At 42.3% G+C, this 144,179-nt stretch overlaps 3 protein-coding genes, 1 long non-coding RNA gene and 1 pseudogene across 5 annotated transcripts; 3 read left to right on the forward strand and 2 right to left on the reverse strand.

Moving 5' to 3' along the window:
• Positions 1-2,215: 2,215 nt before the first annotated feature.
• Ttc9 (tetratricopeptide repeat domain 9) lies at positions 2,216-35,929 on the reverse strand. The gene is made up of 3 exons (XM_005072709.4): positions 35,370-35,929; positions 8,830-9,012; positions 2,216-6,262 (listed from the first exon to the last, which is right to left on the reverse strand). The coding sequence occupies exons 1-3, from the start codon at positions 35,770-35,772 to the stop codon at positions 6,183-6,185; spliced, it is 666 nt and encodes a 221-aa protein (XP_005072766.1). The 5' UTR covers positions 35,773-35,929; the 3' UTR covers positions 2,216-6,182.
• LOC121139307 lies at positions 34,955-69,978 on the forward strand. 2 transcript variants are annotated; one of them, XR_005876231.1, is made up of 3 exons: positions 34,955-35,103; positions 67,235-67,411; positions 68,197-69,978. It is a non-coding gene; the product is annotated as an uncharacterized LOC121139307 (long non-coding RNA). The 2 variants fall into 2 exon arrangements; XR_005876230.1 differs by lacking the exon at positions 34,955-35,103 and adding an exon at positions 36,016-36,229.
• A 6,681-nt stretch (positions 69,979-76,659) lies between these two features.
• Med6 (mediator complex subunit 6) lies at positions 76,660-96,378 on the forward strand. The gene is made up of 8 exons (XM_005072710.4): positions 76,660-76,749; positions 80,492-80,651; positions 81,128-81,219; positions 82,924-83,006; positions 83,871-83,979; positions 86,230-86,345; positions 95,392-95,419; positions 95,973-96,378. The coding sequence occupies exons 1-8, from the start codon at positions 76,728-76,730 to the stop codon at positions 96,101-96,103; spliced, it is 741 nt and encodes a 246-aa protein (XP_005072767.1). The 5' UTR covers positions 76,660-76,727; the 3' UTR covers positions 96,104-96,378.
• Positions 96,379-121,463: 25,085 nt separating this feature from the next.
• On the forward strand, positions 121,464-128,507 carry Adam21 (ADAM metallopeptidase domain 21). Its single transcript, XM_013115383.2, has 2 exons — positions 121,464-121,676; positions 125,925-128,507. Exon 2 carries the CDS (start codon positions 126,092-126,094, stop codon positions 128,198-128,200), a length of 2,109 nt encoding a protein of 702 aa, XP_012970837.1. The 5' UTR covers positions 121,464-121,676; positions 125,925-126,091; the 3' UTR covers positions 128,201-128,507.
• Positions 128,508-141,151: 12,644 nt separating this feature from the next.
• LOC121139308 lies at positions 141,152-142,883 on the reverse strand (annotated as a pseudogene).
• Between the last annotated feature and the right edge of the window lie 1,296 nt (positions 142,884-144,179).

The raw sequence follows: 144,179 nt of genomic DNA on the forward strand, positions 1-144,179 counted from the left end.
CCTGCTCCCTCGGGCTTGGTATAGATGTTCCTTTCTATGTGTGCCCCAGTCTTTGGTGACACTCCCTATGTGGAACTGCTACTGCTTATTTCCCCTCTTGCCAATGTTCTGAGAGTCTTGCTAACCACTGGACCTTCTGAAGAGCACATGGGGACAAATACCAAGTGGAGGCATAAGCAAGTGAGCACAGCGTCTCACTTCAGAACGAAACAATTCACAACATTAAAATACACGTTTCCGTTTAGGGGAAAGAATATTGCTTGTTGTCAGGAAGCTGGCCTGAGTTCTACTCCTGAATGGACTACCTACAAGCTTCGTGACCTGGGATAGGTCATCACACTGGATCTGACCAGTTGCCTGTAAAAGAGGGTACAGCGATTTCACTTCCTGCTCCCTTTCACACCTAACATTCTCTGAGACTTTGGAGACAGGCCAGCATAGGTCTCCTTCCTGAGAAGCTATTCAACAGCTGCTAATTCCCAACCTTCCTCAGAGGCTCAGAGGCTCCCCCTCCTTCCCCTCTTCTATGTCTTAGCAAATATTAATAGCCAAAGGCATTGCTGCATGCAGTTTTTAATAGAATCCAATTTCAGCCCATTTAGAGTGGGACTTTTCATGCTGACTTGGTAATTTGAACTATACCATGCCCGATGGACAGAGTACATTTGCCTGGGCCTCCAACACCTGTCCTGGGCTGCCTGGTACTGGCTACATAGGGAGGGACATTTTAATCAAAGCAGCTGCACCATCAGTAAGTAGTTCCACTGCACAATGGTCACAAGATGAGGAATACCAAGGGCACCGGAAGGAGAGTGGGCAATTTCTCTTCCGTTTCCTAATAGTTGCTTCCTCCTTGCCGCATGGTGGCTGCTTGCCCTCTTGGGTGGATTGTTGGGGAGAAAACTGTGTTGCTCTTTGAATATGGGTTCTGAAAGGTATCAGTGTGTTTCCCAACTGTTCCTGTGGAGACAGCAAGAAGCAGTCACATGGAGCTTGCTCAGTTTCCCACCATCCCTCCCAAGAACTTGTCCTGTTTGACCAGACTTACACAAGGGCTTTTCGAGTGCTGAGTGTAAGACTAGGGAGGGCAGGCATAGAGGTATCGTTATACTGTAAATGAGGAAAATTGAGGCTGAAGAGGGTAGGAAAGGAAACGATTGTTTATTCTGTGCTCACTCTGTTGCAGACACTAGCCGGGAGGCAGTTATTTCTTAATCCTCATAACACCCTCCTATGCAGGTTAGGAAAATGGGAGTCAGAAAGTTAAGTAACTATCTATAATAAAGCTTCACCTGTCCGCTGTAAGACATCATCACATGGTTTGAAGTGATGGAACCAATGGAATGAGTCTGCTGGTCTCTATCAGTGCTGTCCCCGCAATGTGCCTGGTTATCAGAACTTTCTAAACACTCTTATGTCTTGGGCACTAACCCTGTAAGTCTGATTCATCAGGTCTGAGGTTGAACCTGGGAGCATGAACTTTCAAAAAGCTCAAGTGATTATGGTGTTTGAGAAAGCAAGGGCCGGAGCATGTGGCTTCCCTGCCAATGCAAGTCTTACAGGAAGATCTCATTTCTCAGGAGCACAGATCTAGTCTACCCTGCATTATACCACAAGCAATATCTGCTGCCAAATCCACTGTTCATTCATCGCAGGGCCTGTGCTCGGCAGCTTCCCAACACCTACAATGTCAGACATTCTGACTGCAAGGAAACCTGAGCACCTGCTTTGGATAACAAACACCCAGGCAAGGGGACAGGTAAATGTAAAGAGGACATTCTGACCAGGTGTGGTAGACACTGGGTGGAGGTGGGAGGCTTTGCTTTAGGAACACAGACTAAGATTTGGAGAGTGACCCTGGGTCAGAGCTCAAAAGAGTTGCAAGGCAAAGATGGGGTGACATGAGAGGAATGCCCAACAAGACACAGGGGCCAGTGTGGACAAGTCCCCCAGCCCCAGCTCTGTGGCTCAGGACTACATGGCTAAGGAATGGAGGATACTTTTAGAGGGTCAGAGGTGAGCCTGCTAAAGTTAGAGCGAGACTGTGCAGGAGAGACCTGGAGTGTTATGTGAAGGGGTTTGGTTTTTATCTCAGGAGCGACGAGAAGTGACGAGGCATCTTGAAGTTGTGGAAGCTCCTGCTTGCATTGCCTCCTGGACACGAGGGTCTGAGGACACGAGGGCAGGGAGAGGCTAGCAACATAGGACAGATCGATTGCAGAATCAGGAATTTATGTATGTCAAAAAGCACCGTAAATGAAAGCCAAGCACTTGGGAAGCAGATCAACAGCATTTCTTCACAAAAATAATATTCTTAAAGTTACAAACAGATAATAAACATTAAAGATAAACATACCAATATCAAATAAATAGAGAAATTCACAAGGAAAGAAATACAAATGATCAAGAAGCATATGAAAATGTTATTCACTGATAATCAAAGAAAGTTAAAGCAATCAGTTGAAATACCATCGACATACTGTCATTTGCCTATAAAGTTGGCAAAGATGTGATTAGTGTTAATACATAGTTCTTGTTCAGGCCCAGAGAGCGGGGCACTCTGGGGGCTGCAGACAGGACAGTGTTTTGGTACAAACTTCCTACAGGGCATTGGCAACATGTATCAAAAGCCTTGAAAATAGCCAAGCAATTTCCTTCTTGGATTTTATCCTAAAGAACTCATCATAGACATGTGCGAAATTTAGGGACAAGAATGTCAGATACAACGTTATTTACAATAAAGACTGGGACCAAGTGGAAACATCCGTATCTGTGGATAGGTTGCAAAGTAAAGATCCACCCATATAGTGAAGATGCTAGTGTACAGATCCAAAAGACATGCCAAAATGCCCATGACGTGTTACATAAAGCAACAGAGAAAAAGTACCTGATATGCTACTACTTGTGAGTAATAAAAGAACATATATATATATACATATCTTTGAAAAACTGTGTATCTCAGTAGGGTATACAAGAAACCAGAAGGAAACTAGCTGTGATCAGACAAGGGAAAAAGAATTACTTCCAACTGCAGAGTTTGTGTACTATTTGAACTTTATATATCTGTGCACATATTGCATATTCTAAAATATAAATACACATTTGAAAAGTAAGTTATTAAAGAGTATATACAGCATGACCCAGTTTTCCTCATTAAAAAACAAACAAAAACTGGTGAGAGCATGTGTACACATTTATACCAAGGAGAATGAACCATGTGCCAAAAGGATAAAAATGTGGTTGTGTGATGGATTGGATTTCATCCTTAACTTTCCTTAAACGTTTTACAATACATACGGGAGGGTTTTGTAACACAACAAAAAGTATCAGTTTTATGTCAAAGGGTCTCTCACGAAAGTCCAGGCAGATGACAGTGTCATTCAGATTCATGATGAGTGCTGTTTACACAGTTCAACAATGACACCCACCAAGTCTGTAATTAGAGTACAGTCCTTGATTTTAGGAGATGTGGAAAAAAGAAGAGTAAACAGCCCTCTGAAGACTATACTGACAAATTCACAGCAAATTCAGCCCTGCCACCCCTAAGTGTTGACTAATACCCCAGGCAGCTTCTATTGGGGGGCATCACTTAAGTCTGGGTCACAGTGAATGGAGTTCCCAGGAGCATATGTGTTAGAGTCACTGGATAAGACAATGTCTATACACTTGTCCTCACCTCGTTGTGCCTTGCAAGCATTTTCTTTTGGGGGAGGACAATGATTTTACCCCTATGAGTATAACCCTCACCCAATGCATTCATTCAACCAAGCCTTTTCTCTTGCCCCTTTGTTGAGAATATGTACCTAAATCATTACTAATACTTTGAAGAACAAAGGGGGAGCCTGCCAGCTTGAACTCATTCTGTAGACTACCTATGCCTCATTTTCATCCTTCACATTCTAATAGTTTGTCAACTTATAAACTCTGAACTTGGGGATGGCGTTGGTGGTTAAGGGGATGGACACAGGCATATGCCAGGACTGAGAAGAGTTTTGGGTTGGGTCATGTGAAGTCATTTTGGAGGAGGAAGACAGGATACGGTCAAAGTCAGGGACAGAAGCAGGGAATGTGGTACCTGGGATGGCTTTTTCCTTTTCTTCTTCTCCAGAGCCCCCGTGGATCTCTGGATATTTCTAGCACCTTCCCGCAGCCCCCAGTGAAAGTGTTTGGGGAAGCTGTGTGGATAAAACCTATGCTGTTGGCTTCTGGGTCTCTCAGCAGTGACTGGGTCTTGCAGTGACAGAGCCACTACGTAAACAAGTAACCCATAATTAACTTCCTGTTTCTCTTCAGTCTTTGCCTATGATTGTGACTCTTTCCCACTGCTGGCCGTACAGTGAGGAATGCCAGGTGGGTTGTCCAGATTTATGCTGTCCCATCAGCAAATAGAATGACCAGCACACAGATGTTACTGCTGGCTCTCAGTTGTCTTCTCCTGGCTGGTCATTGCTCAGGCCACTAGGGCTTCTGACTTCTGGTCTCTTTCTATCTTGTGTATGTAAATATAAGGCAGGCAGGGCACTGATGTGGTGAACATTTTCCAACTTAATGCATTTTTTTTCTGCTCAAATAGTTGTTACGGAGCGGCAACTAAGCATAGGATAGTTAGTAGCCAGAGCTCTGGAGTCAGACAGATCTGGTTCAATCCTAGCCATGTCCTGTAAGGCTATGTAACCTCAGGAAAGTCAATTTTTCTGACTTTCTGTTTTCTTCTCCATCACCTGGGAATAATAGCTCACAGAGTGATTATATGAAAGAAATGAGATTGTCCATGTAAAGATGTAAAGATCTGAAGATAGAGCATTTAATAAATTCTAACTATTAACATTATTGCATCTGTATATATTTTAATTTTATATAACAAGGTCTCACTAAGTCACACGGAAAATACATGAAAGTGCCTTGAAAATGTTTAAGCATCCTACATATTAGTGGTGTCATTGGTAATAATCTCATATGGATTTCTCAACGTTTCTATCTCCGTGAAGACTGGGACTACATCCTATATTGCACTATGGTGGGGGAACTGTAATCCCCCAGGAGGTGTTTCAACATGGCATAGCATAAAAAGCATACAGGCCAGGAGACCAGGCTGGGATCCAATTAGTTTAAGGCAGGAGAGTCAGTCTGCAGTCGAAATTTATCCATTCAACAAAAGTTTGTTATGTGTTAGATACCAGGTGCAGGTAATTTTGTCAAAAAAGGGGGTCTGAACAAATTCTCACAAATCCAAGTCCTGGAGCAGTCTCCACAATCCCAGCCTACCCCAAAAGCACAAAGGCTGTGGCCAACATGTGCTTAGTTTTGGGCTAATGGTCACTGGCTTTAGGGGAAGCTAGAGGCCACTCTGCCCTAGGGACAGGAAGGGAAGAGGCGTGAGGGAGTGGACTGTGTTCAATAGAAATGACAGGAACTGATGCCTGTGAACTAGGTTTTATTTATACTAATTAGTCCAGTCCCTCAGCTCACCCAAGCCTCTTTCTTTCCCTCCTCTGTCACCTACACCGTCTGCTCTGCCCCCACCATTTGGCCCATTTCACCCTGCCCTTCTGCTGTCACAGCTGTGTGCTGGCTGGGAGGCGGGGGAATGGTATGTGTGGTCACCAGAGGGCACTGAGAGTGGGTCTCAATGGTATGTGAACCCTGGCAAAGACCTGACCTCCCAATGGGAGAGAAGAATGTACAAGCCTAGACAAGTAAGGGGGTGTGGCAGGGGTGACCGGGCGGGTGGAAGGAAATTCACAGTCTTAGCACTGGGTCAAACAGTGCTTCCCCGTCCAGCAGTCCCAGATTTCTTTCAGTTTCCTCAAGATGCTCTGGTTCATCAAGAAGATGTACAGGGTCCAGACTGTCCGCTGCTCACACCTGCCAGACTCAGAAACACTGGCCCAAGTTAAAGCCACGGTGCCATCCCCACCCAGTCCGTGAGACTCTTCCCCAGTTGTCCCATTTGCTGGCCTGCTAGGGAAGAGGATAAGTCCATGTTTGGGCCTCCCAGCAAGGTCCAGGAGTGCCTCTCACCTTTTCACACTGGGAGTAGACAGAGTTGGGGAGCAACAGGAAGGAGGAGGAGTACAGGAAGAATGGAGAGAGAGGGAAGAGAGCCCACACGGGGACTCTCCACCAAGGGTGCCTGGAAGTCCCTAGTCGGGTATGGGTGTGGCTCGGCAGAGGCCTCTTCATTACATGGCTTCTTTCTCTCTTTGGGAACATCTGCTGAGCTTCATCTCCGTCAGCTGGATGTACCGAATCACATTGGTGTCTGTGGGGAGAGAGAACACTGCTCAGGGACTACTGGGCATGGATTATGGTGGTTATCTTCAAAGAAGGGGGCAAGAGCTGGGCCTAAAGCCTGGTGATAGACGAGATTCATCCAGCCAAGGTCCCTTGCTCTAAGTGGTAGCCAGATGCCAGACTTTTCCTCACTACTTCTTCCTCGCAAATGTGACCAGCCTATTATGGCCTGGCAGCAAGAAATGATCTCAGTGGTTCCTGTGTCAGCATGTTATCTGAGAGTTTGCTTGGCATTAACCCTCAAGCAAGCCACCAGCTTCTCTACCCTTGTGCCTCATTTGCAAGAAACAACGTTCAGTTTTAATGTATACTTTGTGTTTTTTTTTAAGTTAAAAAAATGCTGCTTACGGCCGAATGTAGTGGCACATGTCTGTAAATCCCAGCACCTGGGAGGTGAAAACGTGAGTTCAAGCTCATCCTTGACTACATATCCAGTTTGAGGCTAGCTTGGGCTACTTGAAACCCTATGTCAAAAACCTTAGCAAACAAAATGTTTGTAATGGAGGGTGTTGCCCAGGCTGGAATCAACTGATATTCTTGCCTCAGATTCCCAGGCACCTGGGACTACAGGTGTGATAAGGTTTTTTAGCCTGCATTGTCTCATCTAGTTCTTAATACAACTAAGGTATGTATCTTGACTGTCATTATGGCAAAAGGAAAATTTCTACCTGGAAAAATTAAGATGCTCAGGGAGCCAGACATTGTGGCACACCCTTTTAATACTATCACTTGGGAGGCAGAGACAGGCAGATCTCTGTGAGTTGGAAGCCAGTCCGGTCTACATAGTGAGCTTCAGGACAGTCAGGGCTATGTAGAGGGAGTTGTGGCAAATAAAATAAAATAAAATAAAATGAAATTAATGATCAAGGAAACACGTAGTGATTGGCATGTCTGTCCAAGCCTGATTCTCCTGGGAATCAGACCTTCTCATAGAGTTGCTGTGAGGGCCAGAGGAGGGAAGCCAGAAAAGTGCTTAACATAGCGATCAATGAGCATTAGATGAATGCATTGTTTTACTCAACTTAGGAGCTTATAACGACTTTGCTCCGTGCTTATTTTTTGTCTTTGTAAGCACAGCCACAGAAGCATTTTCTCCTAATTCCAGTCCTTACATTGAGAGGTGCATGGCTTGCTAGAATTGCTTAGTTCTGTACTTACCATGACATATGGACCACACTGCTGCCTGAGATGCCTACTTGTGGAAGTAAAAATGATACAGCATCATGCTTAAAAGCCCCAGGCATAGCTTCCTGTACCGGCATATAGCAGGTGCGCAAGGAAACTGCTGGAAGAGTTTGCTTTTAGTTCCAAACCTGCTTGTAATATAGTTGGCAGACCGCACTTTGTATACAGAAAACAAGCAAAGCATATGTAAAAAACAGAGAGGTAATCTTTAAAAAGACAAAGGAAGAATATGCTTGGGTGTTTGAAACTTGAGAAGTTCTTAAAGATAAGGATTGGAGGGAATCTTGCTATCTTAAGGAATCTGCCACATGAACAATAACAACAAGCCAAAGCCACCGCCTACAGTTCACCTTGTCTGAGAGGCTGTCTCACCACCTCTTCTAAAACAGCGTTCCCTTTACTCTGCTTTATTTCCCTCATAGCATTTACTACTGTTAAATAATGCATCATTGACTTGTCTGTGTGCTTCCTCCATTATAATGAGTGTTCCTTGTTGGGTGTGGTAGGCAAACACTTATAATTCCAGCACTCGTGAGGTGGAGGTAGGAGGATGGGGAGTTTGAGTACAGTTTGGTTGACACAGCAAGACCTTGTCTCAAAACAAACAAACAAACAAACAAACAACAACAAAACACCAAACCAAAACACAAACCCAAAGAAAACAAATAACTTCCCCTTGTGTTGTCCAGTCTGGTCTGAACTCCTAGGCTTACACAGTCTTCTTGCCACAGCTTCCTGGATGCTAGGACCCTGGGCACAGCAGCTGTCTTCTTTGCTCACTGCTAATGTACTCACCACAGAGAATAAGTAGTTCTTGACCCATTGCACTACCTCAGAAAATACTCAGGGGGTGAATAAATGATGGGAAAGCTAATACACACAATGTAAAGGAATGAGATCTGATTGGAGAAATTGGTGTCTGCTTCCTGGAAGATGCTGTGCTTAGCGTCAAAAGTTTCTGTTCACATCTGTCTTGTCAGCTGACTGTGGACTCATGGGAAAGGGGTGATACCTTCTCATCTACATAGTACAAATTGTGCTACATACTAAGAACTCTGTATCTATTTATTGAATGAGAGAAGAGACCTAGGTTTGAGTTGGGAAAGTCAAAACCCAATCCTATAGTGTATCTGAAGAGAAGAGATGCCCCGAGTCCCTGGGAACCAAACCCCCGGTGAAAGTGTGAACCATGTATTCTCCTCATTCCAGGTCTTACCTATGCCTGAGACCTTGTTTTCTATTATTGGGCCCACCTAGCTCTGCCAGTCACAGATGCCATCTTCTGCAATGAGCAGGCCCTTGGTATTGTCAGGGGTGTCTGTGATGAGAAAGCAGAGATAGTTGTCTCACCTGTTGGTTGTCGGGTCCTTGCTTCTTTTAGGTAGTAGAGAGCTTTGTCATAGTCCCCAAGATGATAGAAGGCCACACCAGACCTGTAAAGGGCCTTGAAGTTCTCTCCTTCCTTCTTCAGGACCTTGAGGCAATACTCCTTCACTCGCTCATAATTTACTAGCTCAGCCTGGAGCAGGCAGGCTGTGGAAGAAGGAAAAATAAAGAGAAAATGCCATCACCAAAACTGGTAGGCTCTGAATACCTTCTGCTAGTCTAGCTTGTGAACCACAGCCCCCACATGTGTCCCAGGATAGCTATGAGTGCAGCCCAACCCATTTGTAGATGACAACATTGTCATGCTACAGTGCTAGACACTCCTGCCTCATTCTTTCTGTGATTCAAGAATCAATGGTTACAGGACCAGTTTCATCACCAAGAAGACACATAACTAAACATGTTACATAGCCTTATATTATGGATCAAATTATATCTCCCTTAAAAGATACATGGGTACTATCAACTGTCAGTACCTGAGAACGTGACCTTATTTGGAGACAGGATCTCTGTAGAGGTAATCATGTTAATAGCAGGTCATTAGAGTTTGCTCAAATGATGTGACTGGTTTCCTTATAAAACGGAACAGACTATCCCTCACAGCCTTCCAAAGGAACCAACCTACTGACAACTTCATTTTGGACTCCTAGCCTCCAGACCCTACAGCAACACAACTGTGTGACCTGGGGCCATCTAGTCTGGGGGACTTTGTTACAGAAGCCCAAGAAAGAAGCTATCAAAGGCAATGGTAATAAGACTAGCTAGTACTTGTTTACTGCCTGCCTTATACTGGAGACATGTCTCACCATTTTATGTGCATTTATCTGATGTAACCCTCAGAATATCATGGTGTAGGTACTATTATTACTCCATTTTACAGATAAGGAAATTGAGCCTTTAAGAATGTAAGAATGTTCTTGAGAGTACAAAACATGCAAGAGGCAAGGATAGGTTTAAACTACTGGCTGGCTCCACGGCCTAGATTCTTTTTCATCAGGTTTTTGGGTGTGGGATACAAAATAAGGACCATAAAGTACGCAATACGTGGCTTGGCATTCAATGGGCATTCAAACAATGTTTGTCAACTTTACTATCACTCTGTCTAGCTTGTACCAGGGCAATGTGCCCTGACCTCTGTCAAGACAGGCCATTGTCTTTTTCCTTCCTTCTTACTCTTGTCTACAGTTCCTGAGAGGGAGAGCTTTCTGATGAGCTAGTGACCAGCTCATACAGGAAACGTTCTGGACATGGAGTCATAGGTGTTCCAGGCAAGAGGAAGCTAAGGGCGGTGGGTGCTAATTCTGCATTTGAATAAAGCATCTTCCCTTGAAGTATTTTCTCATTGGCCTGAGCCACAGGGCTGGGACAGAATGAAAATGTTCCTGGAGGAGATTGAACCATCTTGTGGCCCTGGGCACTTCCCTGGGTACCTGCTGAGACACTTCCACCATATTTAGTAAGCAGACTACCAAATAGGTTCATTGTGCACATTGGAAGGGCTGCAGATAGGGGAGGGTGGGAAGGTGCCTGCCTGCCTGTTTCAACAAATCAAACCAAAACAGAGACACTGGACCACCCATGGCCAGCCTAGGTAGGCAGCAGGAAGGGCTGCTGGATGATGTGTGGCTGTCTCCTAGTGTTCATATTAGAAGAGTTGTGACAACACAGGGTCTCACTATGTATTCCTGGGTGGCCTGGGACTCTCTTTGTAAACTAGGCTGGCCTCAAACACACAGAGGTCTACCTGCCTCTACCTCCTGGGTGTATTAGATACATGTGCTACCACACCCAGCTTTAATCTTAAGAGTTACAATTTCCCTTGTTTCTATCCCCCCAGTAATCTTCCTTAACACATTCTGAACACAGAACCCTCCTTTTGCATGCTAGCAGGTGAACCACACAAACTCTCAACCAGAGGATATGAGAACCAGGAAATGAATGAGAGCTAGAAACCAACCCACCAGGTTTTCCTAGCTGCTAGGCAGAAAGACAAAAGCTGCTCAGCAGGGGCAGCAGGCTCACCCTCAGGGTGACTGTTCAGCCAGTCACAGCTGTTGGTATACCAGAAGCTCTTAAGCCATGAGCTGATGTCACAGCCTCCCCTCCACCTTCAAGCAGGAGGTCCTGGACTCCTGTGTCCCTTCCCCTGTCCTAGGCTATGCTGAAAGGTGGGCCTTTGAAAGGGGGTTCCTGGATGTGATCCCGCTGGCAGCTACCTGTGTGAGACACAGCTCCTACGTGTGCTCTTGGAGCAGGAGGATTTCCGGTGTGTAGCTTCCTCCCGCCATGTCTGATGCCTTCTTTGCTAGGGCACAGTACCTTTTTGCAGTCTCATCCTCTAACTCTGAACCCACACTTCTGTTTACTGACCTGGGAAGTCTAGGAAGGACCTCTGCCTCTTTAAAAATAGTGTTTTTTGGATGTCTAAAGCAGCAGAGAAAGGAAGCAGGAAGCCGGAAATAGGAAAGCCTCACCCTCTCCCAGCCCCTAAGGGTGAAAAGCAAATACAGTGGTCTAATTTGACTCTCAGCATACAAAAATGTTTCTAATTCCCTTGTAAGCAGCCCTATGGGAACTAGGGCACCTGGCTGAGGACTGGGTTTCAGACCTGAGAGGCGGCAGGGCCAGGCTGGTAACAGGGCGTGGAACCCCTGCTCACACTGGAGGCAGCACCCAGGGAGACCGAGAAGTGGGCAGCCTTCCAGAGAAAGGCTGAAGCAGAAGGTGGAACTCGAGTAGTGGAATCAAGATAAGGAGCCGGGGTGCCAGGCAAGGGCTTGAAAGAGGATGCAGGTGGAGAGGGTGACCTGAGTCCTACTAGCTGGTGATACAGAGGCACCCCTCTGCTTGGGCTGGGGAACTCTCCGGGCACATGTAATAAATCTACAATGAGACAAGACATTTGCAGGCAGCTTTGAGTGTTGAAGAACTTAAGAATAAGGTGACAGTCTGCTTCCAACCAATCATCCTTTTTGTGTAGGTTGGGAGTTTGCAAGGGGACCCTCTTCATAGTAAGGGTTGTGTGTGTGTGTGTGTGTGTGTGTGTGTGTGTGTGTGTAAGTGAGTGTGGCATATAGACACACATGTGTGCAGATATAAGCACCTGTATGTGTGTGCAGAGGGCAGAAGATGTAGGCTGCCATGGTCTGGGACTTGCCATCTTATTCCCTTGATACAGGGTTTCCCACTGAACCTGGAGCGGTGACCGGCAAACCCTAGAAGACTTCTTGTGTGTCACATCCTTATGTGTGCTATGGTTACTGACATGCATATGAGCACTCCTGGCTTTATATGGGTTCTGAGATCTGAACTCAGGTCCTCACACTTGAACGGTACTCTTCCACACTGAGTCATCTCCTCTCCTTAAGCAACGCATCCTTTGGTTCACTGCCAGAGCTGGGCTCAGTACCTTACACAGACTGTGCATGTTGTTAAATCTCCACAACTCTATGGAATAGATTCTGTTTTTATAGTCCTTCATAAATGATGAAATTGAGTTCAGAGAAATTAAGCAACTTGCTGAAGGTCACTCAACTAGAGGGAGATATCAGACCATTTCTGCCAGACTCCCAGGAGTGTGCCAGAATACTGGAGTATCTGCATTTGAGGCCCTCAGAAACCTATACCACTCCTGGCAAGAAAGAACACCTTGCAAGCTACTGTGTCCAAGAGCAACAGGTAAGAGTGTGCTTTGTAGAACATGGATCGTGGGTGGGGGTAGGGATGGGTCAATGCATTCTCTACTTTGGGTATTTTTAACCTGTGACCAGCAGGCCATTTGTGTCCCTGGCTAGCTATGGCTGTGCCCCAACCCATTTATAGATGACAGTGTCATATTACGGTGTCAAATTTTGGGTCCCCCCCATCCATTCACAGAGCCTGAGACACTGCTAAGAAGGCAGGTGTTATATCCTAAGGGAAAGGGCAGAATGGAAACACCAATGAACGATGGAAGGGGCCTACACCAACCTGGAGCATCACAAAAGGTCTTCCTGGAAGAGTGACCTCTAAGTTGGAAGTGAGACAGTGGGGGTTTCTAACCCACCATTATGAGCATTGGGGGCCAGATAACGTCTTGTTACAGGATAAAGTCTTGGGCATTGTGGTATGGTTAGCATGGCTTCTCTTCACCAGGCACTAACTGCAACAATTGACAAATACCCATAGGCATTGCTAAATGTCCCCTGGAGGGGTAAAAATCACTCTTGCTTGAGGATGACTGGTCTAAGAGAAACTAAGAAAACTTTTCTAGGTAGCTGGGAAGAGAGGGAGAAATGGGAGAGGGAGAGACGGACACACGTGGAGAGGGAGCACACATGCACACTGGCGAGGGCCGCCTGAGGGCCTCCAAGAAGCCACAGCAGGCTGGAGCAGTGAGCCCAATGGGAAGCCTGAGAGAAAAATTGAAGCTGCAAAAGCAAGAAACCAGGACACCCAGACCTTCTTTTCCATTTTGGGGTAAGTGTGGATTTTCAGGGTATTCATTTAAAATGGAAACGGACAGACAGGAGGCCTGGGTCAATGTGTGACATCCAGTGGGTGGAACTAGCTAGAGCGGGAAAACCCTGTAGTGTTCACCCTGCTGTTTCTCTGCAAGTTTGGGTCACAAGGAAATTTCTGCTGAGGAAGAAGTATTCTCTCACTCTGCTGCGATCTGCTGTTTGTTTAAACTAAAGTTGAATTGTGTCGTGTGGTGCAGACCAATATTCCCTAGGCCGGCCCACCTTTGCCTCTGACCAGCAGGACAATAATAATTTTCTCTTTGTAAGCCTTGACTTCCTATCTGCTGAACCAGGGGCCTACACTTTATTAAATGGTCTCTACCATCCTTTTAGATCTAGCAGCCTGAGTGTGTGTGTGTGTGGGGGGGCATTGGTCTCTTCGTGTGGAAGAACACAATTGTTCATTTGGACCCTTGTCAAAAGGAATTCCATTCTTCCTGATGAGTGAAATGTTTTCTTTATGGTCAGAATAAGAAGGCAATGGTCAAGTGGTAAGATGACTTATCACCCCTATCCCTGAGTGGGTCTGTTTCTCTCTCTCTCTCTCTCTCTCTCTCTCTCTCCCCCCGTGTGTGTGTGTGTGTGTGTGTGTGTGTGTGTGTGTGTGTGTGTGTGTGTAAACCAGAGGACAGTTTGAAGTGATCTTCCAAGACAAGGCCTCAGGGAAGGCTCTTTCTTGAAGCAAAGCTGTTAAACCAAGTGTTAAATCGAGAAGATAAGCCATCTGTCAGTCTATCCAATCACCCACCTACACATTCATCCATCAATCTATCTACATACCAACATATTTATCTATCTTTTTTAGTCTTAAAGTACTAGGAGTCAAACCCAAAGCCTTGGACCTACCAGACAAGTACTCTACTGCTGAACTATATCCTTGGCCCAGGAAGGCAAGTCTTGGACTGACTGGAGACAAAGCTCGTTTCTGGGAACAGCAGAGTTCTGAAGAGGTAGTTATTCCATGGCAGGAGTTGCATGATGGGAGACATGTCTGCACTGGACACATGATGATGGGCCCAAGCTCTGCAACAACCAACTCTGAGTCTCCTTGGAAACACATCACTAGCTCTCTGATTTCTAAGTCCCCTGAGAAGTCTGAATGAACAAGCCTAGCCTATAGATGGTTGTGCAACAGAGAATAATGAGTTAAAATAAATCTCACCCATGTTGAGATGAACCACAAGGGACACTCTGTTGGGTCTAACTGGTGATGCTGGCAGTAGCTGGTGTGATCTACAGGCTGAATTTGAAGGCTGTAAACGTCCAACCACTCCAATCACAGATTCCTCTGCACTGCCTACATGTGTGGTTTGGGTACAATTTTATGAAAAGAGCTGGTAGGCTATTTCAGCTCCAGGAAGATGTCTATGCTCATAAAAATTAGAGTATTGGTGACTTACAGAGCTTCAAGCACGCCCGCACACACAGGAAACCTTAGGTTTGACATCCCCCAAGCAACCACACTGAGGCCACAGGCTACAGCCTAGAGGATCTTCTCACTCTGGTTCCTGCTCTGTTGTTGTTTTCCCAGGTGCATTTGGGGCATAGTGACTGCCTGGGCAAGATGCCACCAACTGGCTCGAGATGAAGGGAAATCAAACGAGAGGGAGAACAAGTTCATGCAGACACCGACTCTTTCCTTATGGCTGACTCACTCGTGCCCTTACCTGAAGCGCAGAAGGGAAGCAGGGACTGGGTGGAGCCGAAAGAGCTCCTGGGGGTGGGAGGGAAAAGGAACCCATTCTACAAAGCTTCTTCGCTACTCTGAGCTGTCTTACGTCCTCCTCAGAAGACATGTAAGGATCCTAATCCTCGATTCCTGCAAATGTGATCTCCATTCCAAGTGCCAATTTAATCAAGAGAAGATCACTGGAGACCATCACAGAAAGTCACAGCTGGTCAAATTCAGAGACCAACTGATCGTATAGCCCCAGCTCCAGCTGATACACCTCCAACACAAGCCCTATCCCTAAGGCTCAGGGAACCAGCAAGGGAGAAAGGACAGAAAAACTCTTAGGAGCTAGAGGACCAGGAAGTCTGCTGAAGAGCCTGTCCTCATATAACTGGGAAATTGCATACATGGAATCTCAACATTATGACTGTCTAAACAAGTTCTGAACAATTCCAACACTAGCTAACATCCCAACACGAATAGGGTCCACCGCTAGATGAAGCAACTAAGGACTGCCCAGACAGGGAGGTTCAGTCATCCCCAGGATGAGCCCTCTAATTGACTATCCAGTATTAAGCAGTGAACTCTAAATACATGGACATACAAGCAACACTAAGTGGACTCAGCAGGTTGTCTCTATGTATTTATTCATACACGTGCACAGCAATAGTAATTTAAAAAAGAGGCCATGAATTTGAGGAAAGGGATGAGAGGAGTTAGAGAGAAGAGATGGAGGAAAACAATGTAATATGAATAATACTTTTAAAAGAGGAGGTGTTGGGAGTAGGCCTCAATCCGAATGTCTTTATAAAAGGAAACATGGACAGAGATGTAAATGGAGAAAGGCCACAGAGGAGACCCAGTGCCGCCTGAGGCTGCCAAGCATTTGGATAAACATTCTTTCTCAACTTTCAGAAGGAGCTACCCCTACTGACCTCCTGACCTCAGACCCTCAGGCTCCAGAGTGGTGCGGGGAGGCCTCCAAATCAAGGTCATTTATTAACAGCCTTGCACTTTCATTTGCTGCTCCTCTAGTCTAAGAGTACCCTTTACATGCTCAGGGAGGAGGGTTTTACCCAATTTGCCAAAACTTGAAGGTTATTACAAGGAACATGCACAATAGGAAAGTAGAAGGAGTAAAGAATCCAGACAGGTGACATTCGGAATATTTAATGACCGAGATAAGATTACAGCCACTCTGGAGCACACCTGGGTGAGTATCACCTGTGTTCAACAGGATAGCGGTGCCTGTGACAAAATGTCACCATTGGTATGTGTATATGTATTTCTTGGTGCCGGGACAAACACTGGTTCTCATCAATATGGTTTCACTCACAAACATGGTCTACCCAACAATGCACACAGTAATAGCAGAACATTTCCATTTTTGAGTGATGTCCCATATCCCCTGCAAAGTTACAACTGTGAATTCTTGAGAATAGGTCGGGAAGCCTAATTTTATCTTCTCTTCTGCACATACAAATGTTCTACTCAGTTTTGATTTCTTGATTTGTTTTGAGATCTGGTATGTACAGAGTCCCACTTGCCCCAGGTACTCCCCAAATCTAGGCTGGATGCTTGGTTTACTTACCAGCTTCCTCCCCAGAGGTATATTTCCCACATTGGGTTTGGTAAATACAGAAAATATTTTAAAAAGAAGTTGAGAAGCCAGGAAGGGAAGGGAAGGTTAGGGAGTGGGGAAGAGAGTTCTGGGCCTATTTTTTCTTTTATAGATCAGTGTGGGACAACTTCGGACTCTACAGCTGGCCCTCAGTCCCTTTCCTTGTCATAAATGGATTCTACAGCCCAGTTGGCTAACAGCTTTATGGCTGGAGTAAGCAAAGGACCACAAATTACTGGACTCCCCTGGAGTTCCAGCAACACAAGGGCTAGGAGCCTAAAAAGCTGTGGCAACAAAAATGAATTTGACTAGGTTGGCCCCCAGTTCTGTAAGGCCCAAGAGAGCCAGTGAAGGCAGAGAACCATTTTTGCAGTTGGCAAATTGTCGTTAGCATATCAAAGCAGACACTGGCAGCCAGGTTCTCCCTCATTCCCCATCCCTACCTGTAACAAGGCCCTCCTGGCTGTCATACCTCACCCCTACCCTAAACTTCTCCAGCCCATGGGTTGAACTTCCCTTGCTTCTCGGTGATGAAAAATGGTAAACATGAAGGTAGTTGTGGTTGCTAGCTGTTTTCCTTGCAGTCTTCTTAACAGGGTGGAAAAATGTCACTCAAGTGCAAGCTCTGTAATCTAGAGAAACCCACAGTCTTGAGAGTGTAACTCCTAAAATCACCCATAGAGGTTTATTGATGTGGGGAATCCCTGTGCCGTGTGTCCACAGACCCAGGACTCCAAGGACTATAGGGATGCTTTGCATGTGCATCCCCTCCCCCATCCTAGCACTTGAGAGCTGTACTTCTCTTTTGACATTGATTCTTTTTTTTCAGTGCTGGGAACTGAACCTCACACATGCTAAGAAAGTACTCCACTGCTGAATCATACACCTACCCCTTTCATATATTTATTTTCTTATTAGTTTGTTTGAGAAGTTCATACAATGTATTTTGGTAATATTTACCCCTATCCCCCAAACTCATCCTATATCTACACCAATCTTTGTGTCTTTTTTTCCTAATCCATCAAGTACAATTTGTACTGCCCATGTACTGTGGGATGTGTGGCCTGCCACTCTCATGTAGTCAATCTACTAGGGGCCACACCCTTAAAGAAAACTGGCTCCCAGTAGCTTCGAAGCCAGGGGTAGGACTTATGCATACCTCCCCTCTCCATGCTGGAGTTGTGTCTTGCTTGAGTTTGAATAGGTGTTGTGCATGCTCTCATGGTGAGTTCATTCATGCAGCTGCCCTGATGTGTCTGGAAAACACGGTTTCCTTGGGCTTGCCCATCGCCTCCAACTTTTAGCATCCTTCTGCCTCCTGAGCCCTGAGAGAAGGGGTTATAGATGCCCCATTTAGGGCTGAATATTCCTTAGTATTCCATTCTCTGTCTTTGTTCATCATCGTCTGCTACATAAAGAAACTTCACTGTTGAGAGTTGAGAGATGCACCAAGCTATGGGTATGATGATAAATCATTGTGAGTTGACTTAATACTATGTCAGTTTTGTAGAGTAATAGTAATAGATTCTCCCCCAGGGTCTGTGACATATTTAGTCATAGGTTCTGGGCCCACACAAAGTGCCAGGTATACGTTTCATCTTGTAGAGTAAGCTTTCAGTCAACCCAGAAAATGGTTGGTTACTCCCATAGTATTCCTACCATTGTTGAGCCAGTGAGCATGTCTTGCTAGGCTGGTAATTATTGTAGCTTTCAGGGTTCACATCTGGGTGAGACTGATGATTATTCTTCTGGTAATGTGCATAGCACCTTCCAGGACTATAAAAAACTAGCCAGCAGGTATGAATTTTGCAGGTGAGTACCAGTTTGACTTCTCCATGTTCCATGACTCAAGCATGTGGTGTCTTCAGTAATGAGGTCTTAATGGCAAAGTTCTGGAGAATGTCAACCAAGAGCGACAACAATAGCCTGTAATGTTTGGGGGTATAGAGGACCCCATTGGCCAACAACTTCAAAAGAGGTAACTCTATTCCTGGCATTGGGCTTTTTAACTGTTAGCCTGTGGTACCTAGTAGGGGAACTGTTGCCCTGTTATAGAGTAACTCCAATTAAACATTTCACATATATATGTGTTTTAGGAAGCATCTTAGACAAAGGATTGTTCTCAGAGTGTCAAATCATGACACCCTAGTTACTTCTCTCAGGGACTTGAGATTTCTTGTTGGAGAGAAGGAACCTGGGCAGAGGATAAAAAAGGGGCTGGACAAGGTGCTACATAGTGAGATCAGAAGAATTCAGCTATGTGTCAGTGGCCAGTGGCCATGCACCTTTTGGGAGGGTAATCAGTACAAGAGTCAGAATCTGGAGAGAGCACAAAGTACTAGACCTGCTTTCTAAGCACTGACCCGAGTCACTCTTGACATAGGCCCCCAAGGCATGTTCTAGTATTCTGTCCATTTTTCAGATGAGGAATCAGAGGCACAAGGAAGTTGAGTCATGTGCCACCAAGTGAAGTGTTGGAGCCAGGGTTAGACTTTAGGCCATCTCCTGTCAGTCACCTTTTATACATATATCTGCCTTTATCCTGTCGTCTCTCCCCAACATCTGTCAATCTGTTCCCCGTGTTTTAAATGTCGTCATTTCAAAATTGTTTACGAGCTGGGCATGATGGTGAACACCTTAATCCTAGGATCCTGGATTCAGTGGTAGGAGGACTGAGTTCCAGGCCAACCTAGGATACATAGTGAGTTCAAAGGCAGCCCAGGCTACATATAGAAATCATTTCTTATGAGACGAATAGACAAACTAAACAACAGAAAGAGAGAAAGAGAAGGGGAGGGGAGAAAAGGGAATAGTATGATATGAAATCTTGTAGAATTATTTTTAGTCAACATAATTCCCTTGAGACCCAAGCTATCACATGTATCAACAGTTCATTTTCTCTCATGTCTGAATAGTAGTCTATGGTGTGGATGTACCACAGTTAATCATTTAACTAGTGAGGCACACCTGAGCTATATTTATCCTCTATTAAAATTAAGTTACAGAGTTGTTCTGCCACCATTAAGAATTACGAGTTATCATGGATACAGAGTCATAAGGGAGGACATCCCTTCAGTCTCTTGCTACTAGGTGTAAAGCGAGTTTTAGTTTCTTGTAGATGGCTTTTTAAAGATCAGGCACTTCCCCTCCACTTCCATTAATAGCTTACTGAGAAAGCATGACTTTTAAAAAAGTCTATCAATTATGACATATTCTTGCCTACAGGTGAGGCTTGTATAGAACGTGCTGGGAGAATCGCTTCCTAATGAAATTGTGTCTACACACGTGCTCATCAAGTGGACCCCTTTAATTATTAAAATTTTACTTTTCATAATCACATTCTGAAGTCAGGAGATGCCCATCTTTGCAGTTGTTTATGATGCGTGTTTCCTCTGCTCACCCAGACAAGCATCAAGGCCTTTTAAATCCCCACCCAGCACCTGTCACGGAGGTGGTCACAACTAGTAAGTAGTATTACCTAGCAGGTAGTGTTGGCTCTGCTTCCAGAAGCTGGTGTTTTGGTCCTTTGAGTGACTTCCTAAGCTTTGCACTCAACAGGGAGACAGCCAGGATCACTGACTCCCATCAAACCCACGGAAGTGGAACCTGCTGTTGCTATTCTTCAATGGTCTCTTCCAAGACCAGAGACCAGAGAATGGGAAATGGTTGTGAGCAGGAGGATGGCCAGATGGGAGCCAGTACACTCCAAGTACCTGTGTCTTTGCTCACAGAAATATGTTCCCTTCCTGCCAACAAGAGGAGTCTCCCACTATGCCAATGCCACTCCACACTCAGGACACACTTGGCAGATTTATCTTGAGGGGGTAAATTTTTATTCCATCACCACACATTTTGGACCTCCTACTTTTATAGTTAACCACAGGTTCCCACTGTTGAGCGTTTCTGTTGTTTCTCTTGTTTCTGGAACAGTCCTTTTGCCATTACTAATCTGTCATCTTCCTATCTCTGAAGCCTCCAGCTGGATGACCCATGCTTTTGGTACCTGTTCCCCTGTCACTATCACTGTGGATGCCAGTCAGATGTCCTTGGTAAAGCTTCCAATAAGGACTTGCTTCCCTATGGCCTGTGCTGGGACTTCATAGGGAAAGCACCCAAAAGACGCCGCTTTCTTCATGTTTTTTTTTTTTTTTTTTGGTTTTTCGAGACAGGGTTTCTCTGTATTGTTTTGGAGGCTGTCCTGGAACTCGCTCTGTAGACCAGGCTGGCCTCGAACTCACAGAGATCCACCTGCCTCTGCCTCCCGAGTGCTGGGATTAAAGGTGTGCGCCACCAACGCCCGGCTCCTTCTTTACGTTTTTATTCTTATTCACCCTGCTGACAAGCCATCCCTTCACACTGCAGGACCGGCATGTGTAGATTCAACCACCAGTCAAACATATTTGGAACAAAAAGAAAAAAAAATGCATCCGTATTGAGCAGACTTTTTACAAGAAACTTTTCATGCAAGAAGTCTGTTACATACATATTATATAGTCATTATTCCCTAAGACAGTATTACAGCTGTCCACATAGCAATTGCATTTTTAGGTCATGTTAGTAATCTAGAGGTTATTTGAAGCACACAGCAGTATGTATGGAGGTTATATGCAAATATAACACCGTATTGTGTAAGGAACAAGAGGATCTATGGATTTTTGCTCTCTGGTAGGGCTCCTGGAACCAACCCCCATTTGGATTTGGAGGATGACCGGGGTAACCGATGAATGGCAGATGAAGGAGCCAAGGTGGAAATCCGGTTTAGAATCTTCTCAGGGAAGGCTTATATTACCAGTCATTTATGGGAGTTTGGAATCCACAGCACCGGGTCAGTCCCAAGGTCAGTTCATCCTTTGGTGATGTCTCATGTCACTAGTAAGATGGAGGGCCCTACCTGGCTGCTATGGTAGCTCTCTTTCAAGTTATCATAACCACAGTCCCCCAAACTCATTCTTGATCTTGATGTAGTAGAGAAGACCATGGATGTGTGAAGGGTGACAGGACATTGTATGCTGAGTCTGTTTTAATACCCACTCCTCCTTCTGGAAGCTGGGAGGTAGGTACTAGGTGAATTTAAGTGAACAAAATACAGCCGGCCCTCTGGGGAAGGTCGGTTTGGCTATTTGCCATGTGGTGATGGGTACGATCACCAGGAATCTTGGCCTGGCCCTGAGCCGGGGATGGGGAGAAATCAGAAGTCAGAGTCTCACCCTGTGCTTTTTGGGTAGTGTAGTGGTTTGAATGAGAACAGCTCCCACAGGCTCAGATATTTGAACCCAGCTTACATCCATATCACCTGAGGTCAGAAGAGCCACCCACCTTTAATCTGGCACACCTTCCCGTGCAGCCTACACAAAGGACAAAGACAAAAGGAGCTCCTGATCTCTGCCTGCTGCCCTTGGATCAGGACACAGGACTCTCAGCTACTGCACCAGCACCACGTCTGCCTGCATGCCTCCATGCTCCCCACATGATGATAGAGGTATAACCGTGAAATTATGAGCAAGCCCCAATTAAATGCTTCCTTTATGAGAGTTTCCTTGTGTCTCTTCACAGCACAGAACACTAGCTAAGACAGTTCAAAACAAAACGAAACAACAAGCCCAAACCTTTCTGTTCTGATAACCTTTCCTACCATTCTTGACATCTCTGCTGCCTCTATTGTCTCTCCCACTGGCCTTCCATCATGCCATGAGATCGTTGGGGCTAGGTTAACAGGCCCGACTGAAACAGGAAGAGCCACACACAGCCTTTCTGGCAGCACGGTATCAGAGCAGATTGTTAAAATAACCAAAACAGTGACTAGTAGGACTCTAGCTGAATGAATAATGAATGGCGCATGGATGCAACGGGGAATACTGTGGAGAATAAGGATATTTAATGGCGCCAAAAATATTCTCAGTGAAAAAAATACTGGTGGCAAATGGAGAATGAAAAACTTTGTGTATGAAATTATCTCCCTCCCCCAGGATAATCGTCATCAGCTGCCTCAGATAAGTATGGGGAAGCGTGGAGGTAGATACTGGGTAATTCAAGGGGACACAATACAGCCAAATTGCTTTGTGTACGTAATGACTAGAGCTGGGGGAGGCTAAGACATAGAAACAGGGAAAAAAGAGCAGGTAAAAGGAATCTGCCCAAAAAGTAATTAATAATTAATTCCCGATCGTGTGATGGTTGATAAGTCTTAACAATAAGAATTTGGAAGAGACAGAAATGCTTTGTGCATCCCCAGACCTCCAGTAAAACCTGGAGTAACTCAACAGACTAGTGTAGTGGTACAAAAGAGATGACAGCGAGGGCTGGGCTGCCCTTAGTGACACCTAGGGGGACTGAGCAGCACCTTGTGGGACTGAAAAAGCCAAAGGAGACCCAACTGGAGAAAGGGAAATCTTGAAGTGAGGTGGCTGATGACTATTATTTATTTGTTGTCTTATACTTTCAGCAACTTCAATGACTACAGTGTTTCACTTTTTAATTAGAAACCATTAAAACAAAACATGAAGGAAAACCAAATGTTGGTTTCTATTCTGTTAAAGAGAGAAGAGTTTCCACACAGACAGTGCTGCTTGGTTATAGCAGTACCTTAGGGTTGTCTAGGGTTGAGAGGACTGGGGACATCCTGATCTTCAAACACCCGAGAGCATACTCAAGGGACAACACACCTGTTGGGGAAGTCCTGTGCATTTGTCAATAAAGCACTGTCTGGCCTATAGGGAATCAAGATAGGAGGGACTAGGAGACCAGAAGGACTCTGGGTAGGAGAAACACAAGAGAGTCGACATGTAACCACCATGGGGTAGGAAGCCTGAAACTATTCTCCAGTAAGAGAAATACTTAGATTAACAATTATGGGGTAATTACTTAAGTCAGAGCTAGCCAGTAAGAAACAAGAAAAAGCCAACAATTTCATAATTAATACAGCGTCTTGTGTGTTATTTGGGGACTACAATGCGGCAGAGCCCAGGCCACTGGCGGGGGATAAACCAAAGCAGCTAGCAAAGGAAAAGCTTCTCTTTACACACACCCACTACTCTCTCACTTCCAAGATACCCAGCCAGGCCAGAGCCTAGGAGGCAGCTCTGGGGTCTAGGAGCCAGCATGGCACATTGAAGATGGGCAGCGTCTGTCTATGACTTCTCCCATGGGCACCTGCCACATCCCACTCCATAATCACAGTCTGTCTTCCCACTTGCCTTCTTGTTAAGCTCTATGGGGACCTACAGAGACCTGAATGATGGCAGAGTGTATCCTCTCGTCTCATCAAGTCCTTGCTGTCAGACAGCTGGAGTCAGGTCTGATTTGTGAGAACACCCGCCTGCCCGTAGTTCTTTCCCTGCTGCTTCAGTTCAAAGGGAGAAGCAGAGGGTGGAGCGTGGAGGAAAACAGACACATCTAACCGAGCTTCATTCACTCACGCAGTGTCAGCCTGGAGCCCATGACAGCCTAGAATCCAGCAGTTTCTTTCCTTTTTTATTTTCTGGGTGTGTACGAGGGGTGTGTGTGTGTGTGTGTGTGTGTGTGTGTGTGTGTGTGTGTGTGTGTGTGTGGTGTACATGGGTTATGGAGAAGTTAAATTTGGTGTCCTCCTCTATCACCTTCCACCATATACTTTGAGGCAAGGTCTCTGTCTCTTCCTTGAACCCAGAGCTCATGATTCAGCTAGTCTAGGTAGGAGTCTTGCTCTGGGGATACTCTTGTCTTCACTTCCCAAGTGCTGGGCTTACAGGTGGGCTATCACTCCTGCCAAGATCTTATGTAGGTGCTGGGGAATCTGAACTCTGGTATTCAAGCTGTTTGGAAAGCACTTTACCCATCTCTCCAATGCCTACCAAGCAGTTTCTATGTGTTTCCTGAATGGATCCCTCAATTCTGAGAAGCCAGAAGGAGGTATATGCTTTTGGCCCTTTGGGGCCAGGAAAGGGGGTCCTGATCGAATTCATCTGACTCTCAGAGAACATCCGATCAATCTTTCCTTCACTCAGCTTCCCCACATAGACACCAAAGGTGTTGGATACATCTTGCTCATGTGGCTGCTTGGAGGGTAAAATTTCCATGACACCTCCTTTGTCCTTAGAGTTTTCTCATCTCTTTCCCATGCTCCTCAAGCCTCCTCTGCCACATCCTACTCATCTCCCATATACTTCCCTCTACTGATATTAATGTAGCCACCTCTGCACATAGGCCCCATCTTAATCAGCTTCTCCATGTCAGTGCAGGGTATAGGTGCCTGTATCATTTAGTTGCTTGGCATTCCCATGTAATACGTATCTTATACCCATGCAGTAGTGAACAAAGTAGCTCACATGGGTTGAGATCTGTCTGGAGTTAATAGAAACGCCGAGATTCAAACCCAGATCTGTATGCACACAAAGATCTTCCTCCATTACTCAGCCCTGTCCATCACCGGGTCCCTGCTGCACAGCTTAGGCTTTCCTCTGTGTTTTGTCCCCTCTACCCCGCCTCGTCCCCAACACACATGGGCACACAGCCCTCCTATAGAGGTAGAAAAGAGTCTACTCAAATTTTAAGAGTTCTGTGGTCTCTGTAAACTGGGGGTGACAGGTCCATTAGAGAAAAAGGCTCAGTTTTGACTTAGTGTCACTAAAACTTTCAGACCTGGCCAGACTCCCCAAGGCTATTCATCCTGAGGCCAAGAGTGACTTTTTTTGTGAGCTGCTACAATTTGGCTGGCATCTATTCCCCGAAACTCTTGCACTTGCCAGCCTGTATTTCAAAAGCTTTTTTGTTTCTTTCCCTGCCTCCCTGGGGTCATTTCTGGGGTGGATGATGCATGTTGAGAGTCAAAGTCAGAATTTTTGACGAATCAGAGCAGACACAGCATCAATAGGTGCGATTTCGGGTCAGGATCCATACAGAAGTTTACATTAGTTGTAACCCCTCCTCAACCCACCATCCTCTCAGACCCCCGTATCCATCCCTAACATCCTGAGAGACAATGAAGTCCCTTGGCCTTTTCTCTGAGTTGCAACAGTTGCCTGGCAATCTCAGCCAAGTTCTTTGAATGTGTCGCTGTCAGCACAGATGAGTAAACTGGAATAAAAGAGAGTTTGTCTCCCATTTGCTTCCCCAAATCTGGCAGTTCCCAGAGACAAAGGATAAGACAGGAGGATGGCTACGAGCCCTTCAAGATCCTAGTGGTTCAATGCTTCTGAAGGGGAACTCGGAGAGAAACTGCCCCGCTGTTTAAATATAGGGAAACAGAGCCTCTGAATGATGGGCTCTGCCTGGAGTTGCAGGGCAGGTTTCCGGCAGAGCCTGGTCTCAAGTCTGGCCCCCACATGACATTCTGAGAACAGAGTGGTTCGAGTTTGGGTGGTGAAGAGGCATGGCAGGTGTCCAGTATAGATCAAATGAATGAGTAGGCTTCCTTCTGGTAGTCTGTCAGAGCCAGCAGCAGGCAGGATTCCCTAGACAAGAAGAATCCTGTCTTCCCAAATGCTAGAGACACATCCGTAATGTTCAGGACCAACTTATGTCACAAGTGCTGACCCTACTCCTCCTGTCTCACCACCAGATCCAAACTTATGCTAATGTGTGACCTTTTCCCTATTCTGTTAGCTACCATGCTGCCAGGATGGAGCTCTGTATGTGACTGGATCCTACCAGGGGACATAACGAGGAATTATGGGGTCTGAGATAACTGGTTTGACATCTATGTTGTGACTATCTGACAAAGACAGATAAGACATAGCTGATTCCCAGAGTAATACTGAAAAATGTGTTTGTGTGTTTGGTTACCTTGGGGGTAAATGTAACAAAAGCAAGCGAGCTCATAATTTCTCTACACAGAAAACTAATTTCATCATTTTTCTTTTGTTGTTGTTTTGTTTTTCAAAACAGGGTTTCTCTGTGTAGTCCTAGCTGTACTGGAACTTGCTTTGTAGACCAGACTGACCTCTGCCTCCCGAGTCCTGGAATTAAAGGCATCATTTTTCTTTTAAAAAAAGTTATGAAGCATACAGTTAGAAAAGCCAATATTGCAGAAAGATTTCAAGTTGAACTCCTCTGTCTGTCTTCTGTCTAGAGTTCCTTAGTTAACCTCTGTTTTCAAAGGTAACAATTAACTGCTTCACTGTGATTGCACATAATCTCAAATGTGAAGGCTATTATCCCCTCTTAAATATTCAAATAAGGGAAGTCATATTAAATGCTGTTCTACATTATGCCTTTTGCATAATAAATTTTGGAGACTGGTCTATGTAAGGACACACAGAAGCACGGTGTTCTGTGTAGTGGCCTGCAGTTTAGAGGAGGACACAGGGAAGTCTTCTTTAAGAGATAGGAAAGGACTTTAGAGGCCCCAGAATCCAACCCTTGGTTTTCCTAAACTAGAAACCCATAACTCAAAAGATAAAATTCCTTGGCTCGAGGCACACAGCAAACAGGAGACAGAATTGTAGCTCAGGTCCCTTCGCATTAGCTGAGGCTTCTGCTGTGCTCCCAAAGATGGGTTTGTACAAAGAGAGCAGCCACAAGTCAGCTGCCAGAGAACATACCCACTGCACCTTCCTCAGCAGGTAATTTCTTCTGTGTCTGCAGTCAACATCTACTCTTAGCACTCCCACTTAAACATCTCAAAGCTTGTGGCTGGAGCCACACACTCTGGAGCAGGCAGGACACCAAGAGGAGGAAGCAGGGAGGGCTTCTGAGTTTCTATGCTCGTTAAACAGTTTCACACACTGGCTTATATTATGGAATGTTATTTTTAAGATGTGCTACATTTGTTTATGCTGTGCAACATTTGTTTTAATGATGCAAAGATGTGTACATTCTTTTATGTTGCATTTGTTCAACTCTGTGAAGCTGTGTTACTTTGCCTGTCTAAAACACCTGATTGGTCTAATGAAGAGCTGAATGGCCAATAGGTAGGCAGGAGAAAGGCTAGGCAGGGCTGGCAGGCAAAGAGTATAAATTGGAGGCAAAATCTGAGAAGAGCAAGAGAAGGAGAGGAAGCCAACCACCCAGCTATACAGCAAGCCACAGAGGAAGAAATAAAGAAAGGTCTATAGAAAGGTAAAAATCCAGAGGCAAAAGGTAGATGGTATAATTTAAGAAAAGCTGGCTGGAAACAAACCAAGCTAAGGCCAGACATTCATAGGTAATAATAAATCTCCATATGTGTGTTTATTTGGAAGCTGGGTGGCAGGCCCCCAAAGAGAAAGAGTAAAAACAACCAACTACTTGGCTTATTCTTCTCTGGCCACACAAACCCAGGTCACCTTTCCACTGACATGGGAGGGTGTTTAGGCTTTACAGTTTGAATGAGAAATGTTCCCACAGGCTCAACTGTTTGAACACTTTGTCTCTACTTGGGTGTTTTGGGGGTTGGGAGGTACCTGGCGGACATAGGGTGGTAGGAACCTGGCTTATGGGATATAGCCCTGCTTCCTGCCCGGGCACTCTTCCTGATGGCAGCTCATGTAACCAGTCACTGCCTCAGCCACAAAAGATTCCTGGAGTCACGCCTTCCCAGCATGAGGGACTGTGAGTTTCAATCAATCCTTCCTTTCTTAATTTGTTTCTGCTATAGATTCTGTCACAGCACGAAAAGTCACTATCATACCAACTCTACCTGGTCACAGAAGCCAGTCTCTCAGGACCATCATGAAATGAGAAGCCTAGTCCCACAAGGCACAAGCATGGAAAGGGATGCATAAGTTCTAGAAGAAACGTCAAAAGGATGGACACGGAGGTTGCCCTAGAAATGCCAAAGCACATCCTTCTAATAGTGGTGAGATGTAGTCTGTGTTGTCACACAAGAGGAGAAAGCAGATGGACCACAGAAATGTCAAGAAGGCACCTTTTAGTACGCCTGCAGAGGTCAGAGATGTCAGATTGCCTTTGGTCTTTAAAACAATTTATTTTTATTATTGTTTAATTATGTGCCTCTATGTGGGTATGGCACATGGGTGTCAGGGCCCAAAGAGGTTAAAAAAATGTCAGATCCCCATGGAGCTGAAGTCACAGGCAGTTGTGAGCCACCCAAAGTGGGTGCTGGGAACCAAACTCAGGTCCTTTTAAAGAGTAGGACACACTCTTGACAGCTGAGCCAACTCTTCATCCCCATCTTTAGTCTTTTTACATCTCATGCTGTTGTCTGGGCTAGGGCACACGCTACTGTGTTGTGACTGAGACTAAGCCACACTCGCCATCTAGGAAGAAATATAAAACTGTTTCAAATGTACGCCTGACTCCAAAGGGAATCGGGCAGTCTTGGGTTGGTTGGTTGAGACCTCCAGCTTCCATCCTCACCGTTCCGAACAGGTACAGCCTGGTGACAAACAAGAACAGTGGAAGGAGAGGCAGTCCCATCTGTAGCTGGTGCCCAGCCTTCAACACCCTGGGGCAGCTTTTGACTTTTCCACATCTTCCTGTCGGTACAGCAGCCAGATCTTTGCATCTTGCACAGACAGTCTTGAGTATTTGGGCTATAGGTAGTCTGGTTTTAAGATCCCTTCAGGAGTTTCTGGCTAGAGGTTGCCTGATGAATGCCCCTTGGAGGTCAACTAAGGAGCTTCAGAGTCCACTTTAGATACTCAGCTCCAAGTCCAAGGTCAGACTTTTCTTCCCAGTGTCTTACCTGAACGTGTTCTACATGTTTTACCCTTCCATCTTTCTTTGGAAGATTGCTTTGTAAACTACATTTATAAGGTCTTTAAGACATTGTTCTGCAGGACAGCCTCAGCTTTGATTCTCTCTTCCCTCCCTCCCCAACCTCCAGTTCTTACCCCAAATCTCATCATTTTGGCCACCAGGTAATGGTTTGTTACTAGTCTTTGAAGAGCTCTTCACCTTGCCATCCTATCTGTAATTCCTCCACCTCTATATTAGGCTGCCTGGTTCCATGTCTGTTTTTGCTGAATACTCTTTTCTTTTAAGACTTCATCTCAGAATCTAAACCCAGTTTTGTATATTTAGATGTATCTATTCAGTCATCTCCTACAGTCTCATTGAGTGTTGACTTCAAAGGCAAATCACTGATGATGCTGCCTAGGGTCCTGGCTCTAGTGCTTTCTTTTACATTCTTCTAGTGCCTTCTTCAAATTATTAACAATTTTGAGCTTGCAACTTGTAGGGAAGGTCTGATGACACCACACAACATGCACAAGAGCTAATTACAATACTGTTCTTTGAAGCCCCTTTCACATATGAATTCACAATACCCCACAAGAACATGTTTCTGAAAGGCCCATGGAACAGAGTTCAATGTGAGTAGGTAAAGGTGTCATGTCTTCAAGTGGACACATTGACAAACCCAAGAGACCACAAGGGGATGTCCTATAGAAGCCAATCATATCCTTCCTTATTTCTGTTGAATCTCTGGTTTCGTCAACCACTTATGCTGAAAATGTAAGAAAGGAAAAGATGGGTAATCCATGGTTCCTTCCTCTTTCCTTACTTATCAGAAAACCCTGTGGAAAGTGTTCATATAGCATCTGCATAGAAAATATGCATATAAGGAAGTTAAGTAAAAGCAGTTCATTTGTGCAGCATTTCTACTGTTCCAGTAGGAATAATTTATGCATGCATGTAAGAACTACAAAATATGAATTGTGTGATTTTTGATTCCACAGACAAGTTAAGTAGTCATATTCTCATTTAAAACTGACATTGTACAAAACAAAGATGAATGGTAAAATTCATTGCAATATAAAAATTCTTTTCTTGTAATGACATTAAATATCAAATTTAAAAACCACTATGCCAAGAGAGAGAAACCATAAAACAAAAGTTTTATCTTTTGTCTTATTTGGTTGGGCCATTTTTGAAACAGTCCAGCTTGAATTCAGTATGTAGATCAGACTGGCTAATTCTGGATGCCTATGTAGAACAGGCTGGCTAGCCCTAACTCAGTATATAGACCAAGCTAGACCAGGAGAACTAACCTTGAACTCATGACCCACTTGCCTTAATCTTCCAAGTTCTTGGTTGAAATAATATACCAGGTAAAATTTTTTATATCTTAGGATCATTAGTGATAATGATTTCCCTGATTTTTGATCAAGTTCCATATTTTCTTTGGCTTTTGTTTTTTGAGACAGGGCGTCTCTATGTAGCTCTGGCTGTCCTGGAACTTGCACTGTAGACCAGCCTGGCCTCAAACTTGGAGATTCACCTTCTTCTGCCTCCTGAGTGCTGGGATTAAAGACATGTGCGGCCACCACCTGGCTTAAGTTCCATATTTTCATGTTGTACCAGGCTCTTGTCAAAATTAAGTTCCTATTGCTGTGATGAGCAAAAGCTACTTGGGGAGGAAAGGGTTCATTTGGGCCTGCTCATCCCAAACTCAGCTCATCACACATGAAAGTTGCTAGGGCATGGGCTCAGGCAGGACCTGGAGGCAGGAACTGAAGCAGAGGCCATGGAGGGATGCTGCTTACTGCCTTGCTCTTTGTGGTTCGCTCACCCTGCTTTCTTATACAACCCAGGACTACCAGCCCACTATGGGCTAGGTCCTCCCACATCAATTGTAATCAAGAAAATACCTCACAGATTTGCCTATAGGCCAATCTGATGGGGGCATTTGCTCAGCTGAAGTTTCGTCTTTCCAAACGATTCTGGCTTGTAACAAGTTGGCAAGAAATTAGGACAGCTCTGAAAATTATGTGTCCAGCCCTGACCTCTTGATTTCAAGATATGTTTACTAGAACCAGTAAAGTTAGTTTTAGAGGACACTATCCCAGGATTTACCTTGGTATGAATTTGCTTCTAGACCTTGTCATACTTTTATATTGGGGTCTTCAGTTGAGACTAATATGATACTGTCTACCCTTTGGTAGGACAAAACAAGTCTCCCAAACATAGCTCTAAATAGATGGAAAATGTTAGTAGAACAAAATGGTAAGCATTTGTTGCAGGTCATGATGAATATTAGGGCATAAATTTCTAGCCATTGTTTGGACCCAATGGTACCTATCCCCACTACTCCCATTTAAATCTTGAGCATCACTTGACAATATCAATAAAGGAATGTGTGGTGCATCACTGTAGACATACCCCAGATACGGCCTTCAGAGCTCCAAGAGGAAATGTTCTACCCTTCATGAGATTCCAAGGCTCCAGGAGAATCATGTGTCTTGCTCAGGGTCAACAAGACTCAACCAACAGTCGAATGCATGCTTTCTCTGTAGCCTCAGTAAAGCTCAGATTCCTCAGTGTTCCTGGGCAAGTTAGGTTAGCTTGTCTATTGAAATTCTGAAAGGAGTAAGTTCTATTCCCTTGAATTTCCCAGAGAACAATTCATTCAAAACCCTATCTATTAGCCTTGCACAGCTAGCCAGAGTCCTCCTACCAAAAATGAAATCTGAGTCAAAACAGGCAATAACCTGGGGCCATTTGCAGATTGTCTGCAAACCCTTCTTGGGCTTCCAGAGACATTCAAATGTGTGTTAGACTAAAACCCTTCTCTGCATCCCAGCATCTCCCTTGCTATTCTTGCGAGTTCTATAGACAGCACACAGGTTTCTGAGCCTAAGTTTTCTCCAGATGCCTCACCACAGCCTCTTGTTTGGAGAATACAGCCCTTAGCAACACAGCCTAATTCTCTAGGTAGTTCTGGGCTATTCTAAGTCCCTTCCCAATGCCAAGCCTCTATCTCTACGTATGGCTGGCTCTGTGTGGAGGACAGCACCTTAAGAAGCACATCATCAGGCTGCCCAGGGGCCACAAGTACCTTGATGGAAGGGGCAGATGCTTTTCTGCCAGGATGAACTTGCTCTTGCGCACTACTTCCTGTTAGCCAGGATTCAGGGCAAGTGCTCTCTCATGGGCCAGGCTGCACTGTGTTAGCCCTAGCCAGAAAAACACAAGTCTTTCTTCTTTCCTTTGTTTCAAAAGATAACTGAAAATACACACTTAAATTTTTTACTTTGTGTTTAAAATAATCTTCATGAAAATATTTTAATGAAGCATACAAACACTTCTGAAACAATGATAAGTGGGATTAAGAGCAGGATATGTGACTGTACACACACACACACACACACAAAACTCAGATTTCTTTCTTTTCTTCTCTTTCTTTTTCTTTTTTTGAGACAGGGTTTATCTGTATAGCCCTGGCTGTCCTGGGATTCATTCTGTAGACCAGGCTGGCCTTGAACTCAGAGATCCGCCTGCCTCTGCCTCCCAAGTGCTGGGATTAAGTGTGTCACCACTGCCAGGCTAAGCATGGATTCCTTGAGGTAGTGGAGTTAGAGGTTATTCTGCATTTCTTTAAATGTTTTGCTTTTTTCTAGAAGGAAACATCTGTTTAGATATCTACTACTTTGATAATCTGATGAAAACAGATCATTTGCTACTAGCTGGGACTTCAGAGAGACTGGGAACTGATTTTATGAACCAACCCAAAGGAGAGCAATGACAAACTTCTCATCAAAGTGATTTCTGCGTGGAGCCTTCCTACCAGGTGGTGAATGTTCCACACAGGGTGCAGATTTTTGACTTTGACAAAACTGTTCATCTTGTCATCTCTCACATGGTTATGTGAGATCTGAAGGCATCAGAGCCTTGAATCGAGGTACTGTATATTTTTCTTTCCTGATTACCAGGACTGAAGGCTCCTCAAAGAACTTTGAAATGTAGGTTTTGAGAGCTCACCTGAGTCTGGGTACCAGTTAGCAGAAGAGGTTCGGAAGATGCTGATTTTCTGCATCAAGTTGTGATGGCAAGGGCATTGCCCTTGGGGTTGGATGGCTCTGGAGCCTTGGGATACCCTTCTGCAAGGCAGATGGCCATATTTCTTTCAATAGCGTGTGGGGGGGCTGCATTCCTTTAATCTTAGCACTTGGAGGGCATGAGGACCTCAGCCTGATCGCATAGTTCTAGGCCAGCCAGCGCTACATAGTGAGTCCTGTCTCAAAAAAAAATGCATGTAGGTACCTTGTCCTACACATGCTGAAATATTAATATTAATAAGTGATGGGCCCCAGAGAAGGCAGCACCAGGGAAAGTTTCCTAGGATCTCTTTCCATTCTGTCACCAGTGAAGTTTTCCAAAGTGTTGGGAGGTGCAGACAGAAGTAGAGGGGCTGGCCAGACCTCAGCCCTGCCCTGACTAAGCTGGCCTGACCAAGGACACATCTTGGGTTTCACCATGGAAATGTAGCTACTTGTGGGGTGCGGGGTGGAGGGCAGGCAGTGCTAGCTACTTACTGGCCGGTAGCCAGAATTGTGGGGGTGAATGTGGTTCTAGGACGCCTGTGGATAATGCTGAAGTCAAGCTCCATTACCACTCCAAAATCACTGCATTAGCCATCCAGAGTGCCTCTGCCTCCACCCACAGCTGCTCTGCCCTTTAACTATTCATTGGGGGCAGAAGCCAGTATGCCAGGAAGTCAGAGGAATCAAGTATCCTTTTATGGATTCGCATATCCCATCTTTCAGTCCCATTATTTGTAATACCGGGACCAATGTCACCGGTTCTGTAACTGCACTGCTAGTCCCCTTGATAATAACCCTTTACGTTGTAAGTTACTTCACTCACAACATATAAAGTGTCTCCCCAGGCTGGGTGGTTCCTGGTAGCATGGTGGTTGAGTGCTTGCCTAAAAATGACCTCAAACATGAAGGAAGAGGGAGGCTGGCGCTCAAAGCTCAAAGGGACACCAACGGCAGATCTACACTTCTGAATGGAGCCTGATGGCTGTAGTATTTTCAGCCTCCAGACACATCCACCATCGTGTCCTTTCTGCCCCTCCCCCGCCCCCTTGCTGGAACAGGCCACAGTTAGTTCAGGCAACTTTCGAGGTTGGAAACGAAGAAATGTCCTTTCATCCTACAAGAGAAGCTTGACTATGCTCAAACCCCAGCACACTGCGTTGGAGGAGAGTGGTTTTTGTCACTGTAAGGCACTTGCTTAGGTCACTGTTTCCCACAATTCACAGGAAGTCCTGTGAAAGACCCAGAGTTTTCCTTCTTTACAGACTTTAAATATTTTATACCCAATATATACATTAACCCGATCTCTAAAGTGCACTGTGGAATGTATACCTTTAGCCCAACAGAAGAGCCTCGTGTATAAGACCAAAAGGGCTAGAGACCTACCATGCACAAGGGACTTTTGAGACTGCTGGCAACCTGGAGCAACCAGCAAGACCCAGAGGGGAGAAAGTGGCAGTTTTAGAATCCATTTTGCTGGGGATGTGGAGGACATCCTGGAAAAATCCCCATTTGCTAGCAGGGCAAGCACTTGGGAGAAGGCCAGTTCCCACCGGGATGCATGCTTAAAAGGAAGACATAGGCCAACTTTGGAGCCAGTGATCAAGAGTGGGGCAGGCAGGCAGGTGCACTGACTGCCCTTAGAACCATGGCTTGTGGGACACGCCTGGGCGCTGCCTCTATATTTTGGACCCAGGTTCACCGGTGAGCAGTAGCTGTCGCTGTCAGACCCACTGGGTCGCCCTCTGTCTGTCCAGCCATTTAAAGGTAAAATTTACCATGTATGTAAGGGAAGAGATGACTATGGCCTTTGGAAGGCATCATCTTGAAAGTCACACTTTTTCTCAAGTGCCTCCCTCCCAGGTCTCCTCCCTAAAGCACTCCTAAGAGGGAGTCAGCGCCACGGTGTGCTTCACTGGTGCTCTGGGACCCAGAGGCAATAGATCGGGGCGAGCAGGGGATGTGTGGCCCGCGGGGCCCCTGGAAGCCTGGGAAAGGAGGGGCGGGGGGGGGGACGGCGGGGCGCGGCTCACCTGCCAGGCTGTTGTAACAGTCGATCTCGATAGCTTCTACCGTCTTGCTCTGTTCCTCTGAGAGATGGCTGGGTTTGGAGAACCCGGCCGGGGAAGCTGGCCGTGCGTCCCGCTCCCGCTCCCCTGGGGGCGGCAGCAGCCCCTTCAGCTCCAGCAAAGCTCGGTGGTATTTGCCAATGGCTTCGCGGAATTTCTTGTCCTTGTAGCACTGTGCCCCTTGGCTCTTGAACTCGTGCGCGCGCCGGATGAGCTCCGCTGGCTCGGCCGCCGCCCCAGCCTGGCCCCGCTCTGGGGCTCCTCCGCCACCCGGGACGCACGGTGGCGGCACGGGACGCGGCCCCTCGCCCAGCGCGGGCGGGCTAGGGTTCCCCGAGGCTCGGGCCGCCAAGCCCTTCCTCTCCATCCGGCCGCCGCCCGCGCCTGGAGCGCGCCGCGATCCCGGCTTTAAAAGCGCCGGGCGCTGGCTTCGCGCCCCGCAGACTCCGCGGCGGCCGTGACCCTGGGCGCCGTGCGCTTGCCTCGCACTCCCATCCTAGTCGCCAGCCGCCAGAGACTGCTCCCTCCTCCTGCGATCTCTCCCCTCCTAGTCCCCCCCCAGCCCCCGCCCCCGCGGCGCCCGCCCTCGTCCCCGCCCTTCTTTGCTCCCGCAACCTGCCGCCGCTGGGTACCGGACCCTGTGCGCGCCTGGACGTGGCGCAGGAGACAGTGGGGCCTGACTCGGGTGGTGGTGATTGTCGCTGACCCGGAAGAAGCTGGGCTTTCTCAAAGGAGGGGAGGATTAACGACAGAGAGGGCCCCCTGGTTCTTATTCATCCAGCCTTCCCCGGCGCACCGTGGCGGAAAGAGGCAGTGGGGGAGGGGTGAGTGTGTATGGGGAGGACGGGGGGGGGTCACCCCAATAGCTTTCTTTAGAACTAAAGAGAAAGGAGACGGAAGCAATGAAAAATAGGCAGGAGCAATTGCTTGTTTTGTTTGCAGTAAGACATTACTATTTTAGGTGACAGGGCCTCCCCTTTGTGGATCCAGGTTGTCGCTGAGGTGTGTCTCCTGGGCTCCCAGGACACTGGGTGCACGTCTGCTTGCCGGCCGGGCGTTGTATTCCTGGAGCCTATGTGTGCTTACGCTATGTGCGTGCGCAGCTATGCGGAATGAATCACAGAATGGAAACACCTGTTACTGTTGGTCACCAGGCTTGGCGGGCACAGGGTTCCAGTTTCCATTACTAGACAGTTCCGCGCCCTTCCTGAGGAGGCTCCTCTCCTTCATTCTTTCACTCAATCTTGAGTGTCAGCTGTGTGCTGGAGATTGGCTGAGGCCCATAGGCAGATGAAAACAGGAAAATTACTCCCCGCCCCCTGCACCCCAGAAGTGCCCAGTTTACTGCAGGATGACACACTCCCCATTAGCAGTCACTGGACCAGGCGGTGGTTGGAGAGTGTCACCAAGGAGGAACAAGAAGTGCTGTGGCGCTCTGAGGAGGCCTTATGGGCATATAATATCATTTGAGGACTCTGAAGGATGGGCAGGATTTGGGCATAAGGAGGAAGTAACATTACCAGTCAAGGCTAGAAACGCGCATAGAGCTGTGATGTTTGACATCTCAGGTGTATTAGGGCACAATGATTTGACTTCGTGGCTGTGGGAGTGAGAGATGTCAGGAGGAATTCCAGGGGTTTCCGGATGAAACATTGATTTATAGGCAGTGAAGAAGATAGATTCGTTTTTAGGGTCTTCATATCATTTATGATGCAAAGAGAGAGAAAAGAAGCTCTCAATGATCGTCAAAGTGTGGTTCCCAGGTCTGAAGCATCAGCATCTCCTGGAAAACTGTTTTATGCAAATTCTAAGGTCAGAGTTCAGGCCTTCTACAAGGGAACCTCAGCCTTGGATCCGGTAACCATGCTTCTGAGGCTCCAAGACCATAGACACTGCTCTGAAAACTTCCAACTCAAAAGTTCAGGCCTTGGACCATCAGTATCAGCGTCACTATTGAGCCTGTGGGAAGTGCTGTGGGTGCCAGCCCACCGACCCAAAAGTTGCACTTTAACAAGATTGGCAATGATGTGTTCGGCTACTAGACTGACCTGCTGCTTGGCTCTAGAAGTTTAGGAGAGTACAGAAAACTAGCAACATTATCTCCACCCCCTCCCTGACAACCAGGCTTATAAGGTCACCTCCAGACTCTAGGTAAAGTTTGTATTTCTGTTTAGCAAATATAAGTGGTATGGGACAATGCTTGCAATTTGTTTCCTTTTTTAAAAAAAAGTTTTATGTTTTGTGTGATTGAACATTCTTTCACTGCTACCCCCTTGAAGAGCTGGTGATCGAACCTGGGTCTTCATGCATGCTAACAAGTGCTCTACCACTAAGCTGGGCCCCTATCTATGCCTTGTATTTGTGGCTATATAATAGTTCGCTGTATGTTCAAATTTGAACTTAAGGACAAGACTTTAAGAAGCAGATAACCCATGAGACATTACCTTGAATATGATGTAGAACTCAAGACATGACCTGAGTACTCATAAGAATGAAGGGGAGCACCAGTGAGGAAGGGAGGGAAAACCATGAGGGGAGGGAGTACGGAAGGAGTTACTATGCCCATCTGTCCCACTTGGCAGTGCTGAATGTGGGTGCCTGGAATTATTTTATTTGCTTGTTTTCAGTATGCTTCTGTCTGGCTAAGCCACCCATTTGTAGTGTGTTCTAGCTTCCCAGAAATGCTTGCTTCCCCTCAGATGGAATTAAAGAAGTGCCAACAAGAATCTCTTAAATATTCCTTCATTAATTATTGACCATATGCCGAACATTATTTTAGGAAATGAGCAGACAGTGAATGTAGGAGCTATAAATTCAGAGTTCCTCAGACTTTGATTCATGTTTGAATTGCCTGATGATCTTACAAATGTGCCTCTCTGATTCTGGTCACTTAGGGTGGGGTCAACTTCCATAATTCTAATAAGTTCTCAGGTGTGCTAGCTCTGTTTGTCCATGGTGTACTCTAGAAAGAGCAAGTTCTAGAGGAAGGGGTTGCTTCAGATTTCCCCTTTTTTCTAGCTTTACATTTCCTGGTGGGGAGGATTGTTCAATCTATTGGTCAGATTCCAGGGAACATATTAGTCCACACTTAACAAGAGCAGAGTCATCAGCCCCCACTTAGTTTAGCTCTTTCTTCGACTTCATTTGGATGCTATAGGTAAAGGGAGTCAGGGCCTTCTTGTTGGATCTGGCTATCTTGCTTTCTCCTTCTCAAGTGAATAATGACATATACTTTTTAATACTTGCATTTCTTACCGAGGAGATTTTGGAGCTTTGTTCAAGAGGGAAAGTCCCTTGGAAGCTGTTGGTTCGGGTTGCTGGCCCTAAGAAGAGAATCCTGCATAAACTTGGCATAACTCAGTTGCATGTAAAGAGCTATTTTGATTTCTCCTCCATCAGTGGCCCTCAGGTATACTGCTTTCTCAGGAACTTCACAGAGAAGGATGCCTGAGCCACAGTGGGGCCGAGTCATCATGGACCTTTGGTCCACCAGCATCAGAACTTCACCTGCCATCTGGGCACACCCCTCAGAATCCTATGGGTGGTCACATCACTCATGGCATAACTCATTACTGCTGAGGCAGAGGGAGGGGAAGCATTTGGAAGGAAAGAATGGTGGTAAGCAAGGTGCTCCTGCTCCATACGAGTCAGCCCTGTATCTTCTCTGGGTCTTGACATTGATTCTGACTCTTTCACTGTCCACTGGTCTTCAAAGCCCCCTCTTTTTGCAATCTCACTCAGAGCTTGCCTACCTCCCAAGGAGAAGGCTGGAGCTTTGTGGCTTCTTCCTTCGACTCTGTTTCATTTGTTTGTTTTTAATTTTTATTTTTAAATTTAAATTAGAAACAAGGTTGCTTCTCATGTCAATTCCAGGTCCCTTTCCCTTTCCCTCCCCTCCTCCCACCCCCTCCCCCCAACCCTTCCAATATCCCCTCATTTCCCCAGGGAGGGTGAGGCCCTCCATGGGGGTGTCCATAGTCTGTCATTTCATCCAGGGCAGGGCCTAGACCCTCCCCCAAGAGTCCAGGGGTGAGAGTGCATCTCTCATTGTTGGATGGGCATCCAAAGATCATTTGTATGCCCGGGATAAATACTGATCTACTACCCAAGGCCCAATAGATTATCTAGGCCTCCTCACTGACACCTACGTTCAGGGGGTCTTGATCAGTCCCATGCTGGAATCCCAGCCATCAGTCTGGGATTCAAGAACTAACCCTTGTCAGGTCAGCTGTTTCTGGGGGTTAAACCAGCCCAGTCTTATCCCTTTGCTCATCAGTCCTCCCTCTCTGTCACTGGATTCCTTGAGTTCAGCTCAGTGTTTAGCTGTGGAAGTCTGCCTCTGCTTCCATCAGCCATTGAATGAATGTTCTGTTTCCCAGACTCTCTGGCCATGGGATTGTAGGCTGGCACTCCTCAGATCTATGACTAAAATCCATATATAAGTGAGTACAAGCCATGTTTCTCTTTTTGTAAATGGGTTACCTCACTCAGGATGGTTTCTTCTAGTGCCCATCATTTTCAGCTCTGTTTCTTGAGCAGACATGGACATATATCTGAATCTTGTTTATTCAAATCAAAGCTTTTCAGGGTTTGATCACATGCCAACCAAACCGAAGCTATTTTGAGGATGTTTTGCTAATTGCACTGAACTTCACAATTTACCTGAGAAGCATTATAGTATTTCCATCATCTGTTTTCATCCATATGTAAGAAATAAATCATTATGTTCTGTATTCAGTATGGGGTGCCTTTATAGATCGTCAGGGAACCACAGAGAAGCAGGAGGCACTGGGCCCCTGTCTTCCCTAGTTGGCAGCTGGCACCTGCACTGTCAGCTCATCACAGGGTTTAAAAGTTACGGTCTGCCATGTGACCCAGCCCACACATTAGAGAAGGAAGGACTCTTGAGCCCCAGGATATACGTTAGATAAGGCCTTGCTTCCTGAACCAATAGGATGGAGAATTTGGAGGGGGAACAATGCCTAGACACAAAGCAGACAGTACCTCCATGAGAAGCTTAGCCAGTAAGGAATTCAGGAGACAGAGAAATATGATTAGGGATAGAAAAACAACTTTTAAAACCAAATCTAGAGGCATTTTGCCTTTTGTCCAGGCTGATGCCCAGTGTCTGAAGAACTGAAAACAAATCTGTCTCCCTTTCACTGTGAGTTCCCAGTTGTCTTACTATGAAGAGAGGGTCACTGTTTCTCACAATAGTCTTCAAATATTCTTCTATAGAAAATGTTAAGATTTTAAATTATTTCAGGTCTATATGTAGTTAGCATGTGTCTCATATTTTAACCATGTTACCTTCTCCCCTCCCCACACTGATAATAAATCTCTATAATTTCATACTTCCATCACAAAGCTATATTTTGAAAAACTCTCCCTGCCCTCCCTCCTCTCTCTTACCACACAATCCACTCTCCAGCCTCCCTGTCTCCAGTGTCAATTAGACTTCCCCCTTGGGGGCCATGATACTCATTATTTAGAACTGTTGCAGACTGTCCTTAGGAGACTCTTCCTTCCACTATGCTGTGGGTCTGGGAGAAGTGTCAATCTTTGGTTCCCTCTCACTGCCTGTACCCATCCCATCCTTTATTGATGGCACCTGTTCTTGGTAGCACCAATCATATTACTCATCTTCCTTAATTCAGGGAGGGCACACAGATAGAGATAATTCCCCAAGTCTCAGGTGCTGAGAGGAAGTTCATTTTTTTTTAGATTTATTTATTACATATTCAGTGTTCTGCCTACACGCCAGAAGAGGGCACCAGACTGAATTGTAGATGGTTGTGAGCCACCATGTGGTTGCTGGGAATTGAACTCAGGACCCTTGGAAGTGCAGTCAGTGCTCTTAACCTCTGAGCCATCTCTCCAGCCCCGAGGAAGTTCATTTTTCATTTGGAATAGTGTATGGGGAGGCTTTGGGCTGAGGACTATTCATGCTCATCTTGCTTAGCTGCCTGAAAAATGAGGCAAAGAAGAGGTGGGTGAAAGACAGAGCTAAATGCTAAAATCCTACAGCCATGGGCTTCTCAGGAAAGCAAACCAATGAACTTAAACTTAAGCTATTTTGAATTGTCACTTCAACACAGAAATGCTGATGTGGGATATCCTATTGAATGCTGCGAATATGTGTTGCTTTTATCGGTTGATGAGTAAAGCTGTTTTGGCCAATGGACAGGCAGAATGTAGCTAATGGGAAATCTGAACAAAGAGACAGAGAGAAAGAAGACAGAGTCAGGAGACACCACATAGCTGCCAGGGAGGCAAGATGCCAGGGCATCACAGGTAAGCTACAGCCACACGGTGATAAACTGATTAGTAGAAATGGCTTAATTTATGAGAGAGAGAGAGAGAGAGAGAGAGAGAGAGAGAGAGAGAGAGAGAGAGAGAGAGAGCTATCCAGTAATGAGCCTAAGCCATTGGCCAAACAATTACAAATATATATTAAGTCTCTGAGTGGTTATCTTTTAAATGGCTGCGGGGACCTGGTGGGCAGAGAGAAACTGGTCACGTGAGACCCAACTAGACAGAGAAAAACCTTCTGATTACAGTCCTGGATGTGGGTCAAGATCTGTTCTACTTTGAACATGCTCCAGTCCCATATTAGACACTTATCTTGCTGCTGTAACAAATACCAAAAGAAAGCAACTAGGAGGAGGAAGAAAGAGCTTGTCTTGGTTCACAGTTTGAGGGTATTGCCCAACATGGCAGGGGAGGTACAGTGACAGGAGAATAAGATGGCTGGCTATATCCTCAGTCAGGAAGCAGATAATGGTGAAAGCTGGTGCTCAGCTCCCTTCTCATTTTTAATCTAGGACTCCAGACCATAGGATGGAGCTGCCCACAGTCAGGGGAGGCCTTCTCATCTCACTTAACTCTCACAGCCATGCCCAGAGGCTTGTCCTGTCAAGTTGATAATTGGTAGTGGCCATCACAAAGCACCATGTCACCCACCCCCACCCCAGTGCCTGCCCTGACCCCTGCTCCACAGGATCTCTTTCCCTCTTGGCTGAAGGTGGACTCTAGCAAAGAGGAGGCATCAATATGAACTTGTAGGGTAGGGCTGAGAGGGATCGACACATTTTCCCATGTCCTTCCTGCTTTGGCCCAATTACTTGTGCAATGTCCCATCTCTACTACAGTTAGGAGTGGGGCTCCCTCCTCTTGGATACATGCCTCGGGGGCTCTGGAAATATTCTTTCTTTCTTTTTCCCCAGCATCTTCTTTCTCCAACTAGTCTCTGGGTTCTTCTGCTATATTCAGCCTCTTGACTGCCATGCCTGCTCGAGGCCTCCTAGAGTTAGATTTTCCTAGGTAATGACCTGCTATAAAACTATTTTAAGATATGGTGCCTTCCAGGAGACTTTTGATGACTTGATGCTACAAGATCAGATGGAATTAATCTGTTAAGGTACATGTCAGACTAATATAGTGTTAATTGGAACTTTATACTCTCAAAACCTACACCTAGCAGTATCTTATTTGGTGTTTGCAGATCAGCTCTTATGTAGATTTCTTTTCTTTCATTTTTAAGTTTTTGTTTGTTTTTCAAAACAGAGTTTCTCTGTGAAACAGTCCTGGTTGTTCTAGAACTCACTCTATAGATCAGGCTGGCTTGGAACTCACAGAGAGTGCCAGCCTTTGCCTCCCAAGTGCTGGGATTAAAGGCATGTGCCATCACCTGGCATGTGTACATTTCTTTGTCATTTCATTTTTTCACAATTTTATGTGAAATTCTAAAACTACAATCAACAATTCCTACTAGTAGCCATTTACCATTTTATAGCCTTTCCTGAACCACATGTACAGCACACACACACACACACACACACACACACACACACACACACACACGCGTGCGCACACACACACATTCTTTTTCCTACAAAAGTGCTATAAGGCTAGAGCAGTTGTTTATAGCCATATGACACATTGCCCCCCAAACAGGCTTAAAATGTATCATTTATTATTTTGAAGCAACCCCATGGTTTCTGAAGGAGACTTTTATTTAGATAGTTCTGGTTAAAACTTAAAATTTTTTTGCATTTTGTGTTTTGCCATGTGGGAGAGTGAATCTGAGGTCTCACATACTCTAGAGAAGTGTTTTTCCACTGAACTACATCCCCAACCTAAGGTCCTTGTAAGGAGCCACAGGTGACCTTCTGCCTGGGACTGAAATTATCTCAAGGCTCTTTGGGAGAAGATCTGGTCCAAGTGTCACCCCCCACAAACCATTTGCCTTTGTTTCATACTGCCCTTTGACTTAACATACTGGTGCCTCATCCTGGGTCCTTGGGTATCTAGATTTTTTTGTTCTATGACAAAGTGTCTATCTTAGAGTTTCTATTGTTGTGAAGAGACACCATGACCACACAACTCTTACGAAGGAAAACATTTAATTGGGGCCAACTTACAGTTCAGAGGTTTAGCCCACTATTGTTATAGCAGGAAGCATGGTGGCATACAGGTAGACATGGTGATGGAAGGGGAGATGAAAGTTCTACATCTGGATTCACAGGCAGCAGGAAGAGAGAGATTGACACTGGTCCTGGCTTGAGCATTTGAAACCTCAAAGCCCACTTCCAGTGACACACTTCCTCCAACAAGGTCACACCTAATTCCAACAAGGCCATACCTCCTAATATTGCCACTTCCTATGAGCCTATGGGGAACATTTTTAAATCACCACAGTGCCCAACAAAAGAAACTTAAGAAATAACTTTTTAACTTACAATTCCAATTTGTAGTCCATTTACATCACTGTGAGCTAGGCTAGCCTGGCACTCACATGGCTCCAGCCTCTACTTCTGCATGATCTATCACACTGGGCTCTGTGCTGGCTTTGTTTTTGATAGATTGAACTATCCTTATTCCAGGATTAAATCCTACTTGGCTGTGGTGTATAATCTTTTAAATGTGCTGTGTGATTCGGATCACTACCGTTTTGTTGGGAAATTTGGCATGACTCTTCATCGTGCTATCAGGTGGTTGTCTTCTGGTGACAGGGTAATGCTAACCTCACTGAGTGATCTTGAGGTTTCCCTGCTTTACAGAAGACTGGCCATTCTTTACATATATATTGGAATTCTTTAGTAAAACCATCTGGTCTTGACCGTTTCTTTTTCATTCTTGGTCTTTCTGTTTTTATTAATTGGCGATTCAGCGTTAATATAGTGCATTTTTCTAGGGATTTACTGGCTTCTCTAGTCATGTAATTTGTTGGCAAGTAATTGCTGATAAATGCCACAGAAATGAAAAAGCTTTTAATGTTATGTCAGACTGACATAAACAGTGTCACACAGAAATTATTTGGCTCATTCAGAGCTTTTGGTCTGTGGTCCTTCACTCCACAGCACACACGGCAGTGGGGGTGTGGTGGGAGGGTCACTCACCTCATGGTCCCAGGAAGCAGAAAAAGAGGAAGCCTATTTATGCTCTTAAAATCACAATGCCCTAAACTAGTGTTCTGCTGGTAACATGTTTTGATTTTCTTGTCTTCTTTGATGTATGCAGTGATATATTATTTATGATTTATTAAATGTTGACTGAGGAGTCAGAAAAGCAAAGTCAGCCACAAGCTTTAGAAGCCAGGCACACACCTTTAACCCAAGCAGCCAGAGGTAGTGGTGGTACACACCTTTCATCCTAGGACTCAGGATTAAGAGATAGATGGATGTCTCTGAGTTCAAGGTCACCCAGATCTACGCAAGAGTGAGTCAGTCTAAAAGAGAATTGCAGCTCACACCTTTAATCCCAACATTAGGGAAGTATATAAGACAGAAGCAAGGTCAGTATGAGGCATTGGTTCCTCAGCCACACTGAGGAGAGCCAGCAGTTTGAGACCTGGTGAAGAGTTCATCGTGGATCAGCCCTTTCAGTCTGAGCTAGAGGTGAGAGCTAGTGGTCAACTGCTTTGCTTTTCTCATATCCAGATTGAAGTTTGAACCCCAATATCAGCCTCTGGGTCATTTCATTTTCATGTTATAGATGTATATTATATAGATATTTTCTTTTGGTTACCATTATTGCATGAAACAAAGTTATAGCATTCAAGTTTAAGTTGCCAAAAGATTAACTTCAGTTGCATTCAGACAATGTAGCTCCACTTTCTCCAGATGTTACTGATGTTGCAAATTACATCCTGAATTGTATACATTGTATCTTCACATACTGGCTGTATATCCTTTAACATAGATTTGTCTTTCGCCCTTAATATCCTCCCGCCTCTCTTTCTGCAGTGCTAGGGATTGAGCCAAGTGCTTGTCACAGACTGGCATTTCTCTGCTCCCTGATTAGAAGCTGGAGTCAGAGATGAGCACCATCACACCTTGCTCCCTGGACTGTCTTTGGCTTCTCTTCATTCTTCCTTTGTGCTTCTGTAATGTGATCTCTTTGGATGATCTGGCTTCCAGTTTTCCAGTTATTTCTTCTGTAACTAAGCCATTCTGTTACTAAGCTCACAAAACTTTTTTAAAATCTTTTTTATAGTTTACACCTCTTTGTGTTATTTTCATTTGACTTATGTATAGCCTTCCTAATTTCATTCATTTGCTTATTTTCTCTCTTGGCTTTTTTTCCGGGGGAGAGGGGTAGGGTCTTGCCATGTAGCTCAATCAGGTCTTTAATTCATCACAAAGTCCAAAATGTCCTTGAACTTCCAAAGAACAAAATGTCCTGCCTCGCCATCAGAGCACTGGAATTGCAATCTTTTAGTTTGTTGGACATCTTTATGTCAGATATTTTACTTTACCGGTCAACTCAAATATTTTTGTGGAATTGGTTTCTGGAGTTTTCTTTTTATGTTTTGATTGAGCCATATTTTCCTATATCTTTGTATGTTTTATAAGTTTTGGGCCTCTATGTGGACTTTTGAAGAGCAGAGATGAGTTCCCGTCTTTGGTTTTATGCACCAGAAGACCTTCAGTTAGCTATGGAGGTCCAAGGACTCCTCAGGACTTTTCTATTCTTTTGCTCCCCCTGGTGTTGAGTAGGAGTAGACCTGCATAATTGGTCTGTGACTCACCATTTGATTTTTCACTGCTTAAGTTCTGGTGGCCATTGCAGCACTTGAAGGCAGATGTGACAACAACCAGGCTCTCAAAGTAGGACTGAAAGCATGGGTTGTCTTCTTGTTTCCATGTTGAGGAGCCTTGGAGTGTGGGTTTCTTCCCACCTGCTTAGCACTGCACCATAGAGAAGAAAGGACGGACAGGATGTGCCAAACTGCCACATTTTTACTGGAATCCCTTCTTGGTTTTGTGATGACTGGTGTGGACCTTGTCAGTGCACCTCTAATATTCTCACTGTGGTATTATTCTGCCTTATGTATTGTCACTTCGGTGCCTCTGTGAGGAAAGGAAGATAGTTTTCCAATGTACCATTTGTTTATATAACTGTACTTCCTGAACCCTAATAGTCAATCCCTTTGGGGTTGAGTACAACATGCTTCCTTTGGTGGCATGAAACTGGCAGGCCAAGGCGCTGATAGGGCATTTGAAACTCAGTGAGACTGTGCTTCAAGTCATACTGACCCACAAATGTTTGGATCAGATGGCTCATTCTTGTTGTCCTGAGATGACAATGCTGCGTGGTCACCTAATTCTGGTGCTCCCTGGGAAGGGCAGATTTTATATTTGCCTTTTCTTGAATCTAATATCTCTTCAGAGTTGCAAAAGTGCATCTGGACGCCTGCAGACTCAGCTGTTGCTGCTGCTCGGCCACTGGCCAAGTCCATTATCCATTATTCATTCCCTTTCCTTGCATTCAACCACATCCCAGCCCTATCTAGGCTGCTAGGGTTCTGTCTGTAGACCCAGCTCTGCAGAGTGCATCTGAGAGGGAGAAGCTGGGGTTTGAGGGTGGGAAGGACAGGGACAAGGAGTGCACATGAACCAGGCAATTTTATAGTGGGGATGTAAAATACTTGATTGTCAAGACCAGAACTCTAGGGTTCTCTGAACTTCTCCAATAAAGCAGCCTTCAGACTCCCTGATAAGGCTCCTAAGGCTAATATTAAAAAAGAAATACATGAAAGTGCACATTCTATCACATGGTCTCTGACCATACATTTTCATACCCAGTAGTCCTAAGTAGAGTTTATTAGTTACTTCCCTTCTTTCTTCACCTCTTTCCTTCCAGTCTTCCTTTGTTTTCTATTCTCCAGTAAGTAATTTGCACTGGAGTTGTTACCTTTGTTCTGTCTGCACCAAATACTCTCTGTGCTGGGAATTAAAGGTTCTGCTCTGTTTTGAGCTGCCTGTTATTTAAAGGGTCACGTTATTAGGCAATAGGGGAAGACCCAGAAAAGGGTTCAGACTCTGAATGAATGGAGAGGTCCTCAGTTCAAGGTTATTGTGAGCATTGAAGCCTATGGGAAAGGAACATGTTTAAAAAAGGAAAGCATGTGTGCTATTCTCCAAGTCTCTTGCCTGCTAGGGCGGAGACTCACTGAGTGGCAGTGCATTTGGGATTTATTAAAACATCTTCATCTTATTATCCCACTAGGCTTGTCTCCTTTATGATCTGACCAAGGGAGGGGGAACTGTTTTGAGTTTTGGAGTTCCTCCTGAGCCCTAAAATGATGGTTCAGTTATTGTAGTGCCCCCAAAGAAGGGGCAAAGAAGATACCGCCTGATGCATCTGAAGCCCATGAGAAGAGCACCTTTTGCTACTCAGGGAGTCACTAGACTATGCAGTGGGAGCCTGGCCCCAGCCTGCAGCTGCTTGTGTTTACCTCCCGTAGAGACTATGTTGAGCCTAGACAAGAAACTTTGTAGATGATAAACATTCCCAAGATTAAATATCCTAATGACAAAAACACAGCATAAGCATTTGAAACATATATATGTATATATATACATATATATATAGTGCAGTGTGTGTGTGTGTGTGTGTGTGTGTGTGTGTGTGTGTGTGTGTAGGGATATGTGTGCATGTGTTTGTGGAGGCCATGGGTTGGTGCCAGGTGTCTTGTTCAATCACCCTCCACCTTGTTTATTGAGGAAGGGTCTCTCACTGAAACTGGGACTCAGGGATTCTATTAGTCTTGTTAGCCAGGATCCTGCCTCCACCTCCGATGACTGGGATTGCAAGTGGGTCACCACACACACTGGAATTTACATGGGTTCAGGGATCTGAACTATGCTCCTCATGCTTGTCTGGCACATGGCAAGCAATCTGCACTCCTGCAACCATCTCCCCGCCCCAAAATTTTAATAGTTTAGAAGTATTGAAATGTGGTAAGACTGTGGAATGGGTACAAATGGATGATCTTTGAATGGGTAGCAGGAGGGGGGAGAAGGACTGCAGTGGTCACCAACTGAGGCATGGTGATTAACACTGAGGTCTCTCACAATGGGGTTTTTAATGTTCAAATCCTGACTGCGCCACTAACCACCTGTGTGCATTGAGTAGGTGACGTCTATCTCTATGAGTCAGTTTCCTGTGCTAAAAGTGAGGGGGTGAGGCTTGGGGGGGCGGTAGAAAGTGTGGAGAGGTAGCAGTGAAATATGAAAAGTGCTTGCTGTGCAAACATGACAACCTGAGGCTGAATCCTCAGGGCTCAAAAAAAAAAAATCAAGGTGTAACCCAATACTCAAGGGCATATGGCATGGAAGCAGGTGGATCATGGGAGCTCACTGGCCAGCCAATCTACCAAGTCAGCCAGTTTTAGGTTCAGTGAGAAACCCTATCTCAAAACATAAGGTGGAGAGTGAGTAAGCAAAGTACCCAATGCCAACCTCTCATCTCCACTCCCAAATGCACACATGTACACATGCACACCCACCTGTACACACACACACACACACACACACTCACGCACACACACAATAGTACTTAATCCACAGGACTGTTGTGCTGTGGAATATTGTTAATTATGTAAGATGTGTTGCTGTCTCACCTTGCCTGCCTAAGGCACTTGGCTGACCTAATAAAAAGCCAAATGGCCAATAGCTAGGCAGAAAGAATGAGTAGGAGAAATCTAGGCTTGAGAGAGGAGAGAATGAAGGCAAAAGAGAGGGGCACAGCTGGAGCCAGCAGTTGGGCAGCTGCCAGACAGACAGATGTGGAAGAAGCAGAAAAAGTAGGACTTACAACATGAAAAGTTAAAAAGTTCCAAGGCAAAAAGTAGATGAAGAGAAACAGGTCAAGATAATAAGAGCTAGCAAGAAATGAGCCTAAGCTAAGGTGGAGAATTCACAACTAATAAGAATTCTCCATGTCATGATTTGGGAGCTGGTTGGTGGTCTAAAAGAAAGCCTGGTACACTGTAGGGAAGATATAATGCCAAAACCCTTGTTATTGAGTTTTCTTGACTAAATTGTTAGTAAATTTTATTTATTGAATTTGTGGGACATTGTAAATACTCAATACAAATTAGTGCTGATATCTTACACTCTAATATCCTTTGACAGGGTCATTGTGAGGCCCATGAGAACCACACTATCTGAACTTGTGTTTGTCAATTAGAGGCTGTAATTTAGTCATAATTGTGATATGGAGAGCTTTGTTGCCAAACTAAAGAACCCTTTAGTCTCTCTAAAGAAGGAATGGGTTGTTTCACATTAGTTAAATTTGAAGGACACCCACTAAAGTTTGAATTTAAGCATCTAACACAATTTTAAGTACCGGGTCAGGCTGGAGAGATGGCTCAGCGGTTAAGAGCACTGACTGTTCTTCCAGAGGTCCCGAGTTCAATTCCTGGCAACCACATGGTGGCTCACAACCACCTTGAATGAGATCCGGTGCCCTCCACCGGCATGCAGAAGATTGTATACATAATAAATAAATAAAATATTTAAAAAATACCAGGTCAATGTATCATGTTCAGGCAAAGGATCACCACCAGCTTGGTTATCTGTCCTGAGGAGTATGGAGAAGGGATGCCTTCATCTTCACAGTGATGATGAAGAGGGAGCTCGGGGGAGTATGTATGTGGCTGAGGCAGCTGCAAAGAAAGGAAGGATTTATGTAGTCCAAACATTTTTTTTTTTATAAATCAACTTCAGTGAGTCAGCTCTCTTGAATGCAGCCTATGAAGTGATCATACTGAAGACTGTTTGTGGTATAGTAAGCGCCTAGAAGGAAAAAGATCCAGCATTGATTAGAAACTGGAATTTGCTCCACAACAATTAATACCCTAGACTTGAGCTCTGTGTCAGCACGGTGGGCGGGGAAGTCAGAATGAGACACTCAATCAGCTCATATCCATCCTATTTTCTCTTGAGTTTTTTCGTGGCTCTGGCACTCCATTGGATGGTCAAGGACTGCTAGAGCATGACGTTGCTATGTGGAGTTTTCCTTAGAGTGATGTGTCCAGCTGACATCTTCATGTAGATGATCCACGTCTACTTCAAACACAATGCACTCCAACAGGACCTGATTTTCCCACCACATTTATTTTCACACACCTATTCCTTGCATCTCAGCAAATCCATCCAGCAGCTAACAAACTAGATTTATTGCATGCTTCTCCCCAATTCTTGTCAATCCCACCTTGGAGATATCTACCATGTTGGCTCATTTATTTTTATTCTTTCTGATACTTCCTTATATTGTAAGTTATCTGTTGCTATCACCCAAAACAGAAACAAACAAACCAAATAAAATTATAGACTGGGTAACTTATAAACTCCAAATTCCCACAGTTATGGTGACTGGAATTCTGAGCTGAAGACACCTAAAGGTTTGGCATGTGGTGATGAAGACCTGCTTTCTGTGGTTAAGATAGCGCCTTGCTTGGGCACCTCTACATGACAAAAATGTGCCAAATGGCATCCTGAAGCCTTTTCACCAATCTCTTTAATGAGGGCTCTGCCCCTGTGGCTTAGCACCTCCTGCGGTATACCTTTTCCAGTAGAGACCCAAACAAAACATTACTCCCCCCAGATGCTGCACTAATGACAGACAAACAAAGGATTCCATACAAGTCTAGCTTAGGTGAGTTTATTGCAGTTACTTACAGGAAGCATGGATGACTCAAGGCAGCTGCATCACTGAAAAGCCAACCCCAGTATGGGTGATGACTCATGAAGGCTGCCTCCCTGGAGTTCCTTCCCCAATTTTCAGGCAGCCCAACTAGTCAGAGAGTCAACTGCAGGCAGCTCAGCTGGTAGGAGAGTCTCTTCTCAACAATTGCTTACTGATTATATAACCTGTTTTAAGGAAGGAAGGAGAAGGAGGCAGAAGGATTGAGAGTGCATGGAAGTTGCTAAGTCAACTCATCCATGAGGCAACAGACAGAAGAGATCTGAAGCATACAGCTTCAGATCCACCACGCAAAACAAGGATCTAATCTCAAATGCTTTTGTGGACAGGCAGGGTCTTGCATTGCAAGGAAGCATGCTTGGCTAATATGTGGGCTGTGCTGTGTGTCTGTTGTTGGAGGATATGACTTAGGCTGTTTGACAGGGGTCACTCTCTAGGTAGGGGAATGAACCTCAGTTAACAGGTAACCCATGCAATATGATAGTGGTCAGGCTGCCTTGACCCATGGTTGGCAAGAGAATGGATGTGTTCCCACTCTGCTCTGCTTAGGGCCTGCCTACTTAGAGAAACTGGGTTTTCTAAAACAAACAAATACCCAGCCAAAACAAAACAAAACAAAACAAAAAACTCAAGAGAATGGGCTAGTGAATTTTCTAAATTTCAGCTTTCTGGACTTGTACGTTTCATTTATTTCCTGAGTCTTGTGAAGGGAAATAGGGATTCAATACTCCAACACTCCTCTTAATACTATTACATTGGTGATGAAATTCAAGAGAAGAGTTTTTGAAGGCATTTTCAGACCACAGCATTGTATTCCTGACCTTCCAAATCCTTTTCACAAGCAGAACACATTAATTTTATCCCAACAGCCACCAAATCTGAAAATTCATTCAGCACCAACTCAGAAGTCAACACCTAGAGCCTATCTAAGTCGACTCTAGGAGACCCCATGGTGTGCTTCATTCAGAGGTAAATTGCACTCCTGGCTCTGAACCTGTGAAAGCAAACAAGTTTTCTACTTCCAAAATAAGATGGTGTGATAGGACAGGGTAGACCTTCCCAATGGGAGTGGGAGAAAGAAGACAGGACTAATGGGTCCCAAGTAAGTCCCAAAGGACATTTAATATTCAGACTCTAATGTAATCTTTGGTTACATTCTTGCCTTCAAGATACAGTAGAGTGGAGTTGGTTTCCCAGGGTCCTGGCTGTCTCGCCTCAGTGGTTTCACTGAATACAGCCTACACAACAGTATTAAACAGTTAGAATCATATGCTTGTACCTCTCCCACAAAGGTGTTACATGCAGACAGCACTACAGATTTGGAGCCTAAGGCTACCCAAAGACTCTACAGAGCATTCTTTGGAATCTAGGTGGTGGAGGCATCCATGTCTAGAGTTCTTGTGTTTTGCACAAGTACTGAATTGGTAACACATGAATGACAAGTCTACTGTTGTGCCTTCCAGAAAGACATCAGAGATGCATTTAGTCACCTGTGAGGTGTGGCTGGGGTGACCAAAAAGAACAGTACCTGAAAGCACTGGGCAGCACTCCAGGTGGCCTGAGTGGTAAGCAGTGGAGTCCTATGGGTACTCAGGGCCTCTCATTTGAAACTGGTCTGTCCTTAAGGCTCTGACATTGATGACTGAGATGACCACAATAGTCTCCAGAAAGCCCTTAGTGGAACTCTTCTGTTGTCCTGATGGATAGTACCTGCTTCCACAATAATATCAGAAAAACGTTGCTTGGCCACACCCTTGGTGTTTCCTTCCAAGTATTTTATTTTTAATTTTCCTGTCAGGCTGTGAATTTTCCAGATATTTACATACTATTTCCCTTTTGATTATAAATTCCATCCGCTCCCTCTCTCCCTCCCCCACCACTCTGCGTTTTACTCTAAGTAACCAGAAGAGCCAGGCAGCATCCTGAACATTTTGCTTAGAGAGTTCTGCCAAATAGCCCACTCATCACTCCCAGGTTCTGCCTCCCACAAATTACTTGGACACAGTTCAGCTGAGTTGTTGTTGTTTTGTTTTGTTTTTGGCATTTTTGACAGGGTCGCCTTTCCTTTAGTTTCCAATATCTTTCTCCTCATTTCTTTCTGATACTTCATAAGAATGGCTCACATTTCTAACAAGATTATAAATGTTTACTAGCACTTATGTAATATCTGAGGGTCTTCAGCCCCCCAGCAGAATCAACCACACAGCTATGTATGAATGACATCTAGGCCTTTTCTATAATGTTCCTCTAGACCATCTACTACCTAGTTCCAAAATCACAGTTGTATTTTGTGGTACTTGTTACAGCAGTATCCCACTTCTTGATGCTAATGTCCATCAAAGAGTCCATTCCTGTACATGGAACAACATGTTGAGTAATTGATGAAGAACAGACATGTATCGTGGTTCTTGAGGCTGAGAATTCCAAGACCAAGTCACCCGCAAGTTTCAGGTCAAATAACATGACCTTCACACCAGTGAATTGGTCTGTGGAGACTATATCCTGTCTCCAACTGGGTTCCTTTCTGTCTTCCCTCCAAAAATAGAGAGGGAAGAGTCAGTGAGGAATGTTCAGACAAGAGAAGCTTGGTTATTAACGTGGAATTAACAACCTTAAATGGGTTAGATAACTTAATCTTTAAAGATTTATTCTATTATTATTTTTATTTGTATCTGCATATGTGTGTGCAGGTTCCCATGCAGGCAGGATGAGGGTGTCGAGTTCCCTAGAGTTAGAGTTACAGGCAGTGAGATGGGAACTGAATCGGGGTCCTCTGGAAGAGCATCAAGTGCTCTTAACTGCTGAACCATATCTCTAGCCCACAAAGATAACGTTTAAAAAAATTGCCATATGGGAATGGACAATTCAAATAAGACAAGCTTGAAGTCTCATAGCAATGGAGTGCTAGCATAAGCTGTCACAGCTCTGAGTGTTGCAAATCTAGGAAGCTCTCGAAGGGCTTCAGCGTGCCCATCAAGAGCAGTACCCCGCAGAGCAACTCTGCAGAAAGCACGTCACAGATGGGAGCAACAGGAGCAGAAGATCTCTCATCTCCTCATCTCTGGCAGGTCTGGAAAGCTAAAAGCAGTTTCGGGAATGCATTCCCATCTACAACTGTGGTGCAAGAGTCGAGTTCTGGAGGCGAGCACCAACTAGCTCCCTGTACTGGGGAAGGAGCCTCAGGTGTGGGGAGCTTCCGAATCTGTCACTGGCAGTTTTCCTTCTCTTTTTTCCATCAAGTTCTTGGCGCCTTCTGTCTGTGCAGCCCAGGAGCGTTCAAATTTATGGTGTACCAGCTGGCCCTGCTGAACTGAATGTGGGTATGCAAATGAGATGAGAATTAGGACCAATCAGGGAAGAGCTGTCAAAACTTTCTGTCTATTCCTGTTGCTATGGTAATCTTTGTAGGCCACTGCCTGCTCCACCCCCTAGTCTCCCCCACCACTTTTCCACCCCACCCCCATCACTATGGGACTCTGGCTGTCAAAAGCTAAGGTTATTGTTTGCTTTGTTTTTACTGCTGTGGTTTTAGGTTCTTTTGTGGCTCCTTTGTCCTCAGGGTTTTAATTCCTGGTTTGCCAGAGACTGCATCAGGGTGGACACTCTGTTATGCAGGCCTCTCCTCCCCATATCACAGTCATATGGTATTGAGATGCACAACATTGGCACCATTATTCAAATGTCTTACTTTGACAGATATATCTTATATGATGATGGCTGGCTCGTGTTTTACCTTATAATATTAACATAAATTGTGACATATGTGTTAGTGGCATTAGCAATATAATTCTGTAGAAACTCATTCTGTGTGGCCCTGAGATTGAAAAAAAATAAATTTACCTGGAACATTAATTTCTGCTTCCAGTTACAGCAATCAAAGCATCCCATGAGCCTCTCTTGGTGCTTTTCAATACAGTGGCCTGACCTCTGAGACGTTCATCAGGATGGATATTAGGATGAATTGCCCAGATGCTCCTTCAAGAGTAAAGGACTCAGTCCCTTCACTGGGACAATTCACAGGGGCCATCACTTGGGGATGGTTGAGCACACTGTCAGTTTCTGTGCACCCCCATACCCTAACCCTTACTCGAAAGAGCATCCTCAATAATGCCATGCCTGCTAAGCACCAAAGATCCTGTCTTCCTGAGAGTTCACCCACATGGTTGAGCTGGTAAGTTTGTACCTAGGGACCCTTCTGTGGCCTCAAACATATAACTGTAAGGAGACAGTCTCCTAATTGGTGGTGGTGGTAGGAATATGGATGAATGTGTGTGCTGGTGACAGGGCAGTCCCAGGGCCACTTAGCTACACTGCCAGCATTAGAAAACAGTTTCTAATATGGCAACTGCCTTGAGTCCTGACTCCTATAAGGAATGCCTACCTAGTCATAGCAACCAGATTTGGGCAGAGAAACCAACTCAGACTCCTATTGGTATAGACAAGGCCCTTAGGGCACTGGCAAGTTTGGGGAAGATTAACCTAGACTATTCTGGGGAGTGAGCTGTCACCACTGATGTTTGGGCTGGGTATATCAAGGTTAAAACTGAAATTTGTGGGCCAGTAAGAAAATAATGGTGGTTGTCATAGATCCTAGTGACTTGGGTTAGATATCTGGGACCCAAATGCTAAATTGTCCTGACTTCCACACATATACCATACATAGCACATGCATGTGCCATTGCAAGTGCCTGAAAACACACACACACACACACACACACACATACATATACAAACAAACACACACACACATACACACATAAATTAACAAATACACAAGTACATGAAAAAAAGCTTTAAAGGAAATTTGTTGTTTGGTTCAAGGAACTATTTCTCATTTTGTTGTCGCTGGTCTCTCGAATCAAATTCCTCCCAATTGCTCTCCCTTGCCCATGCTTTTTTCTTTTTTTCCTTTTTCTCTTTCTTTCAAGTAATGAAACATTCTTTTTTATAATGAATTCTTTTTTATTGTGTTATACATTTTTCCCACTCCTCTTCCCTCCTCCCCTCTCTCCTTCCACCATCCCTCCTACACTCCACACTCCCAGTTTACTCAGGAGGTCTTCTTGTCTTTTTCCCCTTCCTAGGCAGATCCCTGTGAACTGTAGGCTGGTTGTCCTTTGCTTTATGTCTAGTATCCACTTATGAGTGAGTACATACCGTGTTTGCCTTTCTGTTACCTCACTCAGAATGGCTTTTTCTTGATCCTTCCATTTGCCTGCAATTTCAAGGTGTTATTGGGAAACATTCTTTTTAAGGGGCTGGAGAAACGGCTCCATGATCAAGAGCACTGACTGTTCTTTCAGAGGACCCGGGTTCCATTCCCAGCACCACCTGGTTGCTCACAACCACCTACAACTCTGGTTCTAAGGGATCCAGTCCCCTCTTTTGCACTCCGAAGGCACTGTGTGCTCGTGGTGCGTAGACATATGAAGGTGGGTTAAAGGAAGTCCATGATTGCCTGAATAAAGAATAACATATTTATTAGGGAGCACTAACACAATGAAGGTAAATAACACCATGGTCTTCTGCCCTCGAGTTGCAGGATCTGTGATGCAGGATGCTCAGACCACAACTCAAGAGTGAGAGAGCCAGAGTGAGGCCTCTCCTCTTCTTTATAGGGGATCATGCCCGCACCCCAAAGCCACACCCTCAGGTCTATTGGTGGAACAAGATGCCACTACAGACACAGATTCAGGCAAACACACATACATGTAAAATAAAACCTCATTTAAAAAAAAAGAAGGGAAGAGCTGGGCAGTGGTGGCAGAGAGGCAGGCAGATCTCTGAGTTTGAGGCCAACTTGGTGTATGGAGTGAGTTCCAAGTCAGCCAGGACTACACAGAGAAACCCTGTCTTAAAAAAAGGCAAACAAGCCAACAAAAGAAGAAGGGATGCATTTTAATAGGCACTTTTAGAGAAATTACAAACCATTCAATCCACCCATATTGTGAAAACCAGTGACTTTAGCAACGGAATACAGACTTAACCCAACTCCCAGAAAAGGGCTGCAAGGGAACTGTATGAACTTAAACAGAAGCTTAGGCCATTTCTACTGTTCCTTCAAGCAAACCAATTAGCAGATAATTCTCAACAGCCCATATCTCTCTTCCCCAGCAGGACACCCAGCAGGGTACTCTCTACCTCTGTAGATTTGCCTATTTTGGATATTTAGTATAAAAAGAACCATATAACAAGGTTTTCATGAAAATTCAATATTATTTCTACACTGTATGTTTGTGTATGTAGTACATGACATCTGTGATTCAAACATAATGAGAGTACAATGATTTTGCATGACTTTGTGCACCTATGAGAGCCGATTTCCACTGCCTCCAATGAGAACACATGGTGACAGTCTCTCCATAAACTGTTCCTACCCAACTGCTGATGCCCAAACTGTGACTCACTTGTTGACAATACAAGATTATCAAAATTAGGTCTTTGCGTAATTGGTTTTAATTGCTATTGCCACCCCCATAAACGGGCTACAAGCGACTCTACACGAGTTTAAATAGGAGGAATGCAATTTTCCAACTAGTGCAATTTTATAAACAGAAAAACCCGATCCTAAAATGGAGCGTTCTGGATTCCTTTACTACTGAGGAGCTTCAGATGCCTTTCTGTTTTCCTAGCAAAGTGCCCAATGAAGCAGGAGATTAGATCTGGCAGTCAGAACTCTCCTGGACTTGGAATATAGTTGGGATAGCAACATAAGAAGAAGCAGAGACCACACAGGAAGAGTTAACTTCAGTAACATTCAGCAATCCTGCCCATATCCATTGATCCCTTCCTATGCTTGGAGGCCATGCATGCCTGAGTGTGTGTGTGCACACGAGCAAGTGTGAGCATGTGTGAGTGTGGGGTGAGGATGTACAGTCAAGTGAATGGCTGGCATGTGAGGAGACCTTGCAGAAAGCAGCTGAGTCTTTCTGGAAGTGAAACAGGCTTCTGTATCTGGAAACAAGAGGGCAGTGGGAATTGACTAGCGATGTGGACGGAAGTGAAATCATAAGACTGCTTGGGCCATGAGGATGAGTTATGACGCTAAATGCTTATGGTTTATAGAAAGTGCCAAGTGCATGTTTGGGTTTGAATGAATCAGCTCACTCTAGGTTTGAGACTGCTGTGCTGAGTCAACATCTTAGCTGATGTTTGAGCCCCTGTGTGTATGTCTACTCACTGTATTCTCTTTCCCTCCTCCCCTTTCCCCCTGCATCTCTCGGTATTTGTTTGCTTGTATACATGTATGTGCATTTCTGTTAGCACAGGGTGTGTGTGTGTGTGTGTGTGTGTGTGTGTGTGTGTGCATGTAGGCCATGGGCTATAGGATTTGTGTGGAGGTCAGAAGTCAATCTTGGGTAATGGTTCTTGATTTCCACCTTGGTTGAGGCAGAGTCTCTTGTTCAAGGCTTTGTATACTAGACTAACTGACCTGTGGTCTTCTGGCCATTCTCCTATCTCCTGGTAGGAGAGCACTGGGATTACAGACCTATGCTACTGTGTCAGGCTTTTACACACGTTCTAAAGATCAGAACTTAGGTAAGGAACTTAGCTGATGAAATGTCCAGGATCTATAACAGAAGGAGGCATGGTGACACATGCCTGTTATCCCAGCACATGGAGGTAAGGTAGAAGGTTAACAATTTTGAAGCTAGCCTAGGCTTCACACTAAGATACTGTTAACAACAATAACCAAAAAATAATCAGACAGAGAGAGAGAGAGAGAGTTAGTTCATCAAAAAGGTTCAGAGCAACAAAGGTTGGAAGTAGCACCAGAAACTCTCATTTCCTCATGGACTCATTTATTCCATGATCAGAATTTTTTGAAAGCTTACCAACCTCGAGAAGAGAAATGACTTTATCCTAAAATGTACACAGGATTCTGTAAAAGCGTGCGAGAGCACTGTCTAACTGACAGGGGTGATGAGAAGGATTGGGAAGAATTCCAGTTCAACAAACTGGTTTCATCAGCTAAGTTCTCCAATTGAGGAGGATTTCTAGGAGTTGATCAGGCAAAGGAAGGGAAGGGTATGCTGGGTAGGAAGGAGTCCATGGGCAGAGGGATCAAGAGGAAAGGGATTGAAATGCATTGCTAGGGACAAAACAGTGCTTAGAGAGGAGGCAGAAAAGGAAAATAGGGGCTTTAATATGCAAGGCATTGGAAGCCAGGAGGAGTCTGTATGAGATCCCAAGGACAGAAGAAAATCATCCCAAAATCCCTAATACAGGGGCGACCCTGCCTCAACCAAGGTAGAAATCAAGAACCATTACCCAAGATTGACTTCTGACATCCACATAAGTCCTATAGCCCATGGCCCACAAGCACACACACACACACACACACACACACACACACACACACACACCATCTGCGCTCACAGAAACGCACATACATGTATACAAGCATACAAATACCGAGTGTACAGGGGGAAGGGGAGGAGGGAAAGATAATACAGTGACTAGACAAACAGACAGGGGCTCAAGCATTAAGATGTTGGCTGCCTGCCAATCCAGAAATAGAACTCTCAGCTTCTTCTCCAGCACCATGTCTGCCTGTGTGCTACCATGCCTCCCTCTATAACAATGATGAACTAAACGTCTGGATTGTAAGCCAGCACCAATGAAATGTTCTCCTTTATAGGAGTTGCTGTGGTCATGGTGTCTCTTCACAGCAATAGTAACCCTAACTAAGACACCCCTTATCCTTTCTATCATCATTTGAGAACTATTAACACTATTTTATATATGAAGTAGAATGTCTTAGTTTCTTTTCTGTTGCTGTGATGAAAGGTGTGAAGAGCAACCTGTGGGGGAGAAACAGTTTATTTAGGTTACAGTTCCAGAGGGATAGAGTCCATCACGGCAGGGAAGACATGACAACAGACAAGAGAGGCATGGTGGCAGGAGCAGGAAGCTAGTGGATCACATTTCATCTGCACATGGAAGGCAGAGGAAGGACAGCCTCAAAGCCCATCCCTAGAGAGTACTTCCCACAGCAAGGTTCCACTTCCTAAGGGTTCCATAACCTTCCTAAACAGCAGCACCAGCCAGGGACCAAGTGTTCGACCACATGATTGTATGGGGGCCATCTCAGATTCAAACCACAGCAGAGAGGTACAGTTAATATGGGAAATGTCCCAGGAGAACATACCCACTGACAGCTAGAACTGGAATAAACAACTGAGAGGTTAGTGGCAGAGGAAACACTGAATCCCTATGCTACTTCCCCAGTCCCTTGCTACAGAAAGGTGGTTCCTTGCCCAGAAACACCCAGATTTGGGCCATTTTAGAATCTCATCCTAGACCAACTGAATCAGAATCTAAGGTTTAGCTGGGTTCTTCAGGTGATTGGCATGTGAGCTAATGATCAGAAGCACCGACCAAGTCGACATGATTGAACTGGGCCAGGAGTGATGAACTGGAAATCAATTACCCTACCTGAGGGAGAATACTGTTCTAGCTCTACTTGATAAGCAACTGCCAACATGTCAACCTCAATGCTACAGCAGGTTTATATTCACATTTTAATAACTAGGAAGGAATAAAGATTTTTAAAGACTAATGTTGCACAGGGAATTGATGTATTGGCCTACAAAATGTGTTTGCAAGTTGAATCTGGACTCGCAGCTGCCAATTTGAACTCTGTTTCATGTCCTAGAGATGTAGGGAGGAGGGAAAGCCACCATTTCTTTGAGTATTGTTTTAGTTATGTGTTAAAGTCACTCAAGTGATGAGGATTTGAGGTCATAGCTGGGAATTAGGTCTAGGAGTGAGGGGTCAGGGGAGTTTTTCTATCAGCATATAGGATTCTTAAAACTGCCTATCCTAGATGCATCACATCCAGATACTTCAAACCCCACTGTATTTGCCTTGATCTCTAATTGGGGTTTGAGGCCAAAGCCATAGATAATATGTTGGGACTTTATGGTAGAAGTACCAGACAACCTGTCAAAAATGTGGAGACCATCTGTTCATGTGTGCCTTTCAGTTATCCTTAGACTCCTGATACTCTTGCCCCAAGCCCTGGAGTGCTGGGATTGGAAGTATGTACCGCATGATCAGAGAGTAGGACCCACTTCCCAAATGCTTCCTTGGAGTAATCCTGAAGTACTATAGCCTTCTAAGACAGGATATAAAAATAGATGATGTCAATGAAGCTATTCTTTAACTGCCATGAGAGCCAAAGCTGGAAGTATAAGTTTTATTTTGCAGACTAGATGCTTTGAACAATGACATACATCCTATTTAGATGATATGTATCCTATTTAGAAATATCACCCTGATGGAAACAGGAGGAACAAACTGGAAAAGGTAGAGCCTGGAGATCAATAAGGAGATGATTATCACAGTTCAAAAGCAATGATGAGGTCAGCAGCAATGGCATTGGCTGGGCTACAAAGAGGAAGGGGTTTATCATTGCTTCAGACATTCCCCGTGTGCCCATGATGATCATCCACAGCTTTTCCAGGAATGTAGCTCTTATTCCAGCCTTCCTCTGGATCTCACTATTCATGTGTTCGATAGTCACCTGAAGCTTAGCATGTCTGAGACACTTTCTCTTCTTCCTCACCCTCTAGTTCAGTGAATCTAACCATAAGTCACCAAACCAAACAAGCAAATTATTCTAAATTGTCTCATGAATTCCCTACATCTACTGAGTCACCAGGTTCTTTAAATTCCATTTCCTCCACACCCATCACATCCACTCCTTCCTCCTTGTTTCATTTCTTTTCTTCACAATTTGGGCCCCCAGCCTTTTCACTTAGACTGCAGATACTTGTGCTTGTAGTCACTTATTCCCTTTACTCCTTCTTTTAGAAAACTGCCAGGTTGGGCCTTTTGAAACAAAAAGCTATTGTTACTCAAGTAAAACTCTACAAAGCTTACCTCAATTACATACAGTATTAAACCTCAATTCCTCATCCTGATCTGAACCCAAGGAACCCAGTGACAAAGAGAGAGGAGTGATGAGCAAATTGGCAAAGAATGGGCTGGCAAAACTAGCAGAGACAGCGATCTGAACAGGGGAGAGCTCTTGGACCCCAGACCGACAGTGGGGAGGCCAGCATGGGACTGATCTGGACCCCCCCAAATGTGAGTGTCAGTGAGAAGGCCTGGGCAACCTATGGGGCCCTGAGCAGTGGATCAGTGTCTATCCCTGGAATACAAACAGTCATCGTGTGCCCATAGCACAAAGAGGGATGCTCTCTCAGCCTGGACTCTTAGGGGAGTGCCTGGACCCTACCGGGAGTGAAATGACAGACTCTAGATATCCCCTATGTGGAAGGAATTGGCAATAGGGTGGGAGGCTGGGGGGCAAGGGGAGTGCGGGAGGAGGGGAGGGAACTGGGATTGACATGTAAAACAAGATATTCAAAATTAAAATAAAAATGATAAAAAAAAGAACATAAAGCCCTCATTACTTAGGTCCAGTTTGCTTCTTACTGTATCTTAAATCTGTCTCCTTTGTTACTATCTTCTGTCACTCCCAATCTCCAGACATGATGAAATGCTTACAAAACGGAATGTGCCAGGATATGTCTTGCCTATATATGTCCTTTCTCCTCCATCCCTCCCTTCATCCCTTCCTCCCTTTATCCCTTCCTTCCTCCCTCCCTCCCTTCTTCTCTCCCTCCCTCTCTCTTCTTGCATCTAGAAAACACATCTTTGCCCTTTCTGTTTACTAGAATGCCACCTATGTGAAACCCTTACTGAAATTCCTATTTCAATAACACCAGTATTTACTAAGAATTATTTTCAACTCCAGAATATAGTGATTATACATACTAATAAATATTAATCATAATTACTTATTGAATAAATGAATACAAAAGAAGTGTTCTTTTTCCCTAATTCATTCATGGATGAGCTTGTCTTTTAAAAAGATTTTATCACAGGACTGGAGGGATGGTTCAGTGATTAAGAGCACTGGCTGCTTTTCCAGAGTACCTAGATTCAATTCCTGGCACCCACATGGCAGCTCACAGCTGCCTGTAACTTCAAGATCTGACACTGTCACACAGACATACATGAAGCCAAAACACCAGTGAACATAAAATAAAAAAATAAATAATTACAAATTTTTTAAAAGGCTGTATCACTAGACATTGTTCTTTTGGGGGCTGTTACTGATTGTTTACATCTAACTTCCAAAGGTGCCCCTGTGCTGCGTTCTTCATTGCTTACCGGACATTTGAGTGGGACAATGAGGCAAAGGCAGAGACAGCAAGTGGAGGTCTGTTACAGTACACTTAGTGAGACATAATGAGAATGGAAATTAGAGAGATGATTTTTAAAGACTGTTGGAATAGGAGTATCATTCCATCCCGTATGAGCCTCCTTCCTATGCTTATTGTCAAAAGATGCTCAAGTCTGGTATGGCAAAACATGTGGGTGTTCAGAAGACTGAGGGTGGTTAAATATTTTTCAGATCCCCATTCTTTTTCCTTTTCCTCTTTTCTCAGAGTTGATTGGGCGACAACTCAGTAAAGTTGGTAATTGCTAAGTTTCTTCTTTCTTTATCCAAGGCCTATGTCTAGTCTTTGCCCTTCTAAAGTAGAATATAAACAAACGAAATTAACAACTGTCCCTAGTAAATTGTATGAAATTACAAAAAAGTTCCTTTTATGATGTCTATTCACAATTCATGGCTTTTGGCAGATTGGCCCATTGGACAGCTGAGTCAATTTAATATCACATCTGGATGTTCCTCTTTGAGGCCCAACCACAGGTAACCACATGGCTTTAACTGACAGGTTTTATGGGAGAAATCCTTCCATCCACATCCAACTACGTACACAGCTTCAACACCGTTGTATTCTGGAGGGATATACAGACAAGCTCTAAGGCCGCTTTGGGCCAGCAATGTCTGTGGGAATAACTCTTTCTGAAAAATGTTCTTGCCTTCTGTCTTATTGCTGTCTATTGCTGTGATAAAGACCATGACCAAACACAAGTTGGGAAACAAAGGGTTTGATTTAGCTTGTGCTATCTGTTGAGAGAAGCAAGGCAGGAACTAGAAGCAGAACTCATGGAGGATGTTGCTTACTGGCTTGCTCCTCTGAGCTTGCTTAATTTGGTTTTGTATGCACTCCAGCTCACAGGCCAGAGATGGCTCTGCCCAGAGAGGGCTGGACCCTTCACATCAGTTATCAACCAAGACAAGTCTACAGGCTTGTCCTAGAAGCCAATCTAATTGGGGGTATTTTCTCAGTTGAGATTATCTGTTTCCAGACAATTCTGGCATGTGTCAAACTGATAAAAAAAAAAGGAACCATGTACCTTCGGTAACTTTTGCTAGACCTTGTAACTAAGTTAATAAAATGCTGGGAGATCTACTCTGTATTCAGCATGTTTAACTTGCTTTAAAGAAGACAATGTAGCCAACCTTACTATGCCTTGAACTTCCCATGTAATCAGTGTTACAACCTAACCTAAACCCATAGCTTTAGTTTTAAAATGATGTACTATTTTATACCCGAGTCCAGAAAAATATATGCACATGCATGGTGTGTGTGTGTGTGTGTGTGTGTGTGTGTGTGTGTGTGTGTATTGTGGCAACTGTTGGCTGAAAGCAGCCAGTAGATTGGCCCTGACCTTAAAGAAAACAAATATCCACCATAAGTATTGAAAAGCAACATGTGGATGTAGGTTGATAACATATGCTTGCAGTTTTAAGTGCTATTCTATGTCAGGAAAGCAATGCCTTTCCTTGTAAAACAGTGAAATTTTTATGTAAAAAGAACACACCTTTCATCCCAGCACTTGGAAGGCAGAGGCAGTCAAATCTCTGTGAGTTTGAGGCCAGACTGGTCTACCTAGTGAGTTATAGAAATTCAGGGCTACAGAGAGACCCTGTCTCAAAAAAATTAAACAAAAAAATCCTCATTTCTTTCCCATTCCATGTTTTCTGTGCTATTCAATACATGTAATACAAGGCCCTTTGTTAGGGGCAGACAGACAGACACACTCAACAGATGACAGAACATAGACAGTAGGACAGATGGAAGACACAGGAAGTGAAGTGGGGAATTCGAATTTGGGCTAGTACTTGGTTTAAACTACTCCAAGAGGAAGAATCCTTTTTATTCTTTAATGTTGCATTGACCTAGCTGTGAATAGCTTATGTTTTCCAGAGCAGGTGCTGCCATTTGGAGTTGCCTCTAGTGGGGGATTGTTTGAGACGCTTCCCAGGTGCCTTTGCACAGACCTTGTTACTGAGGATTTTTGGAGGCGGTTTTCTTTATTCTGACTCAGCGCTTGTTCATTTCTAGTCTTTCCTTCCCTTCCTGCTGCCCCACAAGTCAATAAGAAACATTAGGAGCTTTTATTTAGGGTCCTTTGGCACTGCAGCAAGTCTCCCATCTGTGCTTTCATCTCAAATGGAGCCCTGGGAGTCAGTGTCTTCCTTTTCTGCCCCCCTGCTTGCACCACTGCCTGCACCACTGCAGAAAATATATCTAATCAAGAGACTTGATGGTTGCTTTCCATTTGGCTTGTTGTCCCAATTGACCTCCTCAACACCTGTCAGCTTTTCACATGGCTGTTTGTCTTCTCTGTCTAATAAGTAGGGATAACAATATTCTATTTGAACTCAATAGTTGTCTGGTTGTTGTGACAATCTGATGGGAACAACTAAGGGAAGGAAGCGTTTATTTGGGCACAGGATTTCAGTCCCTCACGGTGGAGAAGGGACGGTGGAGCAGCTTCCTGGTGACAGGAGCATGCAGCAGAGCTGTGGTTAGACCTAGAAGCACAGCACGAGACAGGAACGCATGCACTCCTTCTAGATCCCACCTCCTAAAGTTGCCACGGCCTCTCAGGATTGGGCTACTGGCTGGGGCCATGTGTTCAAACACACAAGACTGTGAGAGACTTTTCAGATCAAAACCACAGCACTATCCAAATTCTCTCTTTCTATTGCTCTGAGCTCTTGAATGAGAGCTTTTATTACACATTTCATATATTCTTCTTCTTTTCAAGCATTTTAGGAAAGTCAGAATGGATAATCAAGACGCACATGAATTACATTTGACCATGCATTGACAACCCTAAAATGAAATCAATACTTTTTTATTTAGGATGATTTGACTAATTTTGGACAGATGGAGTCTGATTATGAGCTAGCTAGATACATCCTAGACTCAGGACACCAAGTAATGACCTACTTCATAATTTTAAATTATAAAGATGAGACCCATGGTGGCTTAATTATTTTCTTGGAAGACATTACACTTTCCTTTTTTTAATTCAGGAAACCTAATGAATTTTAGCATTAATTTTTCCTCTGAAGTCAGAATTGATGATTCCTCATCTGGGTTAGTAAAGCATAATGCATGGCAAGAATTTTTATGTGTGAAAAAGTCAGGACAGCTTTCCTTTACTGGGTCCTTTCTACTTTTGCACATACCCAATAGTCACCTGTGGGTCTTGGCAAAGAAGGTATTGACTTTTGCAGACCTATGCAGATCTGTGTCTGCAAGACCTGGGATCTGAGGACTTAGAAGAATGGGTGGACTACAGTCTAATGCTGTAGACAACCTTAATTCTGTTTCAGTGTAACAAAGAAAGCGACGATCCAAGCAAGGTTGAGTTCAGAAAGGCACGATCATAGAAACATGTAAATAGACATCAGTAAGCACACATGCACTAAATATTCACAAAGAAGCCCTTTCCCAGAACTTTATCAGGGCAGAGGAATTTAAATACAATTTCCTGATGTTTACTATAGATTATGTCTGGGAAAGCACAAAAGCAGATTGGGTTCTAGAGCTGTTCTGACATCTGACACGAATGAGCATGGCTTACAAATTGAATGTTAATGTTTGTTACAGGAGGCATGAAATCATGACCAAGAACAATCCAGAGAACAAAAGGCACTTGGGGCAAAAGGTCCTCTGCATCTTTTCCTGGAGTCTCTCTCACAGTTCCCCAAGGAATTGCTCACCATGGGTCATTCTTTTGCTTGTGTTCTGACACAAGGGAACAATCCCTTCCTGCCCCACAACGAGGTATTTGTGTTTATCACTTTGGTAGTCTCTGCTTACCTCTATAGTTAAGAACTATTGGTTAATGTGTATTCAATGTATTTTCCATACTGACATTTGAATTCTCATTCTGTAATATAGTTCCCATACTGATGAGCCAGGGCATTCTGGAACAAGTCAAGATTTCTATGCCCATCAGTTCGTAATGAGATAGGCTGCACATATCTTGCAGGCTCCTCTTTCAGCATTGTCATTAATGGTATAGTTTTACCCAGCCCTCTTTGAACACGATCCTACTCATGTTCGTGACTATGTTCCAAGCTAAAGCATTGTACCCATTCCTTTTACAAGGAAAATCACACTCAAGATTTTATTAACTATTCAAGTTTTAATGCCTGTTTGAATTTCAGTTGTGTTTAATGTGCTAAAATCCAAATTGAATGGGAAGGAGTTAGGATTTTTGGAGATATGGGCTCTATTCTTGATGGAGTTAGTGACCTTGAGTGGCTTGTTTAACTTTCTTAAACTTCTGTTTTTTGTGTGAATGCTGACCACTTAAAACGACTGCCTCATCATGTTGCTGGGAGGTTAAATGCAAAGATTTGTCTATGTGCTTAGGACTGATTGGCCTAAGTATGAAATATTGAAGCATCTACTATTATTTATATTTTTGCTGATACTTTGCAACTTAGTTGTACTTTAGTATTGTTATATTTTATATTAACCATATTTTATGTCTAAAATTATGTTAGCTTGTGTATACTAAATATCAAGGAAACATTATTGACACTAATCTATTTATTCCTAAGTGTTTATTACAGCTTCATCTCCTGGAGCGTGATCAAGCAAGGCATACTGAAGCAATATGGCAGCAATCCTTGAATATGTCTTTCTATAGAGAACTACGTCGGGGAAGTGGTGGCGCATGCCTTTAATCCCAGCACTTGGGAGGCAGAGGCTGGTGGATCTCTGAGCTTGAGGCCAGCCAAGTTTACAGAGTGAGTTCCAGGACAGCCAAGACTACACAAAGAAACCCCATCTTGAGAACATACAAACAAACAGGACTACTAGGTCAGGATTAAGATTTTTTATAAAAATTCATTATTATTATTATTATCGTGTATGCATGATGCGAATGTGTTGGTCCACGTGTGGCCCTCAGATGGTAACTGTGTGGAATCAGTTCTTCCCTCCAACCTTTACGTGGGCCCCAGGGACTGAATATAGGTCGTCAGGCTGTGAAGCAAATGTTTTACCCACATCTCACCAAGGCCAGGGTTTATTCTGATATTTTTAGTGTTTGGCTTGAATGATGACAGCCAACATTAGCACCAGCAGATAGAGACATCACCTTTGTAAAATCTTTGTACTGATGTTTGCTATGCCTATGGTTACTTTCCTTGCTCGTGTGACAAAATACTTATAAAATGCAACTTAAGGAAGGAAGCGTTTTCTTTGGCTCACAGGCTGAGAGCACAATTCACCATGGCAAGGAGATCATTGCAGCCAGTGCATAAGGCACATGGTTGCACTGTGGTGTAGTCAGGGGTGTGTTCTGGTGCTGTTAGTTTTCTGTTTTATTAAAAGCCCGGAATCTCAGCCCATTGGATGGTGTAACCCACAGTCAAGGTGAGCCTTTCTTCCTTATTCAGTTAAACTCTCCGGATACACTCATCAATATGTCCAGAGGTATGGATCCCCAGGGAGTCTCAATCCAAAAAGGTTGATAACTGCACCCTTTGTCAACTAGAAATCCAAATACATTGGTCTAAATGAAGACATTTTACTTTCACCCGCTAATATTTCATTTTCATCTTATAATGCAAAGTATACTTAGCCCATCTCTAAAAGTTCCCACACTGTTCAGAAGTCCAAAACCCAAATTCTCTTCTGAGGTTCAAGGCAATCTGTTAACCATGAGCCACTACAGAATGTTTTCTAAAAAGTTATCTACTTCAAATATACAATGGTACAGAATAAACCTTCCCTGCCCAAAACTGATAGATGGGAGGAGAGCAAGGAAAAACCAGACTGAGGAAGACGAAATCTACCATGGCAGACACTGACTCTTGCAAAGTCGGTATCTAGCATCTGGGTTTTGCGATGATAACTAGGACACTTCTCTGGGGGTTTTATAGTTGACTGGTTCCCCGTATCCTTACCACATCTGTTAAATCATTTTTACTTTTTATTACAATATTTATTTACATGATCATTTTATACCCAACCACAACTAAACAGCTTAGGGAATAAAGAAAGACCAAGGAAGGGAACTTGGTTTCTTTCAGCGATTAGGCCATAAATCAGATGGGCAGTCTCAGCTTGTAATAGCACATGCAGAGTATGGTTTTACATTTTACACAGTACACTACCTATCTGAAAATTATACGCATCGATACTCTTTATCTGTATCTAACATGGAAATAATGTGTGACGTGGGTGGATGAGAAAATGAATTTTATTACAAAGTCTGTCATTTCAACACTTTCTTCTGTTATTAAGGGTCAATCTTCTTTTAACTAAAATCTGTGAAGTAACATTTAGTCTTACCCTTGACAGCTATTAGAAAATAAAAATGAGTTTGCATTTTTTGTCATGCTCACATAAAGCCACTTTCATAGAGCCAGACATCAGTGGGGGAAATGGGCTGCTTCCAGCAGCAGGAAATTGAATATGAATCCAGACATTTCCTTCTATCAGTAAATACTTGGTAAATATTCTTACATCAACATAGTTCATGCATGGTTCTGAGAACAGAAAATGATTTCTTTACATCTACCCAGCTTTGATTTAGAAACAAAGTGTGAACTGCAGGAAAACTCAGCAGGAGGTAGGGACTGGAGAACATGAAAATGTAATTACAAGGAAGGCAGGTCTGGGACCAGCGTTACCAGGCAACCAAGCCCAAGATAAATTAACAAGAAAATGGGTTGGAAGATAGAATCATCCAGTCACCGAAATGCCTGGCCTTTTCTACTTCTAAGAAGTGGTGGGAATGGACATACATAATTTCTTCACATATCAGCGGAGAGATGCTACAGGGAGCATATTTCCCCAGACACTGTTTCCTGCTTTCTCCCTGTCCATGCAGTCTTCTCATTTATTACAGTCAGCATCTGCAGACTTGTAAAATGTTTTGTTTCAACTTTGGTCCTTTGTTTTAACCTTGCTTACACATAGTAGACTATTCTAGGTAAGTGTTCTTGGTTTGTTCCTGTGTGTGTGTGTGTGTGTGTGTGTGTGTGTGTGTGTGTGTGTGCACGTGAGTGCCTGTGTGCATACACACCTGCCTGCCTGCCTAATCACCTACATACACATTTGCTCTCTCGTGTACTGGGCTGCATGTGCGAAGGTGGAGAAGAAAATGGCACTCAGTGAAGTCTATATGTCTCAGAGTATGGCACCACACATTACCATACAACAGTGGGGAGGCTGGGCCAGTTCCATGTCAAACAGAACTTATTTCAAAACACAGTTGTAACATAATCATGTCAGAGGCAAAGCAAACTTGACAAGTATTAAGGTTAGGTATTTTGTAGAAGATATTTTTCTGAGAGCATGGCAAGTATAATAGCAAAAAGATAAAACTAAAAATCACATATATTTATATATTTAAGAAACACACAAGCAACTCAGGGTTTAAAAAAAAAGAGTCAAGACTTAAAAAAAAACCCTCAGAATAAAATGAAAACAAAAACACTGTGCACCAAACTCAAGGTATACAGTGGAAAGTGTTTTCTTAAAGAAAATTTATAGCACTAAATGATTAAAAGAGCAATAATGAGATGTTAATTTTTTTAAATAGCGGGAATACACAAGAAGTAGAAAGAATGAGCAGGATCAAGAGCAGACATAAACCGGGTGGGTGCACACCTTTAATCCTAGCACTCGGGAGGCAGAGGAAGATGGATCTCTGTGAGTTAAAGACCAGCCTCTCTACAGAATCAGTCCCAGGACAGGCTCCAAAGCTACAGAGAAACCCTATCTCAAAAAAAAAAAAACAGAAAAAAAGAGCAGAAATAAATGAAAGAATAAAATATATTAAGGTGAGAGTCGGCTTTTTAAAGGCATACAATCAAATTAGATACATCTTTGGTGCTTTTAGTCATGAAATAAATACAACTAACAGTGAGACCCACATGTAGAAAAGGCCCAGATTAAAATGGCAACAAGAAGCAGGGGGGTGGTGGCACACACCTTTAATCCCAGCACTCAGGAGGCAGAGGCAGGTGGATCTCTGTGAGTTCGAGGCTGGGCTGGACCGACAGCCTCGAAAACAATACAGAGAAACCCTGTCTCATAAAAGCAAAACAAAAAAATAGCAACAAGAATACCAGGCTCAATTGATTCTATCATTAATAAAATCTAGGGGTTCTTGGAAGGGGGTTGATGGTGTGTATCCTGGCTGGCTTGGAACTCACTCTCTAGAACAGACTGATCTTGAATTTGCAGTGATCTTCCTGCCTCTGTCTCACAACTGCTGGGATTACAAATGTGTGCCATCATGCGTGACTACAACTTCTTTTGAATTGGAGATGCAGCCCAGGGTCTTGCCCATACTAGGGAAGCATCTACCACTGAGCTCATGTTGCATGGTAAATGAAAGACCTAGAGACTGATATTGGGCCTCAAACTTCAAGCTGAAGACCAGAAAAGTAAAGCATCTGGTCACTAGCTCTTACTCAGAATGGCAGGCAATCCTGGCTCCGCCAAACCCCATACTGAAGCCTTTCCTCAGCGTGGCTAGAGAATCCTGAGACTTCAGTGTCTTCCTATCTTCAGTGTGGTTGGAAAATGGATGTCTGATCCTGACTACTGAAGACCCTGCTCCTATCTTTTATACCCCTCTAGTGCTGGGTTAAAGGTGTGTGATCCCAGGTGCTGAGATCATCTTTGTGTGAGTTGTTTCTCCTTAGGACTGGATCAATCTTGTGTAGATCTGGGTGGCCTTGGACTCACAGAGATCTGTCTACTTCTTAATCCTGAGTCTTAGGATTAAAGGTGTGTACCACCACCTCCTAATTCTGTGGCTGCTGAGAGTAAAGGTGTGTATTACCACTGCCTGATCTTTACAGCCTGAGACGGAGTTTGCTTTTCTGAATCCTCAGGCAAGCTTTAATAAGTCATGAATAATATATCACCACATCTATGCCCCCCTCCTTGATAGTTTTATTCAGGAAGCTGCCTAATCCTCTACTCATAGGTCCATGAGAAGGGTTTATCAGCAGGTTTACATGTTATTGCTCTTTTCTGTGATTGTCACTTGACACACAGCTATTTGACTTCCACTTGACACTCCAGAATCTGTTAAGCAACTCAGGGACCTTAATCCCAAAGAACATGACGATGGTTAGGGATTGTCTACTGTGATGTGGGGTTCTGATCATCTAGTTTGTCATTGTTAGTGCTTTTGGTTGCCTCATGGGGGTCTTTGAAGTTCAGTGCTATTCAACACCACAGACCCTTAATGAATGTTCTATAGTGAGAATACTGACACCCATTAGGTGCTGGTGATTCTGTTTCTTCTGGATTCTGTTTATTTGTTTGGGATTGTAGGGTTAAAGCCCTAGTTATTGGATTATTTTACAATTACAGCTACTTGCCCTAGGTAAACAGCTGTTTTCAAAAGTTATGTCCTATACTCCATGCCCTATGAATGATGTATTTTCTTTTAACAAATACACAAAGCATCTTGATACTTGGCCTCTCTCTGGGCCACTTGAGAGATTCCAGAATGACTTTTCAGAGGTGTTGCCTCTGCAATCCTGATGTTATTTTATACCCTCATTTATATTATGAAATATCTGAATTTCCTCATTATAAGAGGAGAAAACATCTTACACAGACTTCATATTTTCTAGAACACTTTCTAAAGGATTAGCATGAACGGAATTTTTTGTTGTGTGTTTTGCATTGTTCTCTAGACAGGAGAGATCTTAGGAGTTTCTTTTCCTCCTTTTCTTTTTTTAAGTTTTTATTGATTCCTTGTGGCTTTCACACCATGCATCTTGAACCTACTCATTTTCCTCCTCCCTGACATCCGTGCTCTGCTCCCAACAGCCCCTCCCAATAAAATGAAGTAAAATTTAAGAGAAAATTATAAAGAAAAAAAAAAGAAAAAGAAAAATGTTGCAGAAGAACCTGTAGTGTGACACAGTGAGTCACAAACTATATATTTTAGTCTATATATCTTTATCTGCAAGTGCTCATTGCAATGAGTCATTGGTCTGGTTTGAGGCCTCTGGATTCTGCTACACTATTGATACTGGGACTCCTCTTGGTTATCCTGTTATTTCCAGTATTGTAGAGATCCTGCAGTTTTGGGTCTCCAGGACTGGCCCCTTCACCTGCTCCAGCAGATCATAGCTAGGATGGATGTTGGGGTGGCCAACTCATAGCACTGGTTCTGGCAGCCCACCACCTGTGTCCTCACCACCAGAGTGAGCTCTCCAGCACTTCCCTGGCGAGTTCTTCCTGTGCAGCAATCAGCAAGGGGCGGGGCTGGTTCTCCTGCTTTCATGCCCTCAGGGCCAGCTCCCCCACACCTACACCATCTGGGTTGGCTCTACTGTGTTGCAGGGGCCACTGTCTTGAGTGCTGCAGTTTGTGAGAGACAGGATCAACTCTCCTGCTCTCCTAACCTCAGGGCCAGCTCCGCCACTTGTCACAGGTGGTGTGGGGCGGGGGTGGGGGAGAGAGCAATCTCTCCATATGGCCATACTTACATTCTCTGGCCATATTTGCCTCCATCAACAGGTTCAGCTCTACTGTGCTGCCTAGGTGAGGTGCAGGGTCTGCTCTCCTGAGTGCTGCAGCTGGTGAGGGCAGGGCCAGCTCGTCCACTCTCCATAACACGGGGACCAGCTCTCCCACCTGCTGAAGGTGGCAAGGGGTAAGGGGGAGAATCTCTGTCTCACCCACACAGTAGTGGGGCCAGCTCTCGAATGCTCACACCCTTGGAGCTGGTTCACCTGTACCCCATCAAAGGGTCAGCTTTACTGTGCCCAGGCGAGGTTCGGGGCCTTCTCTTCAGAGGGCTGCAGCTAATGACGGGCTGAGGCACTTCCTTAAGATGAACTTACCACAAATCCATTTCCATTTAACAATCTCTCATTTCATTTACTGTTGAATTCGAGGAGTTTATTATTGTCCCGAAGGCTGTCAAACCACCTGTTCATTTATTCAAGCATTAGCTCAATCAACAAATATTGCTGAGCACCTATTGCAAAGGAGACCCTGTTGGGTACTAAGCAATTGACAGGACAGCTTCCTGTTATTTCATGAGAAGAGCTCATTGGCTCCAAATCTCAACAGCAAGAATCCCAAGAAACCCTGGTCTATTAGATGCCTTCCAGGTACTACCATGTGTAACAAAAACCAATGTACAAAATAAACAGTTCTTCATTTTCATCTACTCACTGTTGTTACTTCTGAGTTGATCAATCACATCTGGTTTTATCAATCACTTTTAATTCCTCTCCCTCAGCAGGTTATTAGTCACCATTGCTCTTTAATTCTGTCACCTAAATATTTTTCATTCCCCTCCCTGTCCAATCATTTTTATTAGTGGAGACATCATTTAGTTTCCAATGACATCCTAAAAAGACTCCCTGATTTGAGTCTTAGGAATACTTCCAACTCATCCTCCTTAAGGCAACTTTCTGAAACCGGAAGTTCAATCACATTTCTTCCGTTGCCTGCAAAATCCAATGGACTTCCTTAGTCTGACTTAACATGCATCTGGTTTATCATGCTTACCTTGTATTCTGTCACAGCCTGTCCCAATACAAGGAAACAAGGTCGGTGAAATAAAACAAAGAGCTTGCTGATTCCTGCTGAAACTGTATTTAAAAACCTAGTGCGGAGCCGGGCGGTGGTGGCGCACGCCTTTAATCCCAGCACTCCGGAGGCAGAGGCAGGCGGATCTCTGTGAGTTCGAGGCCGGGCTGGGCAACAGCCTCCAAAACAATACAGAGAAACCCTGTCTCGTAAAACCAAAAAAAAAAAAAAAAAAAAAAAAAAACCTAGCTCGGCATGTGCATACTTCGTTGTGAACAATTCTTTCATCCACATCATTTCAGCTATTTCGAGAAGGGCGTTGGTGGTGGATGCCTTTAATCCCAGCACTCAGGAGGCAGAGGCAGGTGGATCTTTGTGAGTTCGAGACCAGCCTGGTCTATAGAGTGAGTTCTAGGACAGCCTCCAAAACCACAGAGAAACACTGTCTCGAAAAACAACAACAAAATTGTAGTTCGAAAGTTGAAGTAAATAATCAGTATGCTTTTATTACACTGAGATTTAAAATGTGCTATTCCTTGGCCTATGATTGGAAAAATCCTGCCTTACAAGTTGTTTTTGATTAAATGCTGGGGGTGGGGGCTGGGTAGTACTTAGTTTTGAGAATATAGGCTCCTTCCTTCAGGTTTTGGGGGTTTGTCTTGTTTGCAGGCATCTCTATCATTTTGCTTTTACAAATCCACACTAGACACAAAAAGTCCTCCTGTTGTTTTCTATGCCTTCAGAATTGCTCCCTATCTATAGTCAATCTGCCTGTTCCAGACCATCTGCAACTTGGACACTACTCAGAGCATTCCTTTTTTCTTAATCTTGTATTAAGTTTACCTCAGAAGCACTTCCTATTTTGTGAAATTTAGTCATAAATTAATTCAGGTTTCTAACTGGCTTAGGTTTTTAATGGGCTCAGCTAACAGGGCAAGCCAAAGACTTTTGAATTCTCTGCTAAATATCGGCTCATTTGTATGAGGTGTTTTATTATTTTAAAAATACTGTTTGTGCAATCCACTTGGCTCTGCCTCCTGAGACCTGGGATTACAAGTGAGAGCCCTTAGACTCGGTTTAGAGGAGAATTTTAGAATATCAGTTGTGTGCATGAGGTGGGACTCTGTTCAACCTCTTTACCTGTAAATAGAATTACTTTCTCCACTGTTATGCCTTGACACTTTGCCTATATTTTGGTCTGGCTCTGTCCCTCTGGGCTCAGCCAGTTTCAGTTTGCACGGCGACGCTGCTCTCCTTTCTCTTACTCCACAGGTCCCGCCCTTCCCTTCCCTTCCCCCCGGTTCTCCTCTGAGGGTCCCACCTCTCCCACCTCCTGGTCACCACCAGGTGCTTCGCCTTTTTTATCCTCGCAGGTGTCCAACAGCAAAACTTCAACCCGGCTCCTTCCACTTTATCTTTCCCCACCCCGTCCCGCCTCCGCGTTTCGCGAGAATACTTTTGTCCTCCTTGCTTCCCGTACGGACGGCAACCGCCAATCCGTCGCAGTAGTCATTACCTTTACTGTGCGCCGGAAGGAAGCTCTACCAGAGCATTGGGAATTATGGCGGCGGTAGATATCCGAGGTAATTTATGTTACGCTCTCCCCAACCCCCAGGTTGTGGTTTGCTGGGTGTTTATAGCTCACCGAGGTCAGCTTCATACCCTTTTGTGAGGTCTCTCAAGTTCTTTTGAGTGGCTTCTGAACAATCTAAGACTTTAATTTGACGAAAAATTGTCGGGTTTTCCCGGATTCCGACGAAGAATCGTAACGGAGGAGTTAGAAGCAGTTTTGGCCTTTTCTACCACACTGCTGGGGCGTTATATCGGGGCGCAGGGATAGCTTTTGGGAAGAGAGAAGTGGAATAAAATAAGGACTTATCCTACTAATGCCCTGACAGAAATCCCCAATCTTCGTATTAATGTTTTAATTTTTAGCTTGTAAACCTTTCATTTACCATTCAGTAGTTATCTTTGGCGGGCTGTAGCGGTGTTGTCATTTTCATTGAGTCAGAGATTAGATAAATTTGAGATGCAACCTCTTCATTGCTTCTTGTTCTTCGGCAGCATGTTCGTTTTGTTTGTATGTATTTCGTTTTTCTTCTTGACAATTTTATACATGCATATAATGTATTTTGATCATATGCACCACCAATTACCGTCTTTTATCTTTCCAACCTCTTCTTCCCAACAACTTCATCATCTACGTGTGTGTGTGTTGAGTTTAATTAATTAGGGTTACTTGAATGAGCATGTTTCATTTTTTTTAAAGTGTTTGAGATACCTTTTGTTATCTTAGGTGAACTGAGGTTCCAGCTAGCTTGTGTATAGTAGTGGTCGTCAGTATATATGGGTCACATTTTTTTTTTTTTTTTGGTTTTTCGAGACAGGGTTTCTCTGTGGCTTTGGAGGCTGTCGTAGAACTCGCTCTGTAGACCAGGCTGGCCTCGAACTCACAGAGAACCGCCTGCCTCTGCCTCCCGAGTGCTGGGATTAAAGGCGTGCGCCACTAACGCCCGGCTATGGGTCACATTTTTACCTGCTTGTCTTCCCTTGTGAAGAGTTTCAAGTTTCTAAGATTGCTGAGTACTACGCTGACAGCTGTTCACCACGCCGTCTTGGTATTAAATGAACATGAAAGAGAAAAATGTAGTTCATTATACCATACTTGATTATTTAGCATTTTCAGTATTTTACTTATCTGGGTTTGTTAGCATCACTGTAATGTGTTTGATGTTTAGAGGGAAGACAGAGGTGCGGGGATAGTGAGAAGATGTGGAAAGATAAATTAGAGAAGTATTGTAGGCTAGGGTAAGGTTTACCTCCTCTGAGTAAGACAGGAAGCTACTGTAGAGTTTTGGTCAATGGGGATGGCATGTTCTGTCTCTCTTTTAATTTATGTATTTATTTTTTAGGTTATTTTCACTGCTGAGAGTAGTGTAGGAAGGCAAGGGTAGAGTTTAAAAAACCAGGATGATGCCGGGTGTTGGTGGGGCACACCTTTAATCCCAGCACTCGGGAGGGAGAGGCAGGCAGATCTCTGTGAGTTTGAGACCAGCCTGGACTACCAAGCGAGTTCCAGGACAGCCTCCAAAGCCACAGAGAAACCCTGTCTCGAGAAAAAAAAAAAAAAAAAAAAACAGGATGACTTTTCTGGAATGGATGAAAATTGTAGATAGCTTGGGAAAAGGTGATAACTGCACTAGTGAGAAGTGAATGAATCTGCTTGATTTGTTAGCAGTTCTATTTATAACGTGTGACCACAGGTTATCTTGAAGTGGGTCAAATACACTTTTTTTTTTCAGTCAGAGACTATACTTTTCATTCCAGGTATTTTGTAGTTAAATGTCCTTGGATATATGAGGCTATTTAAACTGATGGATAAAGATCTGTGGTTAATCGAGTAAATCATACTTGCCTTGGCCTTAAGTCATGAATTGTAAGCATTTGATGAGTATTTTCTTGATGAATAAAAACTCACAACTTAATGGGAACACATTTTTTCTGTGTTTATGGTTATGATATGAGAATTATTAATAACATATTAAAATTGCCATGAGAGGGGAGACAAGACGACCTCTCCCACTGTCACAGTTAACATTTATTGAGTTACAGTGTGCCAAGCATTTAGCACACATAATGTTGTATGTGTGATTAGTTAATAGATATAAGCATGAAATGATTATGCCTGATAAATAATATAAAGATAATACATAAGAAACATTTTTAAGGAAAAAAAAGTCAATTTCCTAAAATAGCTAAATAAAAAAATGCCTGTTTTACAGTAAATAAAATTGTTAGTAGAAGTAGAGAATTTAAATCTTAATTATGGCTCCCCTATGTTGATTTTAATTAGAAAAAATATATATTTTTCTGAAAACATTATTTCCTGTTTTTATAATTTTGGCTATGACTTTATCCATATATATCTATATATATATATATATACACACATATATATGTACAAACACTCATACATATATATGGAGAGAGAGTGAGAGAGAGTTGGTATTATTTTGTTAACATACATCATCTGCTTGTCTCCTTTATTTTAAAACACATAAAGCACAATTTATTATTTTTTATTTTTTTACATGTAGCAACTTTTTTTTACATTTGGTTGATTTTGCATGGGATTACTTGTCACCTTGAGTTAGATCTGACTTCTTCAGAGGTGCCCAGAGTAGCTGTATAGAAGAGGTGAAGCTTTTCAACCAGTATTCATGTTTATAACTTAACTCTAGTGGTGTTTAGTAGGCACTGATCTTAAACATCATCACCTAGTAGTCAGTGCACAATAAAACTCACTAGTTATAGAAAACTAATTCACCATGTCTTTTGAGACAGGATCATATATAGCCCAAGCTGGCCTCAGTCTCTTGATCCTCCTGTCTTAGCCTCCCAGAGTGCTATGGCCTGAAGGTCTTCATCACAATTTTTAGATCTAACCATGTCTTTTTGAAAATTAAGATTTAATTTGACTCTGGAGCTGAAACATTATGGCTGTAAAAAGGGACATCATTAACCTCTTGTCTGTAGTAGAATCTCCCTAACATTCCTTGCTTGCCAATGGAAGGATTTGTAAACAATGGTTGTGGGTGTGTTTGTAAAATTTTGTATCAGTTGTCAGCATTTAAAAACTTTGGATTTCTAATCTTTAAAAAGATCTGTCTAGATCTTAAATCTTAACACTTCTTTATCCAATCAAACTATTCAAAATTAAAAAATATAAACAATATTTTTTATCTTTGTACCTTTTTGTATGAGTTTTCTCTGCTGGGAAATAGTTTACTCTTCTTCACTCTGAGTCTCCTTTTTTTTTTTTTTTTTTTTTTTTTTGGTTTTTTGAGACAAGGTTTCTCTGTGGCTTTGGAGGCTGTCCTGGAACTTTCTCTGTAGACCAGGCTGGCCTCAAACTCACAAAGATCCGCTTGCCTCTGCCTCCCGAGTGCTGGGATTAAAGGCGTGCACCACCAACGCCCGGCTGAGTCTCTCTTCTTTAACACTGTAAAAACCACGTCCTGCTTCAGGAAAAATAATTTGCATTTCCTCCATAAAGTGTTTTGTTCCCCTATTGTGCTTTTGTGATTAATTTGTCTCTAACGTTACTATAGTCCTTACTGTGTTCCTTTTTCATATTTCCCTCTTCTGTTAAGAGTACATAGGCTTGGGGTGGAGAGAAGATGGCTCAGTGTTAAAGGCTAGGCTCACAACCAAAAATAAAAGAGTACATAGGACAGAACCTATGTCATTAATTTACAACACATAGTAGATATTCACTGGATTAGGTTTTTTACCGTTTCTAATTCTTTTATTTCTTTCCTATAGATAATCTGTTGGGAATCTCTTGGGTTGACAGCTCTTGGATCCCCATTTTGAACAGTGGTAGTGTCCTGGATTACTTTTCAGAAAGAAGCAATCCTTTTTATGACAGGACATGTAATAATGAAGTGGTCAAGATGCAGAGGCTAACATTAGAGCACTTGAAGTAAGTTTTAAGAAGGAAGCACCTTTGCCAAGTATAGATTTTGCAGTGATCTATCATTTTGCCTGTGTGTGGTGATTGGTGACTGTCACAGTTGACTCTTTGGAAAACCAAAAGTTTTAGGCTGGGGAGATGGCTCAGTGGTCTTACAGAGTTTAATTTCTGTATTTTAAATAGCTGTTGCTATGAGTAACTATAACTGTTGAAGGTAACTTATTGTAGTTTTAAGCATAATCTTACTAAACCAAATTTAAACTCATGAATTTTTATAAATGTATAAATTTGTTTAAAAACCACATTTTAATCTATATATCAAATGTCTGGAAAAATAGCTGGTTTTATTCAATAGCCAACTTTTAACATTAATCATAAGCAATTTTTGTTCCCTTTTTATACTGCTGTTGCAATCTCTTTGGTAATTTAAGTGTCCTACAGAGTTTTAGGAATCATTCAAAGATCTCTGTATGTCTCTATTTCAGTCAGATGGTTGGAGTTGAATACATCCTTTTACATGCTCAAGAGCCCATTCTTTTCATCATTAGAAAGCAACAGCGGCAGTCCCCTGCTCAAGGTAAAAACGTGCAAAACACCACAATTCATTTACTTCTGACCTGTGTACTTTATTTTGTTTTTAAATAAGGGATTTTGGCATATCATTTAGGAACTGGTATGTCACTCCTTGTTTGTTTGTTTGTTTGTTTGCATCAAGTTCCGTAAACTACATATATGTCCAGTACTTGTTAGGGGTGTACTCATCAGACTGAGTATCTATTGTACTTATGGCCAGAAGCTGCCTAGTAAGGATACACAACTAGACAAATCACAGGAAAAGACATTGTAGGACTCCACATCTTCTGAGGATCCATACTAAATGTGCCTTCTAGTCAGCATGAGATGAAGCCATACATACATACATGCATACATACATACATGCATACATACATACATACATACATACATACATACATACATACATATTTCTACTCCAGGAAGCCATTTGAAATTCTGAACATAAGGGGTTTTTTTGAGGACTGATTACCTAGGGATTTTCTACCCACTAGAATTGAAGGCTTCCGGTAGGAACCAGTTTTCACCTGAATTCATGGTGTATATTTTGGTTGGGCAGGCAGTATATCAAAAATTCTGGTAGTACTGCAAGTCAGATAGATAGTTCGTTCCCCTCTTCCTGTGAGCACAGTTGAGTTCCCACTGGGCCTTGAGCCTCCCGAATAACTTTCATTTCTTGGTCTCTGAGTTAATACTTTGTAAAATACATGGCCTATATAGTTTTATTAAATTCATAGAGTGTCCACTGAGTATCTGTAAGTGACACATTCAACCAAAAATCTTACCTGGGTTTTAGTACCAAATGAATATTTGCTTAAGAAACAACATTGAAGAGTAAATATGTCCAGATTGATTTTTGAACTAGAGAGCTAAGGCATGTACTTTAGCAATGACTGGTACTTCAAGACACCTTGGGATCAAGCCAAGATTTTGCAGAGTGTCTCATTGAAGAAGAGATTATTCAAAGTAGAAACTAGGGTGGTATTGTTGAGAGACATTATTCAAGTAGATGCTCTACATAATGATACTTGGAGAACATTCTTTTCCTTGGATCCTTTCAATATCAGAGAATCACTTGCCAAAGAAGTTACAATTCAGAATCCAAATCTTATTTCAGAATGAAAGGTCTAGAGTCTCTATAGAGAAAAGGAGATCTGTGGATAATGAGCAAGGCTTCTTGAGAACACTCAGGATATAGTAATGACACAAGATGGTATCAAGCTCAGTAGTAGTTATCTTTGTCCTTAGGGCTCAGTCCTGGGACTCAGAGGCAAATGTAATGTATCAGATATCTTCACTCTAGTCTCTAAACCTCTCATGTTCTTCAGTCTTACATCTTAGTTTGGTTGACTGACAGCATTGACATTGCTTAGTACACTGAGATGTGCTATGTATACCTATACATGAACTTAGTTAGACTCACATTTTAATAATCTTAAGATGCACTGAACTCATTAAACTTGATTCAGATGTGCCTGGGGTTTGAGAAGCTCTGCCCTGCTGTGGGTAAGAATTGGTATACGTTTTCTGCGAAGGGCAGAGAATAAACTTTTTAGACTTTGTGAATGGAACTACTCAGCTGTTAACATAGGTAACATATAAACGAACAGTGTGTGTGACTGCATACTTGTAGAGAAATTGCCATACCTTCCCTTACAGTTCCGTATATACAAGATGTATTTATGAGCATTTTCTCCTGCTGTTTTAGTTATCCCACTGGCTGATTACTATATCATTGCTGGAGTCATCTATCAGGCACCAGACTTGGGATCAGTTATAAACTCCAGAGTGGTATGTGTCTTCACCTACCTTCACATCTACCTACGTCCCTCCCTCCCTCGCTTGCCCCCTCCCTCGCTCCCTCCCTCGCTCCCTTCCTCCTTCCCTGTCTTCCTTCCCTCCCCTTCCTTCACCTCTCCTCCCCTCTACCTCCCTCTCCCCCTTCTTCCTTTTTTTCTCTTAAGACAGTAGCCTTGGACTCATGTACCTAAAGATGACCTCAAATCCCTGGTCCTCCTGCCTCCATCTCCCAAGTCCTGGGATTCCAGATATGTGCCGCACACCTAGTTTGTTTGTTTATTTGTTTTTGTTTTTTTCATTCTTTGAACATTAAAGCAGACTTCTAATTTAGATATCCTGCTCTGAGACTAAAGTAGGAGTTCTTCTATTTTGTGTAAGCTGGTATGAAATGTTGACTGTTGGAGGGTTTTGAGCACTGATACTCTGGGTCAAATCAGTGCTAATATATAGATTCTGAAGAGCTGCAGGCTCCACATCATTAGTAACATGCATGAAAACCCTTGGAAAAAGAACTGTACTATGCTTTTGTTCCCCTTTTTATTATTCCCTCAACAATATATTGTAACAGCTGTCTGTATAGTGCTTATTTTATGTTAGGTCTTGTGAGTGATCTAGAGATGATTTAAGGAATATTGGCGAGAGTTCATAGTTTACCCAGAAATGCTAATTATAAGGAATGTGAGTGTGGAATAATTCCTTGCAAATACCAGGGTGATTACAACTCCAGTTAAATGGTAATGTAAATTCTGAAAACAGGAAATTTTTATCTTTGCATATGTAATATTTTATATTTACTTAGGACGTTTTACCTCATGAGAGATTTAGAATCTGTTGATTTTTGTTTTGTTTTACAAGCTTACTGCAGTGCATGGTATTCAGTCAGCTTTTGATGAAGCTATGTCATACTGTCGATATCATCCTTCCAAAGGGTATTGGTGGCACTTTAAAGATCATGAAGAGCAAGGTAAGTAAAGTGCCTCGGCTCTCCGAAACAGTGTGATACTCTGAAGATGCAGCTCCAGAGATTGTGATGTTACCGAGACAGGTTTTAGTTTCTCATATGATAGTATTACTGCCCCTGTGTTTATGTCATAGGTGCAGTAATAGTAACATCAGAACAGTTGTTTTGCCCATGAGGTCACATGTCCATAAATTTTATAAGGAAGATATAAAGTTTTAAATTTTTTGGAACATAAAGAGGAGAAACCTTGGTGATGATTGAGCAAAGGTATTTTTTTACTTCTTAGCTTGTCTTGGAATTTGAAGCTGTTCAGCTCTGTAGTCTTTAAAGTCAGAAGATGAGATACTATTCTTGGTGTCTTTTCTTCAGATGGCCAGACTATGTTCCCTCCCTTCTTCCCCTTTCTTCCCCCCTCCCCCTCTCATTGTGTTAAGGATTAAACCTTGGGCCTTAGGCATGCTAGACAAGCACTTTACTTCCAAATTATATCCCTAGTTGATTAGGTTCTTTGCTGGCTGTCTTTTGACAGTGTGTGTGAATGTGTGATATTCATGTAAGCTGCATGCATTATTGTGTATCACAGCATATGTGTGGATATCAGAGGACAACTCTGGAATTGGTTTTCTACATCCACCTGTGGTGATATTTTGTTTGTGATCTAAGAAATAAAACTTGCCTGATGATCAGAGTGCGGAGCTAAGCTACAAGTTAGCCATAGAGACCAGGTAGTGGTGGCACACACCTTTAATCTCAGCACTCGGGAGGCAGAGGCAGAAGGGTTTCTGTGAGTTCAAGGCCACCCTGGGATACACTAGATTGATCCAGTCTCAAAGAGAAACAGAGCTAGCACTTTGGATCCCATGCCTTTAATTCTAGCACTAGGGAGGTGGAGACAGGAGTGATGTGGCTGGGCAGAGAGAAGAATATAAGGCAGTCTGAGGCTTCATAGAAACAGCATTCAGTCTGACGATTCCCAGGGACAAGATCCCTCATTTGATCTGAGGATTCAGTAGAGGTAAGAACTAGTGAGTGGCTGGCTGCTCTGCTTCTCTGATCTTTCAGCATTTATCGCTGTATCTGACTCTGGGTTTTTTTTAATTAAAACCAATTAGAATTTGTGCTACATCTACCTTTTTTGTGTCTTTTGGGGATTAAACTCAGGTTTCTAGGCTTGTTTGCCCCTAGGTCACTTTCTGATTCTTTGATGTTAGCATCTGTCATGACACTAGGTCCTTTAGTTCCCATGGATGCTGATTGACGGCTGGTTTTTTGGCATGTTTTTACTAAAAACCTCTGTCCAGAATTGTGTCTATATCAGTGTATTTTCTTTCTTTCCTTCTTTTTTTTTTTTGAGAATAATTAAAGTGTAGGAAAAAAATGGCCTTTACATAGAATTCAGAATTGTGTAGTAGCCTTTATGATAAGGTACTTTGATTCTTTATATTGGGTGTAGGTAGTACTGTTTGATGTAGGAAAGTGAGCCTTAATGGAGTAAAGTTGACCCAGGGGCAATTGTACCCTCCTTATGAGTCTAGAGCATGGTCACTTGGAATCCTTCATGTAGAGACAGTCCCTACATCCATTCTCTACCCCTGTTCCCCCTGCCAGAGAAAATGCCAAATGTGAATAACTTCAGAATTTCTTCATATTCTCTTTTATGCTTGCATCATCTTGTTTTGTAATTCTTCCCCTCAATACAATGTTTAGGTTTTTTCTTAGACAGAGAATGGGAATGAATAAATGAATGTGTTTTAGAAATCTCTCCATCGGGAGCCAAGGCTGTCCTTGACCCCTTAATTCTTCTGGCCTTATCCTCCCAGGTGCTAAGATGAACAGAGATATGGATTACCATACTTGGCTAATTGCAATCTTTTGAGACAGATCTTATGTAGTCTAGGTAGGTCAACCTTGAGCACAGTCACTAAAATCTGTCTTTTCTATTTGTTCTTAGTAGATTATACAGAAAAGAACCATTGAGTTACACTTAAAATACTCAAAAGTAATTTCAGTTGAATAACATGGATTATGATTTAGGTAATTATGAAGAATTACACACGGAAACCGAAATATCTTTAAGAGACAGGTGTGTCCGCTTTTTAAATGTTAGAATTTAACATCCTTTATAAAGGAGAGTTAGTAACTCCTTTTATGTATTTGCTGTGTTGTAATTGAAGAATTGTCTTAATAAAGATGTCATTAACATAATGGTTTGAGTATGTTCACTATGTTGATTTGGATTTTGTATTTTAACAGATAAAGTCAAACCTAAAGCCAAAAGGAAAGAAGAACCAAGCTCTATTTTTCAGAGACAGCGTGTGGATGCTTTACTCGTCGACCTCAGACAAAAATTCCCACCCAAATTTGTTCAGGTAATGAGAATGTGTTGTGCATTTTTAATTAGAAAGTCTTTTAGGTGTGATTTAAAAATGTTGGTTTTCCTTATTAGCTAACAAATTACTCCTGAATGAGAGGAAAAGTTTAAAAAGACTTAGTGTAGATAATGAATAAAAGGAATGGATTCAGCAGTGTCTCAGTTCCTTATTGAATCTGTATGAGCACTGAGGTCTGTGTTTGGATAATATTCTCTTCATAAGGTTGCTGAAAGCATAATTGGTTATAACAAACCTAGAATATGAAACTCATGCTTTCTCTTCTACGTGCTGCATTTCCGGCCTGATATATAACGTATGTAGGCTCTTAAATGGTTAACGGGTGAAGACTTAGCAGAAGTAGAAGAAAGTGGTAGAGGGCTTGGCATGATTAAGAGAGGTAGCAGAGGTAGTAGTAGAGTTCTCTTATAACTATGTTAGAGATTTGTGATGCCACCTCATGATTTAGGAGTAGTCTAGTAGCAGATCCCCCTGCCATTCTGCCACGTGAGCTTTTGAAGTGAAGCAGCTGAGAAGTGGAGTGTATGACCATGGTAGTGTCATGGTTAGTGTCAGTTATTCTGGACCTTTACAGAAATGTGTACTCTCACAGGCATGATTATTGTTGTTGAGGAGGATTTGAGGGAATCTTAAAGGTAGTTTTAAGTTAATTGAGTTCTTTTTTTTTTTTTAACACCATAAAATGACTTTAGAACAAGTCTCTTCTTCCCCTGTCTGACTCTGAAATAGTGAAGAATGTTACGATAATGGTTGTATGATAGTAAAGAGACACAGGTTGGAATATGAGCTCAGAAAGCTAGCTTAGAGAAATTTCATGAACTGTTCTTGAAGGTAGAACAATGGAAAACATGAGTTAGATGTGTGTGGTATGTGCTGGCAAACTGCTCTGGGCTGTTTGAGGTGAGGTATGTTCATCATTTATTCTTTGAGTTCACCATCTCTACTGCATAGCCTGAGGGAAGTACATCTGGATCTGTGCTGTCCAGTACATTAACCACTAGACATACATGATTCTTGAGCACTGCAAACACAGCTCATTCAGGCTGAGTTGTGATGTAAGTGTACAGTTCATATTCAGGGCATACCGGGGATGGAGAGACGGATCAGTGAGTAAAGAGTCACTACTGCTCTTTCAGATGACCTAAGCTTAGTTTCCAGCACCCACATCATAACTGCCTGTAACTCCAGTTCAGTGGGGTCAGATACTGTCTTCTGACCTCCATGGGTATCTACACATGTACATACAAGAGTACTGGCTGATCTTCAAAGGACCTGGGATTGATCCCATCACCCATGTGGCAGCTCACAAACATCCAATAATCTCGTCTGGCCTCTGCAAGTACCATACATACATATATGTGGTTCATAGACATACATGTAAACAAAACATACACATATAATTAAAAAGAAAAAAACCTTGCACCAAAAAAGTAAGATTAATTTTTAAAGTATCAGTTATATAGTTTATAGATAGGCTTGGAGGGTCCCCTCAAAATTATTTGTTTGTTTGTTTTGTGTGTATGGTTTTTCTTGTGTACCACATGTGTACGTGGCTCTTTTGGAGGACAGAAGCGGGCATTGAATGCTCTTGAACAGACAGTTGTGAGCCTTTATGTGGGTGCTGGGGATCAAGTTTGTAAGAGCAGCCAGTGCTCACAGCTGCTAAGCCATCTAGTGACAGAGACTAGACACTGTAGAAACTTAAAGACACCCTTAATACAAGAAAACTTTACCTTGTACATAGTTATAGCAATTAAAATAAATACATAAAAGTAGAGGGACTAATTTAAAAGTAAACACATATGACCCCAGTGCTCATCTTTTGTATCTTCTACCTCTCTGTTATGTGAGCAAACCAACTATACCCATTATAGCATCTCAATGAGGTTTTTCTTTTAAAGTTAGGTAGCAATAGATACATGAGAATTGCTGTTTTTTGAACTCAGTATTTGTTTTAGCCTTTCAACGGTCAAAAGCTAAATAGTGAAGCAAGTATATCCAGCTCTTTAATAGATGCAGGAAAAGATGGCTTCTCTGGAACTACTAGGATTCCTCCTTGGGCCTAGAAAAGCAGGTACTATCCAGAGTTGCCCAGCTGCTTGGAGCTCAGCATATGCTTCTACTTAGACATGGTATTAAATAGTTGGGCTTCTTATGCCTAAGTGCATTTTTTTCTATAGTACTATTAGCACAGGTAATGTATGAGATGTCTTCATGAATCTTTGAAGCCTCTTTTCCATGTCTTAATTCTTGGTACTGCTGATGTTACACTGATACTAATGTGAGGATGGAGGCTCAGATCCTTATGTCTTTTATGATGAATTTCTTTTCAGTGGGTTTTGTTTTTGATCTGGAAGCTGCTAGGGCACTATAGGATATGGCTTCAGTTAGATTTACCTTAGGACTGTTTGATTACATTTGATTAAAGACATTCCTGTTCTGTTTACCCTTCTCATAGCATTGTCGGTTAGTTGGTCGGCAGTATTCACTAGGAAAGATTAGTCAGTGTGTGCTGGTACCTATGATACCAGTTCAAGTGGTTCAGAACTATAGTATAAAAATCTCAAAATTTTCATTGCCCTCAATGTTACTCTATTTCTTCTTCAGACATATTTAAATCTTGATATGTTCATGATATGTGGCTTTGTTGTGGGGTGTCTGTGACTACCTCCATGTTTGGTAATTTGTTAAAAAGATATTTATGTGGTTTTACTTGGTAGAGATGTATTACTGTGTCATATAATAAGAATATACAGCCAAGGATTGGAGAGATGGCTCAGTGGCTAAGAGAACTTGCTCCTCTCACGGAGGATCCAGGTTGAATTCCCAGCACCCATGTGGCAGGTCACAACTGTCTGTAACTCTCTAGTTCCAGAGGACGCCAATGTCCTGGTTTTGATTCTGCGGCATCAGGTGTGCGTGTAGTGCAAAGACATACGCTCAGGCAAAGCACTGCTATGTGTTATAGTCAGGTCCTAGGGGAAAAGGCACAGTAAAGTCTGGACGGGTCTGTGTTCTGTATGCAGGTTTCCTTGCTCTTTCCCTTCATCTTCACAGGCTATAGAGCATGAATTTCTACCTCAACAATAAAAATGTACCAATATATGAATATTTCTGCCTGGGAAAATTTTTAGAAACTTAGAACTAAATCTCTTTTAGAGATAGTTTATCCTATACTGATGCTTTTGTCAAGCATTTAACAAAATCCCAAGGTCTCTAAAGGAAGCAGATCTTTGGCATAAATTACATTATTTGTGTAGCCTATGGATAGTGAACCAGTGTTACGAGGTCCAGAATGGCCTCCCACAATTCAAGTTTATAAATACCAGCCAGGGGTCAGCCTTGGAAATAGACCACTTTGTGGTGTAATTTTTTTCAGTGTTGTGGGTTGAACCCAAGGCCTTGGAGGAGCTACATCCTCAGCACCTCCCCCATTTTTTTAAAAAAAAATTAACATTAACTTATTGGTAGGGTAGTTCTTTTGGGAGGGGACATGCATATGTCATGATACATGGAAATGGAGGAGGTTATAGGACAACTTGCGGGAGCAGATTTTCTCCTTCTCTCATGTAGGTTCCAGGGTTCAAACTCAGGTCAGGCTTGGTGGTAGGTGCATTTTGCTTTATTCATTTAGCAGTTTTATTTGCCTTCTTAATTTTTTATTTTTGTGATGTGATCTCACTTAGTCTCCCAGGCTGGCCTTGAACTTTCACTGTAGTGCAGGTAGACTATGAACATGTGATCCTACTGTCTCAGCTGAGTAGCAGGGATCACCACAACCACTGCAAGAAGCCTTTCTTAGAATGGCAGTGCCAGGCTTTCTGTGATGACCTCTTTCTGTGCAGTGAATAATAAAGAGCCCTGATTGGTCTTGTTAAATGTAAACATTCACAGAACTCGGAGGTGGAGTATGTAAGTGTACCATTGACAGTTCCAATGTGGAGCAGTTGATTCCAGAAAAACTTGTTGTCTTTTGTAAAGTGGATAGGTAAGAAGGCTTAAGGAAGGTACCTTTGTTCACAAGGACATTTAGAAAATACATGACAGGGCCAGGAGAGTTGGCTCAGGACTTAAGAGCCATTGGCTGCCTTTCCATAGGACTTGGGTTCAATCTACAGCACTCATATTGTGGCTCAGAGCCAATTTTAACTCCAGTTCCAGGGGATTGAGACCCTCTTCTGGCCTTGGTGGGCACCATGCATACGTGTGGTAACAGACATACATGCAAACAAAACACTGCTACACAAAAACTTAATAAAATTTAAAAAAAATGACCGTGTAACATTAGGATGAAGAGGTTACTTTTTCTTATGGGATAATAGATGTGCATAGATACTTTTAATGTGCGTATGTTGATAGAAGTATGCCAAGATATGTCTAGAAGTATATTGGATTGGTATTAGTGTCCCATTGTTTTGTCAGTCTGTTTTAACTTATCATGCACAGTTCTTGGTTGAGAGTAAGAAGTTGTCTGTGAGCTTCGGGGGAGAATGTATTTAGTAACAGGACAGAGAAATGACAAAGCCCTATTTAAAAAAAAAAAAGCACTGTTGTACAGTAGAGGATCTGACAATGCCTTTGATTTGTAATGTTTTCCAACACTCTTTCTTTTGTTTTTCATTTGTTTATTTCATTCTCACCCCCACAGCCATTTAGCCTCAAATAAACACACAGAGAGTTATTATATAAACTGTTTGGCCAGTGGCTTAGGCTTCTTATTGCTAGCTCTCTCCTAATTATTAACCCATTTCTATTAAACTGTGTATTGCCGCGAGGCTGTGGCTTACCTGTAATGCTCCAGCATGCTACTCCTTTTGGCCACTACATGGCATCTCCCTGGTGTCCTCTCTCTGAGTCCTCTCCCCAGAATTCTCATCTGGTATTCCCACCTATACTTGTTTTTTTGTTTTGCTTTGTTTTTTAATTTAAATTAGAAACAAGCTTGCTTCACATGTTAATCCCAGCTCCCTGTCCCACCCCTCTTCCACCAACCCCCCACCACCCCCCAGGTCCCCTCAACCCCCATTCCATTCCGCAGGGAGGGTGAGGCCCTCCATGGGGGATCTCCAGAGTCTCATTTCATTCAAGGCAGGGCCTAGGCCCTTCCCTAAGAGTCCAGGCTGAGAGAGCATCCCTCATTGTGGGATGGGCACCCAAAGTCCATTTGTATGCCAGGGATAAATACTGATTTACTACCCAAGCCCCCGTAGATTGCCTAGGTCTCCTCACTGACACTCACTTTCAAGGGGCCTGGATCAGTCCCATGCTGGCCTCTCAGCCGTCAGTCTGGGGTTCAAGAGCTCCTTCTTGTTCAGGTCAGCTGTATCTGTGGGTTTTACCTGGTCTTGACCCCTTTGCTCATGACTCCTCCTTCTCTGTCACTGGGTTCCAGGAGTTCAGTTCAGTGTTTAGCTGTGGTGTCTGCCTCTGCTTCCATCAGACACTGGATGAAGGTTCTAGGAAGGCATTTAAGGTAGTCTCTCCACTATTGCTTAGTTTGCCAGTTGGTGTCATCCCCAATCAGTGTTTTATTCATCGATCAATAAGAGAAACATATATACAGAAGAACGTACCCCATCATCTCCGCTTTTCTGTCTAAATAGAAAAGTTTTAACTTCAACATAGTAAAATTGTATATAACAAAACAGTTATCAAGCAAGAACTATAGTTAACAATATTTAGTCTATTAACATTTGGCAAAATTTAAGATATTCTGTCATCTATCCTATCTTTGTGAGTCTAAAGTTTTATGTGTAACCTTTCTTTTACCATAACTGTCTTCAACTCCATCAAAGACCTCAGAAGGATAATATATAAACTCTAAAATTGGCAGAGACATCTTGCTGCCTGAACAGTCACACAAAGTTATTTTGTAATGTTGAGGCATCCATCTTCAGCCCACAGGCCTAGAGGGTCTGGCAGACTTTTCAGCGAAGCAGGAAATTTGAAACTGTCCCCACCTGTACTAGCAGTTCGTCAGTCATTCTTCTCTGTGTTCTGCAGAATGTCTGGCATACTCTTCCATGAAGCATGAACCTGGAAGGGCTGTCCCATCTTGTTTTGCCAAGTTCAGCAGTCACTTTCCTGTGGGTCCTGCATTTTTAGTTTATACAGCATACAGTCAAACAGTCCAGGCAAGAGCAATTTCTTGCCCAGATGGTTAGTCTTGCCATGTCGAAGGCAAACTCCATAATGAGTTTCATCAATGCCCACCTTCTTCTCTGACTTAATTGGTGTTGCCAGGAGCAGTTGTGTCTCTTTGTCTTGAGAAACCCTAATAAACCTTTTTTTTTTTTTTTTTTTTTTTTGATTTTCGAGGCAGGGTTTCTCCGAGGCTTTTGGAGGCTATCCTGGAACTAGCTCTTGTAGACCAGGCTGGCCTCGAACTCACAGAGATCCGCCTGCCTCTGCCTCCCGAGTGCTGGGATTAAAGGCGTGCGCCACCAACGCCTGGCCTAATAAACCATTTTAAATGCCATATTGTGTAGGTCTTTGAAAGGTTTTGAAGAATGCCTATTCATTTGAAATATAACTCTGTATATACAATCTAGAAAACCTAGCCAGTGTAACTGTAAGTTTTGACTATATAGGTGACTATAATGTGTACATTTTAAAAGAACTGTGTAAACACAATGTCTAAACAAGAGTAGAAATATACATACAACAAAATTGACCTTAAATTTGTATCAATAAACCAAAATCCATACTAATCAAGTATATATTTCTTTATTAGAATCCTTTTTTTTTCCTTTAGAAAGAATTAACTGTGATCGTTAACCATTTCTAACTAACCCCATTTAAATGAAACCAAACCTTTATAAACAATATTGGGAATTTGGGAGTAGTTCTCTCCAAACTGCTTCCTGCTGTTTGGGGGTACTGCCAATAGCATGGGGATCCTGAAAAAACCTGGAAAGCTGGCCAAATCCTGGCAGCAGTAGTCTGAGGCTACATCTTTTCAGATGTTTTGGATGTTGGATCACCTGGGCCACTGCTTCAGGGGCCTTGCTTGATCAAACCATATTAGTCTGGAAGAAATCCACAGCTTTTCATTTTCTGTGGAAACAAAAGCAGAACTTCTTTTCCATTTTGAAGTCAAGGTATTTTCAAAATTTGTGTTGCATGAATCCAGCAGCATTTATAATCAGATGTCTTGTAGCAGCTGTTGCTCCTTCCTCAGCAGTCAAACAATTTAAAGACAACACAATAACATACAGTATCCAGACTCTGTGTATTTTCCAGATAAATGTGGCTTTTTAAAATTACTCTATTCTTTCACTTTTCGGTTTTTTAAGACAGAGTTTTTCTGTGTAACTTTGGTTGTCCTGGAATTCACTCTGTAGACCAGGCTGACCTTTAAATCACAGAGATCTGCCTGCCTCTGGAGTATTTGGATTAAAGGCGTGTGCCACCATCCACAGCTACTCTATTTCTTTTTTAGGACTTTTTCTATCCTTTTTCTTTTCTCTCCCAAGCCTACGTATAGTTTTAAACACGCTGTAAAACGTTTAGGGGTTTCTTTTTCCCTCTGAATCTGTCTTTACGGTATATCTCTATCTTTTATCTGCTAAGCATTATGACTAAGATTAAAGCAGCTGGCCCCACCCTATTCCTTGGCTTTCTGAGAGTAGCTTCATGGTGGAGTACTGGTGGGAGCCATGTTTATTGCCACAACTCTGGAATTTCTAGATCCACGCCACCACCAAGAAGCATGCTCGCTAGCTGCTCATAAACACCATTTAATTGTTTGGTGCAGTTTTTGCCACTAATGCTGAGTCAGGAAGCCTCTCTTAAAGAAGCCACGAGCCTCTGCTTGCCTCTAGCAAACAGTGCCCACCAGAGAAAATGCTGCTACCAAGAAGCCGTGCTTGACTTTGTTCTCTTGTTTTTAAAATTCCTTCTTAAGCTTTTGTCAGGTTTTATGTGGAAATTCTTGCCCCATGTTGAGGGTAAGAATTGTTTATTTATCTTAGTGTGGATATGTTCCATTATGTGGGTTCTTAGGGATCAGACTCAGGTAGTAGATGGTCAGACTTTGGTGGCTAAGCCATCTCCCAGGCCCCTAAAGTTTCATTTTTAATAATATACTTCTTAAGATCATTTTTTAAAAATTATGTGTTGTGTATGTGAATACAGTACTTAAAGGAGCCAAAAGAGGGTACCTGATCCCCATGAACTGGAGTTCCACACGGTTGTAAGCTGCCCTATGTGGGTGCTGGAACCAAATTTAGTTCCTCTGCAAGAGCAGTATGTGATGTTAAACCACTGATCGAGCTGCGTTGGAGAGGTGACTCAGCTGCTTTTTAGAGGATCTAGGTTTTGTTCCCATCACCCACTTAAAACAGCTCACAACCGTCTGTAACTCTAGTTCCAAAGGATTTGACCTCCTCTTCTGGTTTCCTTGGGCACCAGGCATGCACAAGGTAATCAGACAAATATGCAGGCAAAATACCCATACATATAAAAATAAATTACTCTTTGGGGGGAGAGAAAGCTTTTCCTGTCTTTGTTTCCATGCCTGCCATACTAAATATCAAAGGCTTTATCCACAGAATTCACTCTGTAGACAGGTTGCCCTCAAGCTCACAGAGGTCCATCTGCCTCTGCCTCCCAAGTGTTGGTATTAAACCACTCCTGGCTTCATTATCCTTCTTATAGTTCATATCCTCTAAGCAGGTAAGCCTCTGAAGGTTTGGTGGCTCTTTTATTTCTTTTTATTGGATTCTACATGACTACTCTTTTTATTGTAGTATTTATGGGAGGGCACACAGCTTGTTAGATGCACATCATTTTTATGACTGACTTCTGGTTTTAAATTTGTGTCTTTTTCCGAAATGAAGGGTATAAAGGATAGAAAAATGACAAACCACTTTTTATGGTATGTGAATGGTAATTGTCCTTTATGAAGTCATTTTACAATGCAGTTACATAAGTGTGTCATTTAAGACCATAAGACCCAAAAGAAACATTATTAACTTGACTTTTCCTTCTCCTTCTTCCATTTTTTTTATTTTTCAAATCCTAGCAAAAGTCTGGAGAAAAGCCTGTCCCAGGTATGGTTCATCTGCTGTTCTTAGTAAAGAAGTTATGGAAGTAAGACCAAGCAGCTCGTAATGTCCTAACAGCACTGGCATGTGAAACGAGCTGTGGTTTTTTTGTTCTTTTAGGCTGTCCCATTATAGTTTGCCACCCCTAACCTCTGAACTCCTGAATTGCCAACACTTAGTGTTTTTGTGGTAGCAATACTAGCATTTAAAAATAGAGTTTAGGTAGATATAATGGGAAGAGCAAAGAAACCACTGTGACTTGATGTTAGCTGTCTGCTAAGTTGCCATAGAATCAATTTTTGTGACTTGTTCACACTTGATGTCTTATTTTAATACCACATGTTAGTCTAGCATTATAAATTTCTTTGAGTTAATGAATTTTTATGTTTATAAATGAATTTTAAAATATATTTGCCTGGGGAATCAACTAAATATTCAACTTTATAAGTAATTAAAAATGAATTTAAAAGAGTAAGCCATTGATACTAACCACTGTTTAAATTTATGTCTTCCTTCTACCTTCATTTGTTTTGTCAAAATGCCTGCCTTTGATGTCTAGTGGATCAGACAAAGAAAGAGGCAGAGCCTCTCCCAGAAACTGTGAAGTCTGAGGAGAAGGAGAGTGCAAAGAATGTTCAGCAGACTGTGAGCACCAAAGGTCCCCCTGAGAAACGAATGAGACTTCAGTGAATAGTGGACAAGAAAGAAGCTGGCAGGTTCCTTGTCAGTTACTGTACCTCAGCACCATGGGAGGTTCTTGAGTCTTAAAATACTATGGACGCCCTCTCATTTGTATGGAATGCACTTGTTATTTACAAAAGGACATTCTCCCTACCATGATTTCTATGTGCATATTTCTTATGTATCTTTTGTAACCTTTCCTCTACTGGACATGAGCAGTGTACCTAACTCACAGATAAACTAGTATATATCTTTAAAAACAATAAAGTTATTTGTATATATTACTCATCATGCCTTTTCCTTGTCTCAGAGAGGATAAATGTTAATGCAATAACTAAACATGCCTTGTAGTAATATTCCTCTGTATTACAATAATACATTTTTTGAATAATTGAAAGGTAAAGGAAAACTCTCATTGATATCACCATCCTATGGACTTTTGTCAGTTTACCTTGTTTCCTTTTGAAGTAATTCTTTCCACATTTTTTTTCTTTATCATGTTAGTCTGTTGTGAGCACTTGCTGGTGTTTACTAGTGTATGGAATATAACTATGGAGATTTGTAGCTCAGTTTTCTTTCTTTTTTTAAATAAAACAACATAGCTTATGGTGCAGTTGGGCATTGTGATGACACTATACGGCACGAATGACACAATGATGACATACTAGGGTATACTGATGGCACAAGAGAAACTAGAGTGGCACAAGAGGTTATTGTTCATACTCAATGGAGCACATTAATGGCAAAATGGGCCACAGACATGGTAAAATACAACCTAGTTATACCGAAACGTGTCATAGTGATTGCATAAGAGGCTATGGATATGGTACAATAGGGCACATCATAGCAAAATGTTTTGGTGCAGTGAGGCACAGATGTTGCACAATAGGTCACAATAGGCAACTGTTCTGACTCAATAGGGAATAGTGATAGCATAATAGGCTTTAGGGATGGGAAACTAGTCCACAGTGTTGACTCAAAAAAGCACAGAGGTAGAATACTAGGTCACAGTATTGGCACAAAAGGCAAAGTGTTAGCACAATATGACATACTTTCTGGTTCAATATAACAAATCAGTGACATAGACGATCACTTAGATGACAAGCAAAACTAATGATGGTACAAAATAACAAAGCTATAATCCAATAGGACACTGAAATGACACTAGAACGTTGTGATAGCATAGTAGGGCAATGTGATGACACAGTATGGCACAGTGATGACACAATAGTCCAGATATAGCATAACAGGACTCTGTGATGACATGCGAACAACAGGACATGGTGGCACAAGAGTACAATGCAGTGGTCCAATGGGACACTTTTCTCAATGTATTTTTTATTTAAATTAGAAACAAGCTTGCTTCATATGTCAATCACAGCTCCTTCTCCCACCCCTCCTCCCTTGCCCCTCTACCAGCCCCCAACCCCCACCCAATCCCCTCACCATTTGCCAGGGAGGGTGAGGCACTCCATGGGGGATCTCCAGAGTCTGTCACTTCATCTGGGGCAGGGCCTAGGCCCTCCCCAATGTGTCCAGGCTGAGAGAGCATCCCTCCATATGGAATGGGCTCCCAAAGTTCATTAGTACGCCACGGTGAACACTGATATACTACCCAAGGTCCCAGAGATTGCCAAGGCCTCCTCACTGACACCACATTCAGTGTGTTCTGGATCAGTCCCATGCTGGCCTCTCAGCCATCAGTCTGGGGTCCAAGAGCTCTCCCTTGTCAGGTCCACTATTTCTCTGGGTTTCACAAGCATGGTCTTGACCCATTGGCTCATCACTCCTCCCTCTCTGTCGCTAGGTTCTAGGAGTTCCTTTCAGTGTTTAGCTGTGGGTATCTACCTCTGCTTCCATCAGTTACTGGATGAAAGTTCTAGGATGGCATATAAGGTAGACGTCAATCTCATTATCAGGGAGGAGCAATTAAGGTAGTCTCCACAATTGCTTAGTGTGCCAGTTTGTGTCATCCTCGTAGATCTCTGGAAATCCCACTAGTGTTAGCTCTCTCCTCAAACCTATAATGACTCCTATTATAGTATCTCTCATCCTGCTCTCCATTCTTCCCCCGGCTCAACCGTACTGCTCCCCCATATCTTCATCTACTCTTTCCCCCTCTCTTTTTCCTGGTTCCCTCTCCCCTCCCCCCATGTTCCCAATCTACTCGAGATCTTCCTTCATTCCCCTTCTCTGGCAGATTCACTGGCAATGAGATTGTAGGGTGGCACTCCTCTGATCCATGTCTAAAACCCATATATGAGTGAGTACAGACCATGCTTGTCTTTTTTGTGACTGTGTTACCTCACTCAGGATGGTTCTTCTAGTGCCATCCATTTGCCTGCAAATTTCAAGATTCCATTGTTTTTTTTTCCACTGAGTAGTACTCCATTGTGTAAATGTACCATATTTTCTCTATCCACTCTTCAGTTGTGGGGAATCTAGATTGTTTTCAGGATCTGACTATTACAAATAGTACTGCTATGAACATAGTGGAACAGGCATCCTTGTTGTATGAATGCATCTTTTGGGTATATGCCTAAGAGTGGAATTGCTGTGTCTTGTGATAAACTGATTCCCATTTTCCTGAGGAATCGCCATACTGATTTCCAAAGTGGCTGTACAAGTGTGCATTCCCACCAGCAATGGAGGAGTGTTCCCCTTTCTCCACATCCTCTCCAGGATAAGCTGCCATTGGTGTTTTTTTCTTCATTATTTTTTATTACATTTTTTTAAGAAAAGAGCTTGCTTCATATGTCAATCCCACCTTCCTCTCCCTCCCCTCCTCCTGCAATCCCCCACTATCCCCCCACCCCCAGACTCCTACACTATCCACACTCCCTTCCACATACGGGATATCCATAGTCTTGTCATTTCACTCAGGCAGGGTCCAGGCCCTCCCGCAAGAGTCCAAGCTGAGAGATCATCCCTCTTTGTGTTATGGACACATGACATCCATTTGTATGTCAGGGATAAATACTGATCTACTGCCCAGAGCCCCATAGGTTGCCTAGGCCTCTTCACTGACTCTTACATTCAGGGCGTCTAGATCAGTCCCATGTTGGCCTTCTAGCTGTCGGTCTGGGGTACAAGACCTCCCCCTTGTTCATGTCAGCTGTCTCTGCTGGTTTCGCCAGCCCATTCTTTGCCCATTTGCTGCTCACTCCTCTCTGTCACTGGGTTCCATGGGTTCAGTTCAGTGTTTAGCTGTGGGTGTTTGCCTCTGCTTCCATTAGTCACTGGATGAAGGTTCTCATTCTTCTTCTCTGGGGTACCATGCATGCCTCTCTTAGGTTATCGCAGACTCTCTGTCAGTAGAATTGCAGACTGGCACTCCCCTAATCCATGTCTAAAATCCATATATGAGTGAGTACAGATCATGTTTGTGTTTTTGTGACTGTGTTACTTCACTCAGGATGGTTTCTTCTAGTGCCATTCATTTGCCTGCAAATTTCAAGATTCCATTGTTTTTTTTTTTTCCACTGAGTAGTACTCCATTGTGTAAATGTACCACATTTTCTCTATCCATTCGTCAGCTGAGGGGCATCTAGGTCGCTTCCAGGTTCTGGCTATTATAAATAATGCTGCTATGAACATAGTGGAACAGACATCCTTCTTGTATGAATTTGCATCTTTTGGATATATGCCTAAGAGTGGAATTGCTGGGTCTTGTGGTAGATTGATTCCCACTTTCCTATGCAATCTCCATACTGATTTCCCAAAGTGGGTGTGCAAGTTGGCACTCCCACTAGCAAGTTGGCACTCCACATCCTCTCCAGAATAAAGTGTCATTGGTGTTTTTGATTTTAGCCATTCTGACAGGAGTGAGATGGTATCTAAGGGTTGTTTTGATTTACATTTCCCTGATGGCTAAAGATGTTGAGCACTTTCTCAAGTGTCTCTCAGCCTTTTAAGACTCCACTATTGAGAATTCTCTATTTAGTTATGTACCCCATTTTTAAATTGCATCCTTTGGTGTTTTGGAGACTTGCTTCTTGAGTTCTTTGTAAATTTTGGAGATCAGCCCTCTGTCAGATATGGTGTTAGTGAATGTCTTTTCCCATTCTGTGAACTGCCTTTTTGTCTTGTTGACTGTGCCTTTGCCTTACAGAAGCTTCTTAGTTTCAGGAGGTCCCATTTGTTAATTGTTGATCTCAATGTCTGTGCTACTAGTGTTATGTTCACGAAGCAGTCTTCTGTACCAATTCGTTCAAGAGTACCTCCCACTTTCTCTTCTAAGAGTTTCAGTGTGGCTGGATTATTGTTGAGGTCTTTGATCCATTAGGACTTAAGTTTTTGCATGACGGTAGACATGGATCTATCTGTAGTCTTCTACATGCCAATATCCAGTTATGCCAGCACCATTTGTTGAAGATGCTTTCTTTTGTATTGTATAATTTTAGCTTCTTTGTAAAAATTCAAGTGTTCAGTGGGACGTTGTTGGCACACGCCTTTAATCCCAGCACTTGGGAGCCAGATGCAGGCAGATCTCTGTGAGTTCGAGGCCCGCCTGGTCTACAAAGCGAGTGCCCGGACAGCCTCCAAAACAATACAGAGAAATCCTGTCTCGAAAAATAAAAAAAATTCAAGTGTTAATAGGTGTGTGGGTTAAAATCAGGCTTTTCAATTTGGTTCCATTGGTCTATGTCTATTTTTGTGCCAATACCAAGCTGTTTTCAGGACTATAGCTTGTAATAGTGCTTGACGTCAGGACGGTGATGCCTCCTGAAGTTCCTTTATTATACAGGGTGGTTTTGGCTATCCTGGGTCTTTTGTTTTTCCATATAAAGTTGATTTTTGTTCTTTCAAGGTCTGTGTAGAATTGTGCCAGTATTTTAATAGGGACTGCATTGAATATGTAGATTGCTTTTGGCAAGATTGCCATTTTTATTATGTTGATCCTACCAATCCAAGAGCATGGGAGATCTTTTCATTTTCTGGTATCTTCTTTGATTTCTTTCTTTAGAGATTCAAAGTTCTTGATATACAGGTCTTTCACTTCTTTAGTTAACATTATCCCCAGACATTTGATGCTGTTTATGGCTATTGTAAAGGGTGATGTTTCTCTGATTTGTTTCTCAGCCATTTTTTCATCTGTATATGAGGCTCCAAATGACGCTGTAACGATAAGTGACACACTTACTGAAAGTAAAACTAAGTATTTATTGTAGAAATAACAATACCAAACAAGTAACCCAGATGAGCCAAGTAGTTTTCCCACTGCCGAACCGGAAGCCGAACTCCGGGAAAAGAGACCAAGACTTCCTGTCTTTTATGCCTTCCCCCATAACGCCCCCTAGCCAGGCCCAAAAGTGGGCCTGGCTAGTGACGTAGTTCACCGCCTATGTACGTATACATCTTTACGTCCGTCCGTATACATCTTTAGTCATGCCTAAAGTGGGTGTGGTTAGCAGTGTGGTAAACCGCTCTTACCTCATCTGTATGTGCCTCTAGTAAGGCACACGTTTAATGACGGCATACAGGCTTCCTCCCACAATTCCCCTTTTAGTCTAAAAAAGATATTTAAACTTAAAACAACTTGTGTCAATGAACAAAATGTATCAAACATCTATTCTATCTAAACCTAAACTTATCTGAAAGAAACACCCAAATCTGAACACCTCCTTCCAATCCCAACTCTAAAATAATTGAAAACTAACACTAACAGGTGTAAACTATCCTATAATATCAATAGTAGGGAGAGGGGGCATGGAATTCTCAAAACCACTTCCTGCTGAGATGGGACGATGATAATCTCATGGGGACCTGTGAGAAGAAAAATGTTAGTATAACAAAATCTCAGTAGATCAGACAGTCTCTGTATGGCAGGAGATGCTTGATTGAAGTTCCTGACTGGAGTTCTAGTGTTGATTGAAGCTCTCATCTGAAGCTCTGGCCAAATTGTAGAAGATGTGCTGTTTCAGTTTCTTGGTCCGGAGATGTGTAGAGTGATGTAGTTTCAAGCCAGTTTCAGGGTAGTGCTTGTCAGGTGGAGTCAATGATGTGGAGCAGTTCAGATGTTTCCAGTCGAATCAGGTGAAGTCAAGAAAGTGGATCCTCATTCTCTTTCTGAAGCAGTTGAAGATTGCTGTCAGGAAATCCCTTGTTCCCTGGAAAACTCAAGCATTAATGTTAACAAAGAAATATTTTAACTTTTATATATATGCATACTGGAAGATGTGACAATAGGGAAGATGGTAAACCTGAAGGAAATTAGACTGTTCAGAAAAAGAAATCCACAGATAACAGTCCCTAATTTTATTTTTTTCTGTCTTATATCAATGGCTCTTTGATATAATACAGAAATTCTGAATTTTATTTAAATAATATGCTTGAATTTAGAGTAGGAGAGCCAATTCAACTCCAAAGCCAGCTTCAGTTAAATGAATGGGGACTGAGGTATGTAAAGAAATAAAGATAAAAGGGTACTATGAAAAACAATATAGAGAGATTTAGACTTTGACCACACAGTGAGTTATTGTTTGTTTGATGGTCTTCAGGGTACCTATTCATTCTTCTTCAGGAATCCATATGTCCAGTATTTTTTGCTGAGTTTACCTTTGAAGACAAAAAACAAAACACTTCTCTTTCCTTTTAGGAGGTCACTTTACCCATGGTGTAATATGAATTTGTAGATGAGCTGTTATCTTCCTCCTCCTGAGATGTCTTCTGTTCTGATCGAATTTTAATTAATTTTGATTGAACCCAAACCTTTTCGTCTCCTGTGGAAACAAAAGCATAACCCCTTCCCCAACGTAACACATATCCTGGTTTCCAGACTGAGGTCATAACATCCTTAAAATACACCGGTTGGTTCAGCTCAGAAGTCTTCTTTGTAGTCCAGTGTCTTTCTGCTGCAGTTTGTCCTTTTTCATCAGCATTAAGAAAATTCAACGTTAGTAAAGCATTATGTAACTTGTGTTTAGGTGTCTTTGTTTTCCCTGGCTGTTTATGAAGCATCTCTTTTAAGGTTCGGTTAGATCTTTCAATCACTGCTTGTCCTGTGGGATTGTAAGGTATTAGAGGCGCATACAGGTTTCCTCCTACATGTATATAATAGGGCTACTGATATTTTTGAGTTAACTTTGTATCCTGCCACTTTGCTGAAGGTGCTTATAAGCTCTAGGAGTTTCCTTGCAGAGTTTTTCGGGCCACTTATGTAAACTATCATATCATCTGCAAATAGTGAAAGTTTGACTTCTTTTCCTATTTGTATCTCCTTGATCTCCTCTTGTTGTCTTATTGCTCTAGCTAGAACTTTAAGCACAATATTGAAGAGATATGGAGAGAGGGGACAGCCTTCCTTTTCTTGTTCCAGATTTTAGAGAAATTGCTTTCAGTTGTATCTCTATTGTTTTGGAGGCTGTCCTGTAACTCGATCTAAGACCAGGCTGGCCTCGAACTCACAGATATCCACCTGCCTCTGCATTTTGAGTGCTGGGATTAAAGGCGTGCACCACTAATGCCCGGCTTCGATTTGCTAGTATTTTATTGAGTATTTTTGCATCAATGTTCATGAGGGAAATTGGTCTGTAGTTCTTTCTTAGTTGTGTCTTTGTGTGGCTTGTAGCTTGTAAAAAGAGTTTGGCATTTACCCTCTGCTTCTATTGTGTGGAACACTTTGAGGAGTATTGGAATTAGCTCTTCTTTGAATTTTTGGTAGAATTCTGCACTGAAGCCATCTGGGCCTGGGCTTTTTTTTTTTTTTTTTTTTTTTTTGGTTGGGAGACTTTTGGTGACTATAACCCTATTTCATTAAGGGTTATAGGTTGTTTAGATTGCTTATCTGTTCTTGATTTAGTTTTGGCAAGTGATATCTATCCAGAAAATTGTTCATTTCCTTTTAATTTTCTAGTTTTGTGGAGTACAAGTTTTTAAAGTATGCCCTGATGATTCTGTGGATTTCCTCAGTGTCTGTTGTTATGTCTCCCTTTTCATTCCTGATTTTGTTAATTTGCATGTTCACACTCTACCGTTTGGTAAGTTTGGATAAAAGTTTGTCTTTCTTGCTGATTTTCTTGAAGAACCAACTCTTTGTTACATTGATTCTTTCCAATGTTTTCCTCGTTTCTACTTTATTGATTTCAGCCTTCAATTTGATTATTTCCTGGCCTCTATTCCTCTGAGGTGAGTTTGCTTCCTTTTTTCTAGAGCTTTCAGTTGTGCTGTTAATTCTCTAGTGTGACTATTTTCCAGTTTCTTCTTCATGCGGGCATTTAGTGCTATGAACTGTCCTCTTAGTACTGCTTTCAAAGTGTCCCATAAGTTTGGGTATGTTGTGTTTTCATTTTCATTGAATTCTAGGAAGTCTTTAATTTTTTTTTATTTCTTCCTTGACCCAGGAATGGTGCAATTGCACATTGTTCAATTTCCATGAGTTTGTCGGGTTTCTGCAATTTGTATTGTTGTTGATTTCTAACTTTAAAGCATGGTGGTCTGATAAGATACAGGGGGTTATTCCAATTTTTTTGTACCTGTTGAGGTTTGCTATGTTGCTAAGTATGTGGTCGATTTTGAGAAGGTTCCGTGTGGTGCTGAGAAGAAGGTATATTCTTTTGCGTTTGGATGGAATGTTCTGTAGATGTTTGTTAAACCCAATTGGGTCATAACTTCTGTTAGTTCCTTTGTTTCTTTGTTAAGTTTCTGTTTGGTGGTCCTATCTAGTGGTGAGAGTGAGGTGTTGAAGTCTCCCACTACAACTGTGTGAGGTCTTATGTGTGATTTGAATTTTAGTAATGTTTCTTTTATGAATGTGGTTGCCTTTGTATTTGGGGCATTGATGTTCGGAATTGAGACTTCACCCTGATTGATATTTCCTGTCAAGAATATGAAATGACCTTCTTCATCTCTTTTGATTGATTTTATTTTGATGTCTAATTTGTTGGATACTGGGATAGCTACACCAGCTTGTTTCTTGGATCCATTTGATTGAACAATCTTATCCCAACCCTTTACTCTGAGGTATTATCTGCCTTTGAAATTGAGGTGTGTTTCTTGTATGCAGCAGAAGGATGGATTCTGTCTTTGTATCCATTCTGTTAGCCTGTGTCTTTTTATAGGCAAATTAAGACCATTAATATTGAGGGAGATTAAGGACCATTGGGTGTTAATTCTTGTTTATTTTTGATTTGTTGTTGTTGTTATTGTTTGTGGATTTATCCTGCCTTTTCTTTTGTCTTTTGGTAAAGTTGAATTGTCTATTGCCTATGTTTTTGTGAGCATAGTTACCTTCCTTAATTTGAGGTTTTCCTTCCAGTACTTCCTGTAGGGTTGGATTAGTTGATATGTATTGTTTAAATCTGGTTTTGTCGTGGAATATCTTGTTTTTTTCATATATCTATTATTCTTAGATTTGGTCTTTTCATGGTATCCCATCTTACCTGGATATTTTATGTTAAGGATTTGTTGGATTTAAGATTTTCTTTGGTTGATAAGTCTATTTCCTCTAGTTTATCTCCAGCACCTGAGATTCTCTCTTCCATGTCTTTTATTCTGTTGGTTATGCTTGCATCTGTAATTCCTGATCCTTTACCCAGCATTTCCATTTCCAGCATTCTCTCAGTTTGTGTTTTCTTTATTATCCCTATTTTAGTTTTCAGGTCTTGAACTCTTTGAATTGTTTCTTTCATCTATTTGATTGGTTTTTTTTCTTGGCTTTCCTTGCTTTCTTCAAGAGATTTGTTGATTTCTTGAGTTTTTTTCTTTTCTTTCTTTTTTTGGTTTGCTTTTTCTTCGATTTCTTTAGGGATTTTCTCATATTTTCTTTGAGGTGTCTATCAGTTCATTAAGTTGTTTTTATGGTCATTCTCTTCTGTTTCCTCTGCTTTGGGATGTTCAGGTCTTGCTGGTTTAGAATCCCTAGATTCTGGTGGTGTCATGTAAGTCTTTCTATTGTTGAATGTGTTCTTATACCGTCGTCTTCCCATCTCTTCTTCCAGTGGGTACAGGTGAGGTCTCTCCCTCTCCTAGTGGGTATGGGTTCAAGGCTCTATCCTCTCCTCTCTCCCATAGGGGTGAGGGACCAGACAGGAATGGCATCAGGTGCTGGATGCTTTGTTCCACTTCCAGGTCCCTCTCTTTCTCACTACCGGAGTGTGTGTGTGGGGGGGGGCAAGACAGGAATGGTGGCCAATGCTGGATGCTTTCTTCTGCCTCCAGGTCTCTCTGGGATTTTTGTGGCAGGAAGGGTCTGGCAGATGCGGTCAGGGGACTCAGAGATGGAAAGGTGGGCTGCAAGAGCCCCAGGTACTCACCTCTCATGGAGGCTGGAAGGGCAAGACAGGAATGGTGGCTGATGCTGGATGCTTTGTCTGCCTCCCAGTTCATCTCCTAAAATCCCTTTTTAAATCAATTTGATGTCTGACATTTTGACTTTTCTTAAAACTTTTAGAAATTATTTCTCTTATCATAGTAGCCCCATAAATGTGAAATCCAAATTCAGCAGTACTTCTAATTCATTCATCAATTGTTGCTGATCTTGCCTTTAAAGACCTAATCACAATTTTGCATTCTGAATCAGCATTTTCAAAAGTCAAAAATTCTATTAATATTTCTTTGACTTCTGAATCTGATACTCTTCTATTTATAGCTGAACTCAATTTTTGCAAAAAATCAATGAAAGCTTTTTTGAGGCCTTGTGTAATTTTAATAAATGGTCCAAACCTCTTTTCTGATTCTTCATCCTGTCCCAAGCATTTAAATCTGCTAAATAACTCACCATATTGATTTCACATAGAAGCTGATCATGGGAAAACCTTTAGCCCTATTTCATTGTTCTATGGCCCTAGCTTCCTCTTTCCATCTCAGTAACCATTGTAACTGACAACCAGCTTCCAATATTGCTGCTGCCAAATATTTTCAGTCTTGGGGGATAATCCTGTTCTGAGTTGCTCATAAATTTAGTATCTGCTTCACATAGGATGTTTGGGTGGAATGCTCTATTGATGTCTGTTAAACACAGTTGGGTCATAACTTCTATTAGTTCTTTTGTTTCTTTGTTAAGTTTCTGTCTGGAGGTCCTGTCTAGCAGTGAGAGCGGAGTGTTGAAGTCTCCTACTATTAGTGTGTGAGATTTTATGTGCAATTTGAGCTTTAGTAATGTTTCTTTCACGAATGTAGGTGCCTTTGTATTTGGGGCGTAGATGTTTAAAATTGAGACTTCATCTTGATGGTCTTTTCCTTTGATGAATATGAAGTGTCCTTCTTCATCTCTTTTGATTGATTTTAATTGGAAGACTAGTTTGTTAGATATTAGGATTGCTACACCCGCTTGTTTCTTGGGTCCGTTTGATTGGAAAATCTTTTCCCAACCCTTTACTCTGAGATAATGTCTGTCTTTGATGTTGAGATGTGTTTCTTATATGCAGCAGAAGTATGGGTTCTGTCTTCATATCCATTCTGTTAGTTTGTGTCTTTCTATAGGCAAGTTGAGGCCGTTGACATCGAGGGATATTAATGACCATTGATTGATGATTCTTGTTTGTGCTTGATTTATTGGTAGTGAAGTTATTTTGTGTAGTTTCTCCTCCCTTTTACTTTTGGTGTTTTGTAAAGTGGGATTATATATTACCTGGGTCTTTGTGAGTGTAGTTATCTTCCTTGGATCTAGGTTTTCCTTCTAGCACTTTCTCTAGAGCTGGATTCATGGATACGTATTGTTTAAATCTGGCTTTGTCATGGAATATTTTGTTTTCTCCATCTATGGTAATTCAAAGCTTTGCTGGATATAGTAGTCTGGGCTGGCATCCTTGTTCCCTTAGTGTTTGTAGGACATCTATCCAGGATCTTCTAGCTTTCATCGTTTCCATTGGAAGTCAGGTGTAATTTGGATAGGTCTGCCTTTATATGTTACTTGGCTTTTTTCTTTAGCTGCTCTTAATATTTTCTCTTTATTCTGTAGGTTTGATGTTTTGATTATTATATGGCAAGGTGACTTCTTTTTCTGGTCCAGCATATTTGGTGTTCTGTAAGATTCTTGTATTTTCATAGGCATATCCTTCTTTAGGTTAGGGAAGTTTTCTTCTATGATTTTGTTGAATATGTTTTCTGTACCTTTGAGTTGTATTTCTTCGCCTTCTTCTATACCTATTATTCTCAGGTTTGGCTTCTTCACGATGTACCATATTTCCTGGATATTTTTTGTTAGGGATTTGTTGGTTTTGAGATTTTCTTTGGTTGACGACTCTATATCATCTAATGAGTCTTCAACACCTGAGATTCTCTCTTCTATCTCTTGTATTCTATTCTCGATACTTGCATCTGTAGTTCCTGAGCCTTTACCCAGCTTTTCTATTTCCAGCATCCCCTCGTTCTGTGTTTTCTTTATCGTTTCTATTTCAGCTTTCAATTCTTCAACTGTTTGAGTTGTTTCCTTCATTTGTTTGGTTGTTTTTTCTTGGTGCTCTTTAGATTCTTTGAGAGATTTGTTTACTTCTTGAATTTTTCCCCCATTTCATGGATTTTTTTGTTTGTTTTTTCTTCTATTTCTCTAAGGGATTTCCTTGTTTCTTCTTTGAGGCTCTCTATCATATTCATAAAATAATTTTTAAGGTCTGTCTCCTTTACTTCGTCTATGTAGTGCTTTTCAGGTCTTGCTGGTGTTGGTTGTGGGGACACCAGACCTTGAGCAGAGACCCACTTCCCCATCAGCCTGTGAGTAGGCAGCTGTAAGACAATGTTTACTAAAAACATGTTTACTAAAACAATGCCCGGGGCAATAAGTTCCTGAAAAGGGCTGGCCTACGGGAACCGCCCTGACCTCGACCTTGTCCAAAGGTCTTCTGACACACCCAAGTTAGTTTCTGGTTTCAGAGCTGAACCAGCCAGGGGAGAGAGAGAGCAGAAGTTTTTTTGGAGGGAGGCCTTTCTTGAGCCTTTTTGGGGCCTGCTTAAAGTTTTCTTTACACCTTTGAACGAGTCTCTGTGTTGTCAATCCCTGACACCCTCTGCACATTCTTGGACACAGGCTGCGCAGCTGGTGTGGCAGTTGGTTCCCTAGATTCATGTTGGTCTTTCTATAGCTGAGTGAGCTCTTATTCTGTCTTCTTCCCATCTCTTATTCCAGTGGGTGCTGGTGGGGTCTTTCCAACTCCACTGGTCTCCTTCCTTCCTGAAGCTGAAGCTGGGGTCCCCGGAGGTAGGGGCCTGGAAGGGCTGATGTCTTTCCTGCGTGGGCGGGTCTTCTGGATGCCAGGAGTGCCCCGGAAGATCAAGGGGATTGGTGTTGGGCAGGGGATGGGGAATGTCCCTCCAGAGACCCAAGCTCTCCTGAAGCTGGGCTCGCCCCTTAATTTTCAATACATGTATAATGATTATATTGGGTATACCTATCACTTCAAATATTTACCATTTTTTTGTGTTGAAAACATCAAAGTAGTCTCCATTAGCTATTTTGAAATATACAAAATTATTGTCAGCAATGATTCCCTTTCTGTACTATAGAATATTAGGATCATTCCTTATACCTGACTGCATTCCCCTATATTTACTAGCCCCTCTCCCACCATCCTGCTCTCTGGCAACCACTGCTGCACTCAGTATGAGATCAACATTTTCAGCGTCCTTATACAGGTGTACTGTGCAGGTCTTGTCTTCCTTTGCCTAACTTTACCTAACATAATATCCCCATATTCCAACCCATGTTACCAAAGAGATGTCTCTCTTATCTCTGTGACTAAATATTCCACCATGTATATATTCTACATTTTCTTTAGCTATCCACCGATAGATATGTCCATTAATTCTGTATCATGGCTGTGAATAATGTTTTAGTGAATACAAGTGAAAGACCTCGGCATCAAAGCGCCGGGCACTGAACCGAACCCTCTGCCCAAGAACCGGGGCCAGACCACTGGCTGTAAATGCAAGAGGTGATTTATTGAGTACACAGGCGCCTGCGGATGCTACTGCAACTTGGGTGCAGAGTATACCGGGCTTGTAGGGAGTACAATATTTATAGAGTTTTAATGGTTACATAAGTAACAGCCATTTCATTGGCTCATCTTGGGGGCAGAGGTAGTTTCCACAGACTAAGTTTCCTGGTAGTACTTTATGAAAGACCCCGGCACGCTTCAGCAATTATTATCCTGGTCCCCTGACTACTATGGTGATCATAGACACAACTGGGGGTAGGGGTAGTTGCCAAGGACTAGGTGTCCTGGTATTGTCACATAAAAGACCCTGGCACGCTTCAGCAATTATTATCCAGGTCCCATGACTGCTCTGGTGACCACAGATCCTGTTTGACATCCTGCCAGCTGGGCGAAGCACCTGGTCTGGGTTTCTTTCATTAGGCAATGGCCTGGCCTTGTTTTTCTTTTTCTAGGGGGTCCTGGGTAGGGGTCTTTCACAAGGATGCTACACCAATTACAACTTTAGTGTTACATTGGTGAGCACGGGGTGTTACAGCAGTCCATTTCCTTTCTTTTGCATACATACCTAGTACTGTTGGACCCATGGTAGTTGCGGTTTCAGTTTGTGAGGAACCTTAACACTATTAGCCAATATACATTCCACCAAACGTGTGTGAGATGGCCATTTCTCTGTATCCTTGCCAGCATGATTTTTGTTTAATAATGACTGTTTTTAAAGGGGTGAAGTTGATTCTCACTGTTGTTTTGCTTTGTACATTCTTAGTGACTAGTAACACTGAACATTTTTATTCTCAAACTCTTGTTAGCCATATGTGCATCTTTGCGAAACATCTACCTGTTGGATGTATAACTTACAGGTGTTGTCTCCTACTTTTTCTGTGCAGAAGGAAGATTTTTAGCTTGATGTGATCCTGTTTATATAGGTTTGCTTTTGTTTCCTATGCCGTATGGTTTTTATCAAAAAAGAAACATTTGCTAAATAGAAAATCTTGGCCATGACAAGTGTATGGAAGAATTTTGCCAATTTTTTTATTCTAATAGTCCATTTATTTCTTACTTTTACTTGAGTATTTGGTCATTTTGTGTTGACTTTTTTCATAATTTGTGAGAAGAAGGAGACTACTTTTATTCTTTTTCACAATGATGTCCAGTTTCCCCAGTATCATTTTGTAAAGTTTCTGTCCTTTCACTGATATATGTTCTTGGTAACTTTGTTGAAAATCAGTTTGTTTTATGTATGTAAATTTAGTTCTGGATTTCCTATTCTGTCTGTTTTTCAATGTGTCTGTTTTCTGTTTAAATGTTAGTGCATTCTACTTTCTCCTTCCTTCCTGTCCTTCCCTTCCCTCCATCTCTCCATCCCTCCCCCACTCTCTTTCCTCTACTGGCTTTCTCCTTTCTTTTTTATTTACCTTTTGTCTTCTAAATTGGCATGGGGTCTTGCTATGTTGCTCAGCCTGACCTCAAACACTTTAGATTATGTGACTCTGTAGTCTCAGTTCCTCAGTTATTTGGGTCTATAGAAATGTGCCACTATATCTAGTCATATCATGCTTTTGGTTGCTATACTTTTGTATTATCTTTGAAATAAGGCATTGTGATGTTTTCAGCATTGCTGTTTTGTTCATGCTACTTTTTCTAGTCTGGATATTTTTACTTGTTCTGTTTTTGTTTTGGTCCCTAAAACTTAAGGCGTGTTTCTATTTCTTTTATTTTACATTTTATTATTTAAAAATTATGTGCAGGTTTGTGTCTCTGCATATGGGTATGGGCATGTGATGTGACTTCAGGTATGCCTGCATAAGCCAGATGTGTTGGATCCCCTGGGGCTAAAGTTACAAAAGGTCATATACTACCTGATGTGGGTGCTAGAAATTGATCCAGGTCCTCTGGAAGAAAAGCAAGTGTGCTTAAGTGCTGAGCCACATCTCCAGCCCCAAGTACTTCTATTTCTATCTAAATATCATTGGTGCTTTGATGGGACTTAGTTATATATTTTGTTTGTTTATCATATTTTTTAGAAGTTTGAAGCAAATGAGTATATGTTTCCTTTTACACAATTTTCATTTATAATTCTGTAGTTAGTATGAAACATAGAATACAATTCCCATGTTTTGATTTTCACTGAGCTTTCTTCTGAGACTAAACAAGGAGAAACAGAAGGCCAGCACGTAAGCTCTTGGTCTTCTCTGAGAACTGATTGGACTGTGTTTAAAAACCATCAACATGCCTAAACCAACTTGTATTAGGGTCCATTGGAATCACTGCTAAAACCAGGTCTTGTATCCATCAAAATCCATCCATAAAAGAGAAATTGCATCAGGAGAAATCACTATAGGAGGAAGCTGAAAATGTATTAGAGGGATGGAAGCTAACAACATTGAAATACATATTGGTATTCTCAGAGGAGCCACCCCTCCGAAAAGGGAAGCAGCTGGGCTGTAGTAAGCTATGTGCTTTTCTCATGCTTCTCGGTTTGGGACCTGGAGTGTGAAGGACATGGTATTGTTTGGGTGGCGCTGGTTACTAAGGAGTCAAGGATGGTAGTGTTGTGGAGCTGGTAGTTTGGCCTCTTAGACAGTGCTGGTATATTTGGGGCTCCAGAGAAGGTCCACTGAAAGTCATAGTGGCGCAGATCTTGAATGGGAGGATGCTACACACTTGGAGCTGGCATCAAGCCTGCTGGTGGTGTAACCTGACAAATCTGATAGTGAGATATCTGAGAAAGAGGCATGTCTCATATTTAGTGTCATTTTTCTAAGAAGTAAAACTACAGCACCACATATTTGCATCTCCACCCTAGTCTTCCTTCTTCTAGTTATTATTCTATAGATCTCTCTACAACTAGCCAGATATTTTACTGTTTTCCAGATATTTACTACTTCACTATGTATGTGTTGTTCTTTCTACACAAGATGGATGTCCATGCGCTCAGCTTAGTATGAGTATGAGTGTTTTCTCTTGCATTTCTCTCTATCCAGCTCTACTACTGAGGAAGGCAATGTGGCCAAGCTTCTGGGCATTTCTGGTATGTATACACATAACATGTTAACCTTTACAAAAACCCAGGTTGAATTTTTAAAAAATTCTTCTTCTGCAGAGGCAGACACCCACAGCTAAACACTGAACTGACCTCCTGGAAACCAGTTACAGAGAGGGAGGAGTGATGAGCAAAGGAGTCAAGACCTGGATGGTGAAACCCACAGAGGCAGCTGAACAAGGGGGAGCTCATGGACCCCAGACTGATAACTGAGAGGCCAGCATGGGACTGATCCATACCCCCTGAACATGGGTGTCAGTGAGGAAGCCTCAGCAATCAATGGGGCCTTGGATAGTAGATCAGAATTGATCCCTGGTGTACACATGGAATTTTGGGGGCCCATTCCACGTGGAGGAATGCTGTCTCAGTGTGGATACATGGGAGAGGGCCTAGGTCCTGTCCCAGATGATATGACAGACTTTGAAGATTCCCCATGAAGGGGCTCACTCTCCATGGGGAGTGGAGGGGGATTGGGGTGGGGGCTTGAGGGGGGCTGGGGGGACTGGGGAGGAGGGGAGGGTGAGAGAGCTGGAATTGATATGTCAAGCAAGCGTGTTTCTTATTTAAATAAAATTAAAAATGGAAAAAAACTTGTTGAATTCGCTAATCCTGTTTACAGCTGAGTTTGTGTTTGACACTTATTACTGATTATTGCAGACTCAAATCTTAGGAGTTTGTGGAACTGAGAAAATTTAGCTAATGGTTGAAATATCTGGTTACATGACCACTTGGATTTTCATAATTAGGTACTTTCTAGGTCAATATAAGCCACTTGATACCTATATAAAGAGGTAGTCAATTTGTATTTGAAGAGCTATTTTTAAAGATGCATAATATCCCACCTTTAAATTTTCTATCAGACAACACCCCCCTTATAGAACCCCAGAGATATACACTGTGGTTATAGCCACAAACTGTTTAGCATCCTTTTCTACCACTGTTAGCTTCAACATCACACAACATCTGAGTTTATATGTTTTGCAGGTCTTCCAACGTAATCACTATCTCTTGTATTTCTGTCTTGATTAATATAATCTCATTAGTTACAAGATTAAAGATGTATGGGATATCTAGACAATCTGTATTATGGCAAATGGATCTTTTAATGATTCTAGTGCTCCTGTTACCAGCCCTGCCCCTACACTGACAATGATATGTTCTTTGGATATTCCCAGGGAACATTATTATATATTTTGATCATGTGTAATTAAATCTATTTTAGCGGGTCTATCACTAAGGCCTCGTTAGTCCCTTCTTCATCCATCATGCCAAAGCTTCTTTGTGTAGACATTGCTTTTAGAAGCTATTCCAAGGGCAGCTTTGTACCATGTCTCACCATAGTATAAAATCCCATACCATTGGTGGGTGTTGGTGGTGCACGCCTTTAATCCCAGCACCCAGGAGGCAGAGGCAGGCAGATCTCTGTGAGTTCAAGGCCAGCCTGGTCTACAGAACAAATTCCAGGACAGCCAGGAACACACACAGAGAAAAACAAAAACAAAAACAGCAAAACAAAGCAAAATCCCACACCCCTGGAGAATGCTCTCAAGTGAAGTCACCTTTTCCCTTCATAACAGTGGTTCTCATCCTATGGGTCCTGACCCCTTTAGGGGTTGAATGATCCTTTTTCAGGGTCGTATAGCAGATATACTGCATATCAGATATTTACCTTATGATTCATAATAGTAGTAAAATTACAGTTGTCAAGTAGTGATAAGAATAATTTTATGATTAGGGGTCACCACAACTTGAGGAACTCTCTTAAAGGGGCACAGCATTAGGAAGGCTGAGAACTACTACTTTATAATTTCATCCTTTGCCACTTGATAAATCCAACTATCCATTCCTTGACTTTGTGTTTAAGTTGTGTTCTTTCCTACTTTATTCAAGGTTAGAATTTAGCTCCAGGCTACTTCAGAGTCTGCTGCAGCAGTAGAGACAAGTACCTCCTGAAACTTGCAACAGACTTTGTTGCTGGTAGCAGGTGGAACCCAGGCTGTCCTTGTATGAGTGGGTGTTCTGGTGGTTAAATCATCACTAGTGGTGAACTGAAGTGCTGTCATTGGAAAAGAAATCTCAGGTACACTCTCTGTGTATCAAGTGTCTGAAGCATATTTGTTTTCTATACTAAATATTACCACAAGTTTAGCAGCTTAAAGAAACATGCACTTGTTATCCTGCTTTCTCTAAGTGAGGAATCTAGGTATGGATTAGCTAGGTCCTTGGTTCAGAGTCTTATATTCAAGGTACCCGCTGAGCTGCATTCATAAAACAGACACAATTCCAAGGCTGCTCTGGTGGATAGAAGTATCATTTCTTTGTGGTATAGAGTCCATGGGAAATTGCTTCTTTGTGCTTATCAGTAGAGAAAGTGCTCAGTGTTTTAACTCATCACTGCACTCCTTCTAAGAGGACTAGCCTGGTAGGGTAAGCCCACTGCTATTTGAGTAGAGTTTAATGGTACATACCAAGGTTGTGTTGTGATTAAAAGCTTTGTCTGCAGAGTAGTCTACTAGGAGGTGGTGGCAACCTCAGGAAATGGGACCTTTGGGTCATTAGGATATGTTCCTTAAAGGTAGTGTCTTGAATCCTCATTAGAGAGCTTTTATAAAAGGAGCAATCCCGGCCCCACTGCAGTCAACTAGCCCCTTGGCCATGCTTCTGCCGCTGTGATCGATGCCATGGTCAGGGCACTCAGAGCAAGTCATGTGTGCGCTGCACTTTTTGGCCTTTCAGCATCTCAAACTGGGAGCTAAGTAACTTCATTTCCTTCCTAAGTAGATTGTGTCAGGTGTTTAATTACAGGGATGACAAATGAAAAAGGACCAATGACCCACTCAGGACAATCTCCTTGATGAAACCATATCATGCCTTTGTTTAGAAGTAAGTTCCAAGTCCCAATGAAGCTCAGGAGAAGACCACACAGTGACAGGCACAGGGAGACTTGGGATCAGGAGAAACATTTCAGAGTTCTGTTTGGTTTTCCTTGTGGACAATTACAATGGCAAATAATGATTTCTTTCTATCCCCTGAAGAATTGTACCTCACCATTTTCTCTTCTTAATGTTCTGATTAGAATATAGAGAACACTGTTGAGTAGTACACACAGTTGTAGCATTGTCTGATTTTACTGAGACAATTGATATTCCATAAGTATTATATATTTTAAATTCTGTAGAAGTCTGGTATACAGAGTGAATTCCAGAACAATTAGAGCTACACAGAGAAACCCTCTCTCAAAAACAAAAACAGAACAAACAACAACAAGAAAAAACAAAATAAATTGTGGAGATGTCATTCTGAAATCTGTCTCTTATTGATTGTTGAATAAAGCACTGCCGGCCAATAGGGAAGCAAGATAGGTGGAACTAGGAGTCGAGGAGGACTCTGGGAAGGAGAAACACAAACAGCCATGATGTAACCGTCATAGGGATAAAAGGTCCGGACCTTTTTCTCTGGTAAGAGAAACACTTAGATTAACAATTATGGATTAAATACCTAAGTCAGAGATAGCCAGTAAGAAACAAGCAAACAGCCAACAGTTTCATAATGAATACGGTGTCTTGTGTATTATTTGGGGACTGCAATTGTGGCAGGGCCCAGGCGGATGGCAGGGCAGGTTGCTCTCAACAGGAAGTCATTTATATCTTTCTATTTATTTATCTATTTATAATTTCACTTTACATTCCAACCACAATGGAATCCTATCCCTCCTCCGGACCTCTCTCACCTCCCCCGCTCCCCGCCAACCCCCATCTACTCCTCCAAATGGGTAAGGCCTCCCATGGGGAGTCAACAAAGCCTGGCACGTAAGTTGAGGCAGGACCAGGCTCCTCCCTCCTGCATTAAGGATGAACACTGGCATCCCATGATAGCTCATGTACCAGGGACAGATTCTGGTCCTACTGTCAGTGCCCTTCAGATAGACTAAGCTACACAACTGTCTCCCACATATGGAGGGCCTAGTTTGGACCCACAGAAGCTCCACAGCTGTCAGTCTAGAGTTCATGAGTTCCCACAAACTTGGTTCAGTTGTCTGTAGATTTCCCCTTCCTGATCTTGACCCCCCCCTTTGCTCACATATTCCCTCAGTTCTCTTTTACTTATGGCTTGTTGAACTCCTTCCTTCCTTCCTCCCTTCCTTCATTCCTTCCGTCCTTCCTTCCTTTGTCCATGCAGGTATATAGAGACCAGAGATTAATATCAAATATTTTCAAATTTATTGTTTTGATTTCTAAAGATTTATTTTTTATTTCAGGTACACAGGTGTCTTACTGTGTGTGTCTCTGTATACCACATGCATGCATGATGTTCATGGAGGCTTTTGTGCCCAAGTCACAAGGATCCCCAAAGAGACCAGACCACCGATGCAAATGCACAAGGTTTATTGATTATTCTATCCTTCCGTGGCAGGGAGCCTGTCTAGCAAGCAGACACAGAAGTCTCCAGAGGGGGTGAAGTTCCCTGTCTACTGCTAGGTTTTAAGGACAAAAGTTACAGAATTATATCAGTAGGTACAGGTTGATTTCTGATTGGTTGACATTTGGGAAACAATTCAGAAATTTTTCAAAGTTATGTTTTTGGTGTGTAATACCTGTGTACCCATTTTTCTCATAGGTGCTGGGAGGGAAACTTCTGTGGTTTCTATGGCTTTCAGGTGGTTTATTGTACCAATATTTTTCAGAATTGAATTTCCTGGAGACTACAGGGGAGTTTCTTTTGCGGTCAAATAGTCCCCAGGATCCAAGTATCTAGGAGGCTGGGATGGTTAGAGTTCCTTTGTGTTCAGTTTTGACCCTAGACCTGTTGCATACAACATCGTTTCCAGGAGCTAAGGCTGGGGGAAGGCTTGATCTGGAGTTCTGGCTCTTCAGAGGCCAAAAGAGGGCATTGTATCCCCTGGAACTAGAGGTACAGATGGTTGTGAGCTGCCGTGTAGGTGCTGGGAATCAAACCTGTGTCCTCTGGAAGAGTAGCCAGTGCTCTTAACAGCTGCGCTGTCTCTCCAGACCCTACACCTTGTTTTGTGAAGCAATCTCACTCTAGTGCTCCCAAAGCACCTAGAATTTAGCTATTCAGCCAGACTGGCTAGCCAGTAAGCCTCCATGAGTACCCGTCTTTCCCTCTCTAGTGCTAAGACTCCAGACCTGTGCTTGTGGACCTCATTTTCACATGGGTGTTGGATATCTAACCCAGGTCCTCGGTCTTGTGTGGCAAGTGCTTTACCAACTGAGCTGTCCCCCTAGTCCTGCTTGGTGTCTTTTTAAACTAGGAAAGAATCCAGACTTAAAAACTTTCTTGGGATAGGGTCTCAACATGTAGTGCAGCCTGGCCTTGAACTTGTAGTCTAGGTTAGGCTTAATGTCCCCAAGTGCTAGGATTACATGTGTGGACCACCATTTGCTGCTTGAAATTAATAGAGAAGTCTTCTCTCTTCAGATAAAAGATCTCCAAAGAGGTTGCATACAGCGACACAACCTTTTTGCAACACAACCATCTACTAGCCAAATAGCACAGGAAAAAATGACATGCAACTTCACCAGCAAAGCAAAGGGGGGATGTTTTAGTTTGCTATCATGTCAGGGTTATTCCTCAGCTACCAATACACCTGCCTTCTTTTTCCAGCTTACCAAACTTACTTAACTTGCTTCATATAGAAGCTCCAACTCTTGGGGGAGGGCCTAGGCCCTGCCCTGAATGAAATGACAGACTCTGGAGATTCCCCCATGGAGGGCCTCACTCTCTCTGGGGAACAGAGTGGGGATTGGGTGGGGGGCTGGGAGAGCTGGAGGGGGGAGGAGGGAAGGGAAAGGGAGCTGGGATTGACATGTGAAACAAGGTTGTTTCTAACTTAAATTAAAAAAAAATAAGCGCCAATATTTTTATCTGAATGTAGCAGGACTACTGCAGCCGTGTGTCTATTCACTTTAGAATCAAAGGTCCCTCAGAGTAGCTTTCTAAAGCAATAGATCTTATTCCTTCCTAAGATGGAGAGAAACTGCTTCTGGAAGGTTTCTCTGCTGTCTCACCTATGGATTACACACTGCTACTTATTATGTCTGTGGGACACCAAAGTCCCAATCTTCTGCCATAATTGTTTTCCCAAAGTAGAGTTTCTTTGCAGACTGGCAATACTGGGTTGTTACTGAGCTCTTCTGGGATTGAGTTTGTGTGGTTTTTAATTCTTACACTTCCTTTTTGTGAGTCATAATTTTGTCAACCTGGAGTAGACTCCCCCCCTCCTTTTTTTTGAAACAGGGATTCTCTATATAGCCCTGGCTGTCCTGGAACTCACTCAGTAGATCAGGCTGGCCTGAAACTCACAGAGATCCACCTGTCTGTGCCTCCTGAGTGCTGAGATTAAAGGTGTGCATCACCATGGCCAACTTGGCTAGGCTTAAGAAGTGCTTAGTAGAAGTACACACCCTGATGTGCCTTTGAGAGCATTTCTTGAGATGGTTAGACTGTCAGGAATCTGACCTAGTGACTACATAATCTAATAGAATCACTGGGAGATGTGGACACCTAGGAGAAAGGACCTCGTTGTACCTAATAGTCACAAGGGGGTGTGCCCTTTGGTGCATCTTTGTATCCTTTGTCTGGCCCCTTTCTGCATTTGGTGGCTCTGCTTCCTGTCACTACAGCATAAGCTGTCCTATCCTGCCACACCCTCCCCACCATGTTTCTAAAACTGTAAGCCAAACACATTTTTCTTCTTTTAAGCCTCTTTTCTCAGATAGTTGATCACAGAAAAACAAACAAACAAAAACTGACATAGTTTCCTTCATTGTTAATCACTTCTGGTAAAAGAATAGATTGTATCCACAGAATGAAACTGAAGACAAAGCCGTTTATAGCTATCCCTCCTAACATAGAGGCGTTCCTAGTTCTATCTAGATGGCAAAAAATAGTTTCAGAGAAGTTTCTGAGGAGAAGTAGAGAGTTGATTGATAATGCTTCTAATTTATAGTTATCTCATAGGTCTACTAGTTAAATTAGCAGGGGAAAATTTCAATGGGTAAGAATCCCCTAAGAAACCAGCCCAGAGATAGATTTAATAAATATTTAAACTAATCTTAAAGATTACATACATATCATGTCAAGCACTGTACCAAAATTCTTGACTATTCATTTTGAAGTTTTTTTCTCAAAACCATTTTATTAGTAGATACAGTTTAAATTTTCTATGATTATGTGGGTAGGACAGACCTATAATCTCAATCCCAATGAGGCAGAGGCAGGAGAGTCATTGCAAGTTTGAGGCCAGCCTGAACTACATAGTGAGTTTTGAGGCCATCCAAGACTAGAAAGACTCTCAAAAAATAACTCAAAAAGCTTGTATGTAAAACAGATGACAGTGGTTTATTAATTTTTTTTTTTGGTTTTTCGAGACAGGGTTTCTCTGTGGCTATGGAGGCTGTCCTGGAACTAACTTTGTAGACCAGGCTGGCCTCGAACTCACAGAGATCCACCTGCCTCTGCGGTTTATTAATTTATAACACAAAAAAATGAATATAACATTACAAAGAGTGTTAGGTAATGTCTAGACTAGAAAAAGTTTTGATAATGGAAATGAAGTTTCATCTAGATCTTGGTCCACAAAGTTGATTTGTGAAGAGTGATTTGATAATCCAGGCCAAGGCGATGGCATAAGCGGTGATCAATGTGCTGTTCTTTGCTGCAGTTGCAGGCAATGAAACGTGAACCACACAAACCCACGTGGAGTTTATTGGGAAAAAGAGGCGTAGGTGTTGGCCAGCTGGGAACAGAGATGGAAGGGGGAAGGGTAGAGGAAAGAAGTAAAGAGAGACAGAGACACACAGAGAGGACAGAGAGAAGAGGGAGACAGGACAAGTCCGGTCTGTCCCAGGAGAACAGCAGCAAAGAGAGGAGAGCTGGAAGGAGAGAATGGAAAGAAAGGAGCAGGAAAGAGAAGAGAGCAGAAAGAGATGAGTGGGCAAAAAGACCATTAAGTGGGAGGGGTCTTTCTTTTAAAAGGTTCCTTTGCACCTTTGTGCAGACTCCATGGAACCCTGGACTGGCCAGGGTACTGCCTGAATGCATTTGGCCAGGTGACAGGGACAGGCCAGCATAATGCCTGAATCTCCTTATTCAATGACCCCTGCGGGGGAGGGATAAGATCCTGGAGTAAAGGGCAGTCCAACCCCAGTCTCAATGAGTTCTGAAACAAAGCTGTATAGGAACAGTGGGGTCAGAGCAAGACATTCTAGAGTTGGGTGTTCTTTATAATTTTGTTCTTTAAAATATCTCTCTCTCATTTTTGTTCCAATATAGACCAAACCCAGAACCTTGTGCTTGCTAGGCAAATACATTGCTATGGAGCTAGATCCCTATAGTTTCTGTTTAGGTAGAAGTGAAAGATCCTTGTTGCTAAGCAGCTAAATCTAGAATTTAGTGATGAAATAGACAAAGGGGGTGACGGAGGGGCTGCATTTCCTTGTTCTGTGTGACTACAACTATAAACTTCTGTTGACTTATAGGGATCATCTGACAGATAAGGCCATGGAAACGACTGTTTTCTGCTGCTAAGTCATCCATCCAGTTTGACTCTGTGTTTAAGTTGGTACCTACAATGTTCTACTGGATAATATGAAATTTCTCAGTTTTTGTTTTTCTTTCTTTTTTAAATACGTGACTGACTTAAGCACAGGTAGGAGGTAGAGGGTGGGGGTAGCCAACTATTGTAGTCTGGGACTAAGGGCACAGCTATAATGGAGGACGACTTTTAAGTTTTAAAATCAGGCTAGATCTGAGCAAATTTGGGTGAACTGATTGAATATCTTAATTGCCAGTAAAGAGCCCATAAAATAGAAGATGAAGATACAAAAGAAGTAATAAAAATTGATAGACCCAGTCCCCAAGTAGAACAGAAATACAGTATGGACCGGAAAGTATGGAGCTACTACCTGAATAGAGGAGAGGGGGTTGGTGAGCTGATTCAGCAGGCAAAGATACTTCTACACAAGTCTGATAATCTGGAAAGATCCTCATATCCTGTATGGATGGGGATAACAAACTCTGTGAAGTGTCTTCTGACCTCCATATGCACGCTGTGGCATAGTGACTACCATAATAATAACATGAAACATGAATCTAGAGGAGAATCACTTCTCTGCTAACATTGCAATGGTGACTCAGATATAAGAGAGATGAGTAGATTCAGATAGGCTTAGAAAGATAAAATCTTGAAAACCATTTCTATCTTTGAATTTTTACTATCAAGAGTCATACATTCAACCTGCCAATTCCTATTTGACACACTATGCATGTGAGTGTGAGAATCAATGGGGACCTTCCAGGGATGCCCTCTGATAGTTCTATTACTTTCTTTAAAAAAAAACTACACATCATGACCAGCTAAACTAATGCCACAACTCTAAATGGACCAACCCAGGTCATCAGGCTTTCATACAGGTGCCCATTTAAATGATAGATAGGGCATGGTATGCTGGAGTGTTAGAAAAGGGAGAAGAGCCTGTGTGTCTTGAGGAATTTGAAACAGTGGTAAAGTTACACAATATGTGAAGGAATATGCTTGCTAGTCTAACAATGTTGAAGAATATAGACAACTGTGGCTGAACTTCACATCATCAATAGTAGAGTGATATTCCATTGGTTTTGTCTCTGAAGTTCTAGGAGGGACAGCGGAGAGTCTTCTGCAATGGTTGTATTTATTTTCCTCTTGTTGCCTGCTCTAAAATTAAGCTCAAGGATAAGGATTGGTGGGATTTAGGTCCACATTGTATTGTTGCCTGGGGGACCAAGCTCCAGCAGCACAGGGCTCAAAGGGAAATCCACAGAGTCAGTAAGTACTAGACTTTTTACCTGAGGGGATTAGGGGAAAAGATACTCACATACTCTCTTGATGGTGTTCTTCTGTGTTCTTCATTTTGTGTTATATATTTTTTCTTATCTTTATCCAGAAATGTCCCTTCTGTTGATGTTTTCCTTCTCCTTCTATCTCCCTTGATGTTCTCCTCCTAATCCTCCCATTCTTGATGCTGTAATTTAAGAAAAGCAGTGCTCAAGAGAAAGATGCCATGTGACAGGGTTCAAGCAGAGGGTTTTTTTTAATTAGGGAAAGGGATCGTAAAAAGGGGGAGGGGGGACCAGCCTCTGGAGATAGGAGCATCAGGAATAGGAGAAAGGAAAGAGGAGAAGAGAGAAGAGGGATAGAGAGGAGAGAGAGAGAGAGAGAAAGAGAAAGAAAGAGAGAGAGGATGATGGGAGTTGGGCAGGGTCCTTTTAAAAGGGAACATAGTGAATATGCACATGTGGTGCTCTTAGTGGCTGCAGCTGAGGTCCCTGAGGTCCTGGTCAAAAGGGTCCAGGATCTTTTAGGAACTCCAATGGCAATGATACTTTCAGGCTGAAACAAACTAGTATCTATGCAGCAAACTGAAGAGAGATTAAAAAAATTTACACTCAGAGTGTACTTGGTTAACAATTTAGCTTTACTGTGTTATCCATGAGATGAGGATGGGTTTTCTCCACATCAACTTCATGGACAAGATTCAGAGCGTTAAGGAGATTTGAATGAAGTATCTAGGAAAATGAAAATAACAAGGTATCAGAGGGTCTGAATGTACATTGTATTAATGTCTCTATCCCTTAGATTGGAAAGTCAGAACACATGTTAGTTCAGCTTGTACATACCCCCTTAAAATTTTTGATAATTTCATTGTTGGGGATTGTTTTTGTAAATAACTTCAATGAAGAAATAATGAGTTTGACAGGATCTATGTAGTTTGTAGTTTCTCCCATACAATGTGTATTGTAAATAGGTCTATTAGTTACATTTCTGCCACTATAACACCCAAATAATAAAACTTACAAGGAGAAAAGAGTTATTTTAGGTCAGTGTTTTCTAGGTTCCAGCCCATGATCAGGTGACTGGCCTCTGATGGTCAGATGCAAATGGTGAGAAATTAAAGGTAGAATAAATCCACATCATTACAAGTTGGGGAGTGGAACTGAGAGAAGACAAGCCAGGCTTTCCTAGTTCCCATGCAGGCATATCTCCAATGAGCCAGAGACCACATCTTGGCTCCACCTTCAGAAGGTTCACAGCATCTCCTAATAGCACCTCCATAAGATCATAAGATCTAGAGATATGGATCTCTAGACATGCTCAGCATAGAAATTCTAACTGTAGGGTATTAGAGAGTTGAAGGCAAGAGACTGAGAGACATGAGACCCAAGGAGAGGTGAAAAGTACTCAGGTTATCTCCGAGCTTGAGGAGTTTATATCAGAGTAAGGTAGAGATAGAAGGATTAGAATTGTAAATTCCTGAGGGTATAAGAAGTGTGTGTGTGATACAAAGAAATGGAGTGGGGTGGAAAAGAGATTATAGCTTTGAGAATTACTTCATTGCACTTTATACTGGGGGAGCTAAAAAGCATTCCTCATTCTGCTACAATAGTTATTATGTGTTCCTGACAGTTTAGAAAAAAACTTTCCTCTCCAGAACATGTTCTTGGCAAAGAGATAAATACATGTATTATCCAATTTCAGAAATCCTCTTTTTGTTTATGAGGTATATTTTGTGACTTAAATTAAATGTGTTATGGAGCCTCTTTAGGGTGTTTCTGATGGTCTTCAATGAGGACCCCTGAAGCATAAACTTTGTTAATCTCACATCAATCTTGTTTGCTTCAATGGGCATTATAAACGTTGGTTTCCTTCTCTTGTTTTCACATAGGCTTGGTGGTTCTTATTCTCGTTTGTGTAAGTTACTTGAAACTATGATGAAATCTTGCAACTTTTTCTCAGAATTACAAGATAACTTTAATTTATTCAATATAAAACCTTGCACACAATCAGAGACCCCATAAAGCTTATTCATATTGCTATTATAAGTTTCTAAACTTAATTGATAATATATATATAATTGTCTATATTTTGATTGCCCTCTGTCTGGCACAACATTCTATACTTTGCATTCTCCAAATACATAAATCCTTTTTCAATGACAGTGAGACTGTATGTCAGGTGCAGAAATTCTCCATTTTCAAGAGTATATGTTTTTGAAAAAACTGGGACTCTTCCATAGCAGTCTTAAAATACCATCCAGGCAGTGCTTGGAGGTTTCAATTGCATATGTTCTCATTTTCCTTCTGTAGACATTCTCTCTTGACATTGCTATTTTCTCTAGGTAACTGATAACACATTCTTCCCATATACTTACAGGAGTTTCATGAATTTTCCCCTTGTTCTTTTTTTTTGATAATTTTTTCTCAATATGTTTTTATTTAAGTGAATTTTCTCCTTCTAAAATTATAATTAAAGATGAATTCATTTTAAGTAACATTAATTTATATTCTAAGGTGTTCACCACATCTCTCTACTTTTTTATGGTTCGTAGAAATACATTAGGTGTTATAGATGATGTTAAAATGGATGAAAGTTATGAACTCTGTAGGTAAGGACTTTGCAATGTGCTACATTTAGATAGAGGAGAATTCAATGAGGAGACAGCAAATAAAGAACTCTTCATGTAAATCCTAAGACTAATACTTATATAGATTGTTAATTATTTTCCATGCCTCCACTTTTAGTCATCAAGTGGGACACTATCAATAGTTATGCAAAGACACCCAAATGTAAACTAATACTATGTTAGACAAATCAAGATATAAAGTCACTCTGTTCCTAATTTTGCTTTAACTTTTTATTAGGGATGTTTTCATATTAACCAAAAGGATTAAGCTAATTGTGTGAGTACTTGTCTTCAACCTTTGACAGTTATCAACGAATGGGCAATATTATCTTCTCTACCTCACCCCAGAACTCTTCACTCTATTTATTGAAACCAAACCCAAAACCATTGCCTAATACATCAATCAGTATTTTCCCCTTGACCGTCTCACCTTATCCAAGAATTCTTTTCACTTTCAGCACTACAGCTCTGATGGTCCAACTCTGTCAGGACACCATCTCTAAATGTCAGCAGCACTCCCTGATCAGCTCCCGGGGAAGAACCAGGACAGGAGTGTCTCATACCCACTCTTTTTCTGCTCTGGACAGATGGCTTCATAACATTAGATGCAGATGCTAAAGCACTCATGAGAGTCACCCTTTTGCTGCTCTACCTTAAGGTGTTTCTGTCTCCTAATGTCCTCCCACAAACTGGGTCCATTCAATACCTCAGCTCTCCAGAAGTGGTCATCCCCCTAAAGGTGACCAGCAGGGCCAGAGGTGCAAAAAATTCAGGATGGCTCTCCTACAGCTTGGTATTTGGGGGCCAAAGACATGTTGTCCACATGAGAGTCAAGAATATGTTGGTTTCTACTCACTTTTTTGTGCTCACTCACACAGAGGAACATGCCATTCTCAAGGATTACCCCTTTGTCCCTAGTGACTGTTACTATCATGGTTTTGTAGAGGGGGCACCCGAATCTTTAGTTGCTTTCAGTGCCTGCAATGGGGGGTTTCAGGGAGTGTTACAATTCAATGGCTTCTCCTATGAAATCGAACCCATCAGCCACTCCAGCACATTTGAACACCTAGTTTATACATTAAACAATAACAAGATACAATTTCCACCTATGATGTGTGGTTTAACAGAGAAGAGGATGCCGTACCAACACTTAGGACTTGAAGATGCTGAGAGGTCAGCTATGAAGCAAAATTCTGGAAAATCGTGGACCCGCACATGGTTTCTGGAGCTGGCTGTAGTGGTAGACTATGATTTCTTCACTTACTGTCAACGCAACTTGTCAAAGGTTCGAGAGGATGTGGTTCTCATTGTTAATATGGTGGATTCCATGTACAAGCAGCTGGATACCTATGTGACTTTGATTGGCATTGAGATCTGGAATCGAGGAAATGTTTTCCCAATGGAAGACATACAACAGGTCTTAGAAGACTTTTCTAAGTGGAAACAAATAAGTCTTTCTCAGGTACCTCATGATGCAGCCCATATTTTCATTAGAAGTTCACCTATAAGTGTACTAGGTATAGCCTATGTTGCAGGAATATGTCATCCTCCTCTTGACTGTGGGGTTGAAAATTTTCAAGGAGACTCCTGGTCCCTTTTTGCTAACACTGTGGCCCATGAGTTAGGTCATACTTTTGGTATGCAGCACGATGAAGAATTATGTTCTTGTGGGGAAAGAGGTTGTGTCATGAGTTCTTTCAGAGTACCAGCAGTGAGATTCACCAACTGCAGCTACAGTGATTTTATGAAAACTACTTTAAACCAAGGAATTTGCTTGCACAATCATCCAAGACCAGAGAGAGTCTTTCTGGTGAAGCGCTGTGGGAATGGTATGGTTGAAGAAGAAGAGGAGTGTGACTGTGGATCTGTACATGAGTGTGAACAAGATCCCTGTTGTTTGTTGAACTGTAAACTGAGGCCTGGGGCTGCCTGTGCTTTTGGCCTTTGTTGCAAAGACTGCAAACTCATGCTATCAGGGGAACTCTGTAGACCAAAGGTCAATGAATGTGACCTTCCAGAGTGGTGCAACGGAACATCCCACCAGTGCCCTGAAGATGGCTATGTACAGAATGGAGTCTCCTGTGGTGTCAGTGCCTACTGCTATCAAAAGCAATGTAATGACCATGACCAACAATGCAGGGAGATTTTTGGCAAAGGTGCAAGAAGCGCACCTCATGACTGTTACAAAGAAATGAACTCACAGGGAAACAGGTTTGGCCACTGTGGCACAAACGGGACAGTATACCTAAAATGTAGAATGTCAGATATTTTTTGTGGGAAAGTTCAGTGTGAAAACGTGAAAGACATTGTCCATCTCCAGGCTCATTTTGTTTTGCAGAACACTTATGCCAATGGTGTCACCTGCTGGAGTACTAATCATCATCTGGGGTTGGGTGTACCTGATGTTGGTGAAGTGAGAGATGGAACCACCTGTGGAGCAGGAAAGATCTGTGTACACAAGAAGTGTATCAGTCTGTCTGTGTTTTCAAATGCCTGCCTTCCTGAGACCTGTAATAGGAAGGGGATCTGTAATAACAAGCATCACTGCCATTGTGACTATGGGTGGTCTCTGCCTTTCTGCTTGCACAGGGGCTATGGAGGTAGTATTGACAGTGGTCCAACATCTCCAAAAAGAAGTGTCAATATTATTCAATTGTCAATAATTGTAACTGTTTTTTCTCTTCTAACTTGTATGCTAATAGCCAGACTTTATATACTATATATATATCATTGAATACCTCCTGGTCCCAAAGAGACTAAGGCTTGTATGCCTGGTTAAGAGGGTACATCTAACTTACTATCCTATGCATTCAGTTTGGCAACAAAAATATTATTGCATGTATGACTCTAAGCATATTTCTGGGAGTTTGTAGGAAGATGAGAGTATCTTCCTCTTCATCAGTATCAGAAATATTGTCATCAGGTACAGGTTATTCTTAATGTGATCTTGGCTGTTGTTCATTATCTCAAGCATCAAATAAAACTTGAGAAATGATAATATCTAACCCACACAACTGCTTGGATTTTATTTAGTAAACAAAAGTTAAGAGTGAATCTTTGTTGATTGTTGTTCCTTTCATTAAGTCTCATGACATGATGGGAAATGGTATTCTGTGTATGTTTCTCTTATTGGTTGACAAATAAACTACTGATTGGTCAGGCAAGAAGATAGGTGGGGCTAGGAGATGAGGAGAATTCTGGGAGGTGTAGGTAGAGGAGGAGTAGCCATATAGTAAAGGAAGGAGTAAAAGGTACAGACCCTTCTCTGATAAGATAAGACCATGTGGAAATACATAGATTAATAGAAATGGGTTAATAATTAAGACAGAGCTAGCCAATAAGAAGTCCTAGTCATTGGCCAACCTTTCATAATTAACATAGCATCTGTGTGTTTATTTGGGGACTCAAGGTGGTGGGACCCAGCTGGGACAAAGAACCAATCATGACAAAATGGCTCTGGCTACGTGAGTTGTAAGAACTTCCATGTAGAACCTAACAAAAACTTAAAAATGGATTTTAAAAACAAAAGAACAGAGGCAAGCACTGTTTCCTGGTAGCAGCATTTATTTGGGTGAGCTCTGTTTGCCGGGCATTCTCTGAGACAAGTGGAGGCTTGTGCGTGGCTCCTTTAAGAGCGGTTTCCTGATTCAGCATAAGCACCAAAAACCTCCACACAGCAGTTTTAACAAACAATCAAGCGATGTTGACAAACAGATGAGACTTGTGTGGCCAGAAAAAGATAAAGATTTACAGTAAAGAATGATTCAGATGAAGAAAAACCTCTAAAGGGTTTACAGTGTGTTAAAAAGTACATAGGCTTGGGAGAGAAAAGAAAAAGGTAAGTAGTTTAACAAGGAATAGAGTAACCAGTAGTGGTGGCACACACCTTGAATCCCAGCACCCAGGAGGCAGAGGCAAGCGGATCTCTGTGAGTTCAAGGTCAGCCTGGTGAACAGAGTGAATTCCAGGACAGGCAAAAGTACACAGAGAAACCCTGTCTCAAAAAAGGAAAAAAAAATGAAAGTAAAAGAAATAGAGTGATAAAAGAGCCACGTAAAGATGGAAAATACACAGAGAGTCTGGATATTGTATGCTGTTTTGTTGTCTTTAAATTGTTTGGTTGCTAAGGAAAGAGCTACAATTGCTAAAATCCATTTGATTATAAATGCTGCTGAATTAATCCAACCTATATATTTTAAAAATGCATTAACTTCAAAATTTAATTCTAAAAACATGCTACTTTGGAAAAGAGATTTTATTTGTGTTTCTACAGAAAATGAAAAGCTGTGCATTCCTTCCAGACTAATATGGTTTGATGAAACAAGACCTCCTGAAGCAGTGGCCCATATGATCTGTGACGATGCAACCTCACAGACCACTACAGCCAGGATTTGGCAAGGATCCTGGGTTCTTCTCAGGATCCCTATGACAGCACCTCCAAACAGCAGGAAGTAGTTTGGAAATAATGGTGCTCAAAATCCCAAATATTGTTCATAAATGTTTGTTTTAAATTTGGTTGGTTATAAATGATTAAGGATCACAACCAATCTCTTTTTAAAGGGAAAAAGGGGAATACGATATAGAAATTAATACATGGTATTGAAATGGATTTTCATTTATTGATACAAATTTAAGGTCAATTTTGTGATATGCATATTTCTCCTATTGTTTAGTTATGGTATTTATACAGCTCATTTAAAAATGTAATGTACAGAGACAGCTTACCTAAACAAGGGTGAACACATGGACCCCAGACTGAAGACTGAGGGGCCAGCATGGGACTGATCCAGACACCCTCCCACCAAACCTGGGTGACAGAGAGGAGGCCTTGGCAATCTGTGGGTCCTTGGAGAGAGGAGCAGTATTTATTCCTGGCATACAGAAGGACTCTGGGAACCCATACCATGTGGAGGGATGCTCTCTCAGCCTGGACACATGGGGAAGAACCTGGGCCCTTCCCGGGATGATGTGACAGACTCTGAAATTCCCTCATGGAGGCCCTTGCCCTCCCTGTGGAGCAGAGGGGGGATTGAATGGGGGTGAGGGGTGAGGAGGAATCGGGGATGGGGAGGAGGGGAAGGAGTGGAAACTGAAAGTGACATGCATAAAAAGTTAAATAAAAATATATAAAATGTAATGTATAATTAAGTACAGATTATAGATAGTTACCTATAATAGTCAGAACTTATAGTTAGGTTAGTTAGGTTTTCTAGATAAATAAAGATATATTTCAATTGGATAGGTATTCTTCAAGCCTTTCAAAGACCTACAGAAAATAACATTTAAAATGGTTTAGGGTTTCTCATGACAGTGAGAAACAACTGCTCCTGGCAATACCAATTACTTCAGAGAGGAAAATGGGCATTGAAGAAATTCATTATGAAGTTTCCTTTGACATGGCAGAGATAGCCATTTGGGCAAGAAACTGCTCTTGTCTGGACTGTTTGACTGTATGTTGTATAGATGAACATACAGATCCTCAGGAAAGTGACTTCTGAATTTGCCAAAACAAGGTGGGTTCCTGTTTCATGGAAGAGTCTGCCAGACTTTCTACAGGACACAGAAAAATGGCTGACAAACTGCCAATGCAGGTGGACAGTTTAAAACTTCCTGCTTCACTGAGAAGTCTCTCAGACACACTGTGGCCTTTGGCTGAAGATGGATGCTCCAATGCTACAGAGGTACTTTGGAAGACTGTCCAGGTAGCGAAATGCCTGTCAGTTCCAGAGTTTACATATTATCCTTCTGTGGTCTTTGACAGAGTTGAAGATAGATAGTTATGGTTATGATTACATTAGTTATGATGAAAGATAAGTTACATAAAACAATAGACTCACAAAAATAGGACATATAATAGGATATTTTCTATCAGTTTTGCCAAATGTTAATGAACTAAATATTGTAATTATAGTTCTTGCTTAATAACTGTTTTGTCATATGTAATTTGACTATGTTAAAGTTAAAACCTTTCTTTTTATTTAGATAGAAAAGAGGAGTATATGTTTCTCTTGTTGGTTGACGAATAAAACACTGATTGCCAGGCAGGAAGATAGGTGGGGCTAGGAGATGAGGTGAATTCTGGGAGGTGGAGGTCGAAGAGAAGTCGTGATGTGAGTCCAGGAAGACGAGCATCAGGTGTTCTCTGGCAAGATAAGACTATGTAGAAATACATAGATTAGTAATTATGGGTTAATAATTAAGGCAGAGCTGGCTAATAAGAATCCCAAGTCTCTGGCCAACAGTTTTACAATTAGTATAAATCTCTTGAGTATTCATTTGGTGCAACAAGGCTGTGGGACTGGGCTGGCAGGAAAGAGCGCTCGTAACAATGGCCTTGTTTTCCACGTGTCTGATGGCCTGGCTTGTCTATTCTCTTTGCCATTATCTGGCAGTTTAGGAACCCTATTAGAGTCTTTCTGTAAATGTATATAAGTCCCATGGCACAGGATTGTTTTTAAATGTTTTTTTCATTATGTTTTTCTGCACACTGCCCAATTCAAGCACATTCAAATGAAGTGGAATATTAATTGCATAAAATATTAAATTGGTAGAAAAGGATATATGTTTACTCCCTTACTAACCTTGCTTTGTGTCCTAATATGTGGTCAGCTTTTGTAGAAAGTTCCATGGGCTTCTGAGAAGGGTGTGTATTATTTAGTGTTTGGTGTAATGTTCTATAGAAATCCATTTGATTAATATCACCGAACTCCAAAATTTCTGTTTAGTTCCCCCCCAAATGACATGTCTGTTGGTGAAATGGGGTATTGAAATAACTAGTGATTGCTATGCTGAGGTCAGTCTGTGATTTTAGGTCTCAGCATGTTTCTTTTACAAAACTGGATACCACATAAAATATTAATGAAATCATGAGTAAAATTTCCCAAATCTAGGTAAATAGAAGCCTACCCAGATTCAAGAGGCACACGAAACATCAAACATCCAAGGCAACAGCAACAACAACAAACTCCCTATATTATCATGCATTGTATTACAGTCAGAATATTAAATGCATGGTATAGTTTTTTGTTTGCGTTTTACTCTTTGGAGGCCTGCCACTCAGTTCCCAAATAAATATTCTGAGATTTATTCTTGCTTCTGAATGAATGTTTGGCTTTGGCTTGGCTTGTTTCTAGCCAGCTTTTCTTTTTTTTTCCTTTTTCTTTTTAAAGATTTATTTATTTATTACATATACAGTGTTCTGCCTACATACCAGAAGAGGGCACCAGATTGAATTGTAGATGGTTGTGAGCCACCATGTGGTTGCTGGGAATTAACTCAGGACCTCTGGAAGAGCAGTCAGTGCTCTTAACCTCTGAGCCATCTCTCCAGCCCCTCTAGCCAGCTTTTCTAACTTAAATTATCCCCTTTCTCTTTAACTATTTTTCCTCTGGGCTTTTTACCTTTCTTTATTCTTTGTATCTTTCTTTCCTTCTTACTCCATGGCTGGCCTTGGTGTCCTCCTCTCCTTCTCCTTTTCTCATTTCTTTCTCACTTTTTTCAAGATTTCTCCTGTTTATCTTTCTGCCTAGCAGCCCTCCTTACACTGAATTAAACCCCTGGAACCCAGTGACAGAGAGGGAGGAGTGATGAGCAAAGGGGTAAAAAATGGTCTAGTGAAACCAACAGAAACAGCTGCTCTGAACACGGGAGAGCTCTTGGACCCCAGACCGACATCTGGGAGGTCAGCATGGGACTGATCCAGAACCCCTGAATGTGGGTGTCAATGAAGAGGCCTGGACAATCTATGGGGCCCTGGGCAGTAGATCAGTATTTATCCCTGGCATACAAATAGATTTTGTGTGTCCATACCCCAAAGAGGGATGCTGTCTCAGCCTGGACTCTTGGGGGAGGGCCTAGGTCCTGCCCTGAACAAAATGACAGACTCTGGAGATCCCCTATGGGGATGGGAGTGGGGATAGGGTGGGAGGTTGGGGGTGCTGGTGGGAGGTGCGGGAGAAGGGGAGGGAGAGGGAGCTGGAATTGACATGTGAAGCAAGTGTGTTTCTAATTTAAAAATGTAACAATAATATAAAAATATTAAAAAATAGGTTTTTCCTGTTCAAATCAGATCTTGATGAACTTTGACGGTATCCAAAGCTTTTCTTCTCCTGTAGAAACTAAGGAGAAACTCCTACCCCAAGGTAACACATATCCTGGTTTCCATACTGAGGTCAATACATCCTTGAGGCAAACTGGCTGATTTAGCTCAGAAGTTCTCTCTATTGGTCCATGTCTTTCTGCAGCTCTTTTTCCTGTCTCATTATCACTAAGAAAGTTTAAGTTTAGTAAAGCATTATGTAATCTGTTTTGGGGGTTCTTGGTTCCCCCTGCCTGTTTATAGATCATTTCCTTCAAAGTGTGATTAGAACTCTCAACAACTGCTTGTCTTGTAGGATTGTGTGGTATGCCAGTAACATGCTTTATGTTACAATGTTTTCAAAAAAACTGTTTCAATTTACTGGAGACATATGCTGGAGTATTGCCTGTTTTTATTTGTGCAGGTATACCTATAACAGCCATTACCTCTAATAGTTTTGTAATAACAAAATCAACACTTTCAGAGCTCAGAGCAGTTGCTCATTGAAATCCTGAAAATAAGTGTATTATATGGTGTACATATTTCAATTTTCCAAATTCTGCAAAGTGAAACACATCCATTTGAGAAACTTCATTTCTATGTATACCTTTATGTTTACCACTGCTGATAAAGGAGTTTGGTTATAGAAGAAATAAGTAAGACATTTTTTGCTACTTCCTTAGATTGTTTCCAAGTGATGGAAGAATCCTTTTATAACCCTTTGCTATTCACATGATGTTTTATAAATGAAATTCTAAGGCCTCCAGCACACTTCCTAGTAATAAATGATCAGTTTCATTATTGCCTTGTGCTTCAGGACCTGGCAGACCAGATTTTATATATATATATATATATATATATATGTATATATGTGTATATATGTGTGTGTATACATATGTATATATAATCTCTTGTAGTTATATAAACAATGTAATTAATTCTGTATCATCAGGAATAAATTCAGCAGTTTCAGTGTATAAGACAACTCTCTCTTCATATTGAGAGACGGTTACTATATTGAAAAGTTCTGTAAAATCCGTAAGCACCATGAGAATGGCATATAATTCTGCCCTTTGTACAGAGTTATAAGGGCTTTGAACCACTTATATTTCCTGATTTATATCCTTTCAAACCTGATTTGTTTGCATCAGTGTAGAATGTAGGAACCCTAGAGATTGGTGTTTTCCTTACAATTCGTGGAAGGAGTCAAATGATTTTCTTTATGAATTTTATTCTCTCACTTTTTGGATAATTGTTGCCAGTCATTCCCAAAAGGTACTGCAAGTTCTTTGCCAATATTCATTATCTTTCCATAAGGAGGAAATGTCGTCATTAGTTAAAGGTACTATAATTTCTGTTGGGTCCATTCCTGTCAGTTGACAAAGTCTTAATTTTGTTGTTAAAATCAAAGCAGAGCCCGATGTTGGTGGCGCACGCCTTTAATCCCAGCACTTGGGAGGCAGAGGAAGGTGGATCTCTGTGAGTTCGAGGCCAGCCTGGTCTGCAAAGTGAGTTCCAGGACAGCCTCCAAAGCCACAGAGAAACCCTGTCTCGAACAACCAAAAAAAAATCAAAGCAGAACTCTTTTCTATATATATTTTATTTTTTTATTCTGTTTCTGTGGTAGAAATATCCATTCTAATATGATGTCTTCCCTCTGCATCAAAATCCATGAAGGGTATTCCCTAGATGGTGAAATAACCAGAATACAGTCTATCTTTGGACCCACATGGTCCACATGTGCCTCTAGTATTCTTTTTTCTACCCATTCTAATTCTTTTTCAGCTTCAGCTGATAATATTCTTGGACTATTTAAGTCCTTTTCTCCTTTTAGGGTCTTTTAAAAATTTTTTAGATCATGTCCTTCTACTCCAATAATAGTCTGTAACTGGCAAATATCTCTTAACAATTTTTGAAGATTATTAAGAATCTGATATCGATCCCTCCTGATCTGTACTTTTGGTGGTCTAATTTTCTGTAGATCTATTTTATATCCTAAATAATTGATAGAATCTCCTCTTTGTATTTTTTGGGGGCAATTTGTAATCCCCAGCGAGGTAAAACTTCCTTTACTTTCTCAAACATTTAAGTTCTCTGCCTTACAATCGGCCAATACTATATCATCCATATATTGGTAAATTATATATTTATTATTATTGTGTAAACTGTTTATGAATTATTTCCAGTGGTTTTTGCACAAAATATTGTCACAGGGTGGGGTTACTTAACACTCAATGTGGCAAAACCTTCAATTGATAACTCTTGACCAGCTGAGAATTATTGTAAGTAGGCTCTGTGAAGGCAAATTTTTCCTTATCCCTTTCTTGTAAAGGTATAGTGAAGAAACAATCTTTTAAATCAATAGCTATTATAGGCCATTCTTTAGGTATCAGAGAAGGCAAGGGCATTCCAGGCTGTAGAGAGTCCACTGGCTGAATTACTTTATTGATGGCTCTCAGGCCTGTAAGCATTCTCTATTTTCCAGATTTCTTTTTAATAACAAATACAGGAGAAATTCTAAGGGCTGGTAGATTCTTCAATATGTCCAGCATTTAGCTGTTCCTGAACCAGATTTTCTAGAGCCGCTAACTTCTCAGAGGTCATAGGCCATTGCCCCACCCAGACAGGTTCATCAGTTAGACACATTAAAGGTAGGACTTTTGGTTCCTCTGTTAGTTTGGCACTTGTATTCTGTTTTTGTACAGCCTGGATATCTGGTGTCTGTTTCATATAGTACCTTACAATATTTTTTCCACAACCATGAGTTTGTTTATGGTTCATATCTGATACTGGAGGAATGTTAATCTAGGTATTCCATTGCTGCAATAGATTACGACCCCACAGATTTATTGCTATGTCAGCTACATGTGGCCTCAACCTTCTTCTTTGTCCTTTTGACCATATACATTTAACCCATTTCATGCTTTATTTTACCTGACATAGGGTTCCAATCCCTAAGAACTGAACTTTTGCTTCCTGTAGAGGCCAACTTGGATGCCAAGATTCTTGAGTTATAAAGGTAATGTCCATCTATTCCTGTGTCAAGAAATCCCACAAGCATTCTGTTAAAAATTTGTACTCTTAGTTTTGGTCTTTGATCATTTATAGAAGTCTGCCAAAATATGCATTTTTTTTGTTTTCTCCATGTATGTTTGATTCATCCTCGTATGGAACCTTGCAACCCAGCAAGAAAATCCCAGTAAAAAGAAAAACTCAAAGCTTTAAACTAATTTCCACAGGCATGTGCCTGTAAATCCACAGCACACAAAGAGCACGGCAAAGTACCGACTTTTCCTGGGACAGGTCACCGTAACTGTAAACTCAGCGGCTGGAACAAAATATAAAAGCCTTGGGCTGTACTACTAGCCACGTAGGGTGGTTGCGGGGACCCACCCAAGCACACATTGGGATGCCAATTTAAGGTGAGGATGTAATTATTCACTAGATCCAAGATAAAGGATAAATGGATGTTTATTGAGAACAATTAGACAGAAAAACACAAAGAACCACTGGAGTGCTTCTTTGCTCTTCCTGCCAGATTGGCTGACCCACTAGAAAGACCGAGGGAAGGAAAGCCACACCCCAAGCTTCCCTCCTTCTGCTTTCATCCACCTGAAGCCGCACACAAATGGGTGTGGCCACCATTACAAGTTCACAGACCAGAAGCTTACAACAGGTTTGGGCTGTGAGGCACCCAGCCCCATGATCTGAGTAACTACTAGGTTTTCAGGTATGATTTGGTATTGTTTTATTTCAAAGTAAGCTGTTTAATAAATTCATATACACATACATATTATGGCTCTGTTCCTCTAGACATCCCTGACTAATACAAAATATGGTACCATGAATGGTTCTTGAAAAAGAAAATTGTAAACCTGAACTTCTCTAGTGGGCTGTGTATTATCTGGAGGGGCTTCTTCAATTGGATATGACCTATAACTAAGACTTTTCTGGTAACACAGAGAACAATGAAAATCCAGGGTGAACTACTTGAACTGTACAGTATAAATGCATTTGATACTTGTGGTGTTGTAAATGAAAAATGTTCACCAGCAGTTCAGATATTTGCAGCTTTGGAGCCCAGCTGGTGGAGCTGTGTTGGGTGCTAGTGCAGCCTTGCTGGAAAAAGTACATCACTGGGGTCAGACTTTGCCAGTCTATGACCTTGCCCTACTTTCAGCTTGCTCTCTGGTTTGTGTGTTATGGTTGAAGGTGTGATCTCTCAGCTTGTTACTTCTCCTGCCCACACCTGCCATTTGCTGCCTCTATGTCATAATGGACTCATTCCTCTGGAGTCATAATCCTAAAATAAATCCTTCCTTCTGCAAGTCGCTTTTGATCAACACCAAATGCTTTATCACACCAACATAAAAATAACTAATACATCCCCCACATTGGGTGTGTACATCAACAATTCATGCTCAAAAATGATTATATGAGATTATGCCTGAGCATTCCTGAAGGCACAAACAAGTTACATGAAGAATTGCCCAAATACCTATAATTCTTACTCATGTTACAATGCCTTATGTCCCCAAGTATCCACCTCTGGTTTTAGGGAGTATTCTCTATGATAAGATGGATGAGGAAGAGATGAGTAGGGCCGTATTTTCTGATGCTTCTGCAAACTATGCAGGTACCACACAGAAAATGACAGCAATGAAGGTCACTGAAGAAGGAAATCTTCACAGTGGTACTAAGTTCAGGCAATACACATGGTTGCATACCTTGCTTGGAAAGAGAAATGATCAGATGAGAGATTATATAATGATCCTTAGATTGTTGCCAATGGTTTGGCTGGGTAGTATGGGAATTGGAAGGAGCATGATTAGAAAATTGGTAAGAAAGACATTTGAGGAAGAGGTACACAGATCTCTCCAGATGTAAAAGGACACAAAGATATGTGTAAATGTTCATCAAAATGTGACTGCAGAAGAAGGATATGGCTCTGGGGAGATGTCTCCACAGTTGAGAGCTAAATTTTTTCTTATGGAGGACATAAATTCATTTCTCAAGTACCCACATGGTGGCTCATAATCACACACAGCTCCAGTTCTAAGGAATTCAATGCCAATGGCAGAGATGGTGGTCATACGTGGACTTGGTAACATGAACTTTCATTTACTAAAGATGACTTAGTTATGGTTTCTATTAAGTTCCAGACCAGCAGCAGAGACCAGCATGAAGCCTTCAATATGATACCATTCCACATGGTGACTTGCCATCTGGTGGTAGGTTGACTACATTGGACTACTTCCTTCCTGGAGGATACAGTGCCTCCTCAGTTGTGATTCATCTTTTGGTACTATTTAAAAGTAAACTGAGTCAGCAGGACATGCCTTTAGTCCCAGTAGTAGGCACTTGGAAGACAACAGGAGATGGATTTCTGTGAGTTCAAGGCCAGCCTGATCTACAGATAGAGTGCCAGTATAGCCAGGTTACACAGAGAAACCCCATCTCTTTCAAGATAACAATAAATCAAACAAAACAAAACAAAAAAGTAAGTTGAGTCAATAAATCCTCATATATACATACTCATTGGTTTTGTTCCTCTAGTGAACGTGGCTAATACAGGAAACAATATTCACCTTTCTAAAATAACTCTGAAAAATCAATGATCTCCATTCATCCATCAGAAGACATGGACTAGCAAACTGGATTACAAAACAGATTTCTTTTTTGCTGCCTCCACATTGCACACCTTAGGGTAAAAGAATGCAAAACAATGTATTCCAAGCAAATGGAACCAGTTAACAAACAGGTGCTAGTCAGTTATCTCACAAAATAAGCTTCATGGACAAGATGGCACAGTGGATAAAGGCATTCGCTGCTAGTCATGAAGATTTGAGTTTGATTCCCAGGATGCATATAGTGGAAGAAGAGTAGTGACTCCACTATTTGTCTTCTGACCTCCATACATGTGCAAGTGCCCGCACACAAATGCCACACATTGGCATACAAAGTAAGTACATAAAAATCCAATAAAAATTAGCAAGCAATAACAACAATAACAAAGAAAACAGGCTTCAAACTAGTTCTTTTTTATTTGTTTTGTCTCACTATGTAATGTTAGAATGAATTTTCTGTCACATCAGGTCCTGCTGCCCTTCTCTGCCCCAAAGAAGCACATAGACGCTATATGAATTATAAAGTTGTTGGCTTGAGCTTCTTATTAGCTATCTCTGTCTTAATTATTAACCCACTTCTATTAATCCATGTATTTCCAGTGGTCTTGGCTTACTGAGGAATGCCGGACCTGCAACTCCTTTGCCTGCTACATGATGACTGTTCAGTGTCTACACAGAGAAGAGAACGATTTCCTGTTTGTCCCTGCTTTTATCCTGATTCTGCCCAGTTACATCACTTCTTGGTTGGCAATCAGTGTTTTATTCAGTAACCAATAAGAGAAACATATACACAAGGACCTGCTCCATCATCTCCTCTTTTCTGTCTAAATAAAAAAAGGGTTTTCACTTTAACATAGTAAAATTATACATAGCAAAACAGTTATCAAGTAAGAACTGTATTTACAATATTTAGTCCATTAACATTTAGCAAGATTCAAAGAAAATATATCATCTATCCTATCTTTGTGAGTCTAAAGTCTTAGATGTAACTTATCTTTTATCATAACTAATGAAAACTATAACCATAACTACCTGTCTTCAACTCCATCAAAGACCACAGGAGGGTAATATATAAACTCCAGAATTGATAGAGATATCTCACTGCCTGGACAGTAACCCAAAATTTCTCTGTAACATTAGAGCATCCATCTTCAGCCCATAGGCCTTAGTGTGTCTGGCAGACTTCTCAGCAAAGCAGGAAATTTGAAACTGTCCTAACTGCATTGGCAGTTTGTCAGTCATTTTTCTCTGTGTTCTGGAGAATGTCTGCCAGACTCTTCCATGAAACAGGAACCCTTCAGGACTATCCATCTTGTTTAGAAGTTCAGCAGTCACACTCCTGTGGGTCCTGTATGTCCACCTATACCACATACATTCAAACAGTTCAGGCAAGAGCAATTTCTTGCCCAAATGGCTATCTCTGCCATGTCAAAAGCAAACTCCATAATGAGTTTCTTCAATGCCCATCCTCCTTTCTGACATAATTGGTTTTCCAGGAGCAGTTGTGTCTCACTGCCATGAAAAACCCTAAGCCATTTTATATGCCATATTCTGTAGGTCTTTGAAAGGTTTGAAGATTATCCATCTCAACTATATCTCTGTATATCTAGAAAACCTAACTAACCTAACTATAACTATAGGTGACTATTTATAATATATACTTAATTATACATTACATTTTAAATGAGCTGTATAAATACAATAACTAAAGAAAAGGAGAAATATACATATAACAAAACTGACCTTAAATTTGTATCAATAAATGAAAATCCATTCCAATACAAAGTATTCATTTCTATATCATATTCCCCCTTTTTCCTTTAAAAAGAGATTGGCTATGATCCTTAATCATTTATTTTTTTATTTCAACATAGTTTATTTTCAAAATGGAAATTTTGGCCCATTCTGCCAAATGTACAAGCTACAAATGCTTGCTCAACGGCTGAAGGGCACATGTTAGTATCATGTCTGAAAAGTGATAAAAATCCATATAAAACAAATATTCCAAGTTTCCATAGGAACACAGGTAAGTGTGACCCATCTCCTAGCCTTCCATACTGCATCTGGGCCAACCCCTACTCTTACATTCCAAAACTAGCAGTAATTAAGTTAAATGGTCCCCCCAAATCCCTTAATTCAAGCTAAACTTGCAGGTAAGAGCTACAAGACTGGCATCTACACATTGATACTAGCAGAAGCACAGGCTGCTGGGTGTCGCTCCATCCCACTCTCCTAGGCACAAGACATGGGCAGAGTGCCAACATCCTGCTCCTCCACTTCTGGTGGGAAGCCATGGTTCTGGATCTGCTTCATGAGCTGCCACATTGGCCTTGACATCACATAGTAGATAGAAGGCCTCTGGAACCCGTTGAAAGTAGACGTAGCAGCAACAGTGTATGCACCCATGTTCTCAAAGAGCATCCAATCACCCACATGTATTTCAGGCAGGTTACAGCACTCAACGATCCGGTCAAGGCCATCGCATGTTGGTCCCCAGATGCTAGATGAGTAATACTTTTCATCTGGCTTGGGTCTCTTCGGCAGCAGGGGCTTCACGTGCGCATGATCATAAAGAAGGCAGTTAAATGAGCCATACACTCCATCATTCACGTAATACATGAAGGTTTGCTCACTGGACTCATCTTCGTCATCAGAGCCCGTCTGCTCCTTCCATATGATTTTTTTGGCAATGATGTTGACTGCCAGTGTGAAAGCTGAGGTGACATAGTATCTGCCTGGCTCAGCTATGACTCTCACGCCAGAGTCTGGCAGGAAGTACTTGTCAAGAGCTGGGTTGGTGACACTGGTGATCTCTTCAAATTTAAGCTTCGTATCCTCAGATCCAGGAAAGCCACCACCAATATCAAGCAGATACATGCTGAAACCAACTTCTGTCCCCATGTCAAAGACACAGCGGGCATCGACAGGGCCTGGACGAAGGTCTCAGGGTCAGTACATCCACTCCCCACGTGGAAGCTGACACCGATGACATCAATGTTTAGCTCTTTTGCCCGTTCCAAGAGAAGCCTGATGGTTCTGAGTGTGGCACCAAACTTAACACTGAGGCGACAAACTGCTTTGGAATCGTCAGTGGCAATCCGCGAAACTAACTTGGCCTTTGGATGTGCTTTGGCGACCTTCATCAACTCAACCTCACTGTCAAATGTCATCATCTGGACTCCGTTACTGGCGGCATACTTGATCTGAGACACTTGTTTACAAGGATTTGCATAGATGATCCTCTCAGGAGGCACCCGGAGCACCTGCACCAACTGTATTTCAGTCTTGCTTGCACAGTCAAAACCTGTCCCAATGGCGGCTAAGGTGTTCACTATGGCTCTGCTGTCATTACTTTTGACTGCATAAAAGGGAGTGACTCGCGGGAGAGCTTTTAGCCATCTTAGGTGTTTCTTCAGAATGTCTCCAAGGTCCGCAACATAAAAAGCCTCCTTGTCATCAGAGGAATAAGACTTCATTAATTTTTTGGTCCAGAATGTCCTTGGCAGTAAAGCCTTCATCGAGGACATGGCAGTCAAACTCTTCCTTATTGAAGCTGTTCATGGCTCTCAGTGTGCCTCACACACACACACACACACACACACACACACACACACACACACACAAAACTAGAGATGGGATTCAATTATTGCCTGCTCCTCCCAAGGCATGCTATCCAGGAACTCCGGAACTGTCTCCTTGGAGCAGTGGAAGCGTCCTCACAATGCACGGACCCCACTGGCTAGCCCCATGGAGGTGGTGCAGAGCCACTGGCTGAGGGCGGGCGGATGGCGGCGGCCATTGCAGGGGCTGCCCCCTTAATCATTTATAACCAACCAAATTTAAAAAACATTTAAGAACAATATTTGGGATTTGGGGCATCATTATTTTCAAACTACTTCCTGCTGTTTGGAGGTGCTGTCATGGGGATGCCGAGAAGAACCCAGGATACTTGCCAAATCCTGGCTGTAGTGGTCTGTGAGGCTGCATTGTCCCAGCTGTTTTGGATGTTGGATCACCTGGGCCACTGCTTCAGGGGCCTTGCTTCATCAAACCATATTAGTCTGGAAGGAATCCACAGCTTTTCATTTTCTGTGGAAACAAAAATAAAGTCTCTTTTCCAAAGTAGCATGTCCTTAAATTTAAATTTTGAAGTCAAGAGATTTTTAAAATATAAAAGTTGAATTAATCCAGCAGGATTTATAACCAAATGTCTTTTAGCAGTTGTTGCTCCTTTCTTAGCAATGGAACAATTCAAATGCAACACAGTAGCATACAGTATTCAGACTCTCTGTGTTTTCCATCTTTAGGTGGTTTTGTTTTTTGTTTTTTTTTAAACCTCTATTTCTCTTACTTTTATTTTCTCATTTTCTGATTCAAGGTTTCTCTATATACTTTTGCCTGTCCTGGAATTTACTCTGTAGACCAGATTGACCTTGAAATCACAGAGCTCTGCTTGCCTCTGCCTCCAGAGTGCTGTGATTAAAGGCATGTGCCACCACTGTTCAGCTACTCTATTTCTTTTTAAAACTACTTTATCCTGTTTGTTTTCTCTCACAAGTCTATGTATATTTGTAAACACACTGTAAACCTTTTAGAGGTTTTACTTCATCTAAATCTGTCTTTACTGAAAATCTCTATCTTTTCCTGGCCACAAGTCTTAATCTGTTAAACAACATTTCTAGGATTAAAGAGAATGTTTTAGCTGCTGGCCATCCAACATGGGGAGCATAAGTTTACTGCCATCACTAGGAGCTGTACTCACTGCCACAGATCTCAAACTTTATGAATAAAAGCTAAATCTTCCATGCAGCATGCTAGTCATTGCTGCCCCCAACTTCTCCTACACACCATGTTTGTTTGGTAACAGAGCCTCTTAAAAGAGCCCAGTGGGGTTTTTTTATGCTGAGTCAGGAAACCTCCCTTAAAGGAGCTGCACACGTCCCTGCTTGTCTCTAGCAAAACAGAGCCCACCCAAGAAAGTGCTGCTACTAAGAAGCCATGCTTGTATC

The sequence above is a fragment of the Mesocricetus auratus genome, unplaced genomic scaffold, assembly GCF_017639785.1.
Source record: "Mesocricetus auratus isolate SY011 unplaced genomic scaffold, BCM_Maur_2.0 Super-Scaffold_15014, whole genome shotgun sequence".
NCBI lineage: Eukaryota > Metazoa > Chordata > Mammalia > Rodentia > Cricetidae > Mesocricetus > Mesocricetus auratus.

What these genes read in the sequence shown, in the direction of transcription:
- Ttc9 (XM_005072709.4), bottom strand. Translation starts at nt 35,772, where the DNA reads ATGGAGAGGAAGGGCTTGGCGGCCCGAGCCTCGGGGAACCCTAGCCCG. An exon ending in CTGTTACAACAGCCTGGCAG is followed by an intron (nt 9,013 to 35,369) that starts GTGAGCCGCGCC and finishes CTTCTTCCACAG; the next exon opens with CCTGCCTGCTCCAGGCTGAG. An exon ending in AAGGACCCGACAACCAACAG is followed by an intron (nt 6,263 to 8,829) that starts GTGAGACAACTA and finishes CTCTCCCCACAG; the next exon opens with ACACCAATGTGATTCGGTAC.
- Med6 (XM_005072710.4), top strand. Translation starts at nt 76,728, where the DNA reads ATGGCGGCGGTAGATATCCGAG. An exon ending in TCCCACCCAAATTTGTTCAG is followed by an intron (nt 86,346 to 95,391) that starts GTAATGAGAATG and finishes TTCAAATCCTAG; the next exon opens with CAAAAGTCTGGAGAAAAGCC. An exon ending in TGGAGAAAAGCCTGTCCCAG is followed by an intron (nt 95,420 to 95,972) that starts GTATGGTTCATC and finishes TTTGATGTCTAG; the next exon opens with TGGATCAGACAAAGAAAGAG.
- Adam21 (XM_013115383.2), top strand. Translation starts at nt 126,092, where the DNA reads ATGAGAGTCACCCTTTTGCTGCTCTACCTTAAGGTGTTTCTGTCTCCT.